Source organism: Mya arenaria, chromosome 6, assembly GCF_026914265.1.
Source record: "Mya arenaria isolate MELC-2E11 chromosome 6, ASM2691426v1".
Classification (NCBI taxonomy): Eukaryota; Metazoa; Mollusca; class Bivalvia; order Myida; family Myidae; genus Mya; species Mya arenaria.
In genome coordinates, this window is record NC_069127.1 from 68265228 (window position 1) to 68393894 (window position 128667).

Here is a 128667-nt window from a genome sequence, read left to right on the forward strand (position 1 = left end):
CCTGATCACCTTACTCAAAAAGATTGTTTCCCCTAAGGTGACAAGATAGTGTTACACTTGAAAGAAAATTCTTTATTCATAATTATGCCAAAATCTCTGCCAAAATCATGCAAAAAATTTCCATTCATTTCTTCATTATTTAATTTTAATTAATATTGGCCACATTTCACACCTCTAAACACTCTTGCAACAGTTGTCAAAAATTGGGTCAGGGAGAGCAATACTTGACAAGCGTATAGAGAGCTGAATTTTTGACATTCTGTACCCTTTGAGTAGGAGTGAAGGAACAAGTTTACTCATTTTGGAATAAAAGACAAAAGAAAAAAAGTTTGAAGGTTTTAAAATTTTATTTCACTATATGACTGTATGCCAAGACATATAGTATCGGCATCGTGATTTTGATACTGGCATAAAACAAAGCTTGTATAAAATGTAAAATAGTGTGTACATGATTTACTACAGCACAATAGGAATAGTATAATGATTGTACATTAACTAGATTTCTGTTGCATATAACTCCATGGTTGTTCAGCAGAGAAAAGAAAGATATTTGATAGGTTAAGAACTAAAACAAAACTGAATTTTAAAATATTTCACAAGTAACAAAAGTGCATGATTAAAATTTCAACAAATAGCTAGACGATGCAAATAGACGCACGAATTGCATTGCAAGATTGAGATTATATACGGCTGATAACAGGATAATATTTAAACATCATAATATGATTTGTGATTACTCTGAATTTTTATCTTATGAAAGTAACAATGACTAATATTATGTCATACATGTTAAAGCCAAAAAGCTTAATTGCTGATTTTTTTTACCACACAGTTTGATGTATTCAACAAATGAAAGTTTAACAGAGCTAAAACTATTCTATGTATTTATACTTTGAATGCCTTAAATGTAGCTTGAATGCAGTGAAATACATATACAACACTATATTTAACCATAAGCCACCAAAAATCACAATTTAATGATGTTTTCCTGATGGTATAATTTCAAAACCATGTGGCCATCCTGTAAACACACTTATCGCACTACTGCTGTTTCAAATTGATATTTCTGAGTAATCATAATATCTTTTTAAAAGCTATTAGCTTTATTTATTGGCTTAGACATTATTAGTTTAAGTTTTAGAAATTTGCAATTAAAAATGTCAATGTTTGTTGTACAGTGCACACTCGTTGAAAGGATAGCCCCTACATTTATATTCATGCATTAACAACTTATAGAATTTCTTGATTTAACAGTAATATTATTTTAAATTTCACTAGCACAAATGACTTGGTATTTAGCTACCAGCACAAATTGAGGGTTCAGTGCCAGACAGGAATAATGCCACATAAAGCTTAAAGAAAATACTTCTGTTTTAAGCTAAACCTTCGAAATGTGTGCATTTATTAAAGACAACAGTCATGTCCCTGAACATAGAATTTCCATTAAACACATGATCTAAGAAAATATACATGTACAATGCTATATACGTAACAGTTTTGTACAATTCCATTGTTTGATATTTCACATCATTACATCAAAGATTGAAATTAGAACCAGCAAGCCAAAAAAATTAATCCTAGGCTTATAGAAAAACCTGTGTTTTGGTATACATTAATATATTTGGGGACATGTGGGTTATAAAATTATCATTATATAAATAAGTAGCATCCAGGCTTGTTTTAGAAAATCATAATTTTTCTGAATGTTATATATCAGAATTAAGTGTGTAATTTTGAAGTGTCGACTATTCTTCACCTAATGCCATAAACCCATTAACACATCTATTGCACATTGATGGAACTTTTACACACACACACTCCAAAATACAAACTTAACAAGATCATACAACTTGTAAAAAAGGATAGACATGAAAGTTGGTGCCAATGAAGGTATATGTGTTTACTTTAAACAAAAACACTATCTCAATGAGGCACAATAATGACTAAATCTGCATGCATACATGTATTTACTAATAGAAAACCAATTATACATATTTAATAAATATTTTGTTTTCTGTAATTTTCATGATTTTTTCTTGCCTTACAAGTCATTTATACAACAATACACTATTCATACCCATATTTATTTTGAACCCAATCATAATTAATACATATTAGATGCATGTAATTTGTTCAATGTTGTTCCATTATTTTACATTTTTTCTATTTTACAAAAGGGTAGGTTTTATGTTATAAGGCGTATTTACTTTAGCTTCAAAGAGAGACGTTTCACAAAGTTTTGATTTAAAACCTATAAAACAATGACGAGTATATCAACTTCTTTCAGGTAAAAAAGCTAAAACACTCCCAGGAAATAACCATGTAAAACCGACAAACATGATGTCTATGGTGTATGGCTCGTTTGGTGGTCGAATCTTCGAACTTGAAATCACAGTAGGAAACACCAGATTATCCAGCGCTGGCAGATTATCAGATTATCCATCGCCAAGAAAACTTGAGAATCACTTATCAGAATTAGAAGATCAAGTGCAAAACTATATTTTGCACAACCACAGAATTCTATAAAAAACACTAAAATTCACTAGTTTCATCTGTAGAGTCTCGAGAATTCTCTTAACGCGTCCGAGACTTGAGTCACTTTTTCAGCGATCGTAATTGCCTTATGGAAGTCTGTCAATTGTTTATGAGTGACTTTTATTGCACCGGGGGTTCCCTCATTCGGCAAGGCTTTCAGGACATGCTCCAACCACACACAGAACGTCTGAAAGGCGATTAATAATATGATAAACGAAACGTACAGTTCCAGCATATAAATAACTAGAATTAGTCAGTAAAGGTAAATAAACACCGTTCCTGAATAACACGCACATGACATTGTACGTAGTTCCTGATGTTTGCACATTAGCAAAGTTTCAAGTTCATTGGCTCTCAAGTCTTCTTTTAACCTTAAAGTTATCCTTATTGACCATGACTTCATGTACAATACAGGTTTCTGACCTTATTGACCATGACTTCATGTACAATACAGGTTTCCGACCTTATTGACCATGACTTCATGTACAATACAGGTTTCCGACCTTATTGACCATGACTTCATGTACAATACAGGTTTCCGACCTTATTGACCATGACTTCATGTAAAATACAGGTTTCCGACCTTATTGACCATGACTTCATGTACAATACAGGTTTCCGACCATATTGACCATGACTTCATGTACAATACAGGTTTCCGACCTTATTGACCCTCATGTTATATGTAATAGAGTACAGGTTTTTGACTTTTTTAAATAGTTTTACAATGAAACATAATGCTTATAAATATATAAGCCATTTTTTTATTTAAGCAATGTCCATGAACTACTGATCTACAAAGAAATCGAATTATTGGTTAAACTGTTGCTACCATTTATTAAAAAGCAAAGGAGCATACAGTAAAAATCTCTGTATATTCATAATTTATACTTACAGCCCTATCGACTTGCATAATCTCATAGATGACCTCGGAGATCTCAGCACACATGTACGTGGGCAGACAGAACACAATCGAGTGGATAAGGGAGTGGACAAGTGCCTGTCCATGCTCCACCAACAGACCCTTCACCAGTCCGCTCCGAGCTTCAAAGTCTTCCTTTTCCTGGGGAAGAGTGAAATTTGAGATGTTTATCAGTGTGAAAGTTCTTTGAAAGAATAGGTTTATATATAAAGTTTATGTTATGCTTTCCAGTGGTTTATAGAGATTTATCAGTGAAATAGAATTGGTACTTGACTGTTTCAAACAAATTGATATTTTTCACATTGTTGAAATTTTAGCCAGCTTTCAGTTCTAAATCAAACGTCAGCGCACAAAGGCTTGGCCACAATTTCAACATTGTCATATCCGAAATGACATTTTGTGCACATACCAATTGGCACGTTTTTCTCAACAAGTATAATTAAATGATTTTTAATTCCATTTTTTTGCATATAATAAAAAGAAAAATGGTTTGTTTCAGTATAATATACCAATAATTTAAATATTTCACCCATGACTAAGCCACTATTGAAATATAACTTTTGGTGCTCACTCGGTGAAATATAATACAATCTTACACTGTAACAAACAATTATCCTCTATAATTCCCCATTTGCAATTGCTAACATCCCTTCAAAAAAGTTAAGTTTGAAAACCATCAATCTTCATTTTTCAATACCGGTACATTCCTAATGCCTCCTGAAAATGACTTAAAATCTATATAAGTTCTTGTCACACACAATTATGTTTGAGAAAAGATGCATTGTTGACTTTTTTCAAAATGTATTATTTTATTAATCAAACAAACAAAATAATGTTTCCATAGATTATTTAACTATACACCTACATCTTTATGAGTGGCAGCCTTTACAAACTCAGTGATGAACTTCATTACAGAAGCGTTCGCATCCTTGTGGTCGAGAGAGCAGGCGGCTATTGCACACATCAACACAGGCTTGGCTGCCACGCTCTGTAGCAATGCTAACGGCGCTCGCTGGATGAATCTGTATTTGAACATGAATAATATGGAATGAAATAGACTTAAACAATATGGTGTAGTCTGAAAGTGAAACATGCAGTGGCACTCGCTGGATAAATCTGAAAAATATGGGATAAAATAGACTTGAACAGTATGGTGAAGTCTGAAAGTGAAACATGCAGAATTTTACTTGATTATTTCCAAATGGACTGGAAGTGTTAAACTTAATTCAAATTTACCTTGAGAAAAGGCTCCTTAACCATTAACTTCTGATATATTAAAATTTTCTAGTGTTCTATAGTTTTTCAAATACAGCCTTTGTCTAGTGGAATAAGAGATGCATACATGCATGAGTTCACAGATATGAAAATAGGGTTTAGCTAAAAAGGATTTAACGCTAATGTCAACAGACAATAACTGGTACTGAACATTTTTCCTACATAGCACATTTTCTTACAATTCTCCAAGGACACATGCATCAATTCTTACCTCAGACTGAGTCTAAATAGGTCGTCCACAGTGTCTGGGTGGTTTCGTAGGCCATTCTGTTCTTCTAGCAGTTTAAATGTTGGCGGACAGAAGTGCTGGAAAAAGACAGGGCCATATTAGGACTGTGTATATTATGATATCTAAGTTCAAGATGTTCTGATTTCAGACATAATTTTTTTTTCCAGCAACAAATAAACAAAAGAATAATAGTCTAAAAGCTCTCAATTAATCCCAAACTTTAACAGCTCTGATTGAACAAAGCCCTGCCTGGAACATGTTAAGAAGTTCTCATCTGAGCCACAGCTTCCACAAGGAGACTGCCCAGGTAAAGTTAACAGGAATAAGGGAATGGGTATTATAACAAATGACCTCTAAATGAGCCCTACCTGGTACATATCTAGGAGCCCCTGTGTACAGTCCTTGTCTGAGCCGTATTCATCCACGAGGATACTGCCCAGGTACAGGAAACAGGAGTGCGAGTGTACCTGGTACAGGCTCACCATCTTAAAGATAGCAAACCACAAAGCTGAACATGGTAATTCTGGAAATCAGACCACATAAAAGCAACATGCAAAATCTAAACAAACATTTGCACCTTCAAAAGAAGAATTTGTTTTTTGCTACATGGCATTAAATATTGCTTAAAACATTGTTAAATCAGTAAATCATACATTAAATTCACTTTACACTACATTAAATAACTATACATAAGTTTTGCAATGAATATGCACTTGGGGAAGTTCACTGATGGCATTTGTGTTGACTATCTTTCTGTTCAAAACTAGACCTAGCACCCACCTGAGGCACAAGGGGTTGAAGGAGTGGTGATGATGACTTGCCCAGGCATCTGATAGCGAACCGTATACACCGACAACACCGCTCCACTATCCTCACATCGGCCTGGTACTTGTTACAAGCCTGGGCCAGTACTGGCCACACCTGAGCACGGAAATGTGGACTTTCAAAGCAACATACATGATATGATCCTCCATTAGCAATATTGGCACACTCAGTACTTATCAAAGGTTTATGGATAAACAAATATATTGATGTATATGTCCCGCAATTGTTCGTCCAAGCAATTTGTAATATTTAGCTGGCAAAAAAGTATTTTTTAGACAGTGTAGAGTCAATTTGTGAAGAGAATGAATGGTATCAACACAGTGGAATTGTTGGAAAGAAAAACTACTCTAACTTACCTCTTGTATCACAGGTAAGCAGGGATGGACAGATCCATTCTCTACCATAGGAGTTGTATATCTGCAACAGAATATTGAAAGTATTCCTGTTTATAACGAAACTCTTTTAATTTGTATGCAAACATGCATGTAAATGTACCCAGGGATTATAACATTCGTCAATACTGAAAAACTGCAAGGGGTCTAGACCCCTTTTGTAATTGTTTCCAAATCCATTTATATTCATTTCAAGGTACTTCCTATGTTTTTTAATGCAAAAGTCCAAGTAACAATCTTAACAACTGTACAAAAGTCTGAAATTAAAAGCTCTCAATCACAACTTCAGGATGAATCCTGAACTTTAGAACTCCTGTGTACCATTAGCAATCAGTATCTCTTACATTTTTTCCTATGACATGATTCACAGCTAATATCCAAACTACATGCATTATTACTTCACTTCACAGTACAGAAATCACTGCTATATAACATTAATCATGAAATGATTATTAAAATTATGTGACATTGCTCAAAACTTTGATTTTCTTTCCATTTGAAGTAAATATTGAATTTTTAACTTAAATAAATAAATAAACAAACAATAAACTTTTTAAACACATTGTCAGTAAACAGTTATTTTTCAATGTGCTTCATTATAATAATGTGATATACCTGAATACAGCTGCTAGTCGGTCGAGTAACACAGTTGGGTCATCCGCGGCTCCTTGTTTGGGTGCTTCGCATCCTTCAGTTAAAAACTGAAAAGAAACAGTAACTTCAAGAGTTGGGGCATATATACTTTTAAGTTATACTAAAATTTAAAAGCTTGTCTAACAAGCAACAGAGAGGGGTCATCTGCAGCTCCCTGTTTGGGCACCTTGGACCCTTCATTAACAAGTGCTCCTCAATTACAATCAATAGGATTAAACTTAAAACAGAGTAAAAACAAAGCAAATAAAAGGGTTGTTTTTGTAAAAAAAAAACAGATGTCTCTCCCTCTGCACATCATTTCAATATGTTTAAAATTTTAGCATGTAATTTCAAATTCCTTCAAGCTATTCAAGAGATATGGAGCGGACAAGAAATAGTTATATGACCTTTGACTACTAAGTGTGACCTTTACCTTGAACCAAGCTAGTTGTAACATGTGCTCTGCACATTGTCTCAATATAGTGAACATTTGTGGTTAGTCATTTCAAAATGCTTCAAGTGATTCAAGAGATATGGAGCGGACACGATTTGTGACGGACAGACAGACAACTTGAGCAAAAACAATATGTCTCCCCATGAGTTCATAGTAAAGCATTTCTTAAAAGGATTCAATCAAGATCGAAAAAGAATTTCCAAACAATGGATAATAACTGAAATGCCTTTTGAGCATAGGATGTGTGATCTGTCAGCAGCAGTTAAGGTAACCTTGACCTTCGACCTCATCTAGTGACCATAAACAATGTGCTTACTAAGTTTAAAGACTCTGCAAGTCAATCAAAGTTCATTGATCAAAGGTCACGTGTGATGCCACAGATGCTGCTGCTGAACAATATGATCCCTATGTGTCGGCCATTTTTGCAGCAAACAACAATCACAATTGAACATAGATATTAGAAAAAATATCAGTCCTAAGACTCCTGACATGAAAAGTACCTTGTTAAGTCCCACAGTCTGGAAGCTACAAAGCTGTCTCATACCCTCTGTGCACTTGTCATGGGGTAACGTGGCAAGTATGGTTGCCACGCCTGTGTAAATGAAGGGTTTGTGAATGATAAGCGAGTACATTGGATTTTTAAATTATAATATATCTTTGTTTTAAAACTTTTAATCAAACGTGCCATCTTATCCCTGCCTGCAACTTTTTCAAGTAGAACACTTTACTGATGTTAAAGATTCTGGAATGTAAGAAATTGTATATAGTTGGCACTCATTTAATTTTCATATCAAATGTAATTTTCTTAGATATTTAAAAGTCACAAAAATCTAAATATCATATCAGCAATACCTTTAAGTAGGCCAGTGGCTGCATCATTTGAGATGTTAAAGGTATCTACAGCCTGTACTATCTGTATGAGGCCTTCACAGTGAGATTTCATGTGGCTTTTACACATTGTGGAGATACTCTGTAATGCTGTGGCCGCTACTGAGGCAAGCCTGGGCTCCTGTAGGCCAGCCATCAAATACTGTAATACTGGGTCTGAGAGTAGCAAACATGAGATAATAAGCATCTATTAGAACTGTATAATGTAAAGCAGATACATGCAATTAACATTTCAATAGAAAACACCAATGTATTTTAATTTATGATAATTAATACTGATCGGACCATATCAAATGTCAGAAATAGGAAAGTTTGTGTGTCTTTGTGTTTGTTTTAAATGATGATGAAAATAATAACATTTTATATATTCTATAACTGTCTTCCCTCATTTGTACAACATTTTTGATATCTTTATGTAAGTAATAGTTTCTTTTAAACAAGGGAAATTTATACCAATGACACTTGGGTGAGATTCTATCCATTCACAGAGTTCTCCTAGTAGCTGAAGGGTGGTGTATCGTACAGCTATGTGGGCGGTGGCCGGGATGGACATAACAGCCTGCACAACCAGGGGTACAACCTCACTCTCCTCCCTGAAAAAATTTCAAACAGATATGTTATTGTATTGATTTTCACAAACAGATATTTTATTGATTTTCACTGATTTATGATCACTGCTTCTTATCAGCACATATTTTTGCAGTAAAGAAGATGACATGTTGCAGATTTAAAACCCAATTTATCTGTATCTTTCTTTGAAAAAAGAAAATTGCAATCCATGACAGCATTCCCTTATAAATGATATTGAGTCGAACCCAATCACAAATAATCGAAGTAGCAGTGTTTTTGAGACTACTGGACTATAAAATAAGTTAGAACTGTGGCATTGCATCAGACTGTAATACTTGTGTATGATTACATGATATAGCAGGCCGCCGGTGGTGGATTTTGGCAAACTGGTAACAATAAATTCAGCCAGCTTAATTGACTTCATAACACAAAGCAAATTCTCATTGGAAACGTTTACTTAGCCCATTGAAAAATTTGATGGTTAGTGAGCTATGACAAAAACTTATGTGGTTTTATGCAAACAATGACAACACCAACACCCTACCCCCCTCCCCTCCCCTCCCCTCCCCCAACCATCATATTTTTTCTATAAATACTTTAGGATTATATTCCAATTCACTACAATTTCTGTATTCCAAGTTTGAAAAAAGCTACATACGGGAGAATGTTTTTCGCTACTGCCTGCATAATGAAGAGGGACGCCTCGGACACATCCCAAGTCGTCTCTGAGGTCTGGTTCTTCAGGTTTTGAAACATCTGCAAACAGCATACAACAAATTCATGCTAAAATGTGTTTGGTAAATAATAAATGAGAATTTTCAGAGAATATTTTATATATGTCAACTGATCTGATCAGTGAGGAAACTGTGGCTTTAAGTATGACTTGAAGGAATGATGGTTTAACACTTACATTGTGTGCTACCAACTACACTAGAAAAGGGGTCGTTTCAATAATTGTGTTGTAACAACTACACTAGAAAAGGGGCCGTTTCAATAATTGTGTTCTACCAACTACACTAGAAAAGGGGCCGTTTCAATAAATAATTGTGTTCTACCAACTACACTAGAAAATGGGGCTGTTTCAATAATTGTGTTGTAACAACTACACTAGAAAAGGGGCCGTTTCAATAATTGTTTTCAACCAACTTCACTAGAAAAGGGGGCCGTTTCAATAATTGTGTTTAACCAACTTCACTAGAAAAAGGGCCATTTCAATAATTGTGTTCAACCAACTTCACTAGAAAAGGGGGCCGTTTCAATAATTGTTTTCAACCAACTTCACTAGAAAAGGGGGCCGTTTCAATAATTGTGTTCGATCAACTTCACTAGAAAAGGGGGCCGTTTTAATAATTGTGTTCGATCAACTTCACTAGAAAAGGGGGCCGTTTCAATAATTGTGTTCAACCAACTTCACTAGAAAAAGGGCCGTTTCAATAATCGTGTTCGATCAACTTCACTAGAAAAGGGGGCCGTTTCAATAATTGTGTTCAACCAACTTCACTAGAAAAGAGGGCCGTTTCAATAAAGGATTTTAGTCTTTACTTGAATTGACTCAAATCGGTATTAATGTCGCAAATGGCAATACATGGTTTATTGTTATTTCCAAACCTTATGTTTTTTAATGTCGGCTAAAGTTAACCGGTAATTCACACAAATATGGATCAATATTTTAAACTTTGGCATTATAATAATTTCAATTTACGACATAAATTGACTTAGATCTTTATTGAATAGAAAATTAACTAAATGCTTTTCTAAAAAATCTTCTTTTTGTCAGTTTTTGGAATGATTCAAATAACCTGAAGACGTAAATAGTTCCCAGGGTAAATTCTATGCCAGATTGTCAATGAGAGAATTGTTCCCATTTGTCCAAAATTGGTGAGGGAATTTTAATTTCAGTGAGATTTTTAATTAGAAATGGATAACCCAGTGATAAAACCATGCTTAACAGTAATCTAATTCATGACCATATCAATTATTTATATATATATTTCTTAAGACTAGAATGAAACATTTGTATTGAAATAAACCGATGTACAGTATTATTCAAACTACTTTAAATCACTTGGGGCTATGATAACAATATACATATCAGGCATATTAAAGACTTTTTGGTCTTTTTCTTTATGTAAAATATCTTGAAAAATAGCAAAGATTGTGCGAAACCAAATACAAATACCAGAGTGAAAGTTCAAAAGATGATACTTTGTGAGGTTTTCAGAAAGCTTCCAATATTGTAGACGCTTATTAGATGCAGATTGAAACCGGAGTTAAAACAAAGCCAGACAGACCATAGTCAACAGCGAGGTCGAAATTCAATACACAACAAGAGAGGCCTTAGGCGACGATGACGCTGTAATTTGATAAAAGACAAAAGCATAAGAAAGGCACAAAAGAAAACAACTGCGAGTGAGTGCAAGAATATCTCGTATTTATGGGGTTTTTTTATGAGATTTAGACGATTTCTATGCAAGAAATCACGAAAATCTCTTGGTAGGTTTATCCCTGGTTCCTCATTTCTACAAAGGCTTATAAATACATAATCATAAGTGTCAATCAAAGATTCAGCAAAATCATACAACATTCACAGCCATCAAATTAGGGACGACTTACATGGGTAAAGCACGTGGAAGAGCCAACAATAAATATCACATCTTTGATCAGTTCTGACACCCGCATTCGGAAGTCAAAGAAGTCATCTGATGTGTCCAGGGTTCCCTCCTGCAATCACATTTAGAAATAGTGTCAAAAATAGCAAGATGGGCTTTTAATGTTGTTTTCCATAAATGACTATTGCATTATTTCTCTTATTATCAACAAACAGTGCTCTCTTCATTTTCAAAAACTTCATACCTGAACAACATGTGAACATTATAACAAGAGGCACATCAGTGCCTGTGCTCCACTGGCCAAAAGGTTCAAGCAAAGACCACCTAACGAACATTTTCGTCAAGTTTCATAGAAATACAATCATCAATTTTTGAGGAGAAGTTATTTAAAAAAATACTTTTTACTTTAATAGCTCTGGCTGCCATGTTGTGCAGTGGACCGAAATGATTTGGGCAATTTGAGTAAAGGAGCACCAAACAAACATTTCTGTCAAGTTTTATCGAAAAAAGGTCATCGGTTTCGACGACAAGTCGTATAAAGTTTTTTTTATTTTTTAGCTCTGGCAGCAATGGTGTGCAGTGGACTGGAACCATTTAACAAATTTTGGTTAATGACCACCCAAGGAACATTTCTGTCAAGTTTCATCAAAATCTGATCATCGGTTAACATTTAATCTGAATAGATTATGAAGCAAATATCTAACCTGAACAAGAACTGACGAGATAGAATCGACTTGGTGTTTCACTTACACTTTTCGGCCATTTAAGTTACTAAAAATAGCTGTTTCATAAACTTTCAGAATGTCACTTAAACGAAAATTAATGTTCAGTCTATATATACTTTCCTATGTATAAATGTAAGGTTTTAAATTGATCTTTTTGTGAGAACTTTATGCTTATAATATAACATATTATGTTTACTCAAAACAAAAACAAGGAGCACTATTCCCAACAGAAGGATGTCACTCCCTATCATTGCATGAGCATCATAATAAAGAAATGTTTACTCAAACTGCAAGCTGCTCAATTGAAATAGGTATTTACCTCAAGCATACAGTTTTATAATGTGGCAAAATAGTCGGACTACTAGATTGTCATTCGGACTAGTAAAATATGCCATTATGCTAGTCCAACTGGCTAGTAGGTTAAAATGTTTTTCGTGAAGACTGCGGACGAGAAGTCCTTAAAGGTTTTTCTATTTTTAACTCTCGCAGCCATGTTGTGCAGCGGACCGGAACCATTTGGGCAATTTTGGTTAAAGGGCATCCCGATGAACATTTATGTAAAGTTTCATCAAAATCTGATAATCGGTTTCTGAGAAGATGTAGTTTAACGTTTTTTTTCTATTCTTAGCTCTGGTGCCCATGTTGTGCAGCAGACCAGAACTGTTTGGGCTATTTTGGTTAAGGACTACCCAAGTAACATTTCTGTCAAGTTTCATTGCAATACGATCATCGGTTTCTGAGGAGAAGTCGTTTAAAGGTTTTTCTATTTTTACCTCTGGGGGCCATCTTGTGCAGTGGACCGAAACCATTGAAGCAAATTTGATAAAGGACCATCCAAGGAACATTTCTGTTAAGTTTCATCAAAATCTGATCATCGGTTTCTGAGAAGATGTTCTTTAAAGGTTTTTCTATTTTTTTGCCCTGGCAGCCATGTTGTGCAGCGGACCGGAACCATTTGAGCAATTTTGGTTAAGGACCACCCAAGGAACAATTCTGTCAAGTTTCATCAAAATCTTCCTATCCGTTTCAGAGGAGATGTCGTTTAAAGATTTTGCTATTTTTAGCTGTGGCGGCCATATTGTGCAATGGACCAGAACCATTTGAGCAATTTTAATAAAGGACCACCCAATGAACATTACTGTCAAGTTTCATCAAAATCTGCCGAACCATTTCAGAGGAGATGTCGTTTAAAGATTTTGCTATTTTTAGCTCTGGCGGCCATATTGTGCAATGGACCGGAACCATTTGAGCAATTTTGGTAAAGGACCACCAAAGGAACATTCCTGTGAAGTTTTGTCAAAATCCGCTTATCAGTTTCAGAGGAGATGTCGTTTAAAGTAAAAGTTTACGCACGCACGCACGCACGCACGCACGCACTCACGACGGACAATCTGTGACGACATAAGCTCCATGGCCTTCGGCCAGTGGAGCTAAAAACTAAATCAAAGCTGTTTTTGGTGAATCGCAATATTTACAACTAGAGGTTTTGTAACCAGAGCCCAAAAATAGGGATTAAAGGGACAAGACACCAGATGATGTCATTGCAAGAAAAAAAAAGAAAATTGTCAAAAACAGACACAAAATTGACATCATTTCATACAACACATTAATTTTTACTTATCCATGTATCACATCACTTAAGACACATGAATTTTTCGCAGTTTTTACATATTTTTCAAATTCAAAATTTAAAATTAGTGTTGGTATATATATATATATCTGTACTAATCATGTGACTTTCACATGCTAAATATTCACACTATAAACTGGAAAACCATTATGCGCTTTTTTAACTGGGCAAAGACAGAGACAAAACATTGTTTTAATCATGTAAAATGATGTTTTATCGGCCTCATACCAGCTCATATTGAGTTTTGTTTTGTTTTGAGGAAATACTGTATGTGCTGATTTTTTGACCATCTGGAGTCTAGTCCCTTTAAAGAAACAGCAAATGTAACATTGCACTCACATGATCAGGGTCCATCTGGCAGTGCTGACACAATGAAATGATCAGTCTCTGTATGAATGGCTTAAACACCTCATTTAGCTCAGGAGTGTTCTTCTGGTAGAGGTCCTCGGACAGCTTGTACCAGTAGTTGAATGTCACCTCCGCAATCTACACAAAAAACCACAGTTAGGATCTGTTTGCTGATAGTTACGAAGTAGTTGAAAGTAGCTCAGTTTAAAAATCTACACATTCTTTCTTTACCAACTTTTTGTACTTTCCACAGCTGTCTAGTAAAAAAGCTACAGGTAATGAGCTTTTGTGCTTTATATTCTAACAAATGCTTCACATAATAATAACTTGCTTAACTCCTTTCTCTAAGGCTTGTACAAGACCGGTCAGCTCTTAAATATTTTGCTAGAATATCAGTATTTATAGTTCACATTGAGAACACCCACCTCATATTGATGGTGGCCAACACACATTAGCAGCAGCTCCAGAACCCTGAAGTCTCCCAAACCCTGAAAACAGAAAGTAAACAAATATATAACAAGTTCTAATCAACACGTGGCATTCAAAAAGTGCTTTATTTTGCGATTTTAATAAACCCACCTTTTGGAGTAAAAAAAGTTATTTTGAAAGGCAATCATGCTTGAAGAAAATATGAAATACACTTACAAACAAGTATATATATATATATATATATATATATATATATATATAGGTAAAAATAAATCAATAACTAGTTTAAAGTGACTCTTATTCAAAATATTGTATATTTATTAGCAGAAAGTGCAAATTTCTTAAATGATTGGTGAATGCTAAAAGATTTACTGTGGTCTACTATAGTCTCATAAGGTAGAAATACTGTGTTTTATGCTCATTTCATTCAAATTAAACTCGGTATCCTTCATTGGATGCATTTTTTACATTTATTCATCCTTTTTGGAATATTTAAACAATATTATTAATTGTGGTCAATCTTATCTGGGAGTAAGAGTGCATCTTTAAATTAAAATAACTTTGGAAATGATAAAAAAACAACATTTGTAAGAACGCAAAATATGAACAAAAACACCGTCGATAATGTCAATAAATACATGTATATTTACCAAATCTCCCTAAAGTAATCAGGAGTAAGTAATATCATAGATACATGAGCATAAATAACATAAAAACTAATCATTCATTCTGAATTACAACTATCAAACGAGCTACTTGTTCATGAATGTTGAGTAATTCCTTCTCCTTTGATATTTTAATACGGACAAATATTGTGCTCTTTTTTCTTTTCATCACACTAGTCAATAATTTTGTACAGTTGTTCGAATAAGACGTGGTTGAGCAGCCATGAATTTTTATGCTTTTGCTTGAAATAAAAAAAATATATAACAAGCCCCGCTATATTAAATCCAGAATTTGAGCCAACCTGGAGAGCATTTAACTAGTGCAAGGCTCATGTTAATTTTGACCACTGTTCACATCAAGAACTATACCAGATTCTAATTTAATACTAACTGCTACATAGATCAGAACTCCTAGAGAGAAACATGTGTTTTTAATCAATCTTTTTGTTCATCTAGTTTCAGAAGATGTTCTTCAATAAATCAAGATGTGTCCTTATTTTTCCGTAACTATGTTTCTCATTTAATGACTTCACATGATGCGAAATCTCGAAATAACATCTATAATTGGAATTTCAAATATCATAAGTATCATATTACGATTTGTTTTGACTATTACCTTATTTGGTGTTGTTGTTATAACTTCCAAGAAGGATTCTGCGAGTTCTGTGAATATTCTGCAGTAATTCAAGGACCTGAAAAATAAAGGAAATCATGCTGAATTGAATTTGAAACAAGGAAAACACTACTACTTTGCCGAAGTATTGAAACATAGCTGTATGCAGGAAATATTCAGTATGATGCCATCTAACTATTACAGAACTTCTAATATTGTCCCAGTTTTAAAATAATTCATATAGATGTTAGCTCATGCTTTTTTTCATGTAAATCACTCCCTATTTTGTTCACTAGGTAGTAAAAGGCAATAGAACACTGATGATGATCTATAATAATCAAATATTGCCTTCTTGGTTTAATATTATGTAAATAATAATGTTTATGTCTTGCTTATAAATTCCACTCATTAAAAATTTTAAGCATCTAAGAGCCAGTATAAATTCTGAATTAAGAATCATGGCTGAAAGGATCTTAAATCACTCCCTAAAACAAGCTGTCAGAAACCTCAGATACCGCCAAAAAGGGCCCAATGCTGAGATCGAACAAACATTAGGGGCAGACCCCACTACATCACATTAGGGGCAGACCCCACTACATCACATTAGGGGCAGACCCCACTACATCACATCATCCTTTGATACAAGCAAGACTTGCTGTTGATAAATATGTAAAAAAATATAAATACTTATGTATGTTGAGAACTTAATCTTATCTTACTTGTCAATGTCCTCCTCCGCCACGGTTTGATGGTATGGATCTGCCAGTTGTAGTACAGCATTGAACAAGGCCTCTGCTTTCAAAGGGTGGGCATTTATATCCTATAATATAGGCATAAACCAGGTTCAAAATTGGGCTTGTCTGGAAGGCCAAGTTTTTTCTAGTAAAGGTTACCTTGACCTTTGACCTCCACATATATAGTGGTCTCTTACCCACCATGACCAATGTGCATACAAAATTTAGATTCTACACCAAGTCGTTCAGAAGTTATTGTCAGTCGGAAACAAAAGTGTCAGCCATGTTTGGCAGGTGATACAAAAACACAGGACTGCTTAAATGATTAATATATAAATTTCAATTGCCATTCGCCAAAAATTGATTGTAAAATTTGGGCTTGAATCTATTTTACAATAATCATTAATATATTGCCAATCTTCAATAATTGATTGTAAAATTTGGGCTTGAATCTATTTTACAATAATAACAGTTTTAAACAATTGAAGATGCAAATAAGAACTAGAATGGTTTTGTTTGAGATGGAGATTTTGTCTGGCTCCTGTATTCCTCACCTCCACACAGTAGAGGGCGCTGCAAATACAGTCTGTAGCTGCCTCATGTAGTCCACTCGTACACTCTTTGTTAACCTGTAACAGAACAGAAATGTAGGAAAATGAATAAAAAACTTACACAATATAACATACATGACCATGATGAGACAAAAAAGTTCACTCCATTTATAAGGGAATGGACTCCCATACAACTTGAGAACATTTACCTAAATTCAGCACCTAAGTTACACATTTAAAAACAAGGGCATCGTGGAGAGAATGCCAACACTCATCTGTTTATTTAGTCGAAAAAGAGGTAACACTCAATAAATATTCAAGCCAGAGTTTTCCGCCTTGCTGGACATGACTGTATTGTCTCTGACAACACCTGTACCAAGTTTCATTTGAATGCATTAAATGTTGTTGCTTTCAATGAAATGCCTCTATTTTCTTCTTCAATAAACAGACATGCAGAGTTTTAAAATAATTGACATTTTAGAAAATACAGACATGTATATATGTGTACCTGTTCCATAAAGGAAAACAATAAAGGTTGATGTAATTGTTTTTAATTTTAATGCATTATTATTCATTTGACTTTAATGATTAAAACAAAAAAGCGTATGAATTGTAAACAGATAAAAAAAGTTGTGATATCTTAGCACTTTTTTAACTGGGCGATTTTTGGCACCGTAGCTATTAAATTGAAAGAAATAATAAAAGGTAATATTTATTTTAACTAATTATTTTGACTCTTAACAGCTCAGTCACATGAAGCTATTTTCACACAATGAATTGTCAAAGGTGTAGCATAGTGTCATCATTGCTCAGGCTACAACATACTTACATTTTCAGCAATTATACATGAAAAATATTGACCATCAAAAATTTCTTCAAAGAAAACTCAAGTCACATGAAGCTATTTTCACACAATGAATTTTCAAAGTTGTAACATAGTGTCATCATTGTCGAAGATTTTTTACAGAATCAAGATAAACCATTTATAATCATTTAATCTAGTTTACACAATCAGCATAAGTTGATCAAATCAACTCAGTCACATGAAGCTATTTTCAACCACAAAGTGTCAAAGGTGTAGCATAGTGTCATCATTGTCAAAGATATTTCACTGATTCAAGATAAACCATTTACAATCATTCAATCTTGTTTACAGATCAGCATTAGTTGTTCATAATCAACTCAGTCACATGAAGCTATTTTCAACCACAAAGTGTCAAAGGTGTAGCATAGTGTCATCATTGTCAAAGATATTTCCCTGATTCAAGATAAACCATTTACAATCATTCAATCTTGTTTACGCAATCAGCATAAGTTGTTCATAATCAACTCAGTCACATGAAGCTATTTTCAACCACAAAGTGTCAAAGGTGTAGCATAGTGTCATCACTGTCAAAGATATTTCACTGATTCAAGATAAACCATTAACAATCATTCAATCTTGTTTACACAATCAGCATTAGTTGTTCATAATCAACTCAGTCACATGAAGCTATTTTCAACCACAAAGTGTCAAAGGTGTAGCATAGTGTCATCATTGTCAAAGATATTTCACTGATTCAAGATAAACCATTTACAATCATTCAATCTTGTTTACACAATCAGCATAAGTTGTTCAGAATCAACTCAGTCACATGAAGCTATTTTCAACCACAAAGTGTCAAAGGTGTAGCATAGTGTCATCATTGTCAAAGATATTTCACAGATTCAAGATAAACCATTCACAATCATTCAATCTTGTTTACACAATCAGCATAAGTTGTTCAGAATCAACTCAGTCACATGAAGCTATTTTCAACCACAAAGTGTCAAAGGTGTAGCATAGTGTCATCATTGTCAATAGTAATTCACAAATTCAAGATAACCATTTACAATCAATCTTATTTACACAATCAGCATAAGTTGTTAAAATCATCTCAGTCACATGAAGCTATTTTCAACCACAAAGTGTCAACGGTGTAGCATAGTGTCATCATTGTCAAAGATATTTCCCTGATTCAAGATAAACCATTTACAATCATTCAATCTTGTTTACACAATCAGCATTAGTTGTTCAGAATCAACTCAGTCACATGAAGCTATTTTCAACCACAAGGTGTCAAAGGTGTAGCATAGTGTCATCATTGTCAAAGATATTTCACTGATTCAAGATAAACCATTTACAATCATTCAATCTTGTTTACACAATCAGCATAAGTTGTTCAGAATCAACTCAGTCACATGAAGCTATTTTCAACCACAAAGTGTCAACGGTGTAGCATAGTGTCATCATTGTCAAAGATATTTCACAGATTCAAGATAAACCATTTACAATCATTCAATCTTGTTTACACAATCAGCATAAGTTGTTCAGAATCAACTCAGTCACATGAAGCTATTTTCAACCACAAAGTGTCAAAGGTGTAGCATACTGTCATCATTGTCAAAGATTATTCACAGATTCAAGATAAACCATTTACAATCATTCAATCTTGTTTATACAATCAGCATTTTAAGTTGTTCATAATCAACTCAGTCACATGAAGCTATTTTCAACCACGAAGTGTCAAAGGTGTAGCATAGTGTCATCATTGTCAAAGATTATTCACAGATTCAAGATAAACCATTTACAATCATTCAATCTCGTTTATACAATCAGCATTTTAAGTTGTTCATAATCAACTCAGTCACATGAAGCTGTTTTCAACCACAAAGTGTCAAAGGTGTAGCATAGTGTCATCATTGTCAAAGATATTTCACTGATTCAAGATAAACCATTTACAATCATTCAATCTTGTTTATACAATCAGCATTTTAAGTTGTTCATAATCAACTCAGTCACATGAAGCTATTTTCAACCACAAAGTGTCAAAGGTGTAGCATAGTGTCATCATTGTAAAAGATAATTCACAGATTCAAAATAAACCATTTACAATCAATCTTGTTTACACAATCAGCATAAGTTGATCAAAATCAACTCAGTCACATGAAGCTATTTTCAACCACAAAGAGTCAAAGGCGTAACACAGCGTCATCATTGTCAAAAGTAATTCACTGATTCAAAATAAACCATTTACAATCGATCTTGTTTACAATCAATCTTGTTTACACAATGAGCAATAGTTGTTCAGAATCAACTCAGTCACAAAAAGATTTTTCAAGTGTCAAAGGTGTCATCATTGCTCAAGATACAACAAACAGGATTAAAGAGAAGAGTGTTCGCCTTTATACAGTATTACTATTTTTAAAGAAGCTCACGCACATGAATCTAATTTCAACTATCAAGTGTCATAGGTGGAACATGATGTCATCATTGCTTTCTAATCTGCAGCTTCACTTTTTGAGCAGAAAACAACAGCCAGAGAAATGAATTTGTGCCATAATGTTTTTGCTGTACATCGCTTCTCAAAAAACCATGCCATTGCTTATCTGATGTTGTTTTATTGAAAAACAGTGTAACTCATCAACTATATATTTGGTTATTGTCACTGGCAACACTGGTACTAAGTCAAATGTAAATTTCATGAATGATTTTTTGAGATAAAGTCATGGTTTTTACTAGCCAACAACGACAAGGCTGTTCGCTATACCTACCAGGGAGTTAAATGGCGCCATGAAGAGTGCAGTGTGTACGACTTGTTCCGGAATCGCGTCTATGTTATACCAACTGCTCATACACTTGAGGACCTTCGTCTTGATCTGGGTGTCATCGGACATGTTCTCCATACAACCATTCTGGTATGATAAAGAAATTGTGCAAATTTTAGTTACTATCCTGGTGCAGCTTAACCTAAATTATGGTTAAAACACAAATTTAAAGAATTTTTCATATCTAGTAATAATCTTTTTTTTGCCTTACCTTAACATTAAGCACTTTTTCAAACACCATTTTTTTTTTCAAACACCAAAATAAACATGGTGTGTATTGTTGTTTTTTGGTATAAGTGAAAATGGAAAGTATCAAAGACTTTTGAATATTACTCTTAAGTCAAATTGTATTCATTTAACATGCTGATAATAACATATTAGTTATCAAACGAATATCTCGAAGTCCAATTTTAATTAAAACTAGTGATCAGCTCCAGCATACCTGATAAGAAGGCTTACCAGGAGTTCCAGAACGACTTGTGAAGCAGCCTTAAGTTCTTCTATCACTTCATGTCTCCGGTTGGCTCCAAGACGCAGCGACCGACTGCTGATCTACATACAAGAAATATACATATGAATTTCTGTACCCATCAACTCACAGCCCCTTCAACACAGGCCAACTTTACACTGTGGCACTGTAAAGAAAGCTTAATAGAGATACAGTTTAACAGGCAAAATTAGCACAAGTCTGCAAGCCCGAGCTTGTATAATATTTTTGTTTTGTTAAGGGTATATATATGTTAATATATTTAGGCTTGTCGGTAACAGTCTTATTACTATATTATGAACAAATTGTTTCCAGACTTTTTCAAGAAAATCTCATTTTGATGACTGAATATATTCAGCATATCCAGTAAAATCGAAATAACATGTGGTACCATAGTCACAATTTGTAGATTAAAAGTGTGAATTATCTTAAAATAATGCAAATATTCATCTTTAAAACTTGATTTATACACTTGTAACTTAATTTTAATATTTTAAGTATCACATACTCATTTTTTGTTTCTTTCGTTTTAAATCTGCTTCATCAATAAATAAAGCCATTTTTTGTGTAAAAAAAAGAGAGAAAAAAATGTTTTGAAAAAAACACTTACCTCTTCTGGTAAAACGATTAAAACTTCCAACAGGAAAGATAACTGACTAGGGTTGGAACCGAACCTGAAAATAAGAGAAACCAGCATGAAGTTCTTTTACAATCTCCTGTTCAAGAGGTTTATTTTGTCATTTTGTGAAAATATCCTACATGACTTTATACCCTCTGAAATGGGAAATTTCATGTTGTTTATAAATGTAAAGAATCTTCATATAAATTATTACGTAGGTTGAATACATTCAAATAATCTTTTTAACCACTAAATTGAACACTTAAATAACTTCAACAGCAATAAACTAAAGTTTAACAAACAGAAATTCAATTGGAAAAAGGCATTGCGAACACATTCGAATTTCGGCTAAAAAAGCTCTTAAATCCCACTCAGGGCAAGACAAAAATCCCTGAAAAGAATCACCTAAAGTGGACTCTCATGTCTTGTTCATCTAACTGAGCATTTTCTTTTAACAAAAAAATGTTTCAAATATGAAAGACCTTCATAGCAAATGGCTTACCTCTGAACCAGGTCTTGGACACTATTTTTCCATACTGGCATTTGTAACGCCAGATCAGCAAGGGCCAAACTCAGCTGCAAGGTAACAAAAACAATGAATTCAAGTATTCATAATTCAATGAAGAACTTGGGCCATCTTTAAAACAAATAGTGGCTGAGCCAAGCCTTTTTCAAAGGTTGAATATAATATTTTAATGTCTGCGTGACAAAATAAACGCTGACCATGAAAACAATATTTTTAAAACACAATTCCTTGGAGAAGGGGCTTGTGAGACTGTGAGACAGTATCCTTCGACTCAAAAACATCTAACTATGCATTATTATTTGCATTCACAATTTATTAAATAAGTTTCTGATTATAAAAATAATTCCAGTTTACAGATATTCCATGAATAAATGCATAAGAATAGGACTAACTAAAAATGTCCAAAGTTAGATACATACCTGTGTCACAATGACATGCGCAGTGTCTGCTGTGACCTTCCCAGCATGCTCTAGTAGGGAATCTCTCAAAGACTGTAAAAGAATGTCACTCTTTACAGGTGCATACCATGAAATTACAAGTAGATATATATATGCATCTAGTGTCAGATTGTATTACCATAGTAACGGTACTGTTAAAACATTCTTGTTCAATGTTAGCCATATTCATAATGAGTCCTTAGATATTGAGCACTTATCTTCCAGTCATTCATTATAAACTAAGATGATGTTCAAAAAACATTCAAACCAACTCAGAGTACTTAGCAGAAATATCAACAGCAACTGAAACTCTAAATTTAATCTGGTGCACAGCCAACGCCTTTTTTGTCTTCTTGAACCTAAATTTTCCATACCTCATGAACATTTGTAGGTAGCTCATGGAATGCGTACTGAATCTGAAAAGAAATTAAGAACAAAGAATTCTTGATCATATGGCGCTTATTAGCTACAGACTGACACTATTTTTAATACACCTTAATCATGTCATAGAACAACATGTATTGAATGTCATGGTAAATGAAAACAATTAATTTCATTATATATAAAAAAAGAAATTCAAAAATAAATGAAACATATTTTTCTAAACTTTCTTGAAATTTTGAAAGCCAAATAGAAAGTAAAAAAACTAAAATTCTGAAAGAGTTAAAAAAAAACAAGATTATTTTATCAATGACACCTTTGTTCGCATTGTCTGTGCAGCAAAGTAGCAGGACTCCAGGCTCTGGTGTGAAGTAAGGAGCTGGTCTGCAATCTGCCATGCATGCACCTGGAATAGATCTCTGGTGTAAAGTAAGGAGCATAAGAGAATTGCGCCTTGAGCTATTTTCGACTAAGATTTGTGGAGATTTCATGTTAACAGTTTATTCTTGTGTGCTGTCTAAGTGTTGTTATTAAATGTTTCGTTGGTTGCTAATGGATACATAGTATTGCAGTTATATGAGACTGTTGTGTCCTGTGTGGCGGTTGTTTTGTGTCCCTTATCTGTCAACTGTAACAACAGAGGGTGGTTACATATACATGACCCCCCTCATGACTATGCCCCCTCCACCCCACCCAAGTTGTTGATTAATGTCAGGCCAAAAAAAAAAATAGGTCTGTTTCCGGTCGCCCGACCGACCCTCTTATTTCCGCGCCGACCCTATACTTTTTATTGGTGTAAAAGTTAACTGCGCGCATATTTAGTACTTTTCGGTACTTTCTTTCCGTTAATTCTTTGGTCTCATTTCGAATTCGGTAATTTGATAAGCAGTCTATTAAAATGGCGGCACCCATGTCGAGTTCGTCAGTCAATAATCGTACAGTTATATATTAATCCTGCATAGCAATGTCCATGCTCTCCACGAGATCCTCGTGGGTATAACTGTAAGTTATGTGACGTCACACAGTGTGACTCTTTGATCTGAAGCCGATAGAATGTGTTTATTCAGTTCAATGCATGTATAAAATGGTGTTTTAATTAACTTGATGAAGGATTTTCACTACAGGCTTAATAAATAAGTTTATGACCATTGATTACTACGGATAAATTAATAAGTGGTAAAATGCAAACATGAAGAAAAAAGGCAGGTTAAACAAACATGTAAATAAAATGTAAAAATGGTAATTTTCTATGTTTTCGGACATTGAAAAAAATAATTAATTTAAGGTGTCCGAACTCTTAGGTGAATTACGGTATCACTTTCAAATAGTTAGTGTCTTAAATTTAGTACTAAACATATTTTTGAGATTTAAATAAGAAATTAAGTTTCATACTCTTAATTCAGTTGAGAATGGAAACGCTTTGTGAACACGGGTCAGGTATACTTCGGAGATCATTGAAGTGACAAAAACAGCTTCTGACAATGTTTGGAATTTTAATATTCTATCAAATATAAGAATAGCATTATAGCACAAATGTGAAATTGGTAAATATGAAAAATTGACAAATCTGAGGCACTCTTTTTCGACATCTGTCATACAGACAAACATGTTCAACAATACATGCATTTATATTCTAGAAAATGTATATCTATACATTATAATTAATACACATTATACAGTTCTTAATAAATGAATGGACTTGTATTTACATTTTATGCTTTAGTACCTTTTAAAATTGTCTCATATGCAGTAAATATGGTTGTTTTTGAATAAAAGTCAGCCGCCTTCTATTCTAGATCACTTCCCCCCCCCCCCAAAAAAAAATAAAAAAAAATGCCTACCTACCTACCCTCTTTTTTTTGGGAAGGAGACCGGAAACGAACCTATTATTTTTTTTGGCCTCAGACAAATAAGTGTTCATGGACAATCAATGACTGTAAAACGTGATAATGGTAATAACACAAGGGAAACAATTTTCAATGGATTTTTCGGTTGTTAGTGAAGGATCTAAGATTTATGTTCATGTTTTAATAACCTATTGTCCAAAAAATCATTACTGACAATTAAAATCAAATTAGGAGGTTGGGTGGCAAGTGGTTATAAGGTGGGAAGTGGTTATAAGGTGGGTCATGTCAACGTCACAACTGCCTATGATCTGTGGCTATTATTGTCATTAGTGCAATATAAACTATTTGTGCTTATAAACTAGAAAGAATATCATCAATCACATTTGGATAAATCTGATAGTTTTATTTGATTTATTAATGCAATGTATGAATATAGAACAAGCGGCAAGATTAATGTATGCTATCATTACCACTGCACCAATTATTACCACAGCACCATGCAAACAATTAGGCACTTAGAAGTCAGTGGCATTTCTCAACTAAAGGTTTTGACAGAGAATCAATCTGAATGAAAGGGCATAGCTGGTGACTAAGTATAGTATTCTATTTAATTAAAACATCATATCCAGTTTTCACCTCCAAGATTCTTTTAAGGGATGAGGGGGCAAGTGTGGTTTGTCAGTGAGCAGTTTCCCCACCGTTTTGTTTTTCTTACTTATTATTCAACTATATGTTTGCGCTTTCAAAATGAACAGGACCCCTGGTAGCTTCTGACTTCATTATGTCGTGATGCCCAACATATCATATCCAAAAGCTTAGAAAGCACGATTTTCTGTTAAACAAAATAAATTATTTTTACTTTAAAGCTGCACTATCACAGATTGAACGGTTTGAATTTTTTTTCTTGGAACGAGTCAATTTTTGCGAACATACATGGAAACGAGTGACTGCTGAAAAAATTTTAGGTGGCAGATTTTTATATTTAAGTTCAAAAAATAATGTTTTATGCATTTTTCCTAAACCGTTAGTAATGGTTAAAGCCATAAAACATTAATTTGCGAACGGAAATATGCAAATCTGCGATCTGATCTTTTGTCAGCAATCTTTTTTTTTATTAGTTTGCAGATATTTACGCAAAAATTAGCTCATTCCAAGACAAAAAATAAAAAAGTTGTAAAAATGGTATATCTGTGAGGGTGCAGCTTTAAAGCGGTGTTTAATAATTGATAAAGATTTAATCATCATCATTTTTTACATCTTGCCGTGAAAACTTCTGGTCAAACGGACTGACCCAATCATAAATTTAGTCAGACCGAGTCAAAATTTACCGGTCAGGACATTCGGACCGACTGTTTTCGCGATGTCTGGGATCAGATGCAATCGTCTAGATGATCCAGAAAATCTTGAGTAAAATGGTAACTAACAGCAAGTAAACAAGTTTAATTTAAAGGACAAGAAAATGGATATAACTGAAATTTCATTCTCAGCCAAGTCTACCAGCTTGATTGGATAATGAACACGCCTGACAGACATTTAACCAGTCTCAGGCTTGTGCTAATTTCAACCACTGTATCTTAGCTTTGTCATTTTAAAGAGACTGGTATTCCTTTCTTATTAAACGCTTGAAACCAAATTTTATTAAATTCATTAGCAGTTGCTGAAGTTTCTTGTTATATCTGCTCTTACACACAGGGATGATAACAGAGCCAAGTTGCCAATCCTGAAAATGTCTGCGTGGGGTTCAGAGGGCCGCTCAAGGCCCCCGATGGGTACAGGGCAAAGCACTGGTCGGGGGACAAGGGGGGGCGAAGCGCCCCCCCCCCCCCCGAAGCTTTCCGTGTTTCAGGGATTCTAATACCCTTTTTTGCCTTAGAATAGTGTTCTGACAAGGAGTACACCTTTCGGTTTGGTAGATATAATTATGTTCAACACGAGACATCCACAATCAGAACAATTATCAGGAATCTTAGCAGTGAAGATTAACACCTTTGTCTTTAAACAAAGTTAAATTTACTCTTTTTTTACCTGAAGTCACAGGCATTAGACATGTACCTGACATTTTGGTTCAGTTGTCCACTTCCCATAAAACTCAACTGGCTATGATCAAATGCCTGTGTATGAACAATCCACTGTGGGATGTTTGATTTATAAAAATGAACAACATATCAATTATCATGCTTGAAAATGTTTATTGTAAAAGTGGTATTTATTCAATTTTTATGTATCATAAGAGTATTCATTCCATTTGATGAGAATATAATGTTATTAATTAGTACATATATTATTCCAAGTAATATCCAAACGGGACTTAAATGCTTTGGCAGTGAAGCCGTTGTGGACATGGTGGACATTGACGTAATCTGGTCACCAAGCCAGATTTTTTCCCCTCATGGTGTTACATGAGTCCAGTAGCACACAAACTAGATTGTCCCACGGCAGTTCAAGTCTCTCAAACAGGCTTTCAAATTCTATGAAAATTGAATTAGAATCAGCCCTTGTGATTTTTAAGGAGGCCAAATGTCTCAACACTATTTCTTTCTGGATTGAATTGTCAGTCATTGACAGGAACAACTGGATGCACTGGCTGAGGTGTCTTTCATCCCTGACTTTTGTAACCATCAACATACCTGGATGGGGAAATACAAATTACAACTATAGAATTGAAATCTCACTCAAACTGGGTTCTCAAAAAGTTTTGTTGAACTGTCTCAAATAGAAAATAAAATGACTGCCTCTACGTAATATATATTACTACTACAAAATATTAATTCCTTTTTTTTTAAAATTTGAACCAAACTAATTTTCATTTGAACCTCCCATTATGGTCAACAGCCACTTCTTATTGAGAACAATGCTTCAAACATTATGAGAATAATAAAGAAACGGTTTAGAGCGTAAACTTCAATCGGCCAAATAAAATTTGTAAAATAAAAATCGATTATTATGGCACAATCCGAATCGGTATGTCCGAAATAATGCTACATGCGCAAAATTCAATCTCAGTTTGATCACTTTCTATTAACTTTAAAAGAAACTTTTCGGGAATTTCTCGTAAAAATAAATGGCAAATATACCCTTAAAATCGACGAATCGATGTTTTTAGAAGTTGGTGGTGGTCGTTTTTTTCCAATTTTCCAATACCCGTTTATTCGTCTTCGTCGTCTGTCATAGCCGGATACGACCATCCGGATACTGTCTTCTTGTCCCATCGGTAATTTCCGTAATCACCGGATGCTATCTAAACCAATCATATAGCTTGATTGCCAAGACGTAAATAGGTTCGTTAATTTCCGGCTTTACACTTCCGGAAAACTCACCTTTCGTACCCATATTGTTCGAAGTGAGCTCGAATCGCTCCCTGTACCCCTCCCTCCTAGATAAAACTCAACGGATTTACATTAATCTCAAAATCGATCCGCGAGGCCTTAAATCCGGAATTCCGGATTAATCCGGAATTTTATCATCCCTGTACACAACATAGAACTTCCTTTCATGCATTGCCCTTATTGAATCAAATGTAATTACATCATAGACACATAGCCATGGCCGAAGTGTTCCGATTGCTGTAAAACTGTTAATTGCGGCCTTGCAGGTGATCTTCATGTATATATTGTTATGTTTTGACAGAATGAAATGAAGAAAACTCCATCAAACTCATAATTATTCTTTACATATTTATTTTTTGTGTTTGGAACTAATATGAAATAACATATTCTGGTAATATTCTTGTTTCCATGATATTTTATGGACGCAATATGCTTTAACCCAGAATCCCAATCGGAATAACTACCAACTTTTGGTACAAAACAATTTTTATGTGAAGGATTTGCCATATCAAAAATCATAACAAAATCCATCAACGTACAATTTTTTGGACTACATAGACACCCCACCATGAGGCTTGTCACAAAACTTCACTGTGAAATGTCATAAAACTTTACTGTTGCCCTGTTTGAACACTGGTTTTATGACAATTGACATGTCCTGTGCCTGATTAACAAGTTGCAGCAATTAAGCAAATCAGGATGCAAATTCAGCATCGAAATTTGCATGGGCGATACACTGATTGTAAAGATTTGGCTAAAAGTAGCAGTACAGCGCAGCAGAAGCATTACCACAATATCAACAACAATATCAAAGCATGCAAAACGAATGCTCACGGATCTCTGCAGTTCGCCCAGCCATACTGACGCTCTTTCCTTGCCAACAACATCTGGATTGTTATATAAAGCTTGGAGAGCTTGGTGAACCGTCTCGAGAGACGGAGGACTCTCCATATTTCTCAATTTGCCTTTAAAAGGCCTATATTCTCAAAATGTCCAAAACAGGAAGTGTGTCCGTTTAAAAAGTTAGGACAGGCGTTAATAATTTATTTTGTATGTCAAATAAGGTAAATATCTGTTAAAAGGGAAATGCTTATAGTGTTTTTATTTCAATAATTCTCCCTGAATTTACTAAATATATTATAAGTGATCGCTTTGTTTTTAAGTGATTTTTAAGAAAAAATACAGCCAAAACGTCCATATACGAAACGTTAACACCGCCATCTCTATTAACGTCCCAATCAAAATTGACCCAAAATACTTCTTTCGACCGTACCCCTTATGCTTGTGAAAATATATATCAGACCTACTAAACGCGTTTGACTTAAAAAAAATTCGCGGGTTGGGTTGGTCGGGGAAAGAATTTCACTGCTTGTTCTTTAAAAATTGGAAGATGAAAATCAACTAACTCAGGGAAATTTCAATCAAATGATGTTTTTGCAAATTTATATACATGTTTAAATTGCAACTTATTTCCACGTGCAAATATTATTATATATTCGTCGATGATCTTGTGTAGAACCGGTTCGGCTGTTCTTGGGTATTTATTTTTTAAGAAGTTTTAACTGCATTTCTGGTTATAAAAGTTTAATAAAAGGATCATTTAAAAAAAATAGAAATTTATAATTAATCAATTCTTAAGCTTCCCCGTACCGACTGATATGCAATTAATATCTTTATTTAGTTTAAGTTTAAATCTTAAATGAACATTTATTGTCATTTTTACTATATATTGTCGTCAGCCAATACCATAACAAAAATCGTCAAATGTTGTTGTTGCTCTTGAGTGTATAAAGGTCTGCCCGCGCACTATAATGGCTGTGGCGGATCCGTGGTCTAGTCGTTACATACTTGACTGTCAATCCTGTTGACTGCTCGATTCCCCGCCGCATCACTAAACAAACTAATCGTCTTCCGGGAGGAAAGTTAAATGGTGTTCCTGTGTGACAGTGATATACTCTGGTGCACGTTAAAGAACAAAGGTAGCTCCAACCAGACTTTCATTCTGCACACTGCTCCAAAAATCGAATATGACTAACAATCTCATCGGGGCATTTGCAGAATGGGCCTTGCCCGTGTGCGAGTATAAATAAGCTCAAAACCATCATCTATAATGGTTACACATTATGGCTTGACCCAAACACAACCCCGGCCGTCTGCAACTTAAACAAAATTAGAAGCCATAAGGGGTATTTTAGACCCACCGGTAGATGGTATATTCGCCAAAGGAGTAATTTTGAACCCAAAATGCCACGAGACCTGCGATGAATGTCATCTGGAGTTGTCCCACAACCCTGACTATTAGATATAGTCCTGACTATTTGTAATTTAGAAATTTGATGTAACATGTAGCTTAAAAATCATTTACTTGTAAGAATACAATGTAGTATGTTTTCAAGGATGAGTAAGACCCGTGATCAGTTCATAAAAATGGTCTTTACGTCCTGTTCTTAAAACACTTCATTGTCAATGAATTGACCACGAGTCTTACTCCTGGATTGAAAGACAAAGGCCACCTCTTCACTGATCCAAAGTAAAAGGCAGGCATCCTAAACACAGTTCAACTCATCATTCTTGGAAAGAACAATTTAATGACATAAAGAAACTCCTGGAAAATCTAACTACCCACAAAGCAGCAGGCCAAGGTGGCACCAGAATACTGAAACAAGTGGCTACACGAAGAACACCTATACTCACCATCATGGCATACATAATTTATTTAACCTATGAAACTGGAACAATACCTGCCAAATGGAAAACAGCGGTAGTCCAGCCAGTCTTCAAGAAAGGAAGTAAATATAACGCTGTACTATCGCCCAATGTCCTTCTTGAATCGGTAACTGCTGTACGATCATGGGACACATCATCACTAGCCACATATTAGCTGGGCTTCACCATCAACAACACTCTATACGTACAGGGGAAAGCACATCACTACCATAACAACAAAAGCAAATAAGACTCTCGACTTCTTGAGATGAAACCTGAAGATTGCCTCAACAAAAAACTACATGCATGCAAAGGTATGTGTAGATCGACAGTTGTGTTCACATTTAAGCTACGTGCGGGGCCCTACGAAAGAGGTGACATCAACCGTATCCGGAAATTGTGCAAAGGAGGGGTGCCAGATTCGAGCAACACCGATAACACAATAGATCAAGCGTTACAAAAATTAAAGAGAAACTGAACTGGAAAACCTTAGAAATAAGACAGAAAGAAGCAAGACTCGTCATGCTATATAAAATTAAAAAGCCAACAATGGCATTTTCATCGAGCTAGAAAAAATAAAAAAAATAAACCTCATAGACAATCCAGCAACACCCAACCCAAAACGCTTGCTGTTCCAAACGCCAGTACAACTTCAAGACAACAAACATAATACCCAAGGGCGATCAGAGACTGGAACAATTTAAGCTGCCACCAAACATCATGTCAGCAGACTTAGTCGAGGCCTTAAAGGCCAGATTGGCTACACATCTTTTATTAAACTAACCACTCACTATAAATACTCTCACTATTTCTAAAAAAAACTAATTCCTTCTTGAAGAATCCTCTGGCAGAGATTTTTGTATTTTATACTTGTTCTTAGTCAGTCCTAGTTTGACCATTCTCGTTCACCTCGCGTACCACAGATTCGAGATTTATCACGATCGAACCTCTGGTGAATGAGAATGAGTTTGACATGCAGCATCTGACATTCATTTCGCCGTTATGACCAAAATAGTTTATGACCTTGACCTCTGAAGTGAAAGTAGAAAAAAGTTAGGCGGAACCAGCTTTAATTCCCTTAACATCTAACATGGATGAAGATGGGCTTCCATTGGTTGGGCCTGGTGTTGATTATACGCAGGTTGTTTATACAAATATTTGCAAGATGTTTATGAAACGATAAATTTTTTGAGTGACTCAGATAGATGTGACAATGTTATAAAATTAAAAAAATGTTTCAATTTTAGTCATTACAGTCTGTATTTTTTCAATCATTAAATCATTCTTATTGAAACGTCAATTTTGTATTATGTATGATTGAACCATTATACCTTTGATTTACCTTTCCAATAAAACTAAACTTGACCGACACAGACAACAATTATGCCTTGCAGGTGCCCTTCATGTATATATTATCGTTATGCACCAGTCAATTGTAACCACGGCCCCCCCAGGTCCGGGAAATAGCAGGGACTTTAACTTTGGGTCAAACCAACCCCGGGTAAAATCCGCACCCTGCAGGGACGAACAGATGGTAAAACCCCCGCCAAATGCCCCCGCACCCAAGGGACCTTAGGTTAGGCCCATTCCCCGCTATATTTTTGCGAACTCAAAACCACCGCATTCACCCGCACTACGGGGCCACCTATAAAGTAAAAACACGGCCCATTTCCCCTGCTATCCCAGGTAAACCCCTGGACCTTGGGGGGGGGGGGGGCGTGGTTTCAATTGACTGGTGCATTATGTTTAGACAGAATGAAATGAAGAAAACCCCATCAAACTCATAATTATTCATTGGATATTTATTTTTTGTGTACGGAACTAATATAAAATAACATTATCTAGTAATATTTCTTGTTTTTATGATATTTTATGGACGCAATATGCTTTAACCCGGAATCCCGACTGGAATAACTACCAACTTTTGGTACAAAACAATTTGTACGTGAAGGATTTGCCATATCAAAAATCGTAAAAAAGAATCCGTCAACATACAATTATTTGGACTAACACAACAAACAGCTGGTACTGGTTAGACTTACAGTAGAGCCCCTGTTTGCTTGGAAATTGTGTTTGTTTTTTCTTGAATAACTTGAGAAATACTAAATATTATTGAATGAATTTCACAGGGAGAAAGTTATGCTCCTGAGATGCCAAACATACTCAAGTTATTAAAGTCCCCTGAAATAACAAACAGCGGGTACTTTTGGATAGACTTAAAGTCGGTTTTAAAGACACCTTTTTGCTCGGGAATTGAGTTTTTCTTGAATAACTTGAGAAACACCCATCGTTGAATGAAATTTCACAGGGAGAAAGTTATGCTCCTGATCTGCCAAACATACTCAGTCAAGTCCAATGAAATGACAGTGTACTGTAGTCATAATTTGCCCACTTTTGAAAAAATGTAATTATTAAAAAAATCTCAATATTTGAATAATGCTCTAACAGGCCCATAAGTACAGCCATTCAAAAATAATTTTGAACAGACTGCTACATCATTCATCAGTACATTTTAATTTATTGCAATTTTAGTTGATTTATTACTACTAATATGTAGTGATGGTAATGCAGATCAGGACAATGTTCAAACATAAGAATACAACTCACAAAATTTTACTTCAGCTGTGTCTGGAGCTATTTTGATAGTGTTAATTTATGGTTACAGATATTGCCATCATGAGTTTTGTGAAACATTTTTTACCTCTGTCTGTTGTTAGGTTGAGGCTATAAACCAGAAGCGGATTATTGCATTTGTTAACCATTTTGTGAGCCACACAGCAGGATTCCTAAACCGTTTCTCGTGTGTTTGTGAGGAGAAGCTTGAACAGCTCTCACACAGAATGCAGCAACTTGACATCACAATGAGTTTACTTGAGGCAAAGGTTGGTATTTACTGCAATCTACAATTGAAATCTCCAAATGTTTTGTAAGATTCATATTGAAGTTAATATCATTATTATTTAATGTGCGTATGAAAGGATAAGAAGATTTTCTAACTCATTAAAACAGTGTTAGGGATTTGTTAGAAATTTGGTAGATGCTTTGAAAGTAATAACTGTTGTTTTTGGTACAAACATGTACATAAAGCCAGCTGTACAATAGACATAGGTAAAATTACAAGCATAACTACAGTACATTGTATACATTTATAAACTATTATAATAAGTAAATAATAGCATCTTAAATCATCTTCATTTACATGTTTGCTTGGCATACATGTTTGTACACATGTATGTATGAACATTTAGGCCATTTTTGTCATAAAACATTTGATTTGCTTTTTATACTAATATTGAGACAGACACATTCATTGTGCTAAAATTTCATGTCTATTTTCTTTGCATAGATAAATTCTATCCCTGGCATGGAGAATGTTACAGCTCCCAGTGGAAGTACCCCAGCCCAGAGCCAGCCTGGCGATGGAGGGGCAGCCCCTCCTCCTAGTGCTACACCCCAGGTACAACCACCAACTGCTATTAAATGGCTTGTTTTAAGGGTTGAAATTATGGGTTTTCAATAACTAAGGGGCTTAATTTTTAATCAGACATTCATAGAATTGCCACAAGTACTAATTGATACATAATTAGTGTAAAATTATGTATCAAAAATATTAATTTGATTGTTTTCCCAGTAGTTTCAAATTGCCGTTTTATAATGAACCACAACAAACAGAAATTTGTATCATTATAGTAACTGGTGACATAAGTGGATAATATGACGCCATAGTCAGTGGACAAAATTAGCTCAAGCCCGCAGGATTTAATATATATTTTGAAATTAAATGATGCCAAGCACTAGTGTAAGAATAAGGGCTTGTTCATCCTAATGTCTCATTTCAATGACTTAATAGTTTCTTCCGACTAAAAATGGACTGGCGGAATTTTAAGGTTCAAGGTAGCGTCATGGTGATAAAAGCTTCTTTTGTATGATTAGCGGGTATTTGATATTATTCCAGAAATTGACAATTCAAAGATTCAATATGAGACCTACATATGCTGGTCTTACACTCTTGGGTTTTAATATTAATTGATAATGAAAAAAGTTGCAAAATAATTTGTCATGCCGAATAGAATACATATGGCCAAGTGAGGAATCATTTTAGCCCTTGATAACTAGATCTAGTTTTTACTGTTAAACTTGGTGATGGAGTGGTCTAGGGGTATAGGTGTCCATTTCTTATCCAAGCGGTTGTGGGTACAAACTCCACCAGGGGAACTTTCTCATGGTCTCCGAGGAAGGACAAGAGTTCTATTTCTAGTTCATGCTAAATAAATTAGTATAAAGTAAAAGCTTTTCAATATTTGATAGTAATAAACTGAACATTTAAAATCTTTGTTTAAATTAATCTAGAAAAAAACAGTTTAAAACTGTCTATTAAAAAAATAACTGATTCATTTTTCACATTTTCTATCTCAGGCCCCTCCCCCACCTGGTGCAGAGGCAGCACCACCACCTCCTCCAGGAGCTGAAGCTCCTCCCCCTCCCCCAGAGGAGCCTGCCCCTGCTGCTAATCCTGTATCCAAGGACCCTAGATATATAAAGTTCTTCAAAATGATACAATTTGTGAGTACATCTACAACTTTTAACAAATGCAAGTATTTTCTTTAGTTAATATACAACTCAGGTATTTATTTGAATAACACATACGTATGTGTATTAAATTTATATATTAAATGTTGTAGAAATAATAAACAAAACTCCTAACTTTGGCTCATTTTAGCACTTCAATAATTGTGCATTAAACATGTAGATTGATAGATTCTTGAAATGAAAGATATGTGTCTTCTTTTATTTGTTTTACTTTCTGATGGGTCCAATTTGAGTGTAATAGAAATAATTTTGCCTATACAATTTATTTGAATAATAGCAATACAATCATTCATGTATGATGGTGGGAGAACTTCCTTTGTATCGGAAAATTTACTGTGAACAGAAAGCAGTTATTTTTCACAGAATATGATTAAAATAATTGCTGGCATACTATAAATGGTTTGAAGTTTTTGACATTTTTCGCCAATTCCATTTAAGACTGATTTCAGAAAGATAAAATCATATTTTGAAAATTAAGTCATGTTTTACTTGATTTTTATCACCTCTTTCCCCTGCGAAGTGTTATTTCTAGAGTATTCTCACTCTTAAAAATAAGACATTTTGCTTAATGCCCTGGATTAAAGTCATTTCTATGTGATGTGTTTATAGGGAGTTCCTGAGACTGCAGTTAAGGGGAAAATGGCTGCTGAAGGATTGAACCCAGACCTTCTAGAGTAATTTGAGTCTTTTACTTTCATATAATTGACATGGTGAAATTAAGAGTTAATCAATTGCTCAGATTGTTTTAGATGACATGAAAATTCTTTTGTTAAATGTATGTCTCACATATTTTTTTGTGCTGCCTGTCAAGCCTGGCAGATAATAGGGATTACCTTGTCCAGCGGTGACTCGGCCTAATCTGCATCATCTTCACACTCTTGGAATATTTCTGAGAATCTTCCCCTACACGATACATGTACTAGTACATTAAACATATAATACATTGAAAAAACAGCCCCATGGCTTGCTTTTTTGAACAAGTAACATCCCTGGTGAGTGCAATGAAGTCTTTAGACAAAAGTCTATGCTTGACAATATTGAATGCCCATTAGCTACAGTTTTGAAGTTAGCAAACGTTAAACATGTGTCGTCTACGTGAATGTTATGTAATAATCTATAATTTTTGAAGCATTTAACAATACTATTATTTTGTGTGAATGCAAAAAGTTCATAAGAAAAGCATGTTCTATGTTATTTTAGCATAATAAATCTTAAGGGTATAATTATATTATTAAAACTTAATACATGTTCTTGAAGCTTGAGCCTTTAAGTCTGAGAAGTCGCCCTATACTGTCAATCTTTTCCCTATCTTCAGTTGGGATATAAGTTTTCCTTTATTTTAAAGGTTCTCTCTCTTGGGTAGTAAAGGCATCAATTTTTAGCTCACCTGAGCACGAAATGCTCAAGGTGAGCTATTGTGATCGCCCTGTGTCTGTCTTGTCTGTCGTCAACAATTTGACTGTTAACACTCTAAAGGTCACAATTTGGGCACTATCTGAATGAAACTTGGTCAGAATGTTACCGTCAATAAAATCTTGGATGAGTTCGATATTGGGTCATCTGGGGTTAAAAACTAGGTCACCAGGTCAAATTAAAGGAAAAGCTTTTTAACACTCTAGAGGTCACATTTATGACTGTATCATCGGGAATCTTGGTCAGAATGTTTATATTGATTACCTCTAGGCCAAGTTCGAATCTGGGTCATGTGCAGACTAAACTAGGTCACCAGGTCAAATTTAAGAAAAAGCTTGTGAAAACTCTAGAGGTCACATTTATACCTAATCTTAATGACATTTGGTCAGAATGTTTATATTAGTAATCTCTAAGTCAAGTTAAAATCTAGGTCAATTGTGGTCAATAACTAGGTCATTAGGTCAAATCATAGGAAAAGCTTGTTAGCACTTTAGATGTGACATTTATGACTGTATGTTCATGACACTTAGTCAGAATGTTTATATTGATTGGCTCTAGGCCAAGTTCGAATCTGGATCATATGCGGTCAAAAACTAGGTCACCTGGTCAAATTTAAGAAAAAGATTGTTAACACTCTAAGGGTCACATTTATAAATTTTTCTTTATGAAAGTTGGTCAGAATGTTTATATAAATAATCTCTAAATGAAGTTTAAATCTGGGTTATGCGCGGTCAAAATCTAGGTCATTAGGTCAAATCATAGGAAAAGCTTGTTAGCACTCTAGAGGTCACATTTATGACTGTATGTCCATGAAATTTAGTCAGAATGTTTATATTGATTAGCTCTAGACCAAGTTTGAATCTGGGTCGTGTCCAGTCAAAAACTAGGTCACCAGGTCAAATAATACGAAAAGTATTTTAACACTCTAGAGGCCACATTTATGACCATATGTTCATGGAACTTGATCAGAATGTTATTGTTGATGATCGTTATTGGATCAGGTGAGCGATTTAGGGCCTTCAGGGCCCTTTTGTTCTAATTTGTTTTTGATTGTTCTGGCGTTATTTCTTTTGCTCCCTGTAACAGCCAAATTATTATTTTACTTTAATTGTATTTTTTCTGCGGGGAAAACTTTTAGGTCCCAAAACAAGAGCGAGTCTCTTTAAACTTGTCAAAACATCAGGTTGTTTTCAGTGTCGTTGTGTGAAAACTTCAGCTTTTTTAAAACCTTTTACCTGTCTAAAATCATTTTTGAGTTATGCCCCTTGTTTTACTTAAACACAGACATGGGTTGGCATTCACCTGCTTTATCCCTATTTCTAATAATATATTTTTATGTTTCAGCACACCCGATGCCCCTGCGCCTGCAGGTGGTGCCAGTAAAAATGACGACTTCAGCTCAGATGAGGACAACCAATCAGACGATAGCAGTGACTTTGACTAAATCATAACTGTTATCACAGATCTATAAACCAGTTTATAGGTCTGTGCTGTGATAAAGAACAACACTGTTCAGTTAGTGAGTTGTTCAGTTGTGAAGACCTTTGTGATGATAATCGGAAATTACCGGTAAATTTTGTAAGGAGATCTTATTACAAAAATTGCTGACTGCTGAAGGTTTGATGGGGTAGGTGCAATATAGGAAACCTCAAAAATGTTCATAAGCAAGCAAAAACCATAATTATATGTATGTTATTAGTTATGTATGTGAAAGTTATCATAAAAATGCAAAATGATACTATATGGTGAACAAGAGATATTTTATTGTTGTTATATCGGAAATAAACATTCCATCATAACCTTACATCGTTTAGTTTCTATAAAAATACAACATGTGTTGACAATTACGGATTACCAGCAGTGATGTCAATGAGTAATTCATGTTCAGTACACTCACTGGTGGACACCTATTACATTATATACTACCTAGTACACAAAGCTTGATAACGCATGACCTTGACCTGATATGTCTTGAATGCCATCCCCATTTAGATTCTCGCAATCAATAATTAATATCAAGATCTATGAAACACGTTTAAAGGGATATCTAGAATGCTGCAGTTTCATCTCGCTTAACAACAGCGCTATTATGATAGGTCGATTTCCACCCGTTGAACTATTTTAATCGAGCAGGCACATTTTCTTCCCGCATTTCATGAAACTTGGTCAGAATGTGGGTCTTTATCGAATTTAAATCGAATATTATAATGGATGAGTTTGATTATAGACCGTGTGGCATGTGAAAGAAATCACTAGTTCAAATTGTCACTTGGTCCAAATTTTTGTCTAATGAATTGAAATGAAGGTCAAATTTGATTATGGGTCATGTCAGGTTAACAAAGCTGACTATGTGGAACGTTTGGAACCCTGCGTTATCACTCTCGAGTCAACGTTTTCTTCCCGATTTTCATGAAACTGTAAAATTGTGTGTACCTATGACATCATGATGAAATTTAAACAGTAAGTTAACTTTGACTATGCCTTTTATGTTAAAGCAACTGTGCACCAGATGATTAATTTGCAAGAAAAAAGAGAAAATTGTCGAAAACTGTATTTATGTGTACAATGCATTGAAACTTACAAACTGAAGTACCACATAGTTTACAATTTATTTAAGTTTAGCAGTTATTTCGTATTTTTCCATTAAAAAAGATTACTGGGTATGTCTACCGGGTAGAATTCATTCCTTATGCGTGATTGGCTAGTCGGTGTTATCCCGTGATATTACCGAGGTAGGTTTATAGCTTAATTATGTCACCCTATTCATTCATACATTGATTGGCATCCAAAAAAGGATTGTTTAACATTTTCCATAGTGGATACTAAATATATGCCAGTTGAAATTAATTCATGAAAAACAATATCATGGAATACATGTATATATGTGGTCTCGATTTCAAACGTATACTTTTGATAAAAATTTAAATGAGTTTTTAAAACAAAGTGTAACATTATACACATCAATTGTTAAATGCATTTCGCAAAATCAAGACAAATGTTAAAAATCAAAACTGAACGATATTGCTTATTACTCACTCATATAAAGTTGATGCAAATGAAATCAATTGTCACTGCATTTGATTAGTGTGTGATTATTCATAGCAGCGATGCAGCGAACTGAAATTAAGATGCTATCGGCAGTTCAAGAAACACAAGATGATATCAATTGGGAATACCATGCAGTAAATAGTCCGGCAGGATGGCATGCTAAGTGTTGGTTAATTGAATGGTTCAGTTACTGATTTCTTGACTTGATACGCCCACAATGATACATATAAAACGCAATTTTCTTACATGATCACTTCACCAGATGACAATCTGTATACATTAATTAATATCAATAACTTTATTAATCAAACATATGTGCTGATTTTCCAAACTGATTAATTAATGTGTTTGCACATATCTGTTTAGATCACCGGCTTTAAATCCAGTCTACACCAACCTGCACAGCTTTGTGCGCTATATTTTTCTAATTATTTGTCATGAAATTGACTTTGAAAAAGATTCAATCGGTCAGGCAGCCCTCTGTGTTGGTCCTGGCTCGGAATTTTGTATAAAAACACCACCACAGTTACCATGCAAAATAAAATGGAAAACAGTCGGTTTTGTATCTACTATAGTAGAGTATGAATGTATATATACATCTTAAATACTTGAAGGCTCTTCGAAAATTATGATATATTTTTAATCAAATAGAGTTGCAAGTAGTTTTTGGAATTTTTTGTAGTCCTTATCCCCGTGAAAATATGCCTACTAGATCATGGTTAGGATTCACCCTTTGTTATATGCTTTCTCGTTGTTTATCAGTGAAATAAAAATAATATTCCTGTTTTTTTAAACAGCGAAAATTATTAAATATCAATTTGATATTTTTCACTTTTTTGAACTTTAATTCCATTCTCTCATTCAATTCAAACATCAGCCCGCACATGCCTTGGACACAATATCAATGATGTCATTTCCGAAATGACGTTACGTGCGTTACTGTACGTGAATTATGTGGTACATCTTAGTTGGGAGTAAGAGTGCTCCAATTAACGTTTGAGGAGAGTAGTTTATGTAGGAATATCAAGTTTCTAATAATAACATTTGAGAATATGTTGAACAAGTTAATCATTGATTCACACATATAATATCTTTATCTTATATTTTCTTCCTCATTTCTTAGTTATTAAACATATAACTCCATCATATATTGCAAATCATTGATTACATATTAAACAGTGCACATAATAGCTGCGAAACCAGCACGCAGAGTCTTTGAAATATTTTTTTTTTATTTATAATAAATAAGAACACAATAATGAAATAATCGCAGATACAGAATGTTCGTTATTTACGTTGTTCTGACGCTGGCTCTAGTGGAAGTGAACGGATATGGTGTACGGGAAATGTCCATGGTGGACGTCCGATTCGCAGAGATAAACCAGGAGTTGTCAGAGCCTATAGATTCGCTCTTTGAGAACTTCAAACACGAATATGGTAAGACATAAATCATGAATATTCTCTATACGGCTTGTTTAAAATAGAGGTTTTCACGTTTTGATTGAACTGTGTGTGTATACCACATGATAAATTACGTAATAAATTCTACATAGGAAGGCAACATTTTGCTTCGAATGAAGACTTTAAACAAAGAATTTTTATCAAACAAAATTTATCACATGGTGTATACACACTGTTAAGCGCATCATATAATTACATTTATAACTATGAATGCATTTTGGTGGCATTTATTACTAGTGCTACTGTATCTTATATTTTTATGGTAAGGTATATTTGAAGCATTAAAATACTATTTTAAATCCTTCGCCATGGTATTCAATGCGAAATTCTGTTGTTGTTTTTCAAACTAGGTTAATTGAGTATGAGGTCCTAAATTGAAAACATTTTCCCTTTTATTTCACTTTCGTATGAATTATTTTCATTATGTTAGAAGTTTTAACAGGCAAACAGTATTGTAAGATATCAATAAAGAGAAACACTGCACTTTAAACTATGGCGTTTTTATCAGGCAAGAAGTAGTGTTAGATATCAATAAAGAGAAACACTGCATTTTAAACTATGTCATTTTTATCAGGCAACAAGTAGTGTTAGATATCAATAAAGAGAAACATTGCATTTTAAACTATGGCGTTTTATCAGACAAGAAGTAGTGTTAGATATCAATAAAGAGAAACACTGCATTTTAAACTATGTCATTTTTATCAGGCAAGAAGTAGTGTTAGATATCAATAAAGAGAAACATTGCATTTTAAACTATGGCATTTTTATCAGGCAAGAAGTAGTGTTAGATATCAACAAATAGAAACACTACATTTTAAACTATGTCATTTTTATCAGGCAAGAAGTAGTGTTAGATATCAATAAAGAGAAACATTGCATTTTAACCTATGGCGTTTTTATCAGGCAAGAAGTAGTGTTAGATATCAATAAAGAGAAACACTGCATTTTAAACTATGTCATTTTTATCAGGCAAGCAGTACGCTAACGCTTCCGAGGAGTCACAGCGACGTACGATATTCGCAGGTAATGTTGAATACGTCAACGCCCACAACGACCTGTACCTGTCTGGAAAGACGTCATATTACATGGGCGTCAACCAGTTCTCTGATATGGTAGATAACATATGTTTTTAGTTAACGATCATAATAGATAAAGATGTAAAGTAGTGAAATAAGTTAGTTTGCTATACGTGTTTTTCTAGACTACCATCTACTAAAGGCTATAATAGAAAAAAAAGAGTGATGCCTAATATCAAGTTTTAAATTCAACCTCGTATTTTAAACAGATGGTAGAAATTCCAGTTTAATCTAATTGTATTTAAATTGTATATACTTCAATACTGGCCCATTTCACCGGTTTTAAAGGTGCTCGTTCACAGGTTTTGTTGGCAACGATGTTTTAAACATCGTTGAAAATGAGTTACTTTTCTTACTTTTATAAATGAACACCTAATAGCAACTGGCAGAGAATCGTTTGAACATATTGTTGTAAATTGAAGCCATTAATCATTCAATCTCTAGCTGCGTTACAAACGTTTTTCGGAAAAAAAATAAGCATTTTCTGCAATATTTTCAAATAAATGTTATCACAAGTTTTTTGGGGAACTGTTTTATCAAACACTTAAACAAACGATTTCTTCACATTTCCCCCAAAATAGACATATGAAGAATGGAAGTCAATTTTCACAAGTCAGCAAATTGATGACGCCACAACCAGAAATGACTCTATCTACCTGACGCCGGATAATTTTGAGGCCCCTCCCAGTGTTAACTGGGTGACAAAAGGATATGTTACACCAGTGAAGAACCAGGTAATGTTTCAGTCAAGTATCAATCATACGAGGACAGTTCGCAAAGTTCACTCACAGGCTTTGTATTTTTAAATATCATTGTAGTTATGTAATGTTTATATGGATTCTCAGAGTCAACAATTTCAGATCATTTAAAAACAGCTTATGTATATATGACCATGATCGTATTCTTGTAAACGTTGCTAAGGAAATCAAGGGTATGGACTACGGAGCACCTTGAAAATGTGTTGTGTTATAAATTATTTGAAACAAAGTGTGCATGATATTAATTTCATACTAAGCAAAAAACACATAAGGCAATGTCAGCCTTCGAAAGCGATCATAAGCGATATAAGAATGTTATGGGGTTCTCATGGGCGAAAATAGCGACGTTATAAAATTTAATACACCATTCACATCATTTTCACATCAGATTGGAATGTGCAAATGGTTTCTCCAAATTAGGTATAATTGTCATTGAATTACTTGCACCACACATGGAGAGGGGGGCACCCTGTCACCCCCCCCCCCCCCCAACCGTCAAGTTTACCATTTATTTCAAATTAGGAGAATAAAAGTAATGAAATATGCCCAAAATGCACTATTTCTGACAAAAAATAGTTAAAATTGTCTTGAGGGCGTACCCCTCTACACCCGCCAACACTAACAAAATATATTTTGGTTCTGAGGAAGGGGTGCAAGTCAAAAGGTTACACCCCTAACTTACGCCCCCACTAACGTCGAATCCTGGACCCGCCCCTTTGCATAACGTTTTCAGTTATTGGCCTTATGAAGCACTTAGCAGGTGGTGATGTACAGGCCATTTTGACTTAAATTTTCAGGGAAGCTGTGGATCATGCTGGGCGTTCAGTGCGGTAAGTTAGCGGAGTATTTCTTTCAGAACTTTCTCGTATTTACCAAATATCACATCTAAGTAGATTCGCAAGCCTGACTGCGTATGTATAAGTTTAAACTGCGTGAAGAGTTCGCACCACTTTCATATACATACATATAGTTTTCTATTGCCATATGCTCTCATATGTTCTCGCCATCCAAAAGCTCTGCCGTGACAAAGCTATTTAAAGTACGACACAATGTGGATAACATAGGGTGTGGAGTAATGAGGGAACCGCTTGTATATACGACGTTTGTACGACATCCAGAAAATGTTTTAAGAGAATCGGTGCGTCGTGGTCGAAAAATACTCTGTAGTATTTCATGCATCAGTTTCAAATATCAAATCCAAACATTTTATTTATCATTTTAACAATTGTCTGGCAAAAACTGGTATAGATTTAACTTTATATCAAGGGATGGAGCCACGAGTTTTATTAGTGTATGACCGCATTTTTTTTCGACGAGTAGCCACCAAAAATAAGACTTACTTTTGGTGTTTAAGAGGTAAAATATTTCAGAAAAGCGCGCCAAATTGAATTCGTATTTTACATAATTTCGGAAATGAAATCGTTGAAATTGTGCCCCAGCCATGTGCGCGATGACCTTGATTTGGACGTGACAACGAGCTAAAATTTTAAAACAGTGAAAACTATACCAAATGATATTTTCACTGTTTAAAAAAGTAAAATATCAATTTTATTTCACTTATAAATGTCAACAAACCACTGCACTAAAACATATATTAAATATATATCATACGTTATCGTACTGTACCGTACCGAAATCGCGATACATCGCACCATATCGTAAACACTCGTAATCTTTATCCGTGCAAACCTCCAAAGCTCACGCATTTCGGTAGTAATGTCCAATAAATTCGAAGGATTATCGTACTTATATCGAAGTTATTCGTGAAAGTATCATTTCTTCAGCATGAAACTATCGAAGCTGTTTGTTGAACAAGAAACACCGTAAACACAATCTTACCAATCTGCTTAGACAACTCGTGATCTTTTGCGTCTATATTTGGAGACGAGTTTTACTTCGCCGTATATCGTGTCATGTCGGGTAAATGTCAGTACTGTATGACAGGCGTGTTCTACATCACCACAGCCACTCACAGAGACTTGAATGTATCATGCAGATCCCAGCAGCTTCCCCTGGCTTACTTTAAATAGTTGCCTGTGACCTCAGCTGGGTAAAATCGGTATTGATCCTGAAAATGAAAAAAATACAACATTTTATGGGCTGCTGACACAATACAACTATTAATCATGATTTGTCCACGATATTTTAACTTTCTATAAAATAAAAAAAAAAACACTAGGGTTATAACCGCTAGGGTAATGACGTGATAAGCAGCCCATAAAATGTTGTATTTTTTCATTATTAAACTGTGAAATCATTTGATGTTCACCCTGATTGGCGAGGCATTATTTATATCATATATTTATATACCAATTTCAGTTAATCGAAATATCACCTATAATAACGATTAACGTATCTTTATATCACTTATTTCTTGCAGACTGGTGCCATTGAAGGCCAACACTTCCGCAAGTATCATAGACTGGTTTCTCTGAGCGAGCAACAGCTGCTGGATTGTTCTGGTTACGGTTGTCAAGGAGGGTGGCCAAACAAGGCAATGTTTTACGTCAGGTCCGCCGGAGGGATTGAGGCGAAGCAAGCGTACCCTTATAGGGTGGGTCGTCCATTTTAAAATCAAATTTAAGGCGTAGTTTTACCATATCCGTTTATAATTGTATCAATCTTCTATCATTCAGGTCGAGTAAATTTCAATATTTAAATGCGCAAATTCGCTTATGCACTTAAATAAACACACGCACATGTCGACGTTTTAACGACTAATTATTTATTCTACACGAATAGTCGTAATAAAAAAACAGGTAAGATAGAAACTCTAATTCCATGTCCAGGCACAATCGGGGCCATGTCTCTTCAACAAATCCATGGCGGTTGCCCACGTACATGGGGTGCTGCGGGTCATGGGTAATGAGCGGGACCTGATGGATGCTGTGGCCTCCAAGGGGCCAATTTCCGTCTGCATCGCTGTAAACGAGAAGTTCAGGCATTACAGGGGCGGTATGATTGGTTATTATTTCGTAAATACTCTTTTACTATAGTTTGTTTTCTTAGATCTTAGGTCACCCTTCCTAATCATTTTGGTTATTAGGTTACCCACGTTCTTATACGTTTGGGTTAGAGGGTAGCTTCGCTATGTTTCTTTTTTGCACCACCCCTCTCTCCCTCTCCCACAGCATCCCTTTAATTTATGTTTATGATTTATATTCGAAAACATTTTTCCAGATAATTCCCCTATTATTCCAAACAAAAAATAATCAAAGCATTATAAATGAAATATCAGTATGTCGTATGTAAGCGTATAACTGGTTTGCAGGTATTTTCTACGACACCTCGTGCAGCACGGCAAGGGATGGACACGCGGCGTTGGTCGTAGGGTACGGCTCGAAGCCAAGGGAATACTGGCTCGTGAAAAACTCATGGGGAACCCGCTGGGGCGAACATGGGTACATCCGGATGGCCCGCAACAAGGGAAACATGTGCCGAATCGCTAGTGACGCCGTATTTCCCACGATGTAGACTCTCAATTAAAGTGAAACCCTACGGCCATCTCCGGTGAAGCTCAGACGTCAGACTGTTTTCAGAAATGATTTAAGGAAAATAGCCAAAATGTTACCATTGCCCTTTAAGCGTTGCTTTTCATGTAGAGTATAATGTCATCGTTTTTTATATAGAAAAAACTTTATTTAATTATACATTAATGATATCAATGTTCGTGTTTTAGTTCAAATTTAATTTCATTTATATTTTTGGCATCAGGATAAATGAAAAATTACAATAAGATTTGTTTGTTTATGAAAGGTCTATCGCTGAGAATTTATTTTACATATAACTTTACGGTTATGCAAAACAATACATTAATGGCAAACCTGTGTATTTATTGATCTATCCGGTGAATACAAAGTAAGACAGAGAAACTAATTCTTGACCTTTCTGAACAATTTCTTTACTACAGCTGCTCACATTTTGTATGCAACCGGACGTAGCGGTCCTTAAGCAAGATCGTTCAAATTATGGCACTGGTGTAAAAAATGGCCCTGCCCCAAGGGTGTCAGGTTTTCTATATACTTAAAATATACCTATGATTTGGTATTTGGTTTTATAATCTGATAAGTGGCCCTTTACCAAAACTGTTCCAATTATGAACCTGGGAATAAATCTTTCCCTGCCCCTGGGTCCCAGGTTTTCTATATACTTAAATAAATAAAGCTTTGAACATATTCTTCTCAAAAACAGCAAGGCCAAAACTTCTGATAATTGGTATGTACATGTAAACTCATGAAGTGGCTATTTACCAAGATTGTTCAAATCCTGTCCGTGTGGGTTCTTGGTTTTTAATACTGATATAGTTATATCTTTTAAAATCGTCTTCACTGAAACCGCCAGGCGTCTACCCATGATATTTGTTATGTAGCCTCATGAAGTGGTGCTTAACCAACATTGTTCAAATTATGTCCCTTTGGCCAAACTGGCCCCACACCTGGGGATTCCTGATTTTCTATGATATTGTGCTTAATTAATAGTAAAATATTTCAATATCTTCTCAGATACCGAAAGGCTCGGCCCAGACAATTGCTATTTTGTATATCGCCTCCTAGTAGTGTGTAATTACATACATCCATATCACTTAATGACTTCCTTAGAAACTAGTGACTTCCTTAGCAACCACTGACTTTCTTATCACTAACAATACTTACTAGCATCTAAAGATTTCCTTAGCAACCAATGATTTCTTTAGCAACAACATTATTCTTTCGCAAACATCAACCTCCTAATCATTCAATGGTTTCCTTAGCAACAAAATACTTTATTATCAACCAATTACTAGACAACCAATGTTTCTTTAGCAATTAATGACTTCCTCCGCAATCATGCTCTTGATTCACAACCAAATACCTTCTTAGCAACCAATGTATTCCATAGTTACCGATTACCTCTAAGCAACCAATGACTTTCTTGGCTACCATTTACTTACTAAGTCACTTATTTATTCTTAAGCAACCTAATGACTGCCTTAGCAACCGATGACTTTCTTAGCAACCACTTTCTTTCTCAGCGACTACTTACACCCATAGCAACCAATGACTTACTTCTTAGCAACCATTGACCCCATGGCAACCATTGAATTACTTAGTGGCCACTTACTTCTTAAGCAACCAATACCTTCCTAAGCAACCAATGACTTTCTTAGCAAACATTTACTTCCCTATCGATAACTTACATCTATAGCAACCAATGACTACCTGATCAACCATAATTTCCCAGGTATCTATGACTCCCTTGTTACAAATGACAACCTAAGCAACTACATTCATTCATACTAGCCAATCACTTCCTTAGCCACATATAGCTTGCCTAGCAACCAAAGACTTCCTTAACATGACCTCCTTACCAATTATCTTCATTCATAGCAACCACTGACTTAGTTTATAACAGGCATTTGTCAATGTCAAGCTATCGAGGATTTTAGTTTCAACACAATAGTTTGTTTTCTTTTTACTCCACAAACCATCGACCGCCAGTATAATCAAGGCATTGCCGATTTCAGCATTATCAGTCGATTATATGACTGTGTTTTGAGATCTGTAAACTAACGCACTAGCAACATGATACATAATTTATAATGCTCATTGTTTGGACATATACTGTATCTACTTTTGGTATCAGACGTCAAACCCCCTCCTTTACGAGGCTTTTGCCATTGTCGCACGCATTTTCGGCGCTTCTGCCATAAAAGGTTCACCTGTTCAAACTAGCTCATTTAACAGTGCTCCTGTGTGGTGTAATCCATTTATGATGTGTTTTCCAATGCTTATCACACAGTTGTCAACTTACCCTATATGTAGCCTTAGTCCATCAGTGCTTTCAGCACTTTGATTGTTTAAGCAATGAGTGTATCCCTCCAAACAGTTTTGGTACGAAGGATTTTGGGCTACTTTAGGTGGTATTCCGGATGCCCAGGTTCATGAGGTTGGGAAGACATGATTCAACTAATCAAGAAAACTGGTTTCCTACGTCGAATCTACAAACCGCCTCGAATCATGTACAAGGGCGTAAATAGGGCCTTAAAAACTTGTAGGCCCGATGATTCTATGTGAGTTTGGGGACTTTAATATGCAAATTACACACACTTAATTATACTTGCAATGCAATGATTACAATAAAACCAAGCAATACACCCTACACGTACTTTAAATAAACACTAAACTTGCTGTGGTTAAAATAAAACAAAATTGTAAATTGTTTAAAGTGTTACTAGTTTTTATTGCATTTTTGGGTTATTCAAATTGAGTCACTTTTCAAAAAGGCCTACAATGCCTATATGTAGTTACGCCACTGAATTGTATATTATAATACTGGAAAAGCAAATATAACTTATATGGTAGTTCATTTTGAACAATTTATAATTGTACACGTCGGTACAGTTCGACAACTTTATTACTGCATTTGGTATAACAACGGTAATTACTGTATAGAGGTTAAGTGCGACCCATTTTCAGTTAATTGGCATCATAACGGAACACGCGTTGGACCATTTACAATGCATAACACAATGCTACGGAATCCTATTAGGGCCATCGTGTCTTCGCCCCTTGAAATTGCCAAAGAATATAAAACGCGAAGTTTTCTCGTTAAATCCCCGCATGGTGTTTTCGATCAATTTATTCAGTAAGTATTATGAGGTCACTCCTAAAAATGCATGAGAAAGACGCTAGATTTTATACAATATCGCAATCCATTTCTGCAGATTTCACGATGCAGTGTCAGTGTATAAAAACCTCTATCTGATTTGGTCCGGAGGGGGGGGGGGGGGGGGGGGGGGGGGGGGGTGCGGAGCGAAGCAGCATGTATATAAACTTCAAACCTCGGGTGCTGTTTTGCTATTGAAAGAAACACCACAATGTAAAGAAAGATGCGCCGAAACAAAAATTAAATCCCGCGTCTTTAACATGCATTATGATGTGTTAACTCATATGATTTTCTGCATAATATGATCGAAAAATATGCGTGTATGTACAATGAAACTGTCGCGATGGCTCTAGCAGAGTCGCTTTGGTACAATGGGGTGGCTTCAAAAAAACTCCAGCGTGTACGCTATCATAACGGGCCTACACATTTATGAAAATCATCATAAGCTACCTACACACCAAGTTTCATCAATATCTATCAATGCTAACTAAAGTTATTGAACAGAAACCAATGTTTGACGCCCGCCCGCCCGCCCAACGACAACCTCATTCTAATAACCCGGTTTTCGTTGAAAACCTGGTTAAAAAACAACGTTAAAGTATGTAATATGTTCATATTAGTCTCGCTACGCGTTAAATATCGCTCATTATTGTAAGCCAAGATATAATAATTACAATATACATGTATTGGGGCGTTTATGCTTTAAAACTAAAGCACACAACACCTATTTATACACATTTTATTACATCTCTTTATTTATGGAAATAACGACACAATTGTACTTCAAATAGTATGACTTGGGTATAATGTTTATACATCCTTGCTATTGGCTCACCTTTGGCAGCGTGCGGACTCGATACGCTTTTGTCAGATCATCTCCAAACTTGGACAATACCTGTACAAACAGAACATCGGGATTCGATCACTCATGGAAGAGTTCTATCCCTTGAATTGCTTAAATAACCTATACTTTATATTCGAGATTTTGCCCGTTGGACAGTATGTGCTTAAGCAGACTGTATCGGCCAAGTTCGATAACTAGCCATGTAGCTCCCAATCACTGTTAAAGCATATCCTAACCTTCACTGTACTTCATTACGCTGTGCCCAGAACGTAATGTCATGGAGCGTCACGTCGTGAAACGAGTATGGTGGATCTGATTGTAATGCACCAGTCATTTGTAACCCCCCCCCCCCCCCAGGTCCGGGGAATAGCGGGGACTTTGACTTTTTGTCCAGCCAAGCCCGGCCAAAGTCTCCGCCCTGCGGGGACAATCTGCTGGTAAAACCCCCGCCAAATGCCCCCGCACGCAAGGGACCCTAGATAAGGCCAATTTCCCGCTAAATTTGGCGTGAAGACAAAACCACCTGAAAAGTAAAAACACGGCCCATTTCCCCGGCTACCCCCGGACCTGGGGGGGGGGGGGGCAGTGGTTACAATTGACTGGTGCATAATGATATTGTGTCACCCTAGTTACTTCAGAGTCAAGCACCTTTAATTGCTGAAATTACAAACTTATAAAAAATATTCTGTTTTCGACGGGCGAATCTTGTGGCAGTTTCTTTTTAAATAAAATCCTTTCAAATGATCAAAAAAAGGTAACACCACTGTGACTGGGCGTTCAAAACTCACCTTATTGTACCTCGAATACCTTAAAAGTTAAACGTGTAAGCTGGGCCCAATAGCCATTTTTTTCCTACTCCCAGGCGTCAGTGAGTTTTATTCTATAAGGCTATCGTAATATTTTTTTGCGACAACGTTTATTGATACGGCTTATTCTTCCAAATAATAGTTTATTTATTTTGACAATTGTCCCCCACTATTACGGACGGTATGATTATGTAGCAGCCGGCAAAATGAGTTCTAATTAACTTCGTACAAAGTCTCGGTCTGTTTTCAATACAAGTTGTGACGACCCTGGCATTGTTCTGATATACCAGTTTATAGGGTATGCTTTATTTAATTGAGCACTTCGATAATTGCATAATTCTAATAATAACTATTACCTTTCACGTGCAGTTCGAGGGGTGAAAGCGAAAAGGTTCTAAGTGACATTAAATAAAGAAGCAGATAGAACCTTTTCGCTTTCACCCCTCGAGTTGAAAACAAAGTTCCATAGGGAGAAGGAAACTGACTCGGGAAACGAGGTATTTTTTAATCCTTTTATTTCCTTTGGTTCTTGGGAAAAATGTATAAATAGGAAAATAAACAACAACAAATAAATCACAGTGTAATACACAAAATTAATACCTAATGGACAAATGGACAGTTACGAAGCAAACCACACTGCACCTCTGGTTGGGATATAATCACAAGATAAATTCTAGCAATAACACAAATTCTAAAATACGTGCATAGTTTCCTTAGTAACCATTGTGATTTTCGTTTTCTCACTCAAAGTTTAAATGCACAATTATACCATTTGAAATATTGGCACTTTTTTGCACGGTATTTATCCCACAATTATGAAACTAGGTTGTTTGTTCACAAAAAGTTCAAATTGAAGAATTCAATATTTGTTTTTAGAAAGTTTCATTGATAGAATGTTCTTTGATTGTTTGGGCGTCTATTTCTTGGCTGCAGCAAGTTCTTCTTCCCATTTCTTGATAGCCAGGACGCCATCCAACATTTCACGGACCGCTGCGTACTCGGTGAGCCCGAGACGTCGCTTGTTGGACAGATCGTACACGCCTCCCTCGCTCTCAGAGTGCTCGCCGTGGATGCCTGAAGATAGTTTCATAGGAAATTTAATATCAAACAAATGATACGGTCATCAATTCTTTTTGAGATCTTACTCAAGCTTTGACTGCTGAGATACCTATTTCAAGTTATGAAAACTCAAGGTTTATACGCTGTTCTGGTTATTCAATGGAAAATAAAATGTTATTTTAAAGATGCACTCTTTCTCCCAAATGATTTACGGCAATTTATACAATTGTTTTAATGCACCAAAAAGTATGAATAAAAGCCGAACACAATGGTTCTTATGAAGGATACCCAGTTAAATTTGAAATAATTGTGCAGAAAACACGGTATTTCTACCTTAAGAGAAGATAGAAGATCGCAGTATATCCTTAAGCATTCGCCAATAATTTAATATTTTTGCGTTTTTAGCTGTTTATATTTACAAAGTTACAGTCCTGTTATCAGTAATTAATATTTTCCCAAAAAATGCATTATTTAGTAAGTAGTTAGAGGTTTACCACTCAAAAATGTTGAGTCCTATTCATGTGTATGTATTGATTTGAATAAGAGTGTCACTTTAAGTATCTGATGTAAGAATTCACTGTTTATAATATTTCATTGTATTATGCTCCATTTTATCTCTCAAATATTTCTATATGGTCTCAAGCCATTAAAGAGGTGTTGCCTCCCTTACATCGATAGCCAAGCAAGCTAAGTTTATTTTAATATGGATACAATTATTGTTGAAGATACTGTATATATCATAAATTCACTACTTCATATCCTGAAGTGTTACGTCGCTAGTGATGACAGTGATAACCATTTTAAAGAATGATTGTGAATCTGCTTATGTCAATATAATGTAAATCTACATTAAACTTTTAAATTAAATATATTTAGTTGATCTACTGCTTAATTTGATAAGAATATAACCTTTATATTGATAACATTATAAGAGAAACACCGCAGTCTCACCTCTAGGCTGGATAGAAAATTTCTCGCAGAATTCCTTGAAGTTTGGCTGCTTGCATACGTTGGGAATGGCCATGTGGACGCTGGCACGTAGCGTGGTGCCAAGGTTGGACGGGCAGAATGTCAGGTAGCCGTATCCCTTACGCTTGGCGAACGTCAGTTTCTTCTCAAGCTCTCCGATGGCCTACAACAGAATGGTTATATATTATTATCAACCTAGATGTACTAGTATATATCCTTTCTTCGTCAATAAGAACTATGGCTTTTGCAGATATCGACGATAGCCTGTTTACAAACGATAATACCGGTACCTTTTACAAAACCACAGAAATTAATGTCATTTAAAAGTTGCAATAATTAAACGTGTGTCTGTTTTCCTCACTTAATCAATGATATGTTAGACATATACCCATGAAGTATTTATCAATATATTGATGTGCTGTTGTCTGTTTACACATTGGTGAACAACCATTATGTATATACACTTTGTACATCATTTATATACTATGCATTGAACTATGTATATTATGTACTGTGTGCATTGAATGTGTATTTATATGTAGAGATAAGCGTTAAAGCAAATTAACAAGTTTCAAGCTTATGACTCAGCTATTTTAGCCGTGTCTGTATTGTCATGTGTCTGTATTGTCATGTGTCTGTATTGTCATGTGTCTGTATTGTCATGTGTCTGTATTGTCATCGTGTATACACCTTTTACATTGAACGTTTGAAGATTTTGTCCGACTGCGACAGAAAGGCTATCACACCTTTTTAAAATGTTTTTTTTTTCATAAATAGGAGAGCTAACAATAACCGTTTCAAGAAAGACGAGTCGACGGAGACATAAGTGTGTGTGTGTGTGTGTGTGTGTGTGTGTGTGTGTGCGCGCGCGCGCGCGCGCGCGTGTGCGTGTGGAGACGTTACCTTGACGAGGCGCCTGTAGACCTGCCCCAGATCGCCACCCTTCTGCATAGATATGAGACGCAGGTGATCCTCCTCGTTCACCCAGGTCAGGAAGGTCTTGTCCTTGTTGTGGAAGATGCCACGTCCGATGTCCCAGTACTTGTAGCCGCCAGCATCGCCCAACACACTGAAAATAAGTTTGGACAACACTGATTTACCGGATAAAACTGTAACACTTATGTCTAAAGTTTAGGTAAAATAAACCATTTACACCAAACATCCATGATATTAATATACTCTTGAAACATTGTTGCCTTAACAGTAGTGCCAACCTCGCGGTAACAACAGTTCGCTATTGTCGAGTAGCAGCACAGCCGATTGACCTATATTTCAAAAGAAGAAATAAGTGCTTTTTGATGATATGTTTCCCTTCTTTTTGGTTAATTAAAATATATTTCGGTCTCAAAAGTTCTCTTTTGTGCATTTACAGTCAATACGTTCGACTGCAAAACCAATGGTGAGTGTAAACTAATGTCTTTTTTCCACCGAGTGTAAGACGAGAACTGTTAGCAAGTGTTGAAATTGAAGGACATGGGCGGACATGTCGTGGGTGTGTCTCGACACGTGAATATACTCGTTTAGTTTAAATTTCCAAAATAAGTTATGCCATTTTTTATTCTAAGATGGGAATAACATATATAATACACGCTATTATTTCAATGGAAATACTACTAGAGGGAACTGCTGACTCCAGGTTTTTATTACACAGGTACAGAGTGCCAGCAGGTGCGACAACAAAGGGGCATGGAAAATACCCCGAGTATATGAATGCTTATTGTACCAGTGCCAAACTGGCAGTCATATCAAGGTTGTCATAACGAAGTGCGTGTGTGGGTGCATGTATGTGTGTTTGTGTGTATCTGTGTACTAAAACTATATCAGCCAACAAAACTTTCTAACAATAATAGCTGTCGTAATTACATGAACTTGCGAGTGATGATTCTCAGTAAATGAACTACACTATAAGGATCAAATGAATGCATGCATGACCCGTTTATGGAAATAATATGGAGATGTATAGTCTACGAGAACAATGTTTTCAGAGAAATATGTACGAAAGAAGGACCACATACAATAACTAGCCGAATGATATAATTAAATGAAGCAACAGCAAAGGCCAACACAAAGGCCTTTAGGCCAACGCAAAGGCCAACACAAAGGCCTTTAGGCCAACACAAAGGCCAACACATGTATCCATATTGTCTATTACAATATCGAGCGACGGGAAGTAAATGGACAACACGTAGGCCATTACCAGGACGAGCAACCGCAAAACACACCACTAATGAATACTCACTCGTCGTCGTTCCTGAAGAGGAAGTGGTCCTGGATGAGTTGGTTCTGCTGTTCGGGTGTCATCTTGGCTAGCGGATAGTATTGGCCGGCCAACTCGCCAGACAGTGTCGACAGCGCCGCTACAGTGTCCGCCTCCATGTTCTCGAAGTCCTAGAAAAGGGCAAGGGTTAATACTGACTACTCAGAGATGTGTGCACAGTATCGGAACAGAACAGAGGTTAAGCGATTACATATTCTAACACGGCGAAACTTGAGACGTTGAATTTAGCAAAATGAAACATACGTTGTAGTTACATGAACCGACTTTTATTTAATCAGTATCGTGATATAAGTTCTACAATAAGTGTCTACAAGTTGTTATATTTAAGTCATTGTCTTACTACATTAACTATACGATTAGTACTTTCTTAAGAACACATTTGTTTTATTTATTGGCTTTATTCATGTTTTCAAATACATGTCGTACACTACGCGAACGAACCTCAGAGGAGCAGGCGGGTGAGAAGGGATACTTTGTGTGAGATCGGGCTACGCGGATACGTGTAGAGAGCACCATCTTGTTCTCGGGGTCGATATTCTCGAGCTTGGACATCTCATCTTCCGTGCCGAACGTGGGCTCGGGGTGGTTGATTTTGTCTACCTTGTGGTACGCCAGGATCACGGGGTTGAAGACTTCCTCAAACGTCGTGTAGGCGTCAGGGTCACACGCATAGATACCAACCTTGCTGCCTTCGTGAAGACAGCCTGAAATAAAAACGAAAATGATATTTGATAACAATATTGGGATACTGCCGTCGCTGTACCAGAGCAACGTTTCAATGTACAGTCAAACCTGGTTGAACGGTCACCTGGTTTAAATGGCCACCTGCCTTAACGGGCCATTCCAAATTCCCCCCGTACGTTTGTACTATATAATGTACGTGCATTAAGCGGCCAACTCTCTAACGCGGCCACGGCCACTAATTTTTGTGCCCATGAAGCCATATAATCACTAATTAGCGGCCACTTATCCCTTTTCACTGACACTTCCGCTTATAATTTTTTCCAATATACAGCTTAAATTACGTATAGAAGTTTACGGAATCAAAGATTTTGCTTTATATTCAGTACTAGTATATGTCAAACACCTAAATTCACGAATGAAATAATCATAGTACTGAGATTACCAACATTACGAATTCAACGCTTACGCAATTCTAAGAAATACTAAGTCAAAACTGCCAAAATTAACGTCATTTTTAAGTAATTTTGATTCCAATGTGAATTCTTATATATCACAAACATGTTTTAGCGCCACTTTACGCAAACTTACGCACCGGAGTTGATGCAGTGAGCGATGGTGCCTCCAAGTGTCGTCTTCTTGTCCTTGAGTTTTTCGTAGACAGGTGTAAGGAACTTCTTCATGAGAGATTGGGAATTGCCCTTTTGCAAAATGTCCCACAGCTCACCAATCGGCTTCGGCATCCTGGTAAAATGTATCACACAAAATGAAAGAACTGGCAGACATTTTGTTTCCGGTTGAAATCATCATACTGTGACGACAAGAACTATTGTAAACCGTTTTTCCTCACAGATGTTCGCTAAGGACCAAAATGTTAGTTAAATAAATGAAACGCAAAACACTTGACTTGAATATACTTTTCTTAAACGAAAAATGAAGACTGAAATTTATTTCACCCAATTTTCACATACAGCATTTTTTCCCAAGCGACGCAGCCCCGAGTAAAAGTATCATTTTCTGTGATCACAGTGAAATAAATTTGGATCTTACATCGACCAAAATTAAACTTGTGTTTCTTTCACTCTTATAATGTAAGATTTTTTTTTCAATTTTACTGGTATCAAGAGGATAATCGCATGAGAAGTATAACGTCATGACGTCATTTTAAGAAGTTTTCAATCATTTTCAAACCGACACAGTATACGCTACATAACATGGGAACCAAAATAATGTAAGAGCAGTGAAAGTAACAATATTGTTACACTGAAGTACAAACACACACGATGTTTCTCATTATGACAGAAAATCTGAAAAAAAACTTTGTTTTACGAAAATGAAAAATTTTGCTTTGCGTGATCACTCGGTGACATTAATTTCAATCTTACACCGTAATTCCACAGGTGCAAGTTATTTTTTTTTATTATAAAAAAACAACAATAAACCCCTCGCAATGTTGTTCTAGATACCTCGGGGAAACCTTGATGCCGTTTCCTTTGGACTGTGATCCTAGCCTTCGAGATACTTTTGCAGAGCAAATCTAACCTAGGAACATATCGCTCTGAGGATTTTTTGATGAATCGGCTCCGCGGAGGAACGTGAAAAGATCGTTGCCAATGTGTACAATCTCACTTTATTTACACTATTCGACAAGACACGACTCCAATCAAGGGTGAAGTACCCAAAGACGGCCCGTGGACCGAGTGCTTACACGCGTGCCTAGATCTTACCAAGTAGTGCTTACCACTTGGAGCTAAGTGGAACACTATCATTGCGTACCACATGGACCTAGTGCATACCACTTGGAACCAAGTGGAACACTACCATTGCCTACCACATGGACCTAGTGCTTACCACATAGACCTAGTGCTTACCACATGAACCAAGTGCTTACCAGGTGAGTTTGGCCTCCTCGGCGATGATTGCGAGGACACCATCCTTCATGGTCTTCACGGCTTCATACTCGGTGAGGCCGAGACGCTGTTTGTTGGAGATGTCGTACACCCCTCCCTTGCTCTCAGAATGCTCTCCGTGCACGCCTATAAACGGAACCATCCACCAACGATTAGTTGCGCACATATATTTTAACCTTTTCGGACGTTATCCGTAATTCAATTTAAAACTTCAAATGAAAGTTCCGTGTCTTATATGCAGGGAGTTTCTTAACGGTTAAAAAGGTAGTAAAAAATAAACATGTTATAATCCTTACTGATCTCGTGGTAAGAGGAAAATAAAAGCGAATTGCCGTTAGATTCATTTAATCGTCCGGTTTGTTTTCATTACATTGGTCATGGACTTCATTCAAGCTCTGATTATAAATATACAAGTACGTTCAGATTTCATATTTGATAGGTTTATAGATAATTCACTTGGGTTTTCAGATAGTTTAGTATGGCAAGCAATTGTAACCAATGTATGAATCATTCCTACAAACAGGTCAGACGAACAACATGTATGAATCCAATTAATATCATGTCAAGTTTTTATAAAGCGTTGGATGTTAATGTTACTAATTTAATGGAGTTTGGACATGTATGCTTTGGCGCGTGTTGAATCAAATAAACCGACGTGAGGTTTATCCGGCATATCTTTAAGTTCAGGGCTAGATTTTACAAAGGGGGTCAAGTAATCCCTGAACAAACATGGAATGCGAGTCTTGTTTTTTAAACAAGTAAATCTACATGAAAAATGAGGGGGTAATTTATTCTGTGCAAAAAAAGAACCGCTTACTGAAACCGATAAGTATGGAGGCCAAGAACAAAAAGGTGGTTTGGCTGTATGCATTTATAGACGGTTGGTGCACAGAATCTTGGCAGCAGTTTTTTTTCTAATTTAGCAATTGCCAAAGCATACTGTTTGTACATCCTAGCCTATTGTGTTCAAACAATGCAGTGCCGGTTGACTTTCATAAAAATGCAAAAAAAACCATAGTATTCTTTTATCTAAATAATTAATAACTACGGTTTAACACTGGGAACTGTTTTTTTGTTGATTGCATAAGCCTCTATTTTAAATGCGGATAATCTGTCTGTACTCAAAGAGCTTCGATTTGAACTCATGAAGGTTCATGATTATTGATAATCTCATTCATTCCAATAGATGCAAACCAGTTTTCGTCTCCGTTTTTCTTACATTTTTTCTTAATATTTCCGTTATTGGGACATCGGTTTAAAGGATTTTGCGAGTGTAATTGCTCGAAGAGGAAATCAACATTTAAACGCATTGAACCAGAACACGCCCCCTACCTCTGGGCTGCAGCTTGTATTTGTCACAGATATCCTTGAGGACCTTGGGGTCCTTGCTGAGCATGGGCACGCGGACGTGGACACTGGCACGTAGGGTGGTGCCCAGGTTGGTCGGGCAGAACGTCAGGTAGCCCAGACCGTCCTTCTTGGCGAACTTCATCTTTGTCTCCATGTGCCTGATGGCCTGAAAGATACGTAGTTTGGATATTTAAGCCCATTTTAGTCAATGTTGAAAAAATACACATTTTTTCTTAACCCTAGAACTGGGCTTTGTTTAAATTATAAATGCCAGAGGGATTGGACGGACATTGATGACCTAACTTGTGAATGTTTTCTTTTTGAAAAGTCAGACTCTGACATTCACGTTGCACTCTGTAATGTCTTTTACTTGAAGAAATATTTGCAAACATATGTTTATGTAAGCTAACACATTAAATGTGAAGAGATGCTCCAAGCTGTATTATCTGAAGCGAAGCCATACAGAGCGCTGGAATGCATCTTGGCAACACTAGCAGAAAGTAAACAGTTAAGCGCGTATTGATCTCTTCAATTCTGAAGTGTCATTCAAGAAAGATAATGAAAACAAGTTGTGACAACCAATTTTTTTATAAAGATGTATACTAAATACTTAAAAGAATTGCTTAAAAGATGCATGCAATAAAAGAAACCAAGATCATAAAATGTTTTTTTTCTACCAGAAAGGACGAACAAGCATATTTTTTTCTCCTAATTGGATAAATAGCATAGCGTTGCAGTTATGAAAACAAGGCTTATTATGAGCTTATTAACACTAGCATACCGTCTATTTTCACCAGAATCATGACTTTGTGTATTAGATTTTATGTACATATCAATGATAGGCTTGGCTTAATGGCAAATCGCTGAAAACGTTTGCAGAACGCCACAGCCGCTAAATCTTCTGATCAGATAAATAGACGACTCACATCAACAAGGCGCTTGTAAACCTCCCCGAGGTTGCCGCCCATTTGCATGGAGATGAACCGGAAGTGGTCCTCTTCGTTCAGCCATGTGAGGAAAGTCTTGTCCTTGTTGTGAAAGATGCCTCTTCCGGTGTCCCAGCAGCTGTAACCGCCAGCGTCCCCAAGCACACTGTAATGCAGCACTGGTCATCAATTACAACGTCAAGTGAACAAAATATTTGCAAGCTTAGGTTACTAAGTTAGTTAGGTCATTACGTTTAGGACGCCCTTTTACCAGAAGGGGGGTGAACCCCTTCGAGCATGATAAAATTGCTAGGTAAATTAGAACTCTATTATCATGTACATTAAACTTTGTAATTTAATGTTCCTTTCATGCTTTGAATCCAATGACATTCTTTAAATGGAAACAATAGAAACTCGACTTTTAAAATGTGGTCAATGACATAAACAGACACCACTGGCGTATGTTCATTCGTCCCCAGCGCCAGTAAATGCCACTTACTCGTCGTCTGCGCGGAAGAGGAAGTGGTCCTCAATCATCTTCTGCTGCATGCCCTTGTCCATTCCGCGGAGGGGGTAGTAGGTTCCGGAAAGATTTCCGGTCAGAGTGGACAGACCCTCGCACGCAAGCTTCTCCATCTTCTCGAAGTGCTGCACGGGAAAATGTATCAGTAAGTTGATTTCAATGTTTGTTCATCTAATAAACGGTCTTCCGTCAAATGTCTGAATTACGAGCCATACTATTTTTTTATATTTGAAATAAACAAATTTGCTGAAAGGACAATCATGCATTTTTCGAGGGAAAGTGGCTTTAAAAGATCTGGATCTATAATACGCCCCATACATCTAGCGCCGCTAATTGTCAACTGATATTGATTCCTAAAAACTACGTTCTTAGTAAACTGTAATTAGTACTTTCACTCGTTAATACTATAAGCCAGTCACGAGTTATATAAATAAAACCATTACTTCAATGTAATATAATTGAACGAGACAGAAACCCAGGTTAACCACACACATAATTGGTTCCAACGCTTGGCATTGATCATAAGCCAACATTGCGCTTGTATTATACACATTATATCATTATATGATCAATAGACTTGCACGCCTGATATACAATTTATGTTAACGCTTATGAAGTTCCACCTTATTGAAAAAAAAAACTGCAGTGGTAGTCGTCTTTTCAAGACGAGATCGATCAATCTCAAAGATCACACTCATTCGCGTACCATCAGGTAGTGTTGGATTAATTCGCACTCGTGAAATAAAAGAATCATACGAGTATCTGATGATACTCCATATAATGAACAAAATACTAATGTTAAAAAATAAATAAAAGCACCCATAACATTTACCTCTTTCTTGGCGGCTGGGGGGAATGGCATGCCCTCGTGAGAGCGCGCCATTCGGACGCGGGTGGAGACGACGAACTGACCGGAGGGGTCAAGGTCCCCTAGGCTTGCAATCTCGGCGTCGGTGCCGAATGTAGGCTCCGGGTGTTTCACGGTGCCATTGGGGTTTCCGGTGTGGTAGTCCTGGATGACCAAGTTGAAAAGCTCCGCGTAGCCGGGATCCGCGTAAGCAGATGGGTCACACGCGTAGATTCCAACCTTGCTGCCCTCATGGAGAGCCCCTAAAATAGCAATTAGGGATATAAAGGTAAATAGGATACTTGGTTGGTACACACACATTGATATATTTATTTTGAATGGTCGAACTGTCTTATGGCCTAACCCTATAGTGGGTGAAATTTCAAAACCCCGGGATGTCTCTATACAGTAACATGTGTTTCTATATTCGTACATTGTATTATATTGATCCATAAGAGTTTTCTATCAAATGCCTTCAGATTAAGACAACCTGCGACATGCACTTAATGTGTATCATTGTAATGAATCCATGGGCATCAATGTTAATTTATCATACGTCGATAACAGGAGTGATAACGAGAAGGGCGAATGAGTTCATAATCCGGATGCAGATTGAAATTTATTTCAACATGATTTGTACTCATCAGCAATCATTCGATTTTGTCAGACCAATTAAAATGTATTTACATGTATATGAACATTTGCTTTAGAACTATTTTTCTAATCCTCTTACGTGTTGAAGTCGTTACTCAATCAATACCGATACATTCAGCTGAATATGAATAAATCGAATAAAAGCCATTTTCCTGATTCTGGTAAAAATGACACAATTGTCTATCAGGAATAGATGAAAAAGTTGCCTCATAGATCCACAATATCGATTCGTAATGGATAAACAGAAAATGCCTCAGAGGCCCAAATAAATCGCTGGGTTATAAAAAGGTTATCGGAGTTAAATTGCTTATGTAAACTTGAATCAATGCCTTTGAATGAACAAATACATGCTGTAAAACGTTTCATAACCAGCCAGAAATGTAAGAATAAACTCCATGGAAGACAGCAGACGATATCGTTTTATAAATATATTTAGTACAAACAATAGAGATTTCCTAGTAAAATGTAAGTCTTCAATACGCCGCTTAAAAGTGCCTCCGGGAAACTTTTTTCTGAACTTCATATTACCTGGATAAAAAGGCTGCTAGGATACGGGTTGTACTATTGAATAAATAGACGGCATTCCTTTTCCAATATTCCCAAGACGCAAGGATGTTTGTCAGAATTAAATTGCAGCCGGGAAAATTAACGTTTTCCTGATGTGTTTAGTAGGAGTGTATTTGCCAGAAAATACACCAGCGTGCAAAAATTTCAAGGCTGAAAAAATATATGCCCCGTATACCTGTGCTTGTTATTTATATAACATACTAACGTATAAAGAAGATTTTTGGCGTACAATTACTAAACATGTAAAGACTATACAAGAGTTTAGGATAAGTTGTGCCAAAAACCTGCTATCATTCGGAATCATTTTTTCCCAGCTCATTAATAAATGTAAATCTGTATGTTTGTACAAAGACTATTGGTGACAGAAGGTCAGAGATTCTTGTTCAAAATGAAACATTCTACAAGTATTGTAGTGAATTATACGGCGTATGGCTTTGACTTGGCAGGTGTCACCGGCTTTCGTGTAAATGACAAGACTGGTTTAACGACCCTATGTCGGCATTTTAAATTTTATATAGATTCCTTATTAACAGATATCATGAGTTTTAAGGCTTGCAGCGCTGTTTCACATATTGATCATCGACGTTTTTTGTGCAAATTCTAGTGACTCAAGTAGGCTTTGAATCGATGATATTTAAAACATAAAGCTAATCCCCTTATAATACGTGTTGTAACATTAAGCGAATAAAATGTTAGTGTACGTCACTGATTAATAGTTTAACCAAAGTAAGTATGTAATATGATATTAACTCGCTCAACATTTTAAATATTCAGGCTATAATCTACTTAATACTGGAGTGATATGTAGGTTATAGGAGTCAAGCCGTATACATGTATTCAAGTACTGCCTATACAGGTTTTGTGCCCGAAAATCAAACGTCCGCTAGACTATATTATATAATGATAGCCCCGAGATTGAACGTTATGTGCAATATAAATATATACATATATCACAAACTAACCATTAACCATAGACATGAAGTTTAAAACATTAAATTTAAAATACAAGACATTCATGTCATTTATATCAAGCAGGCAACTGATTAGATAGGATGGTTTGTCACATTACACTTGTACTGACCTTGGTTTCAACCGGAGGTTAAATATGATGAAATCAACAGAACGAACGTTACAAGTATGCATCTTGAGAGGGAGACTTCAATGTGTAATTACTGAAAGGGGAACGGCGGAAACCGCATCGTCTGGTGTGTACGTGTTTAACACCATGCGTGACATTTGAACAGATTCAAACGCTCGAGTTTAAGACGATATTTTGTGAGTCATTTGACAGTAAATAGCACTGCCATATTCATGGTCTCTAAATAATCAAGAATGAATGAATGTTTCCTGTATCTGAAAACCAATACACCAAACTTCTCTTTCATGGAATAGTTTCACAACCCCGCCGCTGTAGGCACGACATATCGCAGACAGAAGTGTGTTCTCATTGATTGTTCGGTATAACATTGAAGAGAAATTTATGGCAGCCTTATTATTCGCCAAAAATGTCACTGAGTATCAAATACGTTATCTGTCTGATCAATGTCATTTCGAATGTCAAATGCTTACACACGTGCAAAGATATGCGAAGTAAAAACCAAAGTATAAATCTTATCAACTTGCGTCGACTATAAAACAACGAAACAAAAATAAGGTCAAGCAAGGTCAGTCATTGACTCTCCGGATCTGGTTACAAAATCGATTAAATCTCTTAAACTAACTTACAACTAAACACAATGGACCTTTGCTCGATCAGCGCATATTCCTATATCAAGAATACGTCCTATTATTTGACTATAATACTAGAAAACAAAATCTAAAATCTGAAAAAATATGCAAGTTTTTACCTGAGCTCATACACTGGGCAAGGGTTCCTCCAAGACTGGTCGGCTTATCCTTGAGGGCCTTGTAGCGATCCTCCGTCAGGTGCTTCTTTAAGAGGGAGGCGGATTTCCCCTTCTGTAAGGAACTCCAAAGGTCCTCAACCGGCTTTGAATTCCACTGACATCTCCATTTGTCCTCGCTCGACATTTTGTTCTGTGTTGTTTGCTGGCCCGCGCTCGACTGAGGATCTAGCTGATCAACGTATTTTCTGTACATTGTAAAAACCTGGACGTGAGCCGAAAATGTACGAGTGGTTATAGGTAAAATCCGATCTGCCTCGCTAGTGGTTACCAAGAGAGCGCGTCACTGGTTAAACTTCGCTATTGGTTATCTAATGTTTATGTACAAAATTCAAGTTTTTTTTCATTCAAAAAAAGCACGTGTTTCTTGAGTTTTCTACGGTTCTTATTAAGAAAACAATGTGTATCCAAGTCCAAAGTATACACTGACAAACTTTCAAACCGGTTGTTCGGTTCGATCCAATACACATGAAGTATTGGATATTTGGATAAGAAATAATGAATAAGTATAGAATGCCAATCGCTGGCTGTTATCTAAAGCTTTATTGTAGCAAACTAAAATCGTTGAAAATTGATCGCATTTTATACAATTTGTATTTAATGGTTATACTTTAAACTGAATGATATTGAAGAATAAAGATACACATTAATCAAACCTTGTGATGGCAAATTATTTATTGTATATCATAAAGAGGACATTGAAATTCTCAATCTAGTCTGAACGCCATGGTTCAGAAATGCATTATTTAATGTATGACAGGATATTCAACGAATTTACCATGTTAGCATATTTGTACAATCCGCTATCATTTTAAGAAAGATAGCGTTGGCCGATTTTTTTTTTCAATATAGAAGGGAAGTAAATGCATTAAACACTAGTTCCCACCCATCCGCAGTTGTCTTTCTTTCTGGGTTGTCCACGTCCACCGAAGCACAAGAACATTGGAGCATCACTGGGCTTGTGTCTGATTTGAAAATAAAAATAATAGCAATGTTCAATACCAGAGCTTCCTTTTTTACATTCTAAATGCTGTAGAATACTGTCTTCAATATCAATGTCAACATCCAAAACATCAAGGGTGAAATTTGTTAAATTTGTTTGAATGTTATTTGTATAAAAACAGTATTTTTAACCAATTGATTCAGTAACGAAGAACTATATATTTTCCAATGCTTAACTAAACACGTTATTAATCATTCTCATTTTCCATTACTAATTAAATGATATAAAACAAAATAATAAGTTTTTCATATAAAAAAATAAAAGCAATGTTTTAGCCCTTTTTTAAATGGGAAATTTGTGGCAACGTAGCTATTATTTCAAGCACCCAAATATAATAGCCAATATTAACACGAATCATGTGTTTTTCATCATTATAGTCAAATGAGTTAAACAATAAAATGCATTAAAATTAAAAACCTTTTTTTTGCATCAACCTTGAATGTAACAATCCATTTTGACAGAATTTCATGATTTGTATGGATCATCTCCCAATAGCTCATTGAAAAGCTCTGGTACTCATTTAAGAAATTACGGAGCATGTTATTAAAAACAAAAACAAACGCTTTGCACAGTGATGCTCCAATTCTTTCCAAATGTTCCGCCTATGTATGGTAATCAACAAACATGTTACATCTTTATCATCAAACAAATAGTGCTTGCATTGCACGACATTAATATATCAGACATTGTGAGACAGTTCTACAGTATGTCAAAAATGTAGAAGATAACATTTAATATAAAAGTTTTCTGTTTCTGCATTGAGTTACGTTTACCCTGTAAGCTGATATTAAAAAGCAATTGCAATACAAATTTACACACCTTTTTTAAAAAAGAGAAAAGTCCAGCTCCGAAGAAACGCCTTAAAACCCTAGCAATAAGCAGTAGTAAGTAAGCAAAGGTCAACACTGGTTGTGTTTACAAACAAAGAAAATTGATGTCATTTCCTGTTCAAATTGACGTCATTTCCGTTTGAAACAGTCAACGTCGAAACAGTACATTGTTCCGCGCAATCTCCCACGCATTGAGCTCGCTTTTACTCGGTCTTTGTTATGCGATAGGTAGTTTCGATGGAAGTACAAGTTTTCTCGAGAAAACATCACATTTAGGCATTCTAAAAAACCCCATTAATTTTAGTGCACACGCCAATGATTTTGAACCAGATGAGTGCATTGGCTTAAATTCCTCTCCTAATAGCTCGGGGCATGCATTCCTACCATATGTACCGATCTTAAAGTGACACTCTTATTCAAAATCAATACAAACACATGTATAACAAACAAATAACAAATTAAACTCGGTATCCTTCATAAGCACCCTTGTTTTCGACATTTTTTCATCCTTTTTGGTATATTAAAACAATTGATTTGTTAACAGATAAAAAGATAAAACCTTTATAAATGTTTTATTTTGAATTAATAGCTACATGGACACAAATTCCCTAAAGGGAAATAAGAGGGCCATGATGGCCCTAAACGCTCACCTAAGCAAAGGGCCACAACTCTTTGATAAAGCATTGATAAAAATGTTGCAATTTAAACATATCTTTACTGATGACGATTCCTCGTTTAATATTTGTACAGGGTCATGCAATGAAGCTAACTGTAAAGTTTCATTGAAGAACGAACTTAAGACGAGTCACGCGCAACAACGCGCCACTTCTTATTTCAATTATTGTGTGGTTTATGAGAAACATGTTATGCCATTTCAATAAAGCGCAATCAAATATATATCTTTGTAAGACTTTTAATTAAAACTGAAAATAATTCATCGTTAAAAAAAAAAATATTTTTAGTTATTTTTGGTGTAATTGTACAAAGATCGTTTTCTACGTCATTTTTTCCACAAATTGATAAATTTAGATATGCAAGAAAAAATATCGATCATGTTTTTCCGGTCCGGATCGAAAAATCCGACCCTCGGGCACGCTGCGTGGCCGGGAACTCGGCAAGCCTCGTTACCGGCTTACGCACGTCCCTCGGGTCTGATTTTTCTATCCGTACCGGAAACAGATGATAGATACTTATAATCAAATGACGCCACAATGAAGCGGAAAAATTCAATCACTTCAAATCGCTTAAACGTAATATTAAACACTTGTGACAACAATGCATTTAACATATCATAAATATACACTTTCTAACAAGTTGATTTAAGTTTTTCGGTGCCTACTCACACAACACAATATAACAGTAACAAGATAAACAATTTTCAATAAGATTCGCGACCCGAACATTTCCGAAGATGCTGCGTTTATCGGATGATAATGGCAATTGCCAAAAGGCAGTTCATTTAAGGAAGGGAGGTAGAGGTGTAAATAAATAAATTGTAAATGCGTTATTCTTTAATTATGTCACCATATTTCGACACTCAAATTAATCCAACCCATTACAAAATGTGTCGTTTGTCAAGAAAGGGGTGCTCCCCCCCCCCCCCCCCCCTCCGCGAACAAGTACTAGTTATCTAGAATGCCGGTGTTCCGAACATTTTTTGTGTTCACTGTGTACCCCCTTAATAACGCGTACCATCTACAGTGCGATTTACGAACAAAAGTAACAATGCTTCAATTTATCGAAGAAGATACCTACTCTTCCTTAGTACTCCAACAGCAAAGCATTTTTTACAGAATATCCGAGGCTACACACGCAATACAAATCCAGTCCTCAACTATGAATTTCACATAAAATGAAATTAGCTAGTTACTAGTAGCAAAGGACTTATATAACACTTAAAAGATAAGCTAGGTTTCCGTCCGTCTGGTTTGTTAGTAAAACAGTTGTGAAGTGATATTATGTATTCAGAAACTTCACGCCCTCACATATTAATTAGATTTATACCCGACAAAATGCATACAGCCGGGTGTCGTATTACGGTAGATGAGGATTGATTTAAGGATGAATGGTATGGAGCATCCCCCTCCCTGTATGTTCTAAATGTTTTCATCACCATGTCTGCTGATAAACAATGAACTCGGGTGAACTTGCAGCATTTCAAACTTGTCTTATTTTCATGTCAGGCTTTTAAAGGGGCATGATCAAGTTTGGTGCCATAAAGATATTTTCAATTAAAAAACACTATAATGTTTAACTCATTTGACTGTACAGTTATCATAAAAACTTACAAAAAACATACGGTTTGTGTACAAATGAAATTTTTAAGTGATATTTTGGCGCCTTTTTAAAGTGGGGACTTTGTGACCACGTGGCTATTAATTAAAAATAAATACCTTTTGAAGAATGTTGTTTTAACCGTTCAAAATTAATATCCTTTAATTTTTGTTTTGATCGTTAAAATCCAAATACTTTGACATAACAATGCAATAATTATGTTTTGCATCAACAAATCGTGTGCCCCTTTAAAACCGTTCACATTAAGTATGCATGTCCGGAACCCTGAAGGTCACCTAAAAACCATCTATATAATGTTCGTTTTTCAATCTGTCAAAGATTCCTTTTAACCCCCGGATAAGGTGTATGTAGACAACAGACATTCCAACAGACGGAAAAAGTCTGGGGTCCGATTCAGATAATTTCAAACATCACAGATAGCATTTTTCATTTCCTCAACTTTCTGCTATACTTGGATGAATTAAGAGTAATTCTTATACAACGACAAACCTATGCGATTTTCCAACGACACATTTTCGATTTTCCTATTTTTTCAAATGGTCAATGGTTCTTCACTGTAGTGGTTATTTTTTGCGATGGACGATTTAGTCAAAAACACGGACTGATAGCTCGTTGTGTTTATTTTTCGCACGGATGCTGACACAGACATACATGTACACGGAACCGCCTTTGTGACAACTATGTCTCGTTCACCGCAAGCGGGCTCGACAGAAATGTCCGTTCGGAGAGATACACTGCCTCATCACAATAAACCTTCATGGAAAGTTATTTTGAAAATCCTATAATGCATGGTTAGGATAAACCCCGGATATTTGAACTCTTAGCGTGACCTTGACCTGTGAGGTACAGACCTGGGTCATGTGCGCGACACGCCACCTCATCATGGTCAACCTTCATTACAAATGTTTAGAAAATGCTATAATGCATGATTACATGGACAGTAGGACGAACGCACGCACGGACAAACACGGAACCGCCATTACCAGATACAAGAATGTTTATTTCATGTCGGAAACAAGAAACAGCTCATGAGCTATATTCCGACATGACCCCTTTGTCTCACTCACCCCAAGCAGGCTTTAAACGTTCTTGTATACTGCGCCACTACAATATACTGATTCAAAAATTTACATGTACTTACTTGTCAATGATGGTGATTAAAATTTTTATGAATATCCATAAGCTGATAAGCAAAGAACACAAAAAAATCGACCTTTTACTTGGTAAAAAGAAATTAACAATTAGTCTTATTTTTGGATGAAAAAGGCAAGATTGACCAAAGACTCGCCTGACATGTCCTCTAATTTGGATCATACCTACATGTACATGACTAAAATAAATATATTTACTCAAACAAAACTTTGACTTATCTATCCAAAGTCTATACCATTTTCTTGTCTTTTGAAGACCAATAAGTTAACTGAAATAATGCACTTGCTTAAATCCTATAATTCATATATTAAAACCAATTTTAGCTTAATCTTCATGAGATTGACCTTTTGGCAATCAAAGTATAAAATCAGCTAGAGTAACCACACTTTAAACATTTTATTCTGGGCTCATGATTGTGAACAGTCTCAATTGGCGGTCTCAGCTCTAAACAATTCTATTTAATAGCAAATATTCCATTCCTTTTACAAAATATAATTATGTAAATAATGAATAATAGTAAAACTTTTAAATTGTAATATAATTGAGGAATAATGCAAAGTTCAGCACCAATGCTCTGAAGGAAATTTGCAATGAACTGAAGATTATAAGTTTAGAGTCTCATCTCTGACTTGAGACTGTTCGTAAATATGGTGCCTTATATCACTACAACACGTTTTGCACATCATCCCAGGAAAACCTTGCTTGCAGACTTTTGCTGATCTTGCAGAATTGAGTAACAAAAGGATGCCTGTTCTGTCAGGTCATTATCCTCTCTTCCTAAACACAGGTCCAAAAGTCCTCCAAGAAGGGGCTGATATTTGGCAGGCTGACCACAGAACAACTGGACACTGGTATGGAGCAACTGGCTGCACACCTGAATATCTAGGTCAGGGAACTGCTCAATGTAGTCTTCAATGCAGTACAGTACTTCTGAGTCGACCCCTCCATCATCTAGGTGTCCCAGCAAGTACAATGCAGAGATTTGACCTTCTGGATCCTGAAGGGTTCTTGCAATGACACATACCTGGTATGAAATGTCTGTAAGGGATTTGAGAGTGTTGTGAGGTAGAGTGACTAGAACTTGAAGTGTATTGGAGACAACATGGCTTTTATCACTTTTAAGCAGCTTTGTAAAGGCTTTCAAAAGTGGTTCAGTTAACTCTGGCCATTCAATGACTAATTTCTTGATGCATTTTATAGAACAGAGGGAAACACTAGCCACCCTGTTTGTGCTATGTAGTATGTACTCTTCCAATATATCTGAAAAGTTATCTTCATTGATGATTTCAGCTAGAAATTTCAGTTTTTCTTCTTTCAAGTAGACAGGGTCCTTCTGCTTGCAAAATATGGACCTGTAATGCTGAAGAAACAGTTTCTTTATACTGTCTGTATGCTCCTTCTGTGCTTGAAAAAACTGTATCAAGCACCATGTTAGCTCAGTGTTTCCAGATGTAAAGACATGGAGGAAGACATTTTGACATCGCTGAAAAACATCGTCTTTCAAATGTGGCATGTTCTGTATTAACTGCAGAAAAAACTCTAGTGTAAGCATTGAAGCAGTTGTACAGTTATTGTCTAAAAAGGGGTCAAGAACATTCATTATATCAAGCGTTTCTTCTTCTGTCTTTGGTTTATACCTTTGTAAAATTCTCATTACATATCCAACTCCCCAAGCAGTAAAGGAATCCAACCTTTTTAGTAAGTATCCAACGATTTTTCTGTTGAGGACAACCCCACCTTCAGATTCCAACATTTCTTCCAGTGACATCAAAGAATTCACCACAACTATTGGATCAGAGTCTCTTATTAGTTCATACAGCCTGTTGACAATGCCAGCATCTTTAACACTATCAATGTCTCCTCTGAAGGCAGATACAACTGCCACAGTCGCTGCTCTGCGAACATAGGCACTGGAGTCCCCTAGAGCCAAAGACACACACTGAAGTCTGTGCTCTATAAATGCCTCATGGTTAACGGAGCATATTGTCCGCAGGGCAAGCGCTCGGATTGTTGGATTACTGTCTTGCAAGTCTTTCAACAGGGTGTTCACAGCCAAAAGCAGCAACTCTGACTTGAAACCTTTAAGAAAATATCAGATAAAATAATTTTGGAATGAGAATGATATCATTTTACAACACATAAAACAATTCCTATTATTTATTAACATTTCAAATATCTTACTGGTATTTATTTGATTATTCATGTAAATACCATAAAAATGACAAATTAACAACACATCAATTCAACCAATGTAAAGAATGGTCACTTATTCAGTTTTTTGAAAATCATATAGTGGATAGTCAAGATACAGCCCAGACATAGATCATTTCAACCTTTGACCATTAACCTTGAGCTTGAACTTTGATGTATAGAACTGGGTATTGTGCATGACACACTGCTTCATTATGATAAACCTTCATGGAAAGTTTTTTGAAAATCCTATAATGCATGTTCAAGATACAACCCGTACAAATTCAGTCCTGATGAACAGATTCATGCACGCAATCACGAAGAAACACGGAAACCCCATTGTAACAATTATGTCTTGCTCACTGCAAGTGGGCTCGACAAAATGAACTTAATAATAATGATAAGACGTACTGGATACTTTTGTGAGTATTGTGAATGCTGATTTTTTCACCATCAGGTCTGAGTGCGCCATAAGATTGACAACTTGGGGCAGAAACATGGACAGGTCTGTGGATTCTGGGAGGCTGGACAGACGCAGCACCTTGAAAATACATCAACAGAATATGGCATTATTTATTCTTTTTTGGAACAAGTATTTTATTTTAGTACAAGAATGCATTGGGTAAACTTCAAAGCAAACGAAATAAGGCAACATTGAAGGACAATGTCCAACCATAGTCAAAGCAGTATGATTTAGTTAACTATAACTATTGATTAACTACACAAAACTTGAAAGTACACAAAACTTGAAATTTATGTAAACAGAAACATGTGGTTGATAAGGCCAAAAATATGGTTTGGTTAGGGTTACATCCTTTTCAAAAGCAGGTAGGTAGGCCTTTTTGTTTTATTAAGCTTTATATACGAACGTAATTGTCATCATTGGAGAATGGTGTTTAAGTAATGCACCAGTCAGTTGTAACCACGGCCCCCGCAGGTCTGGAGAATAGCCAAGCCCGGGTAAAATCTCCCCTGCTGCGGGGACAAACTGCTGGTAAAATCCCTCCAAATGCCCCCGCACCCCAGGGACCCTAGGTAAGGCCCATCCCCGCTATATTTGATGCGAAGACAAAACCACTGCATTCACCCGGCACTGCGGGGACACCTGGAAGGTACAAACAAAGCCCATTTTCCTGGCTATCCCCGGACCTGGGAGGGCCATGGTTACCATTGACTGGTGCATAATCTTCTGTATCCAAGGATTTAAACTATATATAAAAACACACACTTAAACTTTTCACACTTTTTTTTACAACTGCCTATAAAAACGGTAGGGTCAGCGCCAATTTCGTACAATGTATTCTAGCACACCGGATAGGCATTACCGGTGATTTCAGCCATGCTGGAAAACTCCATCTGGCATCCCCCCTGCCAGATGAGTCACGCGCTGTGACGTAATACTTTCAATTTCTATTATTAAACACTAAATGTAACCATAGTTATGCCATTTCAATATATGAACTTATTCCTTAAAAACAAAACAAAATAACCCTTAAAAGACGTGATAGCGAAGGAATGCAGTGAATACAAATTACTGCGCGTCATGAAGTCAGTAAACATCGTCGCACGCGCTTTTTGGTGAAATGTACAAAAACGTGCTTCCTTATGTTTTTTCTTCACAAAAAATGGTATTTAAGGTATGCTAGAAAAATATCTATCATGTGTGTCCGTTCCGGATAGAAAAATGCGACCCTCGGGCACGCTGCATAGCCGGTTACTCGGCAAGCCTCGTTACCAGGCAACGCAGGTGCCTTCGGGTCGGATTTTTCTATCCGAAACGGGAACACATGACAGATATTATTAATAATATGTCCGTATATATATATATATATATATATAGGTTTATAGGTCGATGTTAGTATTAATATATTAATAGTATATGGCATAGTATGTAGTTAGTCATTCTAAAATACCTTCCTGGACAGGCTAAACATCATAAAAACAAAGAAGCCTTGACGGCATTTTAGAATGACTAAGTATGTGGTATTATTAATCAACTATTACATATTTGACGAAATACAGAGACAATTGTGGTACCAATACCAGACAATTGAAGACAATATATGCCAGAACTTGCTCAATATCGACCTAACTTGGCCAATATCAACAAAACTCAGCTAAATTTTTAAGAGTTTCCTCTGTTTTGTTTTGCTACAAAACTCACCTAATAAAGGATTTGAAAAATGGGCTATTTTCATAGGCTGTCGAAACTCGCCTTGTATGAGAAATATGCTGGAAAATATTTTGAAAGGTAGCCATTTTGTTTTCCGTTTTTCGACTGTTTTGAAAAATTTGTGCTTGGTATATACCTATTTGGAATACTTGAACCAATTGATTGATTAAACCACTTTGTATGGTTTGATATTGCAGTTGTATTTAAACCGTTGGTGGATTATACAACTATTAACCCTTTGCATGCTGGGAAAATTGTCGTCTGCTCAAAAATGTCGTCTGGTTTATTCTAAATTTCTTTCAATTTACTTAAATTTTTGGGGATATATTGACTGAGTGGCAAACAGCTTGGAACCTGACCAGGCGCCGAGTAACTCTGGTTCCAAGCTGTTTGCAAAGCCTTTAAAATCGCCTTCAGCAGCCTAAGGGTTAAGATTTTGTTCACCGACAAAATGGATGACAAAGGTGAAACATTTGATGTTTTGGCAAATGATTTAAGAAATTAAGACAAATAGACATGCTTACAATGTACGATGCTTTATTCATAAGTATGTGCAATGTCACTTTAAGGATGCATGTCAAAATCAGCAAAGTCATGTTTAGAAAAGCAGACACCATGAATGAATAAGGGATAAATACGGCTTCAATTAGTCCAAATAATTGTACGTTGACGGATTTTTTTTAGATTTTTGATATGGCAAATCCTTCACGTACAAATTGTTTAGTATCAAAAGTGGGTAGTTGTTCCGATCAGGATTCCGGGTTAAAGCATATAGCGTCTATAAAATATCATAAAAACAAGAAATATTACCAGATAATGTTATTTTATATTAGTTCCGTACAAAAAAAAATAAAAATCCAACTTATAATTATGAGTTTGACGTTTTTTTTTCATTTCATTCTGTCAAAACATAACGATATATACATGAAGGGCAACTGCAAGGCTTTAGGGCACAGTTTTAAATCGCTCGGAACATTTCGGCCATGGCCGAGTTGTTACGATTGTATAACGAGGTCTATCTCGAAGCTTTGTCAGAGGAGGCCGAGCTATTACGATTGTATCGAGTTGTTCCCCTTCGCATAATTGTTGTCTGTGTCAGTCAGCTTTCGTTTTATTGGAAAGGTAAACAACTTGTTTTAATGCACTAAATGCTTGTTTAGTGCAAAATAACATTTCACTTACATGGTTAAATATGAATATAACTCTTTATGATCAATTTCAACCATAAAATACTTCACTTAAAACAATTTCAATATTTTTAAAACACCCCCGTTTTTTGCACATTCCCGTTTAGACGTTAGGGATTGGAAGAATCCCGTATAACACGTCTATTATTTTAGAATACGGCTTCAATGTGAACTAAAGATAAGTTATAAGATTTTTTTTAACCAAAATGGTAATAGTTAATTAGTAAAAAACTTATTAATTAGGGGATTTCATATTGGCCCAGTTATTTGTCCTCAATCAGCTTTATTTGACTTCGCCCTTTCGGGCTCAGGCAAATACAGCCAACCTCGGACAAATAACTAGGCCATAATGAAATCACCTAATTAATAACATTATATTATCTAGCAACTGTCACGTGAAAATATATGACAAATGCAAACTACTATACAAGTGCTTTATAATCATAATAAGTGGGGCTTACAAGTGATAAACAATATCTGCATCGACTAACATCTGCCAAGTTTCTTGGATCAGATAGCTGCATCAAGATGTTATCAGGCGAAATATTCTCCATTTTCAACTTCCTACTTTCACTTTGTCAACGGTTATTTATCACTATATTTATAGGTTACACACCACCAATTGAAATCACGCGACCAGCTGGGGACTAATATGCTGCCTGTTTCAATACAAGTCAAGTCAAGTCAATATTTATTTATTGTCGGGTACTATCATCAACAGTTTAACATAAGCTATGAATAGCTTTTGACCGACATTATAAATAAATAGCATAATTTATGTAACTAATATATCACACACATCAGTTCATGCAAATAATAATATTCAGTATGTACACTTGAAACAAATAAATAATTCTTATAGTAAAATCACATAAACGTATTTGGCAGTTGAAAGACATTAGACTATATATAGAATGTAGGTAGATTAGCATAATTGATAGCATAAGTTTATCGAAAATACGAATCACAAGGTAATACGACAATGCATTTAGCATGGGAAATAAAACAAAAGAAGTCACAATTAATTAACATGATTTAAATCAAAGACACATTGAAAGAGACCAGCTGCCTAGGCAGTCTAAGCTCGCGAGGTCCCATGCAACATATCTTTGATTAAGACATTTTACAGCATGTTATATGACAGCATTCTTATATGCAAAATGAGCATTTGCAGTTATCTCCGCTCCATGCCCGGACTAAACTCTTGAAATGATTAAAATTAGTTTCTTCCCTAAAATGTTGTGGAAGGGAGTTCCAGAGTTTAGGGGCACCGGAGCGGAAAGAATTGCACCCATATGTTGTAGTTCTTACAGTTGGGATAGCAGCCATCATCTTATATCTAAAGTTAAAGGAATGTTCTTTTATTACCACTAAGTCATGTAGATACATTGGACCCTGCTTGTGGATAATTTTATGGGTTTCTATAGCAATGGACCTTAACCTTCTAAGCTTGAGAGTTGGCAACATTGATTTATATAAAAGTGTTGGGTAATCAGATGTGTAATCATTGTATATGAATCTGAGGGCTCGTTCTTGTACTTTTTCAAGCTTCTTAGTATGCACCTCGCCACAAAAATGCCAAGTAATTGGACAGAAATTGAAACTTGATAGGATAAATGAGTAATATATGTTTAATTTTCCTAGTTTACAAAGGTTATGACCTATCCGCTTTAAAACATTAAGCTGTCTTGAGGCTTTCTTGCAAATGCTTGAAATATGGACATCAAATTTAAGTTTGAAGTCTATTGTGACACCCAAGAGTTTGACACTGTCTTCACATTTTATAGTTGTCTCATTCAAGTTAAAGGTTATATTTCGGTCCTTAGTTTTCTGTCCTATTGCTTAGTTTTGTGTCCTATTGCAATGGCTTGAAATTTTTCGGGGTTGGCTTTCATATGGTTATCTGAGAACCATTGTATTAATATATTACTATCCGACTCCAAAGTTTGGACAACGTTGTCTATGTTTTTGTCGCTATATGATAGAGTATTATCATCAGCATAATTATACAGATTGCTTCTATGTATAAAGTTGAAATATCGTTGATAAATATATTAAAAAGCACAGGACCTGAAATGGATCCTTGCGGTACTCCTTTACAGATATGTTTCAGTGGGCTTATTTCTGTACCAAGTTTCACACATTGTTTGCTTGCGATTGCTTAAGTAATCAGAAATGAGTTCTAGTGCACTATCAGTGACACCATAACTACCAAGTTTCATCAGTAATAAGTTATAAGGCAGACAATCGAAAGCCTTAGAAAGGTCCATCAGAATCGCTGCCACACACTTGTTATCATCAAGAGCCTTCTTCCAATCTTCAGTTATTTTTAGGAGGGCACTCTGACAGCCATATCCCGGTCTAAAGGCAGAAAGTGAACTATTAAAATGTAGGTCAAAGAACTCCGTTAGCTGAGTGTTAATGGCGCTTTCAAATATTTTTGACATTATCGGGAGTATACTCACTGGCCTGTAATTGCCTTTGTCTAATGTGCTGTTCTTTTTGTGGATAGGAGTCACCTGGGCCAATTTTAGAGTCTCTGGGAAGACTGAAGACGAAAAACTCATGTTAACCATATCTGTAATTGGTTGAGTAATTGTATCTCTGGAGTATTTAAGTAGTTTGGCAGGAATGCCATCATGGCCGGTTGCCTTTTTGGCAGATAGTTTGTCTATTTGTTTGCTAATAAAAGAAGTATCTACGGGTTTAAAGCCGAGTTTCTCGTTACATGTCAGATTTGATGATATTGAAATTAAGCTTGGGTGGTTTTCATCTATATCAATGGATTCTGTACCAATATCCTTAGCCACGTTCACAAAGAAGTCATTAAAAATGGTACACACCTCTTCTTGATTATTTATTAGCACATTGTTTTCACACAGAAGTGTATCTTTGTTTACTATAGTGTCTTTGTTGGTTAAAAATGGTTTTACGGTTTGCCAAAAGGATTTAGATTTGCAACCTCCAACGCATCTTTCTAGAAAATATTTGTTCATAGATTTCCTTTTTATACAGTGCTATATCTCATATTATTCATAAACGCTTTGGACTTATGGTATATCATATGTTTATTAATATTTACAAATCGCTAACACTAAAGAACTTGCTATGACCATGACTGTTCATTCGCTCAAAGAATTATGATTCATGGTAAAGGATAATTTCAGTGATCTTACAGGGTGAGGAATCACGTGACTTCAACGGGGTTCTCATTTCACTCAGACACCAAATGAACCTTAAAGTCCGCGAAGCTGTGTGGTAGTAGGTCATACTTTAAAAAGATCGAAAATGATATTAATTCAGTTAAATGTTAATTTTCATGTCATGAAATTGCTAGTTTTTTCACAATTCGTTTCATACTAAATTACTATTCATTGGCACCACAACGTTCAGAAAATCGAGCGTAGTGCAGCAAGTATAACAAATAAAGTTCTAAAATTTGTAACGCGGCAACCTTTTGTCAATAAAAAGCCACACACATGTAAAGAAAATGCTTAAACCTAAGGTACGAGAACAATTCTCAAGAATACTCAGGTTTTGACGTTGTCAACACTAACGTCTAGCAAGTTATGCAAGTTCTAGACGACCAGATATTAAATTTTATTCAGAACTTTTACCTTTAGAACAACTCATGGCCATTCCTACATGTATGTGGAACCACATTCTCCATTTTTTTTTTAAATTTACTCGTATAAACCTCTAAAAATGAAAAATAAGAAACCATACTCACTGTTTACATCCATATTCCACTCATTGGCACTATAACGGAAGACGCATTGGAGCATTTTCAACACATAACAAAATGTTATGGCTCCAATGATTACCCGGCGTGCACTTTGGTCACCACGGGTCAAACTTCTAGTAAACAAACATGTAAGTGACGTTTATTTCTAAATATTATTTTTGACAGAAAATATATGAAAACATGTCTTAGCCTATAAAAGACTACGCTATTTTCTGTTTCTACACGTGTGAACTATTTTAGATTTGCTTGTATTTCAACGATGTAATCCAAAATTTCAACTTGACGGAATTTTGTAGATCGATGCAACGCTGTGTGTGCCATGATTCTTTGTTTTGTATACATTTCTTAGAAATGAGTAATGATAAAGAAGTTAGACATGCGTTAAAAAGTTTTGACCATTACCTTCATAAAACGATTTGTTTGTAAAATGTCTTAGTTCTAGCAATAAACTTCGAATTTTTAAGAAATGCTGTTGATAACGTGAATTATATATATATATGCTGTTGTTAATGTGAACTTCTTCTCAGCTCAATAACATATTAATCGTACCATGCTTATATAGTTCGAATTACTCGCTCAACAGTGACAATAATGCATACATCATAAAACTATTATTACAAATGATATTCCTTACATGAAATGGATATATATTCATTTGATCGAAATTAAAATATTGAATTAATTCCATGAATATGGCTTGTCCCTCTGTAGGAGATGGAGGCGGCCCACGTACGTTTCACAAACTGTAAACAAAGGGTGGATAGATTCAATGGACGAATTGTTGAATACTATAAAATGGAAGGCAAACTATTCTCCAGCCAAACCCATTCCATGTGCATCCCCCAGTAGAAAAAAATCCACAGTCAAAACACGATTACATTCAACAATAAAATCGCCATTCCAGAAGGTTAACCATATAAATGTCCACACTCCAGTTAAATCCCCTGCTTCGAAAAAGGTCAAAATATCATTATCCAGAAAATACCAGGAAATAATTAGAAGCACTGAGAAAGAAATTAACTATCACGAAAATGGCCTAAAATCATTAGATGATATTGATAGCCTTGGCGGCATAGAAGAAAATACAACCAATCAGACACCAAATGTGGCATCACAAACCTCGAGTAGTTTTGATGATAAAGGCTTACATGAATTTATGACCCTCTTACCGGAAGTTGTCAACGTGTTGTCAGAAAGTGGAGATGTACAAAACATCTTAGATTTCTTTCGGCTTTTATCAGAACGGAAACTTCCAATGAAAAATGTGGCTTACCTACTTTGGCTAGAAGTAATTACATATGGTATAAAAGTGATACAACGACAAACATGAGATACACTGATGAAAAATAAGTTTTGAAAGCTTGGATATAGGTTGTTTGGTGGTCGGTTTATTTCTTTTATGTCCAGTTTAAAAAACAACAATCAGCTCTTAATGAATACCAAGAACCGTGGATGCTACGACCCGGTCAAATCCGAGATAAACTTGATGAAGTTCCAGATATATATAAAGAGTTGAGGACATACAACCCATATTCATTGGAACTGGGCAAAGGAGTGACAAAGCCAGGAATATCACATCAAGTTATCAGCCAGTTCCGTACAAACTTGTCTAAGAAATATTATTGTGTGACGTTTGATGGGAAGAAGCTTTAAAAGCAAGGTCTTCACGTAGGTGGATGGGGATATTGATTTGTTTGGATTTGAAAAAGGAGATTCATTAACGGAGTAGAAAATTTAACACTCCGAAACAAAATCGGCGGTTGTAGAATTGAAATAATTATTTAAAAAATACGCGTTAGATGCAAATACAGTCGAGTTCTCTGTTAAGACAAAACAAATGTAAAAAAAACTTCTTGGCTGCTTAAAAGTTATTTTTAAACACTACTTAAACATGATGGAAATACAAAAAAAGCGTGAAAACGCCAAAGCGAAAATGATTGAGTAACTGGAGAAATGGGAAGTTTGTGTATGTGATCCGTTCCGATATCGCTTTCATACATAACATTGATACATATCTGAATAAATGTGATAATGTAATTGAAGAAATAGTAGTAGCCAAATCGGTTTGTTGAATGGCAAATCCTTTTGCAGATGGAAAACTATAATCTGAATGCAATTTCTGTGTTTCAATGTGAGGTAGAACAAAAGGTAGTTTTCAGGTATGGGAAGAAAATAAAATTAGTAGCGATCAATCAAAGTTGCCAAAAAGCTAAGAAGGTGGAAGAGCTATGCAGTCATTTTAAACTTGAAAATGTGAACACGAAGCAAAACGAGAGTAAAAAAGGAATGATTGTAAACAAAAATCACAAAAAAATAGACAGCCATGCCAATTTAGCCGCAAAACACTACGAGAGTTTGACTTTTAACATTATTTACGCGTGGAATACATTTGGGAAAGAGAGTATGCCAATTCGAGAAAGAAATGCAACATTATCAAACCAATAACTGGAGAAAGCAGTGTGAAAGACAACCAACCGGACAACATAAAATCGAAACAAACATTTTGATCGAATCCGCGACGAAAGCAAAGCATGGTTTACTTTTGGTATATGTGCAGGGTCTGACGACTGTAGGGAAGAAAGATTCACTCGTATAGTCTCATTACAATACAACGATAAACCAGAGTTACAAGACGAATATTTCTACACGGGGAGTGATAGTAATGAGAGGACTCACTTTGAAGTTTCATGTGTAGATTCGTATCATTTATTGACTAGAACCAGACGAACGATTTATAAAGGTGAAATAGAGTGGATGACTTATGAACCTTGGAAATGTGTTTCAAAATCAAAACAGACGAACTTGTCAATTGTAATGGCAATTCTTGAACCAATGTCATTACAGGTGGCTGTTGCCCATTTTAGTGAAGCCGTAGAGAACCAAATGCGAAAAAATGAGATGTATACGAGGCTTACTATTGCAGAGATGTACGGCTATGTTGCAAGGCTAAAGACAATCCTGCAATATCTGCAACCGAAAGGGTAAAAATGAGAATGCCCATTAGAAGTCGCTAGTTGTTAAAGGTAAACAACCTTAGCCATTTTCCTCCATCCGTTATGTATATTGGCGGATTGCCAGCTCAATTGTGGTTAGCGCTGATTGCAAAAATATAGATTCCAAAACACTTCTGTAAAATTATGGCCTTTGTCAGGGACGTATAATATGAGAGCGTTTTCTCTATGCTGAGCTTACTCTTCTGTACAGACGGGGAAGGGAACAGTAACATTTGCAGAATTCGGGCAGTTTTTTGAAGGTTCTTTCAAAAAAGTACACGCACGACTAGACCATGAAAGGTACGAGTAAACATGTCGTATAGATTTAGCGTTTACAGACACATTTAAACGAAAACATGATTTTGTACCAATGTTATTCAGCAAAAATATACTTGTATACTTTAATTACTAATAGAAGCTAAAGCTGGGCAATTAAAATGATATAAAAGCTGTTTTACTTTTTAAAATACTAAACACTAATGACTTTCGTGCAACGTTTTTAAGTCGTTCTTAAAAAAAACTATATCATCTTCTATCTTGTTTGGCCTAGTTAAACGATGTCTTTTAATCAATTCAACATGTTTTGTATATTCTTATCAGGCCATCCAGCTACAGAAAGGCACGCAGGCCGGCATACAACCTTCTATGGAACCAAGATCAGATATCGGACCATTGCAGCCAAGTACTATTTGAACAAGAGCGGTTCACAGACAGCTATATCACCCGCCTCATGGGGACATTTTTTGTAACGAAAGCCAATCAATGGTAAGGGTAGTTTCTCAGGAACGTAAGAAATGCGTAAAATTAAGAAAGGGCAATAACTCTTTCAAAAAAAGTCAAGTTGCAAAAGCCTGACAATATGCGCTGTGTCACTATATAGTCATAAACGTAAGAAGAGTTGCAAAGAAACCAATTTTAAATGTAAAATAAAGAAAGGGAAATAACTCTTTCAAAAATTGTCGAATTGCGAAAGCCCGACAATATGCGCTGTGTCACTATATAGTCATCAATCTGTGAAAGTTTGGTAGAAATTGCATGAAAAACGTAAGAGGAGTTGTGAAGAAACAAATTTTAAATGTAAAAAAAGGACAATTACTCTTTCAAAAATGGCCGAATCGCGAAAGCCCGACAATATGCCCTGCGTCACTATATAGTCATCAATCTGTGAAAGTTTGGTAGAAATCGCATGAAAAACGTAAGAGGATTTGCGAAGAAACCAATTTTAAATGTCAAATAAGCAAAGGGCAATTACTCTTTCAAAAATGGTCAAATCGGGAAAGCCCGACAATATACGCTGCTTCACTTTATGATCATCAATCTGAGAAAGTTTGGTAGAAATCGCATGAAAAACGTAAGAGGAGTTGCGAAGAAACCAATTTTAAATGTAAAATAAGCAAAGGGCTATAACTCTTTCAAAAATGGTCGAATCGGGAAAGCCTGTCAATATGCGCTGCTTCACTTTATTATCATCAATCTGTGAAAGTTTGGTAGAAATCGCAGAAAAAAACGTAAGAGGAGTTGCGAATAAACCAATTATAAATGTAAAATAAACAAAGGGCTATAACTCTTTCAAAAATGGTCGAATCGCAAAAGCCCGACAGTATGCGCTGCTTCACTTTATGATCATCAATCTGTGAAAGTTTAGTAGAAATCGCATGAAAAACGTAAGAGGAGTTGCAAAGAAACCAATTTTAAATGTAAAATAAACAAAGGGCTATAACTCTTTTAAAAATGAGAAATGAGAAGTGGGGGCATGAGAAATGTAAGAGGAGATACAAAGAAATGAATGTGGGACGGACGGACGCACACACGCGCGCACACACACACGCACGGAATGGCGCCTACCATTACTATATCCCCTCGCCTTTTCAAGGCACGGGATAACAAGCAAAGTGATACTATTCCTGTAAGCTAAACAATGCATTAGGAACATGTTTATATATCAAGAGTTTCTGAAATTGTTAGACCACTTGACCCCGTAATGTACCGATATAGGACACAAATTAAACATACTTTACATTAAGACCTTATTTTGTACGTAAACTAACATTATTGTTAAAGTATGAAATTATATTCTTCATCATGACAGACAATTGCATAAAGGTGAGAAAACTTGAACAACTCCAGTTGTCCAGCAGGCAAGTTCTTTCTTGCAAAAATGTGTTCTGAATTGAATTTCAATGTTTAAACGTGAATTTAGACAAAACATTAATAAACTACTATGTTAGACAGACGATTGTTTATCTGTTCACATTAAGAAAAAAATACATATCTTTATCAACATAAAAATGTGATATGAACGCTACACAATTGGCAACATCTTCAAAAATATCTTAATTGGCAATAAACCTAAACTTCTTTATCTTCTACTACCTGTTTAATCATTGTCAACGTTTAAGCTATGCATAACAACAACGACACTGTTGTTATAGAATTAGAATATAGTTCATTTAAATGAACTTGCTCTTCAACTGGACGTGTAGACTCAGTATATATGAGCTTTTGCGTACATACATAGTTTTACAATCTATAAAAAATGAACATTCAAATTTAACAGAACAGACAGTTTATTAGACTTATACAATAGTATATCGTCTTAATACATAATAGTATACACAAATCAATGCCACGTGTCTAAACATTATAGTTTTCAAAAGAAATAATTTCCATGACTTCAAACAGTAAAACTAATATTTATAAATGATAAATAGACTATAGATCAAAAGAACTAATTAAATAAATTAATTCAATCAAACCTAATATGTATGAGTAATAAATAGTATATAGATCAATTTTTAACATAGGCAGTGAGGAAAAAAAACAAAAATTTGAGTAGTTATTCACAGGAAAGAAGAATGAAGAAATGAACCGAATATTTGTACACAGTGTTACTTTTAAGTTTATCCTATTAATGATATCAAATTCGAGATATACAAATGTATCATTGAAACATACATTTAGCAATCGTGTATTTTTTGACAAAAATGAACAATGTAAACCTTGCTCAACAATTCCGACGACACTTTCGGCTATTTTAAAATGTTACACAAATGCAAATTGTTGCACACCAACCAGTGTATCCTCAATTGTCTACCATGTGAACTTTACTGTGACGTGCTACATCCGACTTAAACCTGAAAAGCTTTGAACAGGTTGGGCACTGGTGAGAAGGGGGTGCCCCAGTGTGAATACCCTCGTGATCCTTGAGCCTCTGTTTGCTTTCAAAAACCTGGTCACAATGGTTGCATTTGTTTGACAGCATTCCACTTTTATGGCGGAGGTGCCTGTTCAAATCTGCTTTAATGGCGAACGACTTTCCACAATTTTCACACGAATAAATCTTCTCCCGCCCATGAACACTACACAGGTGTCGTTTGAAGTAACTCGGTTTCCGAAACCACTGTCCACAACAATGATAAGTGCCTTTGTTTCCCTGATGAACAAATTTCTCATGTTCGACGAGCGTTGCCTTTCGTTTGAACTTCTTGCCACAAGACGAACAAACATGATCATCTGCAAAATCAATTCAAATTATTTAAAAAATATTACCGATATCTAAAAGCTTCATAAAAATATGAACCCACTAAGAAAACTAAAGTTTCGTTTTCTATACTATCGAGTCACACACGCGCACATACACACAAACAAAGTCAGCAAACATAAATAAAACTAGGTACCTTGGTTCGAAGGGCTTGAAGATCTCGATCGCGTTTGACCGGTGGTTTTACTAGCGCTGGTTGATTCCATCTTGAATTGCACTGAAAAAATCACAGCAACTGTATAAGTTGTTTTAATAAATGGTTAAATATTTAGCATTTTTCTTAACACAACTTCGATTAAGCTTTCGTTCCTCTTTTTTCCAAGTTTGACATTAAAGACAAATGCAGACTTTTTATACAGTTGTAAATATTTATTATTAATTATAATAATGATAAGCTTTTATACGTCGATGAACTACTATACACTTTATATTGGGTAATAGCTTACGTTCAGAAAGGTGAAATACAAGTGAGTTTGTTTGAGAACAGTTGCGATTTAAGCAACATACGGTGTAAGTTGACGCCCGTTAGCTTAACTGAAATTGTCAGGTTGGGCATACGCATTAGCGCGATTCACTTTAACTATAAACGGTAACTATTTGATAGGTTAATACATGAATTTTATTCGATAGAATTGCATGCATATGATTTTTACGTTATCAACAGCATATACTTTTTCGAAAATTCATGTCAACCATTTATATAAGACTGCTGACAAAAATGAGATCGTATAATTTTATATAAAGGTTCAAAAACTAATACTTTATGCATTTTAATTAAACAATTAGTAACGGTTTAAGCCATAAAACATTAGTTTTCGAACGGATGTAAAATCTACGATCTGATTTTTCGTCAGTAATCTTATATCATTGGTTTATAGATATTGACGCAAAAATTTGCTCTTTCCAAGACAAAAAATAAAAAAGTTGTTAAAATGGTCAGTCTGTGAGAGTGGATTGCATAATTAAAATACAAGCAAATCTGAAATACTTAGCACGTCGTGTAGAACCAGAAAATAGCGTAGTCTTTTATAGAGATATTTTCATGTCTTTTTGGTCGTGAAATAAACGTTACTAAGCTGTTTGTATACTAAGAGATTCCTCACCCGAATTATGGAGAATCTCTTAAAAGGCCACTTATTCAGCATTAATTATCATAAATATTCATAAACAATGAGTTTACCTCTTTTTTCTCTGTTATTAACATTTCTTCTATCCACATTTTGTTCGTCCAATGTTCTACAAAGGTCTGACATTACTCTATGATGATGATCAGGAACGCCACTTACATTTTCTGCATCCAACTCGTTTTTCATTGCTTCTGTTTCAACAGATACTTGGTGGTTGGGAGAATCGGTTTCTATGTCAAATGTATAAGAATTTATGTTGGGCTCAACTTTAATCTGAGGTTCAGGTAAATTGCTTTCACATGATGGAATGTCACTTGCATTGCCAGATGCTAATGCATGCGTTGCAGATGCAGGTGTGTCAATATTTTGGTTGCTTATTTCTTGACCATGTAAAAGTATGTTATTAGACACAGTATTAGATGCAAACATATGGTCAGTATCCAAAGGCTCCTTTTTAACATCGTCATTTGTTGCTTGACCATCTAGATGTATTGCATTAGCATAAATGTCAAAAGCTAACAAATGCTCCGTATCTGTTGGCTCTTCCTTAATTGTCTCATTAACTGCTTGTCCATCAACAGGTAATTCAAAGACATACGGTTCACATTCGGCCACAGTTGATTCCACATTCATCATTACTCGTCCATCATTCTGGTTAACATCAGTTGAATCCATTGGCTGTAATATAAACAAGCAAATTCGTTGAATTCATATCCCCCCGCCTGATTGGGCTAAGTCAAGGAATGGAAATCAATTGTTGATGAAATATATTTTTGTTTGAGTTTGATTGCAACTGTTTGAAATAAAAAAAAATTGTATGTAATGTAATGTAATGTAAGACCTCATTTTTGACCCCACATGACCTACTAGTTTCACACTATTCCAAGATTTCATCGAGGCATTCTGTTTAAGTTTCAAGGAAATTAGAGCAGCTGTGTTGCCTCTAGAGTGTTCCCAAGATTCCTGTAAGATATGATCTAGTGACCTAGTTTTTTATCCATATGACCCACTTTTTAAACGCAGTCAAAAATTAACCAAAGAGAACATTCTAACCATGTTTGAACTTAATCAGACCAATCACCACCATAAAATAGTTTCAGACAAGATTTTTGAAAGATTTGACCTAGTGACCTAATTTCTTATCACATGTGACCCAGGTTAAAACATGTCCAAGAGTTCATCAAGGAAAACATTCTGATCAAGTTTCATTAATATAAGACAATACATATTTTTTCTAATGTGTTTCAAAGATTTTTCTAAAATTTGACCTAGTGACCTAATTTTTGACCCCATATGCCCCACTTTTACAAGCGGTCCATATTTCATCAAGGGGTACATCATGACCAAGTTTGAACATAATCCGACCAATCATTTCAATTCCGGACAAAAATTTTCTAAGATTTGACCTTGTGAGTTAATTTTCAATCATATGTGACCCAGTTTTATATAAGTCCAAGATTTCATCAAGGAAAATATTCTGATTAAGTTTTATGAATATTTGACCATGTACAATGCCTCAAGTATGTTCCAAAGATTTTTCTAAGATTTGACCTAGTGACCTAGTTTTTGACCCCACGTAACCCACTTTTGAAAATGGTCGAGATATGATCAAGGGAAACATTCTGACCAAGTTTGAACATTTTCTGATCAATGCCTACCAAGATATGGTACCGGACGGACAGACGGACAGAAGGACGGACGGACAATGCCAAAACAATATCCCCATCCCAAAATCTTCGATTCGGCGGGGAATAACAAACTAGGCTTAAGATGGTATTGTGAAAATATTCTGAACAGGTTTTACAAACACTGGAAAAAAAACTTGAAACGCAGCAATGTGACAAACCAAGCATTCAAATTGGGCATATAGAAAATTTGGGAATCTTAATACAAGCAACTACCTTGACCGCTACCATAACTAAGGCTTTAATTTGGTAAAGGGCAAATTATGTCTATGCCAAATACTCATGGTCTATCGTCTTCTGTCGTGAACCTGGCAATGAAATGTCTGCTGAATTTAACAAAATATTCCAAGTTTAAGGCTCATAAATATGTTTTTGGGCATGTTAAAACAATCAATATATAATGGTAAAATAATAAAATGGTAAGGCATCATCTGATGATCTGACTTCTTAGCACCCAAAAAATGATGTAGGACGTTTGACAAGTCTCACAAAAATGATGTTCTCCGAAAGGCAATGAAGAGGCAAATGAAAGATGATGTAGATGGGGGTAAAAGGGTCTAGCCAAAAGAGAGGTTTGGCAATAATAACCTCCAACACGAAACTAGTAATAAATTGAGTATAAAAATAAGAAAGCTGTAGCCAAAGCACTTATATCTGGCATGTATATACAATGTACAATATGATAAACATTATTTCAGCCTCCTAATAACGACTAATGTCTTATTGTATAGGAGAGTCAACATTTCATAAGCATGGTATATAAATACGATGAGTTTAATATGCTGATTAATTGTTTCAACACTTACATGAACAGCAACACTTGGCTCTGTTGCTGTCTTTGACTTTGTTTCTTCCAATACTACCTTCTTCGGGAGAAAAACTTCCTCTTTAGATTTTCCACTTGTAGAATGCAAAGTTATTGATGCAACATTCACTTGTCTATATAAATCAATCATCGCCTTCTTATCTTTCTTTATTTCCTTTTCTTTTCTTATAATAGTCTGAACCTTTTTGTAACATTTCACACAAACACCCTGGGCTATGGATGCAACTTTTTTCTTGATGTCAGGCACAATGTAAGTAATGTCTTTAAGTCTTTCTCTTGTCAATTTCAATTTTCTATTCAAATTTTTGTCATGATTTATTGTTTGCCTAGGTGTTGCTTCAATTCTTTTAAAAGAAAAGGTACATAAAATGCATTTATCACACACATTTATATTAATATGTTGTTTAACAGCTGTAACTTCTGGCATGTCTACAACAGGTACAGTAATGAAACACACAGACGGAACTATTGTCTTCTCCACAGCTGCATTGTGCTGATTTGCTGTAAAGACACAGATCATTTTTAAGCATTTCACAATATGTGCTCATGTAATTTATCAGATTCATCATTTGGGAGAAGGTTGAATTAATTATTGGTTCTAGCTATCATTAAAAGACATTATTCATATAAAATATAAACATCTTTTAGATATATATAAATTATGCTGTTTAATGACTACTTACAAATGCTATGTCTTTGGTGACTTGTTGTCTTTGCTGGCTGATCATGACCATTGACATAGGCGCTCTTCAACTTTGCACGTCTGCAAACTACGCAGTGCCACTTTCCATCCTGATCTTGTTTGTACCAACTGTAATTGTTTTCCTTGTAAAATTTATTGGATTTGTTTTTACTAGAATTGTTAGACATTTCTACAACATTGATGGTTTTGTTGAAAGAATGAGTAAAGTAGCACAATGGTATCCCAGCAGAATTTTGGGCGTTATTGGACAGGTTCCGGCAATTGGATTTATGTTCCAAAGCAAAACAGCTGCTCCTGATTTACTTCAAATAGTAGACTGTGACTGGGTAATATCAGCATTGACCCTGGAAAGAAAAAACAAATATGGACAGGGGATATTCATTGTCTCTATCATGATACTTTCTTGAATTACTCCCCATACTACAGTTCTTAGTTCGTCACATAGCCTAGAGTCTAAAATACGGCCCATCAGTTATTTGATACTAACAAAGTCATCATACTGTATGTCATTTCAATACAATTCTAAGAGTTTTAACTTGAAATCATACCAATAAAATTTAATATAAATATATAACTCTTTTTTTTCAAGTAGTACTTTAAAATTCAAAATTTGTAGTGGTCTGACAGACCAAGTTCAATTTGAACTTTAGCCATGATAAATTTTCTATGGGAAAACATTAGTATGAGTGTCTGTGCATATTTCACATTGCAAACATATGAATCCATTAAAATAACCATGTATTCAGTAGTAGTATTTGTGATGACACAGCAAAATAATCCACTGTTCACAACAAAGCATATACCTTTAGTGTATAGACAATATTAAACAGACAAATCCATTATCATGAATGAAAAAGTAAGGTACAAGTGACCCTAAGTCATTCTAAAATGCCGTCCAGGCTTTTTTTTAAATGATACTGTCCAGGCTAACCATTATTAAAAATAAGCCTGGACGGCATTTTAGAATGACTAAAGTGACCCTTATGCACCATTCAATTCTAACCAAGGCCCCCCCTAGGTCCAGGGGTATACCAGGGATAGCCAGGGAAATTGGCCCTGATGTTTTACCTTCCCGGTGGGTTCGCAATGCCGGATGTATGCAGTGGTTTTGTATTCATGCCAAATTTTGGGGGAATGTGCCTTACTTAGGTTCCCTGGGGTCCGGGGGGCATTTGACAGGGATTTAACCATCAGTTCGTTCATGCAGGACGGAAGTTTTACCCGGACTTGCCTAAACTAAAAGTCAAAGTCCTCGCTATTCCCTGGACCTGGAGCCAGTGGAGAGGCCGTGGTTACAATTGACAGTAGTCCACCTAAATGGCCGTCAACCAGTCTTTTGACAATTTTTAGACTATGGCAGACTGGTGACGTCCACCATCCCAGCAAAAAGTAGCAAACGGGCCTTGCGCAGAGGATCCTCGCGGCCACAATTTCTAAATTATCTTTGTTATAAATTCAAATTTCTACGAAAATATCATTGCCTACTATCAAACACACATTTATTTATGTCATTATGCCAAAAAAACATGTTCAGATACCATAATGCACTTACATGCATCGATTGTATCCATTAATCTGTAAATCTAGGACAAATCTGACAGGTTGTGTACATGTATGAAACGGGGTAGAGGATTTCGAATATTTTGGTCGTTAATAGGCTCGGTTAAATAACACTATTAAAATGCAACCATTTCAATGCGCTGAACGCTAACGTGTTTGATGGGTCAAGTTGGGAGAAGTTCATGATGATGATGTTCGTGATGATGATGATGATGATGATGATGATGATGATGATGATGATGATTAGGTATCACCATTTTTGAACACTGTTGCGTTGCTCTGCACAATACATAGAAAAGGGAGGATAACTGTGACTGCGCACAGGGTTAACCATCATTGACGGATGGGTACAAATTTATTCGATAAAAATCAACATGTATATAAAATGGTGGACTGCTACGCTCATTTCGTGACCCAGAGTATATTTATGTAAAAATAACGACTCTAACGACAAATCCAACCCAGTTAAGATCACTGTTAGGTACATTTGTAACAATTATATCATTATTAATCAACATCGATGCATAATATTACTATATATTCTTTCGTCCAGTGTTAAATGGTAGAGAGTTGTAGCGTTACAGGGATACACATGAAATGTCAAAATAATAAAAAAGTATCCCTGATCGCTCATTATTGTAGCTACAATTGACAGGTGCATAAGAAATCAATGACGGAATTAGTCATCTAAATTGTTTAATGATTCTGTCCCACTGTGCTTTTGCTAACTAACCGATATCACACCTGTATTCTAATTAATAATGAATCATTTAGTGTGACCATAATCAGCAAAAAGAAAATTTTATCCGAATGTTATCCGAAAATCATTTTTATAAGTATCCCGGGATTTGTCTTTCTTATATAAACATGGACATGTTTTTTTAATCTTTATTGTTAAAATTGCAATCAATCGCTTTAAATAAAAGTAGTTACTGACCCTGTATTCAACTTTACTAATGTTTCTTCCATAATTCAGAGTGCAAACATCTAAGTAAGATAAATTAACTCAACTTTTGTTTACTTCAACACCGAAACACAGGTTACACACAACTAATAGGGGCAATACTATTTCCCGGTCCCGGTCTCCTCCGGTTTCTGTTTTTCAAATTTTATAGTAGCTATCGGGCGTGATCAAAAAGGTGTTAATGACCGCGGGGGGTAATAGGATTACAAAAGATTACAGTTGATTAAAACATTAGATATTTGATGATAATTATGTCACCATTTATTTCATATTTTATATCAATAAAACATATAATAAATTAAGGCAAAGATAAAAACATGAAATATGCACATGTACTAAAATTAATGTCATGAATAACAAACAAATTGTGTGTTTTTTTTCATATTAAATTCAGTTATAAGTATTTTCCTGCATGTTCTATTTTCGCAAATAACTAAACTATCGACGAATTCTGGCATTTCACATGGACAGAATGTTTTTAATTTGAAAGTCATAGGGATCGCGACTTTTCATTTTCTTTATAAAACGTTTTTTTTCTAGACAGCTGACTAGATGTTCCCTCATTTCACTTACAACGAAATTGACATTTGTATTTACATAGCCATTCTTAAAACAAAAATCCACAGCATTAGCAGTTGCAAAGACACAACAGGCATGTACATTTGGTTGTTATAGAAGTCGTGGAACTTTTATAAGCTGAGATTTGTTACTTTTTATAAATTAGGAGCATCGTAGTTCCACCGATCATGACGACTTTAAATAAAGATATTCTTGTATCTTGTAAGTTATATTTCATTTGTAAAATAGCCTTCCGAATATTTCAGAAGTTTATTTATTATCATTTTATTTTGTCAAGGAACTCTTCATAACAGGTTTATGACAATACACAATAATGTCATACCATGAAAGGTGTAAATGCGTTATATAATGCGTGTCAGAGATTAGCGAATGTCCCTCGTTAAGGGCATGATAAACGGATAAGCCAGTTTTTTTATTACACACGCACGCCTACTGTTCGGTTCATACCTTAAAAATGTTGTTGTTTATTATGAAGGCAATTATAGAATAAATGATTGTTATGCAAAGGCTCTAATAATCTTGATTAGATTAGAAATAATACGATGATAACATATAACCAAATTCAAAAATAAATAAAATAATCAGCATAAGATTTCTTAAACAGCTAGAGTTTTATATATTCGGCTAAAGTTGTGTACTTATAACGAAGGTATTCAAATGTATTCAATGTTAGCGAATAGCACAAAATTATAAACGAAAAATGGAGACATAATGTGTTGATTACTTAAGAATGACGCAACTTCAAATAAACACTCTTCATCTAGTAGCTTTAATGTCTAAGCACACGCATACTTACTATAATAGGATGTTATAACATTGCAACTATTAGCTCCAGAAAATGTGTATGTGTACTTTTTCCCCATTCATTGATTTACTTGTTTACATGCTATGAACATTGTATAATGTTTTACGCAATAAACATATGGTATCTTATCGATATGAGTCGGATATGCAAACATGGAATTTTTCGATTGTAATCATTAATGCTTAAAAATATAATGTCTGGGGGGGGGGGGGGTAACAAAAAAGAAAGAACAATAAACAACTTTGACATAACATAATTTAAAAGGTGCAATTCTAAGTTACTTCATACTCTAGCTGTCCTCAATCTTTTATGCAAAAAACATGAGCATTTGTACTGCCATCGCATCTTTCTCTACACCTTTAACACGAATTGCATAAATAGTGTAGACATAATGTGTATATATTTTATACCATTTTGTTACATATAAAAACAAATATGATTGTCAAAATCGTGTTATAAACATCAGCAACACAATCCGTTGCCTGGGGCCATAGGTTATGAACCGGGAATTATGAGACAGGATGAGACCGGATTTTACGAGGAGAGACCGGGAAATAGTATTGCCCAACTAATTGTCAGAGTATAGCCGTCTGATTCTACGAGTTCTCGAAGCTTGTCCGGCCCCATTTAAGAAACAGATGGTAGACGCACTTTCTTCTGTCGGAACAAAATATTGATATAAACATCAGATTAAAATTGAAATAACCTTAGCGTCGTATTTATCTTATTTAGGGGTCGGTATAAAACGCAGCGATCAACGCAGCCAATATAAACGTACTGTACTGGTATAAGGAAAACGCCACCGTTTTACACACCATTTAAACCAATTTTAATACAAAGCTGTGCCTGACACAACGACCAAACTAAATAATAGATTATCACGACGTTTACAGCCATCCCAAATAAATTTGCATAAATCAAGTTGCCTGGAATATATCGTATTCTGTTTAAAGTCTAATACTTAAAAAAATCTCCTGACCAGGATAATTTCAACCTTCAGCGAACCTCCATGGTATGTTTTTTTAGCATTTCAGCTTTTGACCTCAAAGCATGACCATGACCTTTGATGTGCAGACCTTGATCTTGTGTGCGACGCCAGCTCATCATGGTAAACCTTCATGACAAGTTCTATGCAACACGTAGACTGCACGGTCAAGATACAACCCGGACAAGGATCATTTCGACTTTTGCCCTTTAAGTGTGAACTTGACACAACCCGGACAAGGATCATTTCAACTTTTGCCCTTTAAGTGTGAACTTGACCTTTGAAGTACAACCCTTGGTCGTATGAGCGACATGCCACTTCGTCGTGGTAAACATTCATGGCATGGTCAAGATACAACCCGGACAAGATTCAATCCAAGCAGTCGTATGACTCTTTGTTTGCCCCTAATTTTGGGAACAGTCGTATACGTCTTCAAATTAAATCCACTTATTATCTATATACAGAAGCATAAAATCACTTAAATGTTTCGGTGTGTAGTGCTGTTTACACGGAAACACACTGAAAATTGGAATTGCTGTACAGTTTCCGACTACAGAAAAAGACGAGAATGGTAGATTGAATTATGCATTACGACTAGTGTCTCTCTTCCCCCCCCCAATACATGTACATCCTAAATACACCTATAGCACTCAAAATGCCTCGAACACAAATTTATTGTTTATATCTACAGCAAGCAGATCTGCAAAGATTTTCAAGGACAAGAATCTGCTGGTCAAAGAATGGTCCCGTACGAAATTCCATACCTCCTCATGGTAATGGCTTCCGAGAAAGAAATATAGTCTCTAAATCAGAAGAAATTCGAAGCATGCGTAGCTTTGACTCATCCAAAATGATTGTTGTTGTCAATTAGTGGAGTCAAACTCCGGAACTGTTAAAAACAGTATTGCTAAATGTCCAAAAGATTATAGATCATGAACTTTGTCTTCAAAATATTTGATTTCATGAGCTCTTCTACGCTGTTACTCAAATCAAGGGCTGTATTACGAATTGTGTACGCCTCAAATGATTTATTATAGGCAAAGTAGCTCATCTTTGGTCCAACCTAAATCAGCCGTCAAATACTTATTAAATTATAACGGGGCACCAGACATCCATATCTAACATTAACGATAATGATGTTAACCAGAGGGTAGCACATTTTTGGTTTGATGAGCTAATACACGTACTGGTACATATTATTGACTAATTTCATATTAACGAACGAGTGTAAAATGTGGACGCGTACGAAGTGGGGTGATAACAGATCGTATTCGACTTTTTGATCGGTCATGAAACAGTGGAACTTAACCTGGAATTCATACAGGCAGGCAGACTGGATAAACAAGTTTGCAAGGGTAATACTGTTAGTGGCCGATGGGCATGCGGCTGTTTTAGTCCCCTTTAGTCTATATCCATGAGATCTTGCTTCATCTTTTTTTCTAACCAATTTGTAATAAATGTTTATGTATACGTTATACATTTTGCTCGTTCCAGTTTAAATGATATACCCTTACTCACGTTACCGTTTTTATCCATAATCTGCTATAGTTTTGACACAGGACTTTTCTCTGTAGCCATTACTACTACATTTGTAACTCATACATGTACCACGCGAGTGCTGGTACTGTCATAAAATGATACAAATAAGATTTATTTATACTGTGTTTGTCATTTTGGTATTGATCTACCTCAAACTACTAACCCATGCTGCTGGTTATATTTTAATATTACACAATCTCAAAATAATATAATTCTTTATTTATTATATCTTAGAATAATTTTCAGATTCATCAAGGTTGAAATCTGAATTTTCGTTTGATATCTCATGATCCAATGAAGTCTTCTTGTTCAATCGAAGTTGGATACGTAGAACATTTTATATCCTCATGCATTTCACTTTTATTCTTTTCTATTGCTTGTTCTGCTGCTCCAATCTTAGGATGATTCTCCGATCCATTTATATCCCCGAACAGGTTAACATCTGGATTTATATTATTATATTATTATCGTAGTCTTGAAGTTACCCAAGTGGTTCCATAGAATTCGTTAATATCCTCTTTCAGGTTGCCATCAGGATTTTTTAACGTTGTTTTATAATCCAAGACTTCTGGTTCATCGGGAATTGTTTATGTCATTTTGATTCTTTTCAATCGCTTCTTTAGCTGATTCTATCTTAAACGGATTCTCAGATTAGGTAGTATCACCAAATTAATTGGCATCTGGATGTTCGTCTTTTATCTTATAATCAAAGTCTTCTGATTCATTCTTAATGGGATATGTGGAATCGATTATATCACCAAGCATCTCTCTTTGATTCGGTTTTCTTGCTACTTCAGCCTTTTCTATAATAAACTCATTCTTAGATTTGTAAATATCCCCTCGCAGGTTGACATCTGGATTTACTATTGCTACATGCAGCTCGTAACCAAAGTCATCTGGTTCTTCCTTAATTTGATACTCTGATTTGTTTACATCTCCGAACATTTCACATGGATTTTCTATTGCTATCTCATACTCTAACTCCATTGGTTCAACTTTAATATGACTTTCAGAATCAATTATATCCCTTAATGGTTGGTCTTTGGGATTTTCTGTTGCTACATGTAAGTCATACTCAATGTCTATCGGTTCACTTTTAATATAAATATCAGATTGTTTTGTTTTCCAAGCAATACTGCTATTTTGGATATCAGTTCCAAACTCATGATCTGTGTCTTTTGGGTCTTCTTTGATATTGCCTTTAAACATATCCACATTCAAAGGTATTTCATATTCATAAGGTTCATATTCATCATCTGCATATTCAACTTTCACCGTTACACTTTCTTCCTTTTGAGTACCATCATCAGAAACATTGCAAAACCTTTTACAGGACCTTTTCTGATCACGTTTTAAACGTGAATACATTGGGGGAGTACCTAAAACAGACCGAGGCTGACCCCTGGTACTGTAAATGTCAGGTTTAATAGAATTTTCTGAAGTATTGTCTAAACCAGCCAGTGCAGGTTTTAAATCAAGAGTAGGTTTTTCATCTTCAACATTGTCTATAATGACTTCTGGGGAATCATTACTGTAATGATTATCTCCTGCTGAAGTTGTCACACGTTGTTTATGCTGAAACGGCTTCCTTTTACACTTAGCAGCTGATATTAGCTGCCGTGTACGTTTTCGCGTCCTTGTGGAGCAAGACCAAATTGTGGAGAAATAGACCACACCTTCATACTCGTAAGCAGAGACAAACAGCACATACCTGTTGTGTATCATGCTCTCTCTTAACTCAAATAGGAAACCATACAGGGTAACATCATGCCGCTGGAACACATTTAATATGCTAGTAGAAGTTTTCCACACAGCACTTATTTCTGGCATATCATCAGTTGTATAAAACTGCAGGTATTCAAGCCTACCATAATTCTCAATCTTTATTTGGAGGTCTTCAACATAGTTTTGTATGGGCAGCTCTAGCCATTGCTCTGGAATATTCTTGCTGTTGCGGCGTTTAGATGTTGATGTTTCTTTTTCCTGCAAAATAGTGGAATATAAAGGGAAACATTTATACATTGTACTTACATGCTTTGGTCCAATGAAAATTGTATATATATACATATGTTTGTATACATGAGTTACAATAATTGCATTCATGTAGCCAGATCAAATAACCTATACATGATATTGTAAGTACATATTTCAATGTGACTGGTGTGATTTGGCTAGTTGTTGATTTCTTAAGCCTACATACATGTATAAAGAGCGTATCCGTATTTGTAAAAGGGAATATGAAAGCTTTACATTGTGAATTTACAAGAAAGTGTATTAACGGGGATGACAATGCCACACAACATACATGTATTCTCAAGTCTGTCATACTATGTAGACGACGTAATAATATTTACTCACCCTTTCAAATACACAGGCGATAATGTATATCTTCTTTTGTTTCACAGTAGACTGACTTTTCTGTATGAAACCATGCTCTAAGAATAATTTAGCACATGTTCTATGCTCATCAACATTTGACACAGCATACACTTTCTGTTCAACACTCCTGGAAAGAGGATGGAGAACAAACAGAAAGAAGACAAGATTACTAACAATATAAACCTCCAAAGCCTTTACACTCCAGTTCTGTCGTAGCTGAGTTAACTGTTCATTAAAGTCAGATACTTTAACATCCATCAAAAAATGCCATGAGCTTGGTTGCTTTTTCAGCCATATGATTATAAACTTTACATCATCTGTGAGGGACAGTGCATTGATGTGCTTAATTACATAACCCTTTTCCTTCATTTCCAGCACATGGCTTAACAAATCCAATCTTGGAATAAGAACCGTCACAAACTCGCGTCCATCTTCTGAGCTTACAAAATACACCCCAGAGTGATTTTGAATGTCTGATCCCAGCCAGAACGGCATGGAGGGAACCGTGGACAGGGCGAATTTCACCAAACCATCCAAATCCATGTCTTTCGCCCAGGCGTTGAGGAGTAGAGCCCACGAGAGCCCGGATTGGTCACATCGGGCAGTCGCAGATGTCCCCTCCATTGCTCCCGTGTGCCCAAAACTTTCACCATCATCCTCTATGTCCAAACCACAGCCATACCAACAGTTACCTTTCTCAAAACTGCAAAAGTAGAAATGACGAATAAAATCACAAAACACACATACACATCAATTGTTCCATGCAAACATTTCCCCAAAAGTAACATGCAGTTTCTAAATTTGTACACTGATTTCATGATCATGATCATGATATTTAACATTTCAATTTATCATCTATAAAATCAACAATCCGACAACCTCCGCCAGTATCCAACAGTCAACAGAAGTCTTTCTCTAAGGCTTCCGGAGAAATTGAGTTAACTGTTTGTTGAACATTATTTAGCAGGATAATTATGGGTAATGTTTTGATTTTAGTATAACCTTTAATAATATCTGTTTAAGTAGTAAAAGGAGGGTGAAGGATAACATAAGAATAAAGTATTGAAAAGAAAAAAAAGGGAAGAAAATAATCAAAGGGCAATAATTCTAAAAATACAAATCACAAAATAATGTTTCTTTTGTATAGTTTAAGTCAATACCTCGTAGACAAATAAAGTTATGGAGAGAAGTAAAAAACAAAAGAATAAAAACAGTCAAAGGGAAATGACTCTAGAATACATTAACATGATTACATTAACAAGATAATGTTTCTTTAATACTGCACTTTTCTTCATCACAGAAAATATTTGTACGAGTTTTAAAGTCAATACCTCAAAAACATATGACGTTATGGAGAAAATTAGACTTGTGCTGATGTTCCAGGATGGACGGACGAACGGACGTTCCCACATATCGACCTTTGTTAGGTACTTTACCATTATTCCCATTATAAAAATATACCTACTAAAGCCCTACTAACCCTAACTAACCCTACCCAACAAGGGCTACCCAACAAATTTGATCTTCTATAAGTAATGAAGGAATTAATACCCAATATATAACCATTCGTGTGTGCGGACAAACAGACAGACTGGACAATGTGATTCCAATATAGGTTACACACCACCATTGTTTTTCCCTATATAATTCAATGTAAAATTATAATTTTTAGACAACATTTAAAGGCATTTCGAGCAAATGCAGGCTATGATAACCACATATATTCTTAAAGTACAAGCTTTAAATTACATGTTAAGCCAATAAAAAAGGGGGGTCAAGTTATTCCTAAGAAAAATCACTCCACTTGAAAAACAAACTCTAAAAATTGCACCGTCCGCCATGACAGTTCTTCCAAAATGACCTTTCAACTATAGGGCAGCGGTTTATGCTTTAATCTCTACTCTAAATGATAAATCAAGCAAGAATAGATACTTAAGGTATAACAGTTTCAGGAATAATGATAGTTTTGATTTACAGTGTATTGAGCATGTGAAAACATGTCTATCAATCATAAGAACATTTTTTTTTATTGAGAATTTTCCACACAACGGAAGTACATATGACGTAATGGTGACGTCATTCCTATAGCCCACACCACAAGGTAATGTAGGTATAAATTTAGAACATCAATTCAAACTTAATGAACTTTGTTATCCAAAACAGGACCGCCAGGGTTGCAAACACCAAGGTTTTCATTTTTTTAATAACTCAACAGATATTGAAGACTGAATCACAGTGTGGGGTCCTCATTATACTTATTAAGGGTATAATTTCTGGCAAACAAATATCTTGAATGTTTTTAAGTTTTAATGTACAGTATAAAGTAAACCATTATGCACCAGTCAATTGTAACCATGGCCCTCCCAGGTCCAGGGAATAGCGGGGACTTTCGGTCCAGCCAAGCCTGGGTAAGATCCCTGTCCTGCAGGGACAAACTGCTGGTAAAATTTCCATAAATGCCCATTCCCCCCTATTTTTGGCGCAAAGACTAAACCACCGGATTCCCCATGGCACTGCCCGGTCACCTGAAAGGTAAAAACACGGCCCATTTCCCCGGGTATCCCGGGTATACCCAAACCTGGGGGCCATGGTAACAATTGACTGGTGCATTGTGTTCAAGATCCTGCACACCAATGACAGGACACCAAGGCTATGATTATACCTTAGGAAAAAGGAAGCTAATAATTTATCCACATACATAGGTTTCTCCATCATGACTTTCACAAGGTGTCTAGGCAAAATCTCTGGGACACCAGGCTTGAAATCTAGGCTATCTAGAAGCAAGGTAAGATTTGACGTCGAAGTGACAAGCCCTCCATATGACCCTGTGGTCTCCATTGGGAAAGATCCGTACTGCGGGACACTGGATTTCTGGCAAGGGAGGATCGAGCGTTCAATTGCAGGCTCTTTGTTGTTGAAGTACTGGACCTGTTGAAAAAAAATGCCTTCAGTAATTCATAAATGACATGCTTTATAACCACAACTAAAATATAATGGCTGTACCCAACCAACTCACAGAAACTCCAATTACCTCAGGGCAGTGATTACAAACAGTTTACATGTCTGAGTTCAGACTCAAAATCTTTATTTCATTGTAACTTTCCTTTTAGCAAAGTATAGATTGTGAGCTGAACTTTGCCAAATTATAAAACTATTTGATTGTTTTACTATTATTTACATATATTTTTGTAAAAGAAATGAATTTTTTTGTTCCTTCCTCTTGTGGGTCTGAGACCCTGAAAGTTTGTTTAGCTCCTCCAGTGTGGCCGGGTCCTGCTTAAAGCCATTAAGATCTACTAAAACCACTCAGAGATGTTACTCAGAACTACTAAGAGATACTGAGAACTACTAAGAGATACTGAGAACTACTAAGAGATACTGAGAACTACTAAGAGATACTCAGAACTACTAAGAGATACTCAGAACTAATAAGAGATACTTAAAAACTCATTAAAATGTAATTATACAATGAAAGAAGTGATTATGATAATACTTATAGGAAGTTTATTCTCAAGTTGTTCGAGGTATTTGCATATTCATAGAAAACTTTTCATGAGAATCCTGGATAACTAGTTGGTCATATATGTTCGCTCATGGAAAAGGGTCTCAATAAAGGCATACTCATATCAATAAACATGTTTAAACAAGAGGGCCATGATGGCCCTAAAACGCTCACCTAAGCAAAGGGCCACAGTTCTGTGATCAATCGTGACCCCTTGTTGTATTTTTGTAGAGCCAGTCAACCAAGGAACCTTCCTGTAAAGTTTCATTGAACTTGGACTGGTAGTTTCAGAGGAGATGTTTAATAAAGCAAAAAGGAAGTCAGCCATTTTGTTGTTGTTGTTGATCAATCGTGACACCTTGTTGTATTTTTGTAAATGGTCACCCAAGGAAGCTTCCTGTAAAGTTTAATTGAATTTGGACTGGTAGTTTTAGAGGAGATGTTTTTTAAAGCCAAACAGGAAGTTGGCCATTTTGTTGTTGTTGTTGATCAATCGTGACCCTTGTTGTATTTTTGTAGAGGGTCACCCAACAAGGCTTCCTGTAAAGTTTCATTAAAAATTGGACTGGTAGTTTCAGAGGAAATGTTTTTTTAAAGCAAAACAGGAAGTCAGCCATTTTGTTGTTGTTGCTGTTGTTGTTGTTGCTCATCAATCGTAAACCCTTCTTGTATTTTTGTAAAGGGTCACCCCAGGAAGCTTCCTGTAAAGTTTCATTGAATTTGGAGTGGTAGTTTCAGAGGAGATGTTTTTTTAAAGCAAAACAGGAAGTCAGCCATTTTGTTGTTGTTATTGTTGTCTATCAATTGTGACCCCTTGTTGTATTTTTGTACAGGGTCACCCCAGGAAGCTTCCTGTAAAGTTTCATTGAATTTGGACTGGTAGTTTCAGAGGAGATGTTTTTTAAAGCAAAACAGGAAGTCAGCCATTTTGTTGTTGTTGATAAATTGTGACCCCTTGTTGTATTTTTGAAGAGGGTCACCCCAGGAAGCTTCCTGTAAAGTTTCATTGAATTTGGCCAAGTAGTTGCAGAGGAGAAGTTTTTAAGCAATTGTTGACAGACAGACTGCAGACGGACAACGGACAAAGACAGATCACAATAGAAAATAAAAATACATTCAATTTAAAGGATCTGGTATGACAAGATTAAACAAGAGATGCTTGTCAAACATTATGCCCCCCATGAGCGCCATGTTGTCAAGAATATTTGTATTAAGAATTAAATTAAATCACTCTGTCAAGCTTAGACATTTTTTTTCCAATTAAAAATCACTGTGACCTTGACCTTTAACCCGATGGACCCCTAAAATCCAAAGGGGTCATCTACTGGTCAGGCCCAACCTACATGCCAAGTTTGCTGACAATAGGTCCAGGAATTGTCAAGTTCATACAAGCTTTGGTCTACTGACAGACTGACCAATGACCTACCAACATGTGCAAAGCAATATACCCCCTCTTCTTTGAAGGGTGGCTTTAAAAGAGGCCCATGAGGGTCTGTGCCCTACTGGCTTGCCTAATTTGGTCACTCTCTGTATCAAGATCAAGAGCAATTGAACTTAAAACATAACAAATACTTAAATCATTTTGTGGAACATGAAAGACTGAAGGTCCCTCTGGATTGTTGGTCAAGTATGCCATCCGCTAAACTAAGAAAATGAAAACAAGCTCCGGTACCATATAGTTCGTATCTTAGCGAAGAGAAAATTTTAATGTCATTTTTTTATCAAATGAGGAAGCACATTGTAAATCACTTAAAAAGATGAAGATGGGTTAATTATACTCAAGTGTATTAATGGTATGCTTTAAAGTTGAATAAGTTCACAAGTTCTATCTTAAGTGAGATGTTGATTATGTAATGATGACATTAACAGTTGACACAAGGCATTTTTAATAAGGCCTAAAATAATAAATTGTTTGGTTAGGGTAACATCCTTTTCAAAAATAGGTAGGGTAGGTAGGCTTTTTTTTTTATAAGGCTTTTTATAAGAATGTAATTTCCATCATTGGAGAATGGTGTTAAAGTTATCTTCTGTATAAGCAATTAAGGTTTTAAACTACAAATTGAAAAGCAATTTTTTTAGTTTTTTATTATTTTTTTTCAAATTGACTATAAAAACAGTAGGGTCGGCGCCTATTCTGTAGGTAGGGTCGGGTTACCCGTACCAAATTGTTTTTTTTGTAGGCCTAAGTAATAAGTGAACAAAAACAGCTATTATTTTCTTGTTTGAACTCAAGAAGAAAGTTATATTTATATGTTCAAATGAATGTATATGTCAAATTGAAGTGGACATAAATGCAACAAAATGCTTTTTTTTATAGAAAATTAATAACCAAAACAAAGCTTGCAACATTCATAATTTTAAGTATTGAGACAGCATTAAAACAACATGTCTGCTATATGCCTATAAAATAAAAGGTCTTGAAAAATGAATTATTTGAAGCATTAGACAACATTTGGGCAAAATTTGACAGGATGTTTTTTACATGTCAGGTGCAAATTGGAAAACTCACAATATTTGTCAACACAATTATTCTTTGAAATATCTAACTTTAGCTGACATGGATTATAACATTTGCATATGAGGAGACATTTTAAGAAATATATTTCTTGGGAAAAGTTCTGCGTTCAGTTCTGAGTGTGTCAAATATAAAAAATCCTGCTCATGTCACATTACCTACAATAATGAACATTTGATAATATTTCAATGCTAAGACAAACAACGGTAAACTAGAAAAAAATTCATGTTTGGTAACAGTGACATTAACCATTGACTAAGGACCTGATTAAGGTGAACATTTGTGTGTTTAAGACAAAGATAAAGGACTGCACACAAATGTCCATACACTGAATAGCTGTTTTGTGTATTATATCATCATAAATAAGAGCAGATTCATATTGCAAGCTAGCATGATAAAACTGTTTACACAAATAAAATCTGAGAGTTCACAGGGGCCTAGCTAGAGCCAGTTTGATGTGCAGGCACAAAAGTAGAAGGTCAGATCAAACACATGTGGCAAGTTACATTAAAATCAGTCTGTACAAGAGAAAGTCACAGCCTATACATGACCACCAATACTCTATGTCTTTATAGGCAGCATTCTATTGTGAATAAACACCTAAGTGTGACCTTGACCTAAGAGGAATGGACAAGGGTCTTGCACGTGACAAATCGTCTTGGTATGTCGAACACATGTGGCAAGTTATTTTAAAATCTATCAATACAATGGAAAGTTACAGCCCTGAAACGACCACTTATACTTTACGACCTGATATACAGCATTCCTTTGTGTACAAACCCTAAGTGTGACCTTGACCTTACTGGAAGGGACATAGGTCTTGCATGTGACACATTGTCTTGGTATGTCAAACACATATGACAAATCATTTTAAAATCTGTCCATACAAGAGAAAGTTACAGCTTGGACACGACCAACTATGTCCTTATATGCAGCATTCCATTGTGAACAAACAATTTGACCTTGACCTTAGAGGAAAGGACATGGGTCTTGCAATCCGCACGTCTTCTTGGTATGTCAAACACATGTGGCAAGTAATTTTAAAATCTAACCATGGATACAAAAGAAACTTACAGCCCGGATATGACCAGCTATACTTTTTGAAAGAAATTTGACAAAATTTGGTAATGATTGGACAAAGCCCCAAAGATATTGATCGAATAACTAGTAATTAAACATCATACTGTCTACAGATATTGTTCCGAAAATTAAAATAAATAATCGAATATTGTTTCATATAAACAGTATTGGATCTGTATACTCCTGCTAAAAAATATACTGTGAGATACTGCACTCTGATAGACTACAATACATGTACATGTATATTTGAACATCTGAGGTATTTAAAAGTGGATGTCAAAATCAAAGTCGAAATTTATTTTTATTTTTTGTCCTTTTTAAACTTCTTTATATTTATTAATATTCTATTAAAGCTTTAAGGTTACTCTTACAAAGTCTTAGAGGTTCTTTGCAGCTTTGAGCAGACCCCCTCCAGTGTTCATTTTTCACTTTAATTTACATAAGGCCAAAAAAAAAAATGGTTTGGTCAGGGTTACATCCTTTTTAAAAACAGGTAGGGTAGGTAGGCTTTTATTTTTTATTATCTTTTTTTATAAGGCTTTTTGTAAGAACCTTGTAGTCATCATTGGGGAATGGCATTCAAGTATTTTTCTGAATATTTTTTTAAAGATTTTCAACTCCATACTAAATATTAAAAGACACTTTTTTTCTTCTATTTTTTTACCAACAGACTATAACGGAAGGGTCGGTGCCAATTTGATAGGTCAGGTCGGGTAACCCCGAAACAAATCTAGTGCACTCTGTATAAAAATTGTAAATTGGGTGGTTTGAGCTTAGAAGTTTAAGTTTACTAAACAAAACTTTACTTTTATTGTAAACAAATATTTGTGATCAACTATGCCAATACAGCTAGTGATCTACCCACAGTGCTTAATGCCGTAGTGCTTGAAACATTGGGACCAGACATAAATTGAAAAGCCTCATTTTGTAGCTAAATTTTATAAGAAACCTGATTGATATTTAACATATTTTTTTATGATATTTTATACATTTCTTTCAGTTTGAGAGCATTATTTTGGCACCTTAGATGTACACTTTTCGGGCTTAAAGGTTAAAAAACCCAAACAGTTTTGCAAGTATGAACTAAGAAACATTAAGGATTATCTGTTTCTTAAGATAGAAAGAAGATGATCTTTTGAAGGTTTTAGCTTTCCATCATTTTCATTATTATTTTCATTGCAACATGATGTCCAGTTAACTTTTTCATGAAATAAATATGTTTAAAGCAAAAATGACACACTTATATATCTACCATTCAAGATCTGAGTTTATAGTGGCGAAAAACACAATCAAACCTCAGTAGAGTGGACAGTAGAACAGTCAGTATTTCCCACGGTGACGTCTGATACTAGAAGTGGGGTTAAAATATGGTGAATGTAATCCTCGTAACTGACCCCCGACAGTTGCTCAACTATCAGTCCCAGAACCAGGTACCCCAAGTTGGAGTATGCATGTCTCTCTCCTGAAAATATATGTTTCCTCTATCAATCAATGACCGTCACTAACTTAAACATTTAGGATCAAGCTAGACAGATACTTGGGGTTGGTCTGGAGACTTCGGATAAGTTTCCTGTAACTGTCAAACCTCTCGTTACTTTAAGTGTTAAGAGAAGATTTCCTTTATATAATTATATATAAGAAAAACATTTCTCCCACCTCAGATAAGTAGATCCAATAATTTAACCATGCTAGAAATACTCATCTTGCCCACGGGCGAAGATAAAATGCCCGTATGGAACTCCTTTTTAATGGTCAACACATTATAATTACCTCCCTTGTTGAAGACTGTCGCCTGTAGCATCATGGAAACCTTGTCTCGTGGCAATATTTAGAACGCTAATTAATTATTTCCTGCTTCAAATGTCACCATAAATCAGTTTTCACGCACCTTTCAAGAAATAATGCTTCACTCTCCTTAGAACTATTTAAAGGCCGATTTGACTATTAACATGATCTGAATCACTGCACGCATATCCATGCCAACCGTGTATTATCGCATATCCATACGCAATTATTTTCACTAAGCACAAAAAAGTTCCAGCAAAAAATACATTTTTACTTAATTATGTTAAACTGAGGTGGAATAAAAAGCATCTACCATAGCCGCTCATGTAAGACAGTTTCATCCCGAACCTCGCGCATGGTGTTTTGCGGAAACATGGTAAACCTCGTTTCCGCAAAACACCCTACGCTCGGGTCTGAATGAACCTATCTTACACTCTCGGCCATGGAAGATACTTATAATCTTGATAAAAAACCTATTGCTAGATTCTGGTAAACTTCACTGTTTACAAAGAATAGCATTATCCCTGTATTCAAACATCAAATTATAATATCTGATTGTTCTAAATATGAATCCAATGTCTGATAATAATTAACTAGACTTGACTTTACATGTAAACTTGGCTAAAAATAAAATTCGCTCATGCAGACCTGAATGGCTAAAAATAAGTTAACTAAAAATAGCATTTCTTTAATTTAAAACTTTCAAGGCCCATAATCTAGGCATGCATAGGCGGATCTGGCTGGTTTTTGAAAGGAACCAAGCTCTGATGGATATCTAAATACTGTATAAGTTTTATCGGATACAATCAAAACTAAAGTCTGTATCGTGTTCACAAACAATTGTTTACCTGGAGGAAATGACAGTTTAGTCTTGAGAATGTATTGCAGGAGTGTCTCACTGTCCCAGGGGTTCAGGGGATGTTTTGGGTCCTGGTACCAGAAGACATGGTCGCCCTCAACGTCGCGGTCCCAGCCCGCCGAATGCTGTAGAAGGTGTTTGATTGTGATTTCCTGGTGGACTGGTCTCGTGCACGAGAATTCAGGCAACACCCCCATCTCACCTTATATTAAATAATCAGTTAAAATTTGATTTTTGATCATCACCGTTCAAATGTATTTTTTATTTTTTATTGGGAATAAATTCTATCCATATTTAAACCAAACTCTGCATATGCAGTACAGGACTGTTGCAACCTGATATGTTCACTGTTTGTTTTCCTTTTTAATTAAGTTCAGAAACTTAACCTGTGACTGTTTGCCAGCACAGAAGAATTGCAAGTATTTACAAATTAAATAAAAAAAACAAATTCATGATCATGCAATAAGAAATTCATTTGTCTTGCTCACCAAAATCGATATAAACTGACCTTAGCTAAAAAGTGTTTTTATCAATTTTAGATGACATGTAATAATGAATAATGGAAAAACTTCTGAACCATCACTAACCGAAGACTTTTGTGGACAAAGGGCACTGCTTCTCATGGCAGAGTTTTACGACAGCTACAGCAGTGAACACCTTACTGATACTGGCAATACGGAAATGTGAAGAGGATGTAACCCTTTCTCCACATCGGCTTACACCATAGCCTGGATACACAAATTGATTTGAAAATATATTGATTATTTACACTTATTAAGTTCAGCTCCATTATGAAGGCAGCTGCAAGAGTTTTCCTAGAGATACCATAAGAAAGAGCCCCTGGTGGGAATGAGCCCACAACCTCATAGGAGAGGGAGGAACTTAAAAGTCATTCAAGTGTTATGTTTCCTTTTTTTTCTTATCAGCTTCATGGGACTTAAAGCTGCACTCTCACAGATTGATCGTTTTGACAACTTTTTAATTTTTGGCTTGGAAGGAGGTAATTTTGGCTAAAATCCACAGACACCAGTTATATAAGACTGCTGACAAAAAAATAAGATCGCGGAGTTTTATATTTAAGTTCAAAAATTGATGTTTTGTGCATTTTTCTTAAACCTTTAGTAACAGTTTATGCCGTAAAACATTAATTTTCCAACAGAAATATGAAAATCTGCGATCTGATCTTTTGTCATCAATCTTATATCATTGGTTTGCAGACATATTCGCAAAAATTTGCTCTTTCCAAGACAAAAAATAAAAAAGTTGTTAAAAATGTAAATCTGTGAGAGTGCAGCTTTAAAGTTCCAACACATAATCACCTTTTTTTCAGTAGTTAATTTCTTCTGTCTCAAGAGTTACATGCCCTTGAACTAAGATTTTATTGTTTTAAGAATACACAAGTGTGTTATCTGAAATTAATGCCCACTGTTAACTACCAATAAATACAAGCTTTATACAAGCATGTTTTATAAAAAATAAACCCACCCTGGCTATAAATGGGTTTTCCATTGTCAGTGATATGGAGTGCAGCCCCTGGTATTCCCTGTTCCATGAGAAAGCCACAAATGATCTCGTCAAAACGATGCATCTGCTCAGGTGAAGGCTCATTTGCTTCTATATTTGCTGAAATGTATTTTTAGCAGAAGTAGTGAATGTTTTGACTTGACTATGTAACATACAATACGATTGGTTCTATACAAGAACATAAACTACTATTTAATACTAAGTAAAAATGACATGTTTACAGAACACATATATGCCTCTCCACTGATGTGGAAAATAAGTCAGATATTTTAAGACAATACTGCAGAGGCCTAAAAAAAAATACATTTGGTTCGGGTTACCCGACCCTACCTACGGAATAGGCGCCGACCCTACCGTTTTTATAGTCAGTTTGAAAAAAAAAATGAAAAACTAAAAAAAAATAATAATAAAAAAAATATTTTTTTTTTCTTTTTTTTTTAATTGCTTTTCAATGTGTAGTTTAAAACCTTAAATGCTTATACAGGAGATAACTTTAACACCATTCTCCAATGATGAAAATAACATTCTTATATATAGCCTAATAAAAAAAAATAATAAAAAAAAATAGAAAGCCTACCTACCCTACCTATTTTTGAAAAGGATGTAACCCTAACCAAACAATTTTTTTTTTAGGCCAGATCACAAAAGTGTAACGGTGAACTGTCCTGGGGCCGTATTCAATAAGCATCTTAGTAATAATTTTCAACTAAGTAAAAAATTGCCATTTTTCTAATCTGAATTTTAAGAAAACAAACAATGTTTGTACACCAAAAATATGAAAATAAGCAAGAAAATGGTTTAAACAACATATGCATATGAATAAATCTGATGAAAAGTAGCGGGTATTTAAAATAATCGTTGTCAAAAATTACAAAATTCTCACTAAGTTGAAAATATTCACTAAGATGCTTATTGAATACGGCCCCAGAGCAATAGTTTTAAAAGTTAACAACGATTAAGTTAACAACATTATTAACTTGAACAATGTTCTGAAAAATTGGCCCACCGTTCCATCAAAACTGGCTTATCAATGTATTGAGGATCCATATTTTAAAAGTTAATGTCCTTTTCTTACCTGTGAGAATGCTGTATGTATGGTCCCACAGTTTTGGATAGGGGTTGGATAGGACGAAACTGGACATTTTTCTAGAAGGCAAAAATCAAGCTTAAATTTAAACAGCAGATCATTCATATGAAAAGTTTTTTACATTACACGGTAGGGCCCTTTAATAGGTGTTTTGCTCTTTGGAGATGTCTTTGAAATCATTCAATTTTCCTCTCAATTTTGAAATTATCTTCCTTATTTGCAACAGTCGGATATCACGCACTTACTTTTCACCAAAAAGAAAGCCTTGCGGTGAAAAATGCACTCTGCACTTTGATTAGCTGTTCGTGGTAAAAAATTTGGCCAAGTTATTTCAATTCCTTCCATTTACTGTCAAATTAAAGACTTATGGAACAGATATAAAAAATGACAAGGATTTTCGGACTGACATTAAGTGTGACCTTGAAAGTATGATTTTGTTCCACCACTTTATGAGTAACCGGGTTTAGTAGGTACAATAATGAGCAATAAGGGATACTTTTTTATCATTTTGACATTTCTTATGTATCCCTGTGTCTCGAGTCTATCAAAGTAAAAAAAAGTGTCAAAGACCCATTGACAGCCATTTAGATGGGCGAAGTAGAAAAATGGCTTTAATAACCCTTGGCCTCAATTTGCGAACTTAAAAGGTGACCTTAAAGCTGCACTCTCACAGATATACCATTTTTACAACTTTTTTTTATTTTTTGTCTTGGAAAGAGCATATGTTTGCTAAATATCTGCAAACCATTGTTATATCAGTGTGTGTATACCACATGATAAATGATGTCATATATGCTACGTCGGAAGGCAATATTTTGCATCAAATGAAGACTTGAATCAAAGATAACTTTTCTTGTACTACACCATTTTAAATAAATCAAAGGGCAGTCTATGTCACTTAAAGAGCCCCGCCTTCGTTTTATTACTTAAGTCTGATTAGGTGATTAGTTTCCTCAAACACTTCAACAAACCTGTTTCCATAATAATGTTTTGACAGCGCTCCGTCAGAGGGCCGTATTGTGAAAAGGATTTTCAAAGTGTTTGAAGAAACTAAACTCTCAATCAAACTCTGGTAAAAGACCGAAGGCGGGGCTCCGTAAGAGGCGTAGACTGCGCTATGATGCATCTAAAATGGTGAAGAAGTCGTGAAATTATATTTATTTTAAGTCTTCATTTGAAGCAAAATATTGCCTTCCGACGTAGCATTTATGACGCAATTTATCACATGGTATACACACACTGTATATGATTGCTGACAAAAAATCAGCTTGTAAATTTTCATATTTCCTGTTAATATTAATATTACTAACGGTTTAAGAAAAATGCATAAAACATCACTTTTTGAACTTAAATATAAAACTCTGCGATCTAATTTTTTCTCAGCAATTATATAACTTGTTTCCATGGATTTTCGCAAAAACTGGCTCGTTCCAAGACAAAAAAAAAAAAGTTGTCAAATCTGTGAGAGTGCAGCTTTAAAGTAAACTCTGCACATCAGCTCATTGTGGTGAAAATTTCTGCAAAGTTTCGTAAACATATTTTCATTGACTGAAGTATTGTGGAGCAGGATGGATGGACAGACACACAGACTGTATATGTAGAATAGAAGACCTTTCCGGGGCATAGTAAGCTCCTTAGAGTGCTCAAATTTGTGACTCATAGCTGTGGCAGAGAAGCTGATAAAGCATGGAGTTGAATCTCCCTTGCGGTTCATGCATAAAAAGTCAATCCAAAAGTCAATATATAATCCACAGACAATGTGTGAGTGACACCAGGATGTCTAATGCACAGCAACAATTTTTGGGCTGTTTATCAAATTAATGGACATGATACAACAACATATTATGAATCCACGACAATATTCCCACATCCTTACTAACAAAGTTGATTTTCCTCTACGGATATAAGAAACTAAACAACAACTTTACAAGTAACTAACAGTTATATAGTTGAGAGTGTTTGTAAGGTACGATCAACTGAGAAATAGGTTATTGGGAAAATAAAAATAAAATAAAATAGAAAACGTTTTGCACATTGCCTATTTATACTGGGGTACATGTAGCCCAGTGCAATTTTTTGTGGTTTACTGACCACTAGACACATAAAGACATGAGTATGAGACTAGTGAACATAAGGATGCATAATAACTGTATTCAAATAACAACAGTTAGATATATCAAAAATAATAGTTCTTATTCATTTATTTGTGTATATGTTACAGTAAGATTGTGATTTCGTTAATTGTTTTGTTAAATGATCTGAGTCATGAGTTTGGTTGAACTACGCAAGAAACTATACCTGAAATGTATACCTGATTATTCATATGTATAAATAAATAAAAAATCACCAGATGTATTGTCTGCTTATTTCCTCTTCAGGGATTTCATGAAATCCCTGACTACATTTTTTAGGGATTTCACAAAATTACTGGAATTTTCAGGGATTTCATGAAATCCCTGAGTAAAACAGTAATTTCGTGAAATTACTGAAATTTTCAGGGATTTCATGAAATCCCTGGTTTCACAATCTTACTGTAACATATACATGTATTGTCTATTTTCAGTGTGTTGACTACATTTGTATTTGATTGTCCACAAGTGTTTGATTACTCTGTTATTAATATTTACTTATAATAACTGTACAGTGTAAACTGTATTGATGCGCACATTGATTGGACATTTTCAGTTATACATGGTACTGCAGTATATGTTTTATTTTAATAATGAACATTTATTTAGGATCGTTGAGTTTGTGTTGCAGGGGTGCATAAGCATAATATTTGGGTGGCAGAGGGAGTGGTTTTACTTTTAGAAGGAGGATGTCCCTTCTTTATGTTGAGGATAATTGGGGGGTTACTGATACTAAATGGCGCTTTCTTGTCAAATCTAATGCACCAGTCTATTGTAATCCCCCCCTCAGGTCTGGGGAATAGCGGGGACTTTGCCTTTCGGTCGAGCCAAGCCCGGGCAAAGTCCCCACCCTGGGGGGGCCAACTCCTCATGAAACCCCCGCTAAATGACCCGCACTCAAGGGACTCTAGGTAAGGCCCGCTCCTAGTCTAAAATAATAGACGTGTTATACGGGATTCTTCCAATCCCTAAAGTCTACACAGGTTTGTGCAAAAACTGGGTGGGTTTGAAAAATATTGAAGTTGTATTTAGTGAAGTATTTTATGTTTGAAATGGATAATAAAGGTTTATATTCATATTTTACAATGTAAGTACAAAGTTATTTTGCACAAAACAAGCATTAAACACATCATCTACCTTTCCAATAAAACAAAACTTGACTGACACAGACAATCGTAATAACTTGGCCACCTCCGACAAGCTTCGTGATAGACCTCGTAAATACAATCGTAACAACTCGGCCATGACCAAAGTGCTCTGATTGTTGTAAAACTGTGAACTGCAGCCTTGCGTTATGTTTTGACAGAATGAAATGAAAGAAAACCCCTTCAAACTCATAATTATTCATTGGATATTTACTTTTTGTGTAAGGAACTAATTGATATAAAATGACATTATCTAGTAATATTTCTTGTTTTTATGATATTTTATGGACGCAATATGCTTTAACCCGGAATACCGATCAGAACAACTACCCACTTTTGGTACAAAACAATTTGTACCTGAAGGATTTGCCATATCAAAAATCGTAAAAAAATCCGTCAACGTACAATTATTTGGACTAGGCCCATTCCCTGCTATATTGATGTGAAGACAAAACCACCGCATTCACACTACACTGCGGGGCCAACTTGAAGGTAAAATCACGGCCCATTTCCCCAGCTATCCCCCGGATCTGGGGGGGCCGTGGTTACAAATGACTGGTGCATAAGAATAAAATTGTAGTAAAAAACAGTAGTAATGTCACATTTTTAAACTGTTTTGCACATCTTACATTTACTTATGAAGTATCTAACAAGTATGTTTTTATACAATATGGAACGCAAAATCTACATAAACTCAATTTTTTCAAGAGGCTTAATAAGATTGCGGTTAGTGCGTCGTACATCCTGGTGTCTGTGATGTTATCCGAAAACTGTGTCTGTTTACTGTATCCGAAAACAGTGAAACACGATATCGTTTAATTATGATAAAACGATTTTGAGTGACATTTCATACTTGAAGCAAGTACTCACTTCCACGTTTCTACCTAATCATTCAATCAATGAGTAGTCATGTCAGTATTAGTGATTTTGTGAAAAATCCTGCAGACAGCTTTTAGGTCATTTCAGGGCAGTAATATTTGCCGGGATCCAGGACTGCCGGAATCCGGGACCCAAATTTCGATTTTGGATTTATCTTTGCGTTTGATATGTTTGAGCTTGTACAGACTATTTGAAAGTGTAAATGCCTAAAAATAATTATAATAATAACATAGAAATGATTTCGATGCATATATGAGCCGCATCGCGCGATTTTGTGCATTCGGGCATACTTATTACGAATAAAACAATAATTTATAAAACATGCCAAAAATAATGTGTTTTTCTATTTATAACGTGTTACTTATTTCTTCCAAACTTCCTTCTTTTAAAGGATTGTCATAAGCACATGCTTTTCTCGACGAATTATGACCATAGCAACTACGGATTTCGTCCCAACTTATTTGACTGCATTCGGCCCAATGGATTACTAATACAAAAATGAATCATGATCATTTTCTTTATTTATGTTCTATAAAGATCTAGTGTTGGGAAAACAAATAAAATTATAAGCTAGTTGTATTATGCTTTAAGGACCCCATTGGAAATAAGTCGCATAACTTCAATTTGTTAAATGTAATTCAATTATATTTTTTTCGAAAACACGCCAATCCGTATGCGCACGTAAACTCAATTTGGAAATAACGTTGAAATTGTGTCCCAGCCCTGTGCGCGCTAACGTTTTATTTAGAACATAGAACGGGCTAGACTTTCAAAACAGTGAAAAATGTTCATTTGGTATTTCCACTGTTAGAAACAGTTAGATATCAATTTTATTAAATGTATGCTCTTTATAGAAATTAATTTAAATGTCAGTTTCTTTTACGATTTTATTTTATTACATGAAAAGAAAGAGTACACATTCTATCACAATAAACATAATCATTCAAGTACTTTACTTGATTATGTCCTAACACCAATGCCATTGTTAATTATAAGAATCAAAGTGCTTCAAGCGTTGAAAGGCTTTCGACCTGATACGTTTTATGAGTAAAGTCATGTAATTGTAAAAGAGATTAACATAAGCATCTAACGATAGTATATGCATGGCGATATTCATGAATTCCCCAGGAAATACTTTTAGATGTTTATGCTGATACTCAATTAAATCAAAACCACGGACTATCATTCATTTGAAATATTCATTTGAATACCCAAATAATTACATACGAATGGAGTAATACACAATCGCATATTTAATCTTATCTAGAACTTTAGTTTCATAAACAATGCACTGCCACGGATAAAAAACCCCATAATACTTCCATACTCTTCAAACATGAGTGCGCCGTAGTTTACTACCAGTAAATGGAGTAATATACATATATATGTATTTATTTTGATTTAGTACGCGTTCATTTTGATTTTTTTGCGTATTCTGCTTTGTTGTATTGCATTTGTAACTCGTCGATATTAAAATAACAGCGTTTTCCATTACGTTAATTGCGAAATTACGCAAAAACACAGCTTATTCGCACTATATAAGCCACGCAGCATATTACTTATACTCATTACAGTGCTTCTTTAAGCGAGCTACTTCATAGCAAAACGCAGCCCCGTAGCTAGCTAATTAGAGCAGATTGATAATGTAACTTAGACCGTTGACCACCGCAGTTCTAACAACGCGCGGGTTGATGGTTCGCGCGCGCATTGATTCGTTAAATGTTTTTTGTTATCTGGATCTAGAAAGTAGAAATCAATGCATTGTAGATGAAAACAGAACAGAACAAAAAAGACCACACCGTTCGCCCAAACTGCAACATTTCGGACTAGAAATTGTATTTTTTTTCTTGGGGAACTCCCCCCTCCAACATTTTTAACATAACCAACTTCAGACACAAGTCAAAAGGTTACGCCCCTAAGTTATGCCCCCTCTAACGCAAAATCCTGGACCGCCATTATCAAACAATGATAACATCAACTAGTTTTCCCTGCTGTGCGTTCGCGGTTCCCATTGCCAACTTTGGAGCTTATCAGGGTAACGACGGTCTTTATCGATTTCTCCTCTCAGTGCAATAGTAGCGTTAATATACGCTAGTTTAGCATTTATTTATCAACTGGACGTAGTGTAAGATTAAGGCAGATAAGAAATACAGAATTTATGAGGGTCATAAAGTTGACCCGTTCTTTTATTATAAGTTGTTATAGAAAATTTCAGTTTTGGAGGATTTTAGCCATTATTAAGGTGGGGTTGTTCTGTAGGGGAAACGTTAGTTTATTAAGTACTGAAGTATCAAATCATCTTACTTCTTTTACATATTTTATTCCGTGTCTTTTTGTTGAAGTCTATAATTGATCGTTTATCAAGACATTTAATTGGGGCTATGTTCACACCTTTATTTTTACAGTTTGGTAATTTTTCTAACACAAAATTGGGTGGGAAATATCGGAATGGAACAGCTTAAATGAAATTTTAACTGCAGTTGCTATCATTTAGTGCCAGTCTTTAACGATACAAGTTAAAATGTCATTAATGTTGTATTGACAATAAGACAGGCAGACCCTTTTATACCATAGATAGATATACTTTTATTTCCTCCAATAATGAAGAGCAGAACGTATTTACAACACATATTTCAATGATAAATAAAGCATTTACGCAACAACAAAAACAATTAGAGTGTGCATGTCATAGAAATATAGTACATGCAACTGAATTTATATTTTATCAACAAGCTCATGTATATACTGTAGTGAAACAGAACAATAGCTGCAATAATTAATGCTCAGTAGACATTAAATACACAATGTAAAAAAAATAATATTATTTAAGCTATAACACACTCGTCACGTTTCTATTTAATGCTTGTTTCAGGAAATATGCCACCCTGACATTATTTAATTTTTCACCATCGTTCTCAGTCGCTAGTTTAAATATGCGAACACACTGTTCCTCAATTGGATACCTTATTAGTTCAGTAAAGGCATCAATGGTACACGAATCCAGCACAGACTCACACAGTTTCATTTGGTTTGCCTCATTCTCATGACATATGAACATTAAATGCACATTAAGGTTTTCGACATAAAGTGAACATTTTTTGCAAATCTGTCGGTATTGACTTGAGAGTACAGAAGCAAAATATCTTAAAAGTTGTGCACATACATTTATTAATTTTGGAGTGTTCCTGCATATAATCCATAAATTTGATCAGTCGTCAATTCACAGAATATCTCTTGTCACATCACAATGTTTGTCTCTAATATGATCCATTATTTTAGTCTTCTCCATTTTTATCACATTTGTATTCAAAATTATTTTCCAACTTAATTTTGATGGGAAAATTCCAGACGCCAAGTATTCAATAAGAATATGTTCCAGTGAATATTTCCTTAACAACCGAAATATATCTGGAATAAATCCCACTTTCTGTCCGTCATAAAACTGAAACTTCGTAAGTCTATACACAAATATCTGTTTTGCGTGATACATACATGGCAGTCTACATAGTTGTCCAAAATACTGCAACTTCCGGTAATCAACAATAGTCTCTACCGAAGTAATATTAAGGGCACTAAGAGCAATCTCTGTATTTGTGTTGCGATGGAATCCCTGTATGTGTTTTATGCAAAATCGATGAGCACGCTCCAAGCCAAGCATATCACCTTCACAGTACTGTGTCCACGTTTCGCATCCATACAACGCCTTCGGTATGACCACAGATTCGTATATTGTCCTAAGTGTAACTGGTGATATTGATCTGGGATGGATACCGCTATTGATTGTCTTCAGATATACACCTCTCAACGTTATACACGCATTTTTCATCGATTCTTTTGAACTTAAACAATTATTAGTCAGTATTCCCAGATGCGTATAAGACTTTGATTTATCTATACTTTCAGCTCCTAGCGTAAATTTTCGATCACATATAACCTTTGGAATTCGATCATTAAATACGACAATAGCACATTTATTTGCGTTGTTTCAGTTATACATGGTACTGCAGTATATGTTTTATTTTAATAATGAACATTTATTTAGGATCGTTGAGTTTGTGTTGCAGGGGTGCATAAGCATAATATTTGGGTGGCAGAGGGAGTGGTTTTACTTTTAGAAGGAGGATGTCCCTTCTTTATGTTGAGGATAATTGGGGGGTTACTGATACTAAATGGCGCTTTCTTGTCAAATCTAATGCACCAGTCTATTGTAATCCCCCCCCCCCTCAGGTCTGGGGAATAGCGGGGACTTTGCCTTTCGGTCGAGCCAAGCCCGGGCAAAGTCCCCACCCTGGGGGGGGGCCAACTCCTCATGAAACCCCCGCTAAATGCCCCGCACTCAAGGGACTCTAGGTAAGGCCCGCTCCTAGTCTAAAATAATAGACGTGTTATACGGGATTCTTCCAATCCCTAAAGTCTACACAGGTTTGTAAAAAAACTGGGTGGGTTTGAAAAATATTGAAGTTGTATTTAGTGAAGTATTTTATGTTTGAAATGGATAATAAAGGTTTATATTCATATTTTACAATGTAAGTACAAAGTTATTTTGCACAAAACAAGCATTAAACACATCATCTACCTTTCCAATAAAACAAAACTTGACTGACACAGACAATCGTAATAACTTGGCCACCTCCGACAAGCTTCGTGATAGACCTCGTAAATACAATCGTAACAACTCGGCCATGACCAAAGTGCTCTGATTGTTGTAAAACTGTGAACTGCAGCCTTGCGTTATGTTTTGATACTCAATTAAATCAAAACCACGGATTATCATTCATTTGAAATATTCATTTGAATACCCAAATAATTACATACGAATGGAGTAATACACAATCGCATATTTAATCTTATCTAGAACTTTGGTTTCATAAACAATGCACTGCCACGGCTAAAAAAACCCATAATACTTCCATACTCTTCAAACATGAGTGCGCCGTAATTTACTACCAGGGTATGACCGCTTCATCAAATACATCCAACAAAATGCAAAAAGATTGCAGTTGATGTTAATTCAGTTTATCTTTAGTGTTAAGTGTTTCTTTCGTCAATGACAGGATCCTCGCGCAAAATTCTTCTGGATCGAATCACCCATATACTATGTATTCCCTGTATGTATTGATGTATCTTAATGTTGCCCTCAACGTTTTTCATCAGTGGTTTATAAACATGCATATGAAACATGTTCAAGACCCTGGGCTAAAATAACTTCCACAGACTTTCCATTCCTTTCGACATGACATGACCGTACTGTATACAGAAAGCTTACCAACACTTTAAGCGCCTTGATTTTAATGGTAAAACAGTATCAAGTGCATTTAGGAAAATGGTTCCAGGTTGTATTTAAGTATGTACGTTTACTAGTAAATGATTTGATGTGACACAGACGCTTTACCTTTAATATTGGGTAAGTACACACTAACAATCTTAATAAAACATTGTCAGGTAAGAGCCGATTATAGGCTGTTTTAACATAGAAAATATACAAATGAATGTATTAACATTACACCCGAACAACTGATTATAGGATTAAATGAAATATTATAGTTTTATATAAAACATTTTGAACGGAAAGGAACAAATCTCGGCCAAAAAGTATGCCAAAAGCCGCGGCCAAAATGTAAACACCGAAATATATTTGTATTCATTTTGATTTAGTACGCGTTCATTTTGATTTTTTTGCGTATTCTGCTTTGTTGTATTGCATTTGTAACTCGTCGATATTAAAATAACAGCGTTTTCCATTATTTTAATTGCGAAATTACGCAAAAACACAGCTTATTCGCACTATATAAGCCACGCAGCATATTACTTATACTCATTACAGTGCTTCTTTAAGCGAGCTACTTCATAGCAAAACGCAGCCCCGTAGCTAGCTAATTAGAGCAGATTGATAATGTAACTTAGACCGTTGACCACCGCAGTTCTAAACAACGCGCGGGTTGATGGTTCGCGCGCGCATTGATTCGTTAAATGTTATTTGTTATGTGGATCTAAAAAGTAGAAATCAATGCATTGTAGATGAAAACAGAAAAGAACAAAAAAGACCACACCGTTCGCCCAAACTGCAACATTTCGGACTAGAAATTGTATTTTTCTTGGGGAATTCCCCCCTCCAACAATTTTAACATAACCAACTTCAGGCACAAGTCAAAAGATTACGCCCCTAAGTTTCACCCCCTCTAACGCAAAATCCTGGACCGCCATTATCAAGCAATGATACCATCAACTAGTTTTCCCTGATGTGCGTTCGCGGTTCCCATTGCCAACTTTGGAGCTTATCAGGGTAACGACGGTCTCTATCGATTTCTCCTCTCAGTGCAATAGTAGCGTTAAGATACGCTAGTTTAGCATTTATTTATCAACTGGACGCAGTGTAAGATTAAGGCAGATAAGAAATACAGAATTTATGAGGGTCATAAAGTTGACCCGTTCTTTTATTATAAGTTGTTATAGAAAATTTCAGTTTTGGAGGATTTTAGCCATTATTAAGGTGGGGTTGTTCTATAGGGGAAACGTTAGTTGATTAAGTACTGAAGTATCAAATCATCTTACTTCTTTTACATATTTTATTCCGTGTCTTTTTGTTGAAGTCTATAATTGATCGTTTATCAAGACATTTAATTGGGGCCATTTTCACACCTTTATTTTTACAGTTTGGTAATTTTTCTAACACAAAATTGGGTGGGAAATATCGGAAAGGAACAGCTTAGATGAAATTTTAACTGCAGTTGCTATCATTTAGTGCCAGTCTTTAACGATACAAGTTAAAATGTCATTAATGTTGTATTGACAATAAGACAGGCATACCCTTTTATACCATAACAACACGTTGATTTATTGGCATTTTGACACGTTATGGAAACCTAGTGCACTCGTTACTAAAAATATGCTGACAAAAATCCATGTTACACATTTTTTGCCTCATCAAAATAATTATATTTATCCTTAATTTATAAACATGTTTGGTTGAGTGCAAATGGTAGACCAAAATGTTTACGATTAAGAATTAGAACTTAAGCAATTATTATGAACATGTGGACTCGATGTAGATGTGTAAATTATTATCTTTGAATACCCTTATTTATTATGTTTCATGGCCCATATGTATTTCCAAAATTGCCAATGAAACTTGAAACATTAATATTTTATATAAAAAAGTTACGTTTTAACTGTCTGTAATAGTGATTGCGGTTAAAAACGGGAATCTTTTTTTGCTAAATATATTACTTTCTATTTTTACACAAAAATATGACATTTCTTTACTATTGATGAATAATCGAGTGTCATATATTATTTAAATAATATGATAATGATAAAAGAAAAAAAATCCCAAATAGTGATGGAATAATTTTAGTGCTATAAATGACAAACTTCGTTGCACATGTCATACCCAGTGTCATAACCTTGCCGATGGATTATTTCTATCCTGCTGTGAATACGCCGCGGGGTGGGCCATAAAACCATTACCACAGTTGAATACACAATTTTTGGGCATCGATTTTCTACAAATTTTACATAATGTTAAAAAAGGACCAAAAGATATTTAAAAATCAATTGTTTCGAAAAGTGCATTTGAAAGAGAAAAACATTCTGCGTCCTAATCCGTTGGAAGCTAAGCGATCGGATGTCTATAATAACTTTAAATAGCAAAACAATTTTTAGCTCCTTCTTATTTCAATGTAACTTTTAATGACCAACAAAACCCTTAAAAAGGACCAAAATGTAAAAAATCATGCAATTAATACAAAACAATCATCTTAAAGGGCAAGAATTATCCTAACATATATGATATTGAGAGACGGTTTATTTTGAATACATGTTCAATAAGCCACATGGCCCGTGAGAAAAACAAAATACACGATTTAACATTTACAAATGACATAGCAAGTGGAGCACGTAAGGCTTGTTTAAATTTTACTATAGATTTTACAGCTAACGAAGGACATGGTAAGAGACAACGTAATACTTAAAGGTGCAAGTCGACATCATATACGGAGAAGGTGTTCATATACCTATACTACTACATACAGTGTCAACAAAGTGCAACATAGAAATCTGAGAAAAGTGAAATTTTTACACATTGTACATTTACACATTTCAAAAACAAAATTATCGATCTTCAATACATACAAATCAAAGGACAAATTTACCAATACATAAAATGAAATGTAAGGCAACATATTACAACAGTAAAAACAACAAGAAGAAAAAAATGGAAAAAAGAAGGTTGTTTATATTTGTAAACTTTTTCTAAATTTAAAAGCCTTATCTACGTATGTGCATAACTTTCTGAGTTTAGTAATGTTAGTACTTTCGAAGAGTTGTTTAAGTTTATACATACTTGGATTGGACCAATAATATTTTGCAATGTATCTTTTACGGAGTTCAGTATATAAATTACATTCTATCACAAAGTGATATTCGTCTTCCAATTTATTGCATGTAATACACTTTCTGTCTTGACGTGGAATACAGTTTGGACGATGCCATCGACCTGTTTCAATAGACAGATTATGAGATGAAAGAAGTTACCTAGACATTGCTATGGTTAAACTATTACATACGTTACATTTTAAATAATACTGAAAGCCAAAGGAAACAATGGATTTAAAGAAAGTGCTGCGTGGTGAATTTTCAATTCTCGCGTTCCAGTTTTGTACATTTGTATCACACAAACGTTGTTTAAAAATTCTTACAAAAACATTTGCATCACCAACACCCTGAGCTACCCAAACTTCATAAAATCCTAATGATGACAATAAATGTTGAAGTAATGTTACCCACGACACCTTATTTGGAAGCAAATCAGCATCAGTTTTTAAAACTTCGTAGACAATTTTACAATACTTCAGGTCGTCACTAGTTAGAATCTTTAGCCAGTACTTAACAATTCTAATATATCTATTGTATGCTAAATCAAATCGACCGAGTACACCGTAAACAAAATCATTCTGTGAACAGCGTTTTACCTGAAGAATGCGTTTGCAATACTGTGTATGGATACGTTCGATAGTATTTGCCTTATGAAAACCCCAAACCTCGCTAGAGTAATTCAAAATAGGTACAATCAGCTTGTCAAAAAGGTCTAGTCGGTGTTTCACGCCCACGTTAGGAAAATTGTATAAATATTTATTAAGTTTAAAAATAGCTTTTTGTGCTTTGCCAGCTAGAATTACTTCTGTTTTACTAAAAGAACCACCCGAGGAAAAGACAACACCTAAATAAGAAAGAGACCTGACTATTTCAAGAATTTCCCCATTGAATGAAAACTGTAGATTCCTTGGCAAAATGCCACCCTTTCTGAAAACAATTATTTTGGTTTTCTGGACATTTATTTTGAGTTTCCATCTACGACAATACTCATATAAATGATCTAAACCGTTTTGCAAGCCTTCGGGCGAATCAGAAAAAACAACAATGTCGTCAGCGTATAATAAAATAAACATTTTTGTCATGTACATCTCGATACCATTAAAACCATTCAGTACTAGATGCTCTTCAATATCATATGTAGGAAGTAAGTTGATCTGTTGAAAGACTAAGTTGTGAGAACTGTTTAACCATATTTTCCCTATATAACTCTATATGCACTTTCGCTTCAGCGGATTTCTCCAAAGTTGGCAATGCTGTAGTTGATCCACCACCGTTAAATGGTTTCAAGAGTTTAAATTAAGGATAATCGTATTAATTGTAAACATCAAAATTATAAGAAGCATATTGAACATGGTAATTTCAGCATGGTACAGTGATATGAAGTTGGTAAAAATGTTCTAATTATTTTAGTTTGCTAGAATTTGTTTTTGGAAAGTATCGGTTAGAGGAGGTTCTTAAGTTATCATGTACTACTAGATTTTGCTGATATCACCAAAAACAAGAGCGTACTAAGGCATGGTTTCTTTAATGATTAGGCCAATCCCTACCAACAGGTAACCATCCAAATCTCCGCCCGGCCACTGTCCAACCACTGTCATGATTACCTCCACAAATACTTGCCGAAAAAACACCACAAGTAGTTGTATGCATGTGTTTGGCAAATGTTAATGATATATAAATTTGAAACAATTATAAATAGATATAGCCCTTGTTATTTAATTTGATAATTTTTATTCATACATAATAAAAAAGTCCACTGAAATCTTTTCTGGTATTTGAATGCCACATCTTGTCCAGCGGGTGTGTGCCATCCCACTAAAAACCATCCCTTTTCCCTAGAGGCAAAGGATAAAAGATATTCAATGAAGCACCTTATAATTGTCCATTTGTTCTTGATCTTTATTTGAAGGTCATTAATCTTGCTATAAATTATGAAAACTTATTGTCGAGAACATTTAAAGTGGAAATAGTTCTTCCCGTCTTTAGTTGTTCTTACTGATTACACTTCCATGTCTTAAAAGCTACAAGCTTTCTTTTCTGGTGTGATACCGTACAGACATTTGTAAGTCTCAATAGCGATGCATCTTACTCTGCTCAGATATAATGTTGGCAATTGGACTCTCTGAAGAAGATTTTCGGCATCTGGTCGGAATGTCGGCTGATCTGTCCAATCATATGCCCCGATAAAGGTCCGATATTTACGTTATTATGAATTGGTACACTGTAATATATTGTCATGGAAATGATTGTAATTATACTAGACTAAGTTTTCTTGAAATTTATCCCTGCATTTATATGTGCGTCTGGGATAGCGCGTCAAGTTCCCTGTTATGCCAGTGGAGAGATTGTGTTAAAGTATTTTATCTTGCTGAACAGAGAAAAACAATCTAAATATAACATTATTGTGAAGCTACAAGCTATCTCAAAGTATATCGAAACGATGACGGACCAAAAACGAACATATAACTAAATAGGTCCGATATCGGCCCGAAAGGTTTCCAACAGATATCGGTCCGATTTGTATCCGATGGGAAAAGCGATAGACTTGGGCTTCTGGTCATGAGGTTGCCGACCAAAATCGATCAAAACCCCAAGTCGAGTTGAAGAGGAAACTATGACGTCCGTGCGACGTTTTTAAGATTTCTTAAAAAGCAACGTTGACCTGTTTTAAAGGGAGATACCCTGGCCGATATAATTCTCTTTTCCTTTATTATATAGAAATGCATTTACTAGAAAACCTGGACGTCGGTATCATTTTGACCATGTTTCAATTTAATTGCTGCTTTTTTGCCGAAGATGCGGTAATTGTATCAGAGACTAAGACAGGATTGTAGAATTTTCTAAATAGTTTACATTCCTATTGTCGCAAATGGAATCTCACTGTAAACATAAATAAAACTAAGGTTATGGTTTTCAATAAGGGTAAAAGATTTGGGATTAATGATAAATGGTTTTATGATAGCAACGATGTGGAAATTGTTAGCTCTTTTAATTATCTAGGAGTTGTACTTACTAGTGATGGTTAATTAATGCAAGCTACAAAAAACTAAGCGGCTCAGCTCTCTCCACTCTTTGATGGCTCTAGTTTGCAATATCAAAGTACCAATAAATATAATGTTTGATCTTAATACGTACGTATTATCAGTTCTTAACTATGGTTTATGAAGTCTGGGTTATGGCTCTGAAGTTTGGGGTTACATAAGTTCGAACGTGGTAGAAAGAGCACACAAGAAGTTTTGTATTTGTGTGTTCAATGTGAACCAATCTACCAATACTTTGGCTTTGCATGGGAAGTTGGGCAGGTTCCCTTTGCATATTGAAAGACATGTTAGAATTGTAAAACATTTCTTAAAACTTAACTCGGTGATGCACGACAATTGTATTTTAAATGCTTTATTACAGGACCAAATTTATTGTGTTGAGAGTTTTACTTCTTCAAACTGGGTATATAAGTTAAGAAGATTTTCCAGCCATCTGGTCTTTATGAAGTATGCTTATATCCTAGGTCTGTAACAATGGAAGGGTTTGTTCCCGTTCTAAAATAGTAGACAATTATATCAACAATTGGAGGTCTGGGATAGACTTGTCTTCTTCTCTAGATGTATTCAAAGAAATTAAAACCAGTTTTGAACAATCCTCATACCTCAGTCTTGTAGAAAGCACAAAGTATAGAAATAATTTATCTAAATTATGCTTATCATCCCATAAACTAAATATAGAGTTAGATCGACACAATACTGTTCATAGCAATGAAAGAAAATGTACAGTCTGTAATTAAAATACTATTGAGGACGAGTTTCATTTCGCCCTTAAATTCCCAGTATATGCCGACCTTGGATGTCAATATATTCCGAGGTATTACTAATGCAAAGTAATAACCAAACCATCATAAGGAGGTAAACGCTCTACTGTGAAAAGTCCTTCAAATTACGTCATTCTTTAATCAAGTTTTATTTTTAATAAACCAGAAGCTCGTAGACCCGCGAGGCATAAAGTGCACAATGGTGACAAATACAAATAATATGTACATGTGCGGTAATACATTAACTGATACATTTTATACAAAATCAGATTTAGATCATGCATGCATTTATAAATCAACAGTAATTTTACTCTTACTTTCCCGAGTTTATAATACATCCTCCCTTTCAATCTAAGTGCGAAAATGTAATTACCTAGAGCGTTTACAGAAAAGATATTAAGGTAAATCAAAATGTAATAAATATATATGTATAC

At 35.4% G+C, this 128667-nt stretch overlaps 7 protein-coding genes and 1 long non-coding RNA gene across 14 annotated transcripts; 3 read left to right on the forward strand and 5 right to left on the reverse strand.

Moving 5' to 3' along the window:
* Window positions 1–328: 328 nt before the first annotated feature.
* Window positions 329–29456, reverse strand: LOC128238450 (transportin-3-like). The gene is made up of 26 exons (XM_052954379.1): window positions 29112–29456; window positions 23421–23510; window positions 23098–23139; window positions 22706–22777; window positions 22263–22336; window positions 21752–21815; window positions 21114–21206; window positions 20601–20741; window positions 17031–17105; window positions 16462–16562; window positions 15746–15821; window positions 14461–14523; window positions 14027–14173; window positions 11337–11444; window positions 9382–9479; window positions 8607–8746; window positions 8118–8309; window positions 7766–7857; window positions 6794–6879; window positions 6143–6203; window positions 5742–5882; window positions 5330–5446; window positions 4944–5038; window positions 4323–4479; window positions 3431–3598; window positions 329–2722 (listed from the first exon to the last, which is right to left on the reverse strand). The coding sequence occupies exons 1-26, from the start codon at window positions 29226–29228 to the stop codon at window positions 2549–2551; spliced, it is 2784 nt and encodes a 927-aa protein (XP_052810339.1). The 5' UTR covers window positions 29229–29456; the 3' UTR covers window positions 329–2548.
* Window positions 29457–32006: 2550 nt separating this feature from the next.
* On the forward strand, window positions 32007–38790 carry LOC128236756 (WASH complex subunit 3-like). The gene is made up of 6 exons (XM_052951854.1): window positions 32007–32124; window positions 33701–33865; window positions 34330–34440; window positions 35400–35546; window positions 36183–36247; window positions 38331–38790. Exons 1-6 carry the CDS (start codon window positions 32074–32076, stop codon window positions 38428–38430), a joined length of 639 nt encoding a protein of 212 aa, XP_052807814.1. The 5' UTR covers window positions 32007–32073; the 3' UTR covers window positions 38431–38790.
* Window positions 38791–41257: 2467 nt separating this feature from the next.
* LOC128239092 (procathepsin L-like) lies at window positions 41258–47066 on the forward strand. Its single transcript, XM_052955555.1, has 7 exons — window positions 41258–41471; window positions 42465–42607; window positions 43153–43305; window positions 44127–44159; window positions 45710–45883; window positions 46119–46284; window positions 46601–47066. Exons 1-7 carry the CDS (start codon window positions 41315–41317, stop codon window positions 46801–46803), a joined length of 1029 nt encoding a protein of 342 aa, XP_052811515.1. The 5' UTR covers window positions 41258–41314; the 3' UTR covers window positions 46804–47066.
* A 5056-nt stretch (window positions 47067–52122) lies between these two features.
* LOC128238991 (taurocyamine kinase-like) lies at window positions 52123–68924 on the reverse strand. Of its 2 annotated transcripts, none has more exons than XM_052955386.1 (13): window positions 68881–68924; window positions 65236–65480; window positions 62153–62430; window positions 61297–61445; window positions 60798–60963; window positions 59854–60037; window positions 58503–58647; window positions 57207–57355; window positions 56372–56634; window positions 55892–56040; window positions 54556–54721; window positions 53635–53815; window positions 52123–52698 (listed from the first exon to the last, which is right to left on the reverse strand). In XM_052955386.1, exons 1-13 carry the CDS (start codon window positions 68907–68909, stop codon window positions 52541–52543), a joined length of 2262 nt encoding a protein of 753 aa, XP_052811346.1. In that variant the 5' UTR covers window positions 68910–68924; the 3' UTR covers window positions 52123–52540. The 2 variants fall into 2 exon arrangements, with proteins under 2 accessions (XP_052811346.1, XP_052811345.1); XM_052955385.1 differs by lacking the exon at window positions 68881–68924 and adding an exon at window positions 66179–66257.
* A 2029-nt stretch (window positions 68925–70953) lies between these two features.
* On the reverse strand, window positions 70954–76710 carry LOC128238994 (AP-4 complex subunit beta-1-like). Its single transcript, XM_052955391.1, has 3 exons — window positions 76584–76710; window positions 73174–73303; window positions 70954–72651 (listed from the first exon to the last, which is right to left on the reverse strand). Exons 1-3 carry the CDS (start codon window positions 76674–76676, stop codon window positions 71255–71257), a joined length of 1620 nt encoding a protein of 539 aa, XP_052811351.1. The 5' UTR covers window positions 76677–76710; the 3' UTR covers window positions 70954–71254.
* Window positions 76711–84940: 8230 nt separating this feature from the next.
* Window positions 84941–93333, reverse strand: LOC128238992 (zinc finger and BTB domain-containing protein 18-like). Of its 3 annotated transcripts, none has more exons than XM_052955389.1 (6): window positions 93240–93333; window positions 90723–91086; window positions 90020–90540; window positions 87582–88206; window positions 86538–86618; window positions 84941–86373 (listed from the first exon to the last, which is right to left on the reverse strand). In XM_052955389.1, the coding sequence occupies exons 2-6, from the start codon at window positions 90907–90909 to the stop codon at window positions 85943–85945; spliced, it is 1845 nt and encodes a 614-aa protein (XP_052811349.1). In that variant the 5' UTR covers window positions 90910–91086; window positions 93240–93333; the 3' UTR covers window positions 84941–85942. The 3 variants fall into 3 exon arrangements, with proteins under 3 accessions (XP_052811349.1, XP_052811347.1, XP_052811350.1); XM_052955387.1 differs by lacking the exon at window positions 93240–93333 and adding an exon at window positions 92295–92485; XM_052955390.1 differs by lacking the exon at window positions 93240–93333 and adding an exon at window positions 92295–92487 and having other exon boundaries at window positions 86010–86373; window positions 87688–88206.
* Window positions 92507–110769, forward strand: LOC128238995 (uncharacterized). Its single transcript, XR_008261802.1, has 3 exons — window positions 92507–92783; window positions 109324–109428; window positions 109834–110769. It is a non-coding gene; the product is annotated as an uncharacterized LOC128238995 (long non-coding RNA).
* Window positions 97373–116166, reverse strand: LOC128238990 (uncharacterized). 4 transcript variants are annotated; one of them, XM_052955381.1, is made up of 9 exons: window positions 116050–116166; window positions 111894–111964; window positions 110780–110917; window positions 109882–110022; window positions 109284–109496; window positions 107946–108112; window positions 102252–102481; window positions 99533–100256; window positions 97373–99157 (listed from the first exon to the last, which is right to left on the reverse strand). In XM_052955381.1, exons 2-9 carry the CDS (start codon window positions 111958–111960, stop codon window positions 97844–97846), a joined length of 2994 nt encoding a protein of 997 aa, XP_052811341.1. In that variant the 5' UTR covers window positions 111961–111964; window positions 116050–116166; the 3' UTR covers window positions 97373–97843. The 4 variants fall into 4 exon arrangements, with proteins under 4 accessions (XP_052811341.1, XP_052811342.1, XP_052811343.1 ...); XM_052955382.1 differs by lacking the exon at window positions 116050–116166 and adding an exon at window positions 115868–115927; XM_052955383.1 differs by lacking the exon at window positions 116050–116166 and adding an exon at window positions 115809–115917.
* Between the last annotated feature and the right edge of the window lie 12501 nt (window positions 116167–128667).

Excerpts from the sequence above, each read along its gene's own strand:
- LOC128238450 (XM_052954379.1), bottom strand. The coding sequence starts at position 29,228 with ATGGAGAGTCCTCCGTCTCTCGAGACGGTTCACCAAGCTCTCCAAGCT. Across the intron at positions 22,778-23,097 it reads TACCTACAAATGTTCATGAG|TCTTTGAGAGATTCCCTACT; the intron begins GTATGGAAAATT and ends ATTCTTTTACAG. Across the intron at positions 15,822-16,461 it reads GCGGAGGAGGACATTGACAA|GTCCTTGAATTACTGCAGAA; the intron begins GTAAGATAAGAT and ends TTTATTTTTCAG.
- LOC128236756 (XM_052951854.1), top strand. The coding sequence starts at position 32,074 with ATGGATGAAGATGGGCTTCCATTGGTTGGGCCTGGTGTTGATTATACG. Across the intron at positions 32,125-33,700 it reads CTGGTGTTGATTATACGCAG|GTTGAGGCTATAAACCAGAA; the intron begins GTTGTTTATACA and ends GTCTGTTGTTAG. Across the intron at positions 33,866-34,329 it reads TGAGTTTACTTGAGGCAAAG|ATAAATTCTATCCCTGGCAT; the intron begins GTTGGTATTTAC and ends TTCTTTGCATAG.
- LOC128239092 (XM_052955555.1), top strand. The coding sequence starts at position 41,315 with ATGTTCGTTATTTACGTTGTTCTGACGCTGGCTCTAGTGGAAGTGAAC. Across the intron at positions 44,160-45,709 it reads CATGCTGGGCGTTCAGTGCG|ACTGGTGCCATTGAAGGCCA; the intron begins GTAAGTTAGCGG and ends TATTTCTTGCAG. Across the intron at positions 45,884-46,118 it reads AGCAAGCGTACCCTTATAGG|GCACAATCGGGGCCATGTCT; the intron begins GTGGGTCGTCCA and ends TTCCATGTCCAG.
- LOC128238991 (XM_052955385.1), bottom strand. The coding sequence starts at position 66,243 with ATGCTCCAATGTTCTTGTGCTTCGGTGGACGTGGACAACCCAGAAAGA. Across the intron at positions 54,722-55,891 it reads CTCTTCAGGAACGACGACGA|TGTGTTGGGCGATGCTGGCG; the intron begins GTGAGTATTCAT and ends ACTTATTTTCAG. Across the intron at positions 53,816-54,555 it reads TCTACAGGCGCCTCGTCAAG|GCCATCGGAGAGCTTGAGAA; the intron begins GTAACGTCTCCA and ends ATTCTGTTGTAG.
- LOC128238994 (XM_052955391.1), bottom strand. The coding sequence starts at position 76,676 with ATGGAGAATATTTCGCCTGATAACATCTTGATGCAGCTATCTGATCCA. Across the intron at positions 73,304-76,583 it reads GCAGATATTGTTTATCACTT|GTGCTGCGTCTGTCCAGCCT; the intron begins GTAAGCCCCACT and ends TGTATTTTCAAG. Across the intron at positions 72,652-73,173 it reads AATACTCACAAAAGTATCCA|GTTTCAAGTCAGAGTTGCTG; the intron begins GTACGTCTTATC and ends ATTTTCTTAAAG.
- LOC128238992 (XM_052955389.1), bottom strand. The coding sequence starts at position 90,909 with ATGTCTAACAATTCTAGTAAAAACAAATCCAATAAATTTTACAAGGAA. Across the intron at positions 90,541-90,722 it reads TCACCAAAGACATAGCATTT|CAAATCAGCACAATGCAGCT; the intron begins GTAAGTAGTCAT and ends GTGTCTTTACAG. Across the intron at positions 86,619-87,581 it reads TAATAACAGAGAAAAAAGAG|TGCAATTCAAGATGGAATCA; the intron begins GTAAACTCATTG and ends TGATTTTTTCAG.
- LOC128238990 (XM_052955381.1), bottom strand. The coding sequence starts at position 111,960 with ATGTCCAGTTTCGTCCTATCCAACCCCTATCCAAAACTGTGGGACCAT. Across the intron at positions 110,023-110,779 it reads AAAACCCATTTATAGCCAGG|GCTATGGTGTAAGCCGATGT; the intron begins GTGGGTTTATTT and ends TTGTGTATCCAG. Across the intron at positions 109,497-109,881 it reads TTTGTCCACAAAAGTCTTCG|GTGAGATGGGGGTGTTGCCT; the intron begins GTTAGTGATGGT and ends ATTTAATATAAG.